This window comes from Gavia stellata, chromosome 22, assembly GCF_030936135.1.
Source record: "Gavia stellata isolate bGavSte3 chromosome 22, bGavSte3.hap2, whole genome shotgun sequence".
In the NCBI taxonomy this organism is placed as follows: Eukaryota; Metazoa; Chordata; class Aves; order Gaviiformes; family Gaviidae; genus Gavia; species Gavia stellata.
In genome coordinates this window covers 7100439-7206226 of record NC_082615.1, presented here as the reverse complement: position 1 = coordinate 7206226, position 105788 = coordinate 7100439, and the positions used below count along the sequence as shown (strand labels likewise).

The following is a 105788-nucleotide window of genomic DNA, read 5'->3' as shown; positions in this document are numbered from 1 at the left end:
CCTGGCAGCTGCCTTGCTGACAGCTTTCTTCCTCGACGCCCCTTGGAAAAAGCAGAAAGCGCAAACCCCCTGCCCTGCCGGAAGCTGAGGCTGCTCCTTCCCCCCATCCCATCCCCTCCCTGTCCCCCCACCATGGCAAGAGGAAGCTCTGGGTTTTCCTCCTGAACATCAGGTAACCCTATTCATTCCCAGTAAACTGAGTGCCTGGCTGGGAGCTGAGCCGCTGCAAATAGCAGCAAGATCTAAATTCAAGAAGTGGTTCGAGATTACAAAACTGCTTTCTGCTGATAAGCCCTCCTGGAAAGGCTGGGCAGCCAGGGCTCCAGCCACCTCCCTTGCCGCTCTCATCTTCCTTGCTTTGAGTGTCGGTTCTGTTGCCCCCTCCTAACACAGCCCCAGCAGTACCAGGGTGCCCTGGGGACCCCCAAACGGGAGAGCGGCAGCAGATCAGCTCTGTAGGTACACGAGATTGTCCCCTCTGCTCTCCACAGAGGAATTTCTTTATTGGATTTATGTGAACCCAAAGCAATCTGTTTGCTGCTGAGCTGGGAAAACATTCCGCTCCTCAGCCTGTGCAGGAATCAGGGATGTGGTTTCTTGCCAGCTGAGAGGTGCAGGTCAATCTGCCAAAGCAATGCAGGGGGCTTTTGGGGTCCCACGGGCTGGGGGACGGTGCCAGCATGGCCTTGGGCTCCAGCATCATGGGCAGAGGCTGTCACACCGCTGAGACTCCACGGTGATGGGACAGCAGCAGACTGCAACGTTCCTTCTCCTCCTCTGCTGTAGCAAGGGTGTCCCTGGGGGTGATCACAAGGACATTCCTGGGGGTGACCCCGCAGGGACCCTCTGCCAATGAGGGATGCTCCGCTAGGACAAGTAGGAAACCACTTCTCCCGGGAAGTGTTGGCCGTCCGTCCCTGTCACCTTCTCCTGACAGAGGGTGTTTGTGTAGATACCATCAGCCTCTGGCTTGGGGTCCTGCTCCGTGTCACTGCAGTCACCCTGGCAAGGGGACAGCCTGTTCCCACAGCCCTGGGGCACAGCTGGGCAATGCAGGGGCTGCCCAGGGTGAGCAACCGCACTGCATGGCCCCTGCCCACGCTGCCTGCTCTGCCCGTGCTGCCCACACCAGGGGCCCTCACCTCTGCCAGGTCCAGCTTGTTGTTGTAGATGGGGCCATGGTCTGGCTCTGCGGCAGCGCCCGGCTTGCGGGGGGCGGCAGGGGCTTTGGTGTGAGGGGGCAGCATGCCAGAAAGAAGAGACACTGGGGGACATTTTCTGTGTCGCTGGAAGGGGGGAGCTCCCTGCAGCCGCATGCCCAGGGTGCATTTGTCCCCAAGGTCCTGGGATGGGTACCAGGGTGTGCCTGGGACGGGGCACGCACGGGCCGCATTACCTTCCCTCCTCCTGCGCAGGGTGCAGAGGAGCCCGGTGGAGCCAGCAGCAGCCAGGAGGGCGAGCAGGACCGCACTGGACACCAGGGCACTCAGGGCTGGCCCCCCGGGGCTGGCGGCAAGGGGAGAGAAGCAGGGCTGGTTTTCTCCTTCACAAGGCTGGGGCTTCGCTTTTCCAGTGCCCTGCATGCCGGTGCCCTCCTGCAGCACCTCCACAGCCAGCTGCAGGGTGGGACACAGAGCAAGGACAACGGCCTGGGACCCCACTGCATCACCCCCAAATGCCCAGGCTGATGGGTGAAGACCCTGCGTGTCCCCACGAGCCACCTCGCACAGGGGCACCCACTGCTGCCCACAGCGGTGAGACCCACTGCCCTTCCCTGCGCCCACCCTGTGCCCCGGGGCCCCGGGCTCACCCCGCAGTGGTGGTGGTGTTGGTGGCGTTGTTGGTGCGGGGATGCTCCTTGGTGGTGGTGGAGATCCAGGGGGTGGGGGTGCCCAGGGGAGCTGCCGGGGTAGCTGATATGGCTGTATAAAAGAAGGTCCTGGTGGGAACCAGGGGCTGGAGAGGACCGTGGGTCCCCCATGTCTCCTCCGGCAGCAGGTGAATACTTGCCTGGGTCCCCTCCAGCACATGCCTCTGCCCTGCCTGCATCCTTGTGGGACGCACCCTGCCTGCGTTTGCCTGCCCAGCTGCCTCCCCCCACCTCTCTGGGCTGTGTCTCCCCATGGCGAGACATCTCTCCACCTGCTGTGAACCAGAGGTTTCCCTGAGGGCAGAGCAGGGTTGGCTCTACCCCTTTTCCTGGTCTAGAAACTCAACTTTATATCATTTGGCTGTCAGGGGCTGGGTTTGGCAGGTGCTCCCTGGCCTCAGTGCCGGGGCTCAGCGTTAACGCTTGCTGCCACGTGTAGCCGGCGGCTCTGCGGTCCTGCCTGTGCCATGATGGGTGCCAGGAGCCCCCAAGACAGCCTGGGGCTGGACCCTGCGTTGGGCTCCAGCACACTGCCTGCATCTGCGAGCATCCCCAGGAGAAAGCAACCTGTCACTCCTCCCAGCCTCTGCCACTGGTTTGTATTGGGTCCCAGGGGCTCTTCCTGGCATCGCTGCCTCCTCCCAGGCCACTGCTGGCCCATGACCCAGTGGCTTCTCCAAAAAGAGTCCTGGCCAGCAAAACCTCCAGCTAGCTGGACACCAGGGCTTACCTGGGACCACCGTCACTGTCACCGGCTCCATCAGGTCCCTGCCCATCCTCTCAACCCCGCACCAGTAACTCCCAGCATCTGCCTCGGAGAGATCCTCCACGGTGAGCAGGACCACACAGAAGATGTGGCTGTCCTGGATGGAGACCCGGCCGTGCTGGCGGGGTGCTTCCCTGCCCGCCGTCTCCACCACCTTGCGGCAGGAGTCCCGGCTGGCCCCCCAGCACCAGTACTTGTTGTAGCCCTCGTAGCCCCGGGGATACCAGCAGCGGAGGGAGAGTGTCTCCCCTGCCCGGCCGCTGACCTCCCTGGGGACAACCAGAGCCTGGCAAACTGCAAAAAAACCCACAGTGACACCAGAGAGAAACAGGGCTGCAAAGTCAGCCTTCCCCCGAGCCCCTCCTCGGCTGCCTTTGGAAAGAAGCACTTCGGGGGAGACCCCATCTGCCAGCTTTTAGCCCCAGACATGAGGTCGCAGCGATGGGAGGCTTTGGCTCCGTTGGTGCCCGACGTGGAGCCCGTGCCCTTGGGGGCTCGGCAGCCCCAGCCCCCATGGTGGCAGTGGGAGCCAGAGCATGGCTGGTGCAGTCAGAGCCTGTCCTCACCTGGGAGAAGGAGCCAGCCCCAGCACGGCGGTACCCCCATCATCCTGCTCTGCTCTGGAGATCTGCGAGCATCAGCCTCCTGCGTGCAGCAGCGAGCCCGGGGACGCTGAGCCGATGTGCGCTCTTCGCTTCTTTTGCTGCTTTTTTGCTCATGCAGGAGGCGGCGGCGAAATGTGCTGCTCTGCCGCCGGGTTATTTTTATCTGGCCGGGCTTCGCCTTGGGGCTGGGGGTTTTCTGCTGCAGGCAACAAGCTGCTGAGACGCTTTTTGCAGACTGGCACATCTGAAGCACACTGGGGAGGGTGGGCAGCCACAGAAATGGGACATGGGACCCTGTGCACCTCACTTTGCAGGAGGGTGTAGGAGGGGAGGGGTCTTCACCCCAAACGGGTGCTGCAGAGATGCTGGAGCACACGAGCTGAGCAGAGCTTCCAATGCCAAAATGGGGCAAAACCAGCACAGGAACTTTAATCTTTGCTTAATCTTTGCAGAGCCCACCTCGCGTTCCTGCGGGTGCTGGGGACTGAGTGTCCTGGTGTTCTCCCTCAGCTGGGCTAAGGAGTGATGCCGGGATGGGTGCAGCCTCCCGGGCATTCGGAGGGCGTCAGCTCAGCCCCTGGGCTGCGTTTTGGCTGAGAGGAACATGCTGGGCCCTGCCAGCTCTCAGGGGTGTAGGTGCCTGGCCCCAGCCCCAGGCTCTGCTGGGGTCTGCAGCACCAAGCTGGTTTTGGGGGAAGTGGGAGACATGAGACATACAGAGAGGGGGGAGCGGGAGTGAGCCAGACATTGCCCAGAGCTGCCGCATGGTGCTGAGGGCTGTGGCTGGGTAGTTGGGGGTTGGTTCTGGCAATGGTGCTCGCTGAGACAGAGTGGTTGGGATGATGTAGGGCTTCCTTCTCCTCCTCCTCTACCTCCTCCTCCTCCTCCTCTGGCTTTTTTATCCCAGGTAGGGCCATGCTGGGTCTCAGGGGAAAATTGGGACCAGGGCTGCATCACTGGAGCTGATCTGGGCAGCGGCTCCCCCCATGCTCCTGCTCCCCATTCGTCACCAAAGCTTCTTGCAGACGATGAGGCTTGGGTTGCTTTCAGGAGCAAGCAGCACCCAGAGGAACTCCCCTGGCCTGTGGCTGGGCAGGGATGGAGCCCAGTTTCCCCCTGGCTTGTGCTGCAGCTTGGCTGCCTGCTGCCCAGGCTGCCGCTGCAGGGCTGTCCGCAGGCCCTTTGTGCAGCATTTCCCCACTTCTTTTTCTTTCCATCCTTGTGGGTTTTCTTCCTCTTTCTAAAACTACTGCGTAGGTTTCCATTTCGCAGCAGGGTGATTATATTTGGGTAGATGACGAGACCTACCCAAACAGGGGCTTTTACTTCCGCAGCTCCCCGGCCTGGGATACACAGCTGAAATCCTGGTGTCTGCATGGGAAACTGGGCTGGGGGGAGCAGGATGGGACCCCCTGCAGCCAGGCTCCCCCGGGACCCTCCCTTCACCCCACCCTGCCCTTCAGCCCCTTCGCTCTGTGCAAAGACTTGGAGGGAAGTGAACGAGGCGCCAGGCAAAAATAAAGAAGCAGAAGTCTGAGGGCTGTGTGGGAACAGGGGTGACCACACTGCCCGTGGCACCACCTCCTTGGAGGCCACCTTGGAGTCCCTGAGGCCAGGGAGGGGACGGAGGTCACGTCTCTGACTGGATGCCAACCCTCCCTTCCTCCCCATGTGCTCCTTATTGCTGAGCACAAGAACCGAGGAGGATGAGGAGGGACTGCCAGGATGCAGCATCCCCTGGTCCCCCGCAGCCTGGACCTGGGATGCTGGGCTTTTAACTCCTGACTGGGGGATATTTTAAATACATCCCAAATCCTCCAATCTCGTCTCTTTTAATAACCTCACGGCAGGGTGGGGATAAACAGCACTGCTGGCTCGGTGGTGTGTGCATCACGCTGTGAGACCCCGTGGCACACTGGGGTCCCCAATGTCATGTGGTACAGAGGGGACAGGAGTTGTTTCTGCAGGATACAGGGAATCTCAACGGGAGAGGCAGAGAGAGTTTGAGCAGCAGTGGGGAAACATGCCCTGGATGTCAGGAGAGCTGCTGGGGGTGCCTGTTCCTGGACACGGGGCTTTCTGGCAGCGAGGGGCTGAGCTGCTCAGCGTGTGTTCATGTAGATCGGGTGCAGTTCTGGAGCTCTCGAAACCGAAACTTCATTTCGCTTTTCAAAGTCCTGAAATGGGGGAGAGATGTGAAGATTTGGGGCACTTTGCAGGTTTGCCTATGCTAGAGCACTAAAAGCTCATGTCTACATAATGCCTGTTTCTACGGGGTTTGTGAGCTGCTGCCTGGGACAGGCTGTTAACGGGAAGGGAAAGGCTGGTGTGAGGAAAGGAGTGTGACCCCAAAGCAGGGCAGCTCTTCCTTGCTGCACCCCAAAGCAAGGTGCAGCTCCTGCTCACTGCAGGGCTGGGAGCAAGGGGCACCCATGGGGTAACTTGCTGCATGCTCAGGGAGCTGCCCCAGCCTCCTTTACCTGCCACTTGGCCGGGCTGTTCTCATAGTCATCCTCGGGCGAGCTGAGCTCCCACTCCCTGTTCATGTAGATGTTATTGGAAGTGGCTGCTTGCTTCCATCTTGCAGTGACCTGGAGGGGATGAGGTGATGAGGACAAGGGGGGATCCAGGCAGGGGCTCCCTCGTGGTGGAGCCATCACAAGACCCCTGTCCTACCGCCCTCCCACCCGCAGTACCTGGAGGTCCTTGTCCCTCTTCCTCTCCACAGCCCTGGCTGCTAGGGGAAGAGCAAGAGAACTGGGTCAGACCAACACGGAGCTCTCTTTGCTGAAGGGGAGCATTTTGGGGGGTCTTGAACCTTTCCCCATGGGTGCCCACATCAGCTCCTGTGCAACCTCAGGTCCTGGGCCATGGTGCTTGGCAGGTTGGGGTCCTGGGGAGGACTCCAACCCCTTTCACCCCAAGCCCTGCTCACCCCTGGGACGGGAGCAGGAGGGCAGCCTGTGGTGTGCTGGGGTGGGGGGACGGGTGCTGGGGAGTAATGCGCAGACCCCCACAGGCACTGCCCAGAGGAGAGCCACAGCTTGGGCCCCCAGATCACTTGTACCTCTGCTCTTCTCCAACAATGCTCTTCTCATCCTGCAGCAGATGATGATGCCCAAAACCAGCACAGCGGAGGGTGTCAGGACCATGACAAGCAGGTTTGGGGTGCTAGGAGGGGAGAAAAGGGTGTTACTGCCCTTCTGTGCTGCCCCCTCTGCAGCCCTGTGCCCCAGGGAGGGCTTTTGTGCCTGTACTTAGCAGAGCCCCGGGGAGTATGAGACTCCATGGGCTGGCAAGGATGTTCCAAGGATTTCTCCCAGGTTTCCTGGCGGGGAATCCGTGCATGGGTACACGAAATGTCTGGCCAACTTGGCACGAGTGAGTTGCACAGATTCATCCCCCACCTCCATGGACAAGTGCCCAGACGCAGCACACACTTGCCTGGGGTGTCGGGGTCCCCAGCAGCCCTGTGGGAGCTGGGCAAAGGCTCTGGGAGCCCCAACCAGTGCAGTCCTACGGCATGCAGGGGTACAGCAGCACCCTTAGCATCGTATTTTGCTTTCTCCAGAGATGCCCCACTGGCCCCAAAGACCTGTGGGCAGGCTGGAGCTGGATGCTGCATCCTCGGGCTGCCTGGTCCTTGTGCTGGGGACGGTCCCTCTCCTTCCCAGTGGCCCTGGCACTCACCCAGCCTGAAGGCTTCTGACTTTTGGTGTGGACATAGTGTTTTCCAGCTCCAGGGGAGTCCATGGGAAGGTGGGAGCAGATGTGGCCTCTTCCCCCTGTGTTGTGTGGAGGTCATAGTGTGTTGTCTTGGGCACTGCGGTATAAACAGATGGGAAGCAAAACACTGTGGTGCGTGTTACCTGGTCCTGGGCTGTAGCTGAGGCTGGTGGCTGGAGGCTTCAGGCCAGAGAGGGTGCTGGCTGGCAGGGAGGTGATGGGAGGTGGCAGGGAAACACCAAGCATGGGCCCAGGGGGGCTGTGTGCACTGCGGGAGAGGGGGGGGAATGCTGGGGGCTCACCAAAGGCAGCTGGGAGGGGGATTTCTTCCATCCCCAGGTCTCCCTGTCCTCCCTCCCAAGCCTCCCCTCTCTCCGTTCCCTCTGCCCCTCCAGCCTCCATCCAAGCTGAACGGCCATGCCAGGCGCTTACCTGGGAGAACAGACACCATGACGGGGAACATGGGGTCATACCAGGCTGTCTGGATCCCACACCAGTACTGATCCCCGTCCGCCACTGTCAGGTTCTCCATGGTCACCACGAACACGTGCCGAGTGGGGTCATCTCGCAGGGAGACACTGTTCCCCCACACCTCGTCCCCGGGGGCTGTGGTCTGAACGAGGATGGAGCAGTAAAGCCAGCTGCTGCCCCTGCACCAGTACTTATTGGCATCCACCAGCTCCGGCTCGTACTCGCAGGGTACCTCCACAGAGCCCCCTGGGAAGCCGCTCACCTCCGTGGGACCCCGCAGACCCCAGCATCCTGCAGGGAGAGAGGCCATGCCAGCCTGTGGGCAAGCACAAGCCCGTGGGCAAGCACACGCCCATGTAAAAGCCTCCTGCCAGTCCCCAGCCCGCTGCCTGTCCCCCTGCCACCTGAGCTGCTTCGTGCTACCCCTGGAATCCCTCTCCGGCAGCCAGCGGGGCTGCAGCCCGGGGGTCCGGGTTCAAGGTGGGGGGAGGCTGCGCGGGGCCAGGGGCCGAGGAGGGAGGGAGGGCATGGGGGGAACTGCTCGGTCTCTCCTTGCCTCCCCCAGAAACCACAGTGCCATGGAAACCAACTTCTGCTTCTGCCAGCAGGCTCTTCCGAGAAGAGCTGCCCCTCCAGCCCTGGGCAGTGTGGTCCCCACCCCAGGCTCTCCCGGGGTCAGGTTTAAAAGAAAGGAAGAAAAGCCAATTATCCCCCCTGCTCTCCAGCCCCCTGGGGAGCTTCACCTTTGTGGTCCCCCAAAGTCAAACCCCCCTGGGACGCTGCTGCCCACCCCAAAGCATTCGGGTTTCTGTTAAAGCCATCTCTGGCAGCAAGCACCAGGTAGCAAGCCCACCCTGCCTGCCCCGCCTGCTGCTTTCATGGCATGGGGGGGGGCTGCAGGATTCACAGGCTCCCCACAGCCTCCCACAGCGTGTTTTTAGGGATCCATGAGTTGGAAAAGGTTGCCAGCCTCTGCATGGGGTTGAAATAATTCATCAGTTCTTGGCAAAGAGGAAAGTAGGAAAGATATCTATCCACGAGGCATTTCCATCACTGCTGGATGAGGATGTGGCTTTTGGAAGGTCGGCACAACCCCAGTGAGCCCTTACCCGCTCCCATCAACACGAGGAGATCCTGCTCTCACCTGGGAGGAAAATCCACGTCCAGACCAGGAGCCTTTCCCCCATCCTGCTCGCCTGGCAGCTGCAGGCTCAGCCCTCTCTCCCCGGAGCTAGACGTCCCCCGCAGCAGCCATGCCAGGCTCCAGCCGCTCTCGAAGGAACCCTTCACCGTCACGGTGCTGCTCCTCGGCTTCCTGCCCTGGCTGCCTCGCTTCTCTAGCTGGGGGCAACGCGTACGGCTGCTCTTCTGGGCCAAGAAGACCCTCACCAACCACTTCTTTCCAAACTCTCTCAGCCTGAGTTATAACTTTACCCTTGCCAGCAGCTCCGGCAGCCGGGGAGCCGAGAAGGAGGTCGGAAGCAGGGGGGCGGCTTAGGCAAAGACCTCGAGAGGCTAAACTCAGCCTTCACTTTCTGTTTAAGAGTTTCAGGGCTGATGAAAAATTAAGTTCAGCTTTTCAAAGGGGAAGATCTGGTGCTGAAGAGGAGAAACATGCTGAGGATGGTGAAACCACTATGGGCCGGGCAGCATGCATGAGGAGCAGCAGCTGGAGGAGCTGGGATTTAGTTTCCATCTGCCCTGGAGTCTGTGCTGCCCAGAGCCAGCCTTGGTGTGACCAGGAGCGTGGATGCCAGGGTGGGAGAGCCACTCACCAGCAAGGTGTACCACAGCAGCTCTCCCGGTGACGGTGTACCGCTGATGGTACACAAGAATCACAGAATCATGAAGGTTGGAAAAGACCTGTAAGATCATCAAGTCCAACCATTACAAAAAAAAAAAAAAACCAAAACCCAAACAAAAAAAACCCCCACCCACACACAAAAACCACCACACAAAAAACCACCCACACCACACAGCACCATGCCCATCAAGCCACGTCCCACAATGCCACATCCACACGCTCCTTGAATACCTCCAGTGATGGTGACTCCACCTCCCTGGGCAGTCTATTCCACTGTGTTACCACTCTCTCAGTAAAGAAATTTTTCCTAATATCCAGTCTGTACCTCCCCTGGCGCAACTTGAGGCCATTTCCTCTAGTCCTGTCACTAGTCACTTGGGAGAAGAGACCAACACCCACTTCTCTGCAACCCCCTTTCAGGTAGTTGTAGAGAGCGATAAGGTCTCCCCTCAGCCTCCTCTTCTCCAGACTGAACAACCCCAGCTCCCTCAGCCGCTCCTCATCAGACTTGTGCTCCAGACCTGCTAACATACAGCAGCACTGAGCTGCGGGATACGGCAGAGGCCCGAGCTCTTCAAAACACAAACAAGAAGGTGTCAAGCCCCCTACGAACATGTCAGGCAGAAGAGGCAGACATCAAGTTACCCTGGGAGGGTTTTTGCCTGCAGAGCGGAGAGACACAGGAGATGTGCAGGCATCCCTGCCACTGCCCAGCAAAGAGCAGTCAGCCCTTCCCACCGTTCCCTCGGGCCGGGAGGAGGATTGGGAGAAGCAGCTCCGAGGTGGAGGCTCCAGCTGGGACGTGTGCGGGGAAGGTGCCTACAAAGGCATTTGCTGGCTGGGGATTTCAAGGGCAGCTCGGTTACCCAAAAGCGGCCAGAAGCACTTCTTCAAAGAGCTACTTTGATAGAGAGGCTGGGGGAATTTTCCAAGCCACACCCATGCTATCACCATCAGAGAAGAGGTATTGTTTCCCTTTCCCTTTCTCTGTTTCACCTTTTTTGGTTTCTGGGCAGGATGAGCAGTTGCCCAGCCCAGAGCAGGGGCTGGGACCCCCAGCACAGACTGGGGCCAGTTGCTCCCCATCACCACAGTCTCCAGGACCGTGTTACCCTCCAGAGAGCTCCTGACTCCGTAGCAGTGGCTGAAGGCAGGTCTCCTTCCTGCCCCTGAGGACACTGCAGGGATTTACAGCTGCCCAGCACCAGTGCTGCAACTCCCATGTGGGGTTTTACCCTGATATTTCTCCTTTCAGCTTTTGGGCGAAGGGGCCCTGGCTACAGCAGGGATGCTGGCTGGAGGGTGTCAGTGAGAGTTTTGCAAAGAGGATGGCTCTGGCTCAGCGCCCTGGCCCCAGCTCAACGCCTTGGCCCCAAACCACCTCAGCAGCCTGTGAACATGCTCCTGGAGGGGAAGAGCAAGATGGGAGCCGGCAGGAGCAAGGAGCCCTGGAGTGCTGACGTGAGACATTCTGTCACATGAGGGGCTGTGATATTTATCCCAATTAAAGCGAGTGTCAGGTTGAAAGTGATGAAACCAGAAAGGCAATGGAGCAATTCAGACAGAAACCAATGCAGCAGAGCGTGGTGCGGAGACACGCTCTGGGCTCTGTACTGGTGTCCCTGCGGGGCAGCTGTGGCAGGGCAAGGCTGCCCTGATGGGGAGAGCTGGGTCGTGCCTGCCCAGAGCTGGGTCCTGCTCTGCTCTTGAGCTGAGACCCCCTCTTTTTCGGCAGCAAGTGGCTCTGGAAACACAAGGCAAAGCTATTCTGTAAGAGAAGAAGTGTTGCTGAAACACTTCTCAAGAATCCCACTGATGCATCCCGACAGGAACAAATCAGTTTGTCTTTTCGTCTCAGCCACACTTGGGGCTGGAGCAAGCACTTGCGTGCGGCTCAGTAGCCATGTCAGCGACCAAAGTGGCCCTGGCAGCGGCAGAGCGATTGCTGGCGATGAGAACATGGCAGCCAGAGATGAGCTGACACCTGCACTCCTGCAGCCCCTGCCCGGCACCTGCCTGTGGGCAGCCACTCCCAGCCCCTGCCCAGCAGCGACGGGACAGGGAGTCGCATGATCAGATGCTGCTTTTGCCCCGGCTCTGGCGAGATTCTGCATCAGGGTTTAGTCTCCGGTGGTGGCCTTAACAAAAAGGCTCAAAGCCCTCATGAGACAGACAGTAATTGAATCAGTCAGTGCACGCAACCCCTCGGTGCACAGCCCAGTGCCAACAGATCTTCCCCAGCTCCCATCCCACCTTACTACCCAACCACCACAGCCAAGCCTTTCCAGAGTCATCCTCCGCTCTGGGCTTCAATGGCATTTCCAACCCCTGATTCTGTTATTTAATCTAGACCTTTGAAAAATAATCTGGATGTTTCAGACTGTGCTGTCATGGGCAGCTTTGGCAAACTTTAATGAAATTGTCCTTAGGAGGTAAGGCTGAATATAAGAATTGCTAATGCAGCTCCTTTAGTGGTGGCTGATTGAACACACACTCTCTGATCTCTCCCTTCTGCATTCATCTCAGATAACCAAGATAAACCCAGATCATTCCCAGATCTCCTGACTTAGCAAAGCTAGTAAGAGAGAGAAATCCTTGCAGACTTCATGGTGGTGGAGGGTTTACTCTGGGTTGTGCCTTAGGCTGGACTCCTCAGCCAGAAAGGGTTAGTGCAGGGCTTAGTTGTTACAGTGAAATAAAGAAAGCAAAATTCAGCAGATTCAGACGATGACATTCTGGCTCCTCCCTAGTTCATGGGGAAGAAATGAGTGTTGGCGGGGCTCAGATTTCCCCCAAAAAGTGTTGTAAGGGCAGATCAGGGAGATATTACAGCAGGTTAATGGGGTTGGGCTGAGAATGAGCAGGACCGGGCAAGGGGGACAGTGAAGTAGAAACTCCTGAGAGGGCTGTAAATCCTCCACTGTTATAGCTGTACCTCCCGAGGCAAATAGACAAGTAATTAAGCTATCAGAGATACAGTCTACCAGCAAAGCAGACCGAACAATGGGGCTAAATGGCAGGTTTATTTGAAATCACTCCTGCCATTTGCAGATCATTTCATCTGATTTCATTGCTCTGCACTGATTTCAGCTGGTCAGCACTTGCTCGGGGCTATAAACTGCTTGCTAGCTCCCAGGAATCTGTGGGAGGTTGGGAGAGTAAGTGGCTTGCTTTGGCTGGTGGGGAAAGACATTCCTTGGTGGGAGAAGGGTGATGGAGCAAGCACTTGTGTCAGGCTGCTGGGCTCCCATGAAGCTGCTGCTACCACTTATCTGTAATGGGTCAGGTCCCCCAGAGCCATAAAGCAGTATAAAGCCCTTGGAGCAGTGCCAGGCTGTGCTGGTGCCTGTCTTTTGCCAGCAACCTGTGTTGTCTCATTAGGCTGCATTACATTTGGCAATATCATGATAGATAGGAAAACTGTGTTCTTCCTGAGCACTGTTAAACCTGCAGGGCCAAATGCATGTCTGGTGTAACACCAGTGCCTGCCGTGGGAAAGGAGAATTTGGCTTTATGAGGCTCTCTTTGCTCAGCAGCAGCTCCTTGCTGCTCTCCTCTGTGACTTGGAAAAGGGAGATAAATGTTGCTGGAGCTGAAATGGGTCAGAGCCCCTCCTGCAGCAGGGGTGTGCCAGGAATCCCTCTCCAAAGGTAAGCAGGGCTGGAGCCTCAGACCTGGGGGCTTCCTCTCCTCTTTGCTGGCGGTTAAGTTTGTCCCACTCCCTGGGAGAGGTTTGTCTGAGCACCAGCACAGCTTGCGTGCCCCGGGTGGAGCTGTATAGTGCCTGTGGCAGATCTGGGTCTCCCAGGTCTGTGTGATCCAGCAGGCAGCTCGGGTTGGCACGGTACCCTTGCTCTGTGCAGGGGCAGAAGAAGGCTCAGTGTGCACTCGAGACATGTTAGCATTAGGTGTCTATCCTCAAGGGGCATTATGGCACTGGGGCACCCATGGAAAGGCTTGTGCTGACACCCGTGGGCGTTTTGCCAAGTTCTCGGTGCATTTAAGAGGACTGAGAGTTGCCTTGGCTTCATTGAAGACACCCTGAGTTGGCTGCTCTTGTCTTCCTGGCCCTACCTGGTGTGGGGTGTGTGCATTATGTTGAACCATGATGCTGGCATCACGACTGATAAATTATCTGATCCAGACACTGTGGCTCATGATATTGCCTATTTTTGCACTGTTCATTGTCTTCCAGTGCTTGAGACCAATGGGAGGTCTGGCTGCAGGATGGTCTGTGTCGGGCCTGGGTTTAGCTTCTTGGCCTCGGGCAAGCCTGAAAACCCCCTGCCCCTCTGGGCTCTTTTTTGTCTTTTCTGGCTGTTGCCAAGACTGATCATCTGACCCAGCAGAACTGTCTCTGCTGTCAGAGGAAGTAACGGGCAGATATAATTAGCAACGTCAGGCCCAGGCAGTCAAACAGCAATCGGATGGGTGCAGATGGCTCTTGGAAACATGGTCTGTTCCTCTGGCTTGAGGCCGTCTGCTGATCCGGAAGGAGAGAACCGGAGATGGAATTGAGTCTCTCTTAAATAAACTTCTCGGTAAAGATTAATTTCTTTCCAGTCTAATTGACAACACCAGATTGCTCTAAAGGGAGTTGTAAATAAAAGGATCTCAATGAGATATCGACTGTCACCTCCAGGTTTAGGCACAGATTCCCCCTGTTTCTAAATACAATTTGTTTTTAACTCCAGACAGGCTCCTGACTGGACTCTGTGAATGCAGTGGGTTTCCAAAGGGGAGCTGCCATCGTAGCCAAGCTCAGGGTAGCCCCAGTTTCATAAAGAAGCTGAAATGGCCTGGCTAGCACAAGTTGCTGCCCCTCCCTGGGGTGACACACTGCTAACCCTGGTGACCACCCAGGTCTGTGCTTTGACACTGCCTGTGGATGCCCAACGGCTGCACGGGCTGACGGTTAGAGGGGTGTCAGCCGGAGCAGCCCTGGTGTGGGTGTGGGGCTCTCTAAGGTGAGTGCCAATGAGCTGCATGTGAAGCATGGCTTGAGCAGCGCAGTGGACCTGGCATCATGCTCTTAGTTCAGCGATTGATTGGAGCTGGCAGCAAGAAACCTCTCTGCCCAGGGCTGCCTTCCAGCCCCACCTGACTGTGCCCCATGGACACCTCCCGCAGCGGAGGGAGGAAGGGCAGCGTTTCCTGGTAGTGAGGGCAGGGAGCCCGGACTCTTTGCAGAGCTGGGGGGGGCCTCTATCACGGCGGACGGAGATGGGGGGGGGGGACTGGAGACGGACTAGCGGTTGTGTGGGAACTGCCGCCGACCCTTCCTTCGTGGAGGGGAGCTCCCACGGCCTCCCCGCCCCCGGGTGGAACCGGTCTCCTCCCTCCCGCCCCCCCTTCCTCCGGGCGGGGGAACCCTGCGAGCGGGGCGGGCACGGCGGCGGCGGTGAGGAGCCGGGCACCGCTCCGCTGTCCTGCGGAGGACCGGACCGCGCCGAACAGAACCCAAACGGCCCAAACCCAGCCGTGCTGTGCCGAACCGGGCGGGGCCGGCCCGGGCGCTGTCCGCGGTGCTGAAGGCGGCGCGGGCGCTGTCCGCGGTGCTGCAGGAGCGGCCCGGCCCCCCCCGGCGGCCGGAACCGGCCCATGCACCCCGGCCATGGAGGCCCGCGCCGCCGGCTCGGGGGGGGCTGGCTACAACGAGGCCCTGCTGCACAAGGTAGGGCTGGGGCAGCGGCCGTGCTCGGAGCCGGGGGGGGGGACGGACCGGGAGGGGCTGCAAAGTGCACTGGAGGGTGCCGGGGCGGCGTGAGAGTAACTGCCGGGGTCGAGCGCCTGCTTGAACTTCCCTGGCAAACTCTGTCCCTCTCACCACCTCGCTCCTCTTCCCCCGGTGGGGTCCATCCTCCATTCCCCATCCCAGCGAGATGGTGGAGGGATGCGGCTGCAGCTCTTCCCGCAGCGGCCGGGGCTGGGCAACCCGTGGGGCTCGGTCCCGGTCCCCGCCACCTCCCGGGTGACAGTGAGGAGGGGGGCAGCAGGATCGGGCGTGTTTGGAAAGCAAAGCGGGCAGGAGCGCTGGAAAGGGGCCAGCCCCGCGGCACAGCACGCAGCCAGCATTCAGCTGATCCCGCTGTCCTGTGCATGCTCCGGCGCCTCGGGGGGAGCTGCAGCCCTGGGGTGTGTTCGCCAGAGACAGCCTAAAGAGCCGGGCCTTCCCAAGAGATGTCCAGCCCTGCCCTCCTTGCTTTAAAATCCTTCTTTTCTGCGGGGTCTCTGGGACTGCGTTTTGTAACTCTACGTTGAACGGAGGGTCGCCAGGGCTGCTGCTGTCCCCGCAAGACCTGGGGGGCTCAGGCTCTGCTGCAGGCTCTGCTGGAGCAGGGCTTTTGCTCCCCACAGTCAGACGCTCGCTGCCCTGCAACTCCAGGAGACGTGGAGGAGATGCTGGTCTCTGCCAGATCCACCCACCACTCCTTCTTGCTGTCCTCATGCTGCTTTGCTGCAGTCCCCGGTGTGACTGTGCAGGAACCAACACCCCTGGGGAGCAGGGGCAAAGCAGGGGCAGGGCAGGGGAAAGGGCTGGGGCTGTGTCGATCCCTCTTCACAAATCCCATGCTATTTTACATCCTGCTCTATTCAGGACAATGTGCCCAGCCCTTGATTAGCAGGAAAATATCAATTACTAGCAACTCTCATTTCTGTTGTACACCCAGTACGTAGGACATGCCTCCAGGGATGACTCAAGAAACTTTGATTCTTTGCAAAGCCTTAACTCTCTCTTCTCCAGCAGTGAGCTGCTGCAGTTAGGGAACAACATTGGTGGAAATGAGTTTCTGGGTAGAAGAGCTGCCCAGGCAAATAACCATCCCAGTCCCATGTTCTCTGCTGTTTCCCTTGGTATTTTGCTGCCTCTCCTGGCTGGGTTGCTTATCATGCAGAAACAAGCCTGATCTCACTCCAGGGATGTGAGGCAGCAAATACCTCGCTAGATCTTGTTTCTGAGTGAGAAATCACATTTCAGATGTGCTGAGAGAGCTTTGCACTCTGGAGGCAAAGGTGAACTAATTTCTGGTTGGTGGCTAAACCCAGGCCTGGGGAGGAAACGGGCTAGGAGAAAATCAAAGCGGGAACAGCAGAGGTTTGTTCTGGGCTGTTCCAGAAAAGTTTCACTTAGCACAAAATGATGGATTCTGCTTTCAGGTGATTTGACTTATTGCCAAATCATTCTTCCTCCCGTTGGATGCTTGGATCCATTTAGCTGGAACAAGCCCCAGGGGGAGAGGGATGTGCTCCTGGGCTGTGGTTGATCCAAGGTGCTAGCGGGGGGTTTGCAAACAGGGATCTCCTGCATGATCTGAGCCAGCTTTTGTTTGATGTGCAGCCCTAGACACAGGCTCTGCCAGGGAAAGGGCCCAGCAGGGCTGGCAGAGGGCCCCTGGCTCTGGTTCGAGACAATGTAAGGGGCTCGGCCAGGGTGAGGACAGCCCTGAGGTGTCCCTGTGGCACAGGACAGCTCAAGGCAGCACCCAGCAGCACCCAAGTTGCCCTGGAGCACTGCCAGTAGCAGGGGAGAGGTTGTGCAATTTTGTATATAGAGCAGGTAAAAATAAGCCTTGGTAATGCATCCCTCAGAGACTGTGAGAGCAGGGTGGCGAGGAGCCGAAAGCAGCCATGGCTTTGCTCTCAGACGTCTCCCAGTGCCATGTCCTGGCTGAACTCTGCAGGCAGCTGTGCTGGGGGGCATGTACACAATTGCCACAATTCGTTGCACCAAATCCTGCTGACCTGGGAGAAAACCTTTGGGCTTGGTGCTTCAGCAGCTCTCTGAAAGAAGCAGCAGAGCACATGGAGGGCATCTCAGGCCTTCCTGCATGCCCCAGGACTGGGGTTTTACCCTGTCAGGCTCCTTCTAGCTACATTTTAGCTCAGGTCCTGCTACCACATGCTAAAGCTCAAAAATGAACTGGAAAGACAATCTCAACCCACATGAGCTATCCCAGATCTCCTTCCGCTTCGCTGGCAATGCAGCAATCGCTTCCCTATGCTGCCTTAACAGCTATGCAAAACCCCTCTTCCCTAGGCACGTTAGACCAAAATATGTCCTTTGCTTGCTGGCTGCCAGCACAGGTAGGGGAGATCTGAGGGAGTTTACCACCACTGCCCCATCGTTTTGCCTTGCTCCTGCAGCCCACACCGAGCCAGCAGTGATTTTGAAGGGAGGTGATTCGTCTAGGTCTGAATTAGCCAAACACCCTTAATCTAAGGTTTGGGGAGGGATATTTGCTCTTTCCCTGAGGCAAAGCCGGCAGACAGGTCTGCCTGGGGATGTGTTACAAGCTGTGCCCGCTTCTCTGCTGGGGCGGTGGAGCAGGCAAGCTGTGGAGTGGTGGGGAAGCAAAGTTACCTCTGCCCACCCAGTGGAAATAATTCCATTTAGCTGGAAACAAGAATTGCTTTGATTGTGCTGGGACTCAGGAGCGGTGCTTTGGGACTGCCACCAAACAGCTCTCCCGGTCTTGGCCAGGTTTTCCTCTGTGTCTTGGACAGCCCATCTGTGCATGCACCCTGGCAAAGCACTGCTCCATCCCCACACAACCATACAGAGAAGAATTGCAGCACCAAAAGGAATCTTGCAACTTTTTACAAAAGATTTCCAGGCAAAAAAAACCCTGGAAAACCCGGGGGGCTGAGGGGATGCTGGGGAGGGCGGGCTGTGGCCAAGGGTGCTGGCAAGAGGCAGGGTGGATGCGGAGCTTTGTCACTGGGAGGTTTCTTGCTGTTGTGACTCGGGCATGTCCAACCTGAGGTTTCGAGAGCTGACTAGACATGTCCACTCCATAGTGGGGTTTTTATTCTTCTCTCATATTTATTTCGTAGCCAGGAAGGCCACAGTGATTTCCACTGTGCTGTACCTCCACAGAGCCCATGAGGTTTTCCTAAAGTCATTAGGAAAGTCTCTTGGCTGATTCAGGCCAACTTTTACTATTGTTATTACTAAGTCACGAAGCAATTCATGAGTTGTCTCTATTATAAATCCCAGTTAAATTATTGATAGGGGAGTCTGCCTTTTATACATGTTCTCTCTAAATCCTGGGCTCTGGAGGTTTTCTGGTGCTCATTCCAGCCAGCTCTCCTCCCTCCATAATTAATACCGTTCTCTGCATTAGCTGCTTCCAAAGACAGCACTGTAGGGCACAACTGGTCTTGTTATACCTCCCAGCACCAGTATTTTACCTGGGAATAGCGTGTAGCACCAAAAAATGCAGCACTGGAGTGTGGGAGCCACAAGGCAATAAACTATTGGGGTGTTTTCCCATGTGGTTGTGCCGGGGCAGATCTTGCTCTCTGCATGGGGAATGTGCCTGGGCCCCAGGGCAAAGCTAAGGGGGCTTGAACAGGGAAATTCCCCCCAGGGAAAGGGGTGACCTGGGTCCTCTGGCCCACATGCAAGGGCTTCGCCCAGAGATTTCTGCCTCCCAACATCCCCCCCCAGCTCCCACGCAGGCTCCCAGCCCGCAAGGCTGCTTTGAATGTACAAGTGACCCACAAACAGCCCGACGTCTAGTTAGGGAGGAGGGAGAAATCTCCGGCTGTGGATCTGTTTGCAGGTTGCTGCCTCCTAGCACACAGATCTGTGCAGCAGCGTGCGTCTGACAGAGGTGCAGGGCTCCCTCCTGCCAACAGCTCCGCTCAGCAGGTCAGACTTTTCCCAGGACATGCTTGGGGTTTGGGATGTTTTTTCTGAGGGAAAACGCTGATTCACCGAAGCAAGAGCTTCACTGAAGCGTATCAGCGTTAACAGGCTCCAGGCAGGTTGTGGTGTGGTGATTTATGCAAGGCAGGATGCTCATCTCCTGCCAGTCCACGTTCCTGTTTCATTTGTGGTCCTCAAGCTCCTTGGCTTTTGGTTTCAGCCCACTCCTTTGGGGTCTGTGGGGTGGCAGGAGCCGCAGTGCCGGGCGCAGTGGCACGTGCCTGGTGGCTGGATCCCCCATGGCCTCCCAGGGCACAAAATCAAGTCTTGACCTGCAAGGGCTGTTCACGCAGTTGATTATATGCGTTCCTCCACGCTCATCTGCCCTGCACTTCACAGGGGGTACGTGTGGTGCCTGAAGTGGTGCCAGGCTGGGTTTCACTTTCATCATGGAGGGATGGGACCAGCCACACATGGAGGCTCCCCTGGCTGTTGGAGAGACGCTGAAGCAACAGCTTTGGCTCGGCAGGCAAAGAGTGACCTTCACAATGTCACCCAGGGTGGGTACGAAGGGCTGAGGTGCCCCGGGATGGAGCAGGGCTCCTGCAGCTGCATCGGACTAAACAGAAATCAAGGGGGGAAAAAAACAGATACAGTGAAGTGTGGCACTGTGGAGGCAGAGAGTGGGGAGGTTCAGCCCCAGCACCTCGCTGGCTCAGCCCTGCAGCCTCAGGGGTGGCAGGGGACTGGTGACAGGGAGGGCGCTGTCCCGGGGCCGGCTCAGTGCTTGCCAAGACTACAGCTACAGGAAAACCCGTGTCCTGAAAGACAGAGCCAAAACCACTTGTGACCAAGAAGCTGGTTAGCGGAGTGTTTATTTTAACTTGTGTCCCTGCAAAAGGGTTGAAAGTGCCTTGGCTTCCTGAAAGGATGGGAATGTTTGCACTGGTGGCTCTGCAAACAGAAGCCAGATACCGGCAGAGAGGGGAGGGAGGGGGTTGCGTTTGCACTATTGGTCTCCCTTAGACCAGGGATTTGGAAGAACACAGGCAGGAGCTGAAGGGAGGACGGGCTCCCCAGGGATGTGGTGTGGGTACCAGGGCCAGGGGCTGGCAGCTTGGGAGCTGCTCAGGAGGCGATGGCAATGCCCCAGCTCTGACACCTGCACAGCTCCTTCATCCCTTCTGCTCGGGAACAAGCAAGCTTTGCTCCCTGTGGGAGAGCCCTGGGCCTTCCCACAAAGGGCTGGAGAGGCAGAAGGGCTCCATGACTTCAAACCCAGCACCCTGCTGGGGGGAGCACTGTGGGTCCACGGTATTAATGCAGCATGAAGACAGCCTGGTGCCCCGGAGAGGCTGCGTGGCTGTGGCAGTGGCTGCGTGCAGCAGCTGTGGAAGATGCTGTCTTTATTAAACAGTTTTGGACCTAATCCAGCACTGCCAGAGTCCTCCCAAAGAGGTTTTCCACCAGAGCTGTGTGAGCCAAGGCTGCCTCTGCCCTGCAGCTTCCCGAGCCAGGGCAGGAGCATCTCTTCTGCTCACTCTCCGTGACAGGCTGCGTTTTGCTTTCTCTTCCACGTCTCTGCACTTGGAGGGGGCACAGTGAGGCTCATGCCCGAAGCTCAGCCTGGGGCACATTTCATTTATTACAGAGATGGTCAGAGGGGTGGAAATTCTTCCCCAGGCAGGTGGCAGGACCAAAGGGGACAGCGAAGGACAGGGCACAGCAGGACAAGCCATCTGGCCATGCAGCTGGCACCCAGCAGCCTGTGGGGACAATCTGCTGCTGAGGGGGGCTGCTATGGGACTGCCATGGGGCTTCCCATCGGGCTCATGGCTCTGCCACAGGCTGAGGTCGGGCTGGTCCCTCCTGATCCTGCTGCATTCACTGCCACATCCTCCCGGCACCTCCGCCCCAAACGCCCAGCCCCTGGCTGCATGCCATGCCTGCATGCTCGGGCATCGCCTGCTCCCGCACACTGACACCTCTTTACCTGGTCCTTGCAGACGATCCTGGTTGGAGACAGTGGTGTGGGGAAGACATCTCTGCTGGTCCAGTTTGACCAGGGCAAGTTCATTCCTGGGTCCTTCTCCGCCACCGTGGGCATTGGGTTTACGGTAAGAGCCCAATCCCTGGTCCCTGGGCTGTGCAACCTCGCTCACCCTTGGGGGAACAGTTTTATTTGGTAATCATAATCTATGATTCTAAGCAGTGCTAAGCACAAAGAATTGGGAGAATTTGCTTTGGTGCTGCTGGATGAGGGGCCCAGTTTGGCTGTGTGCTTGCTGGCAAGCTGGGGGCAGGTACGCTTTGGGCTGCTGGGTGGGATGGAGGGTGGACAAGGCTTCACATCCCAAAACCCTCGGTGGGGCCGTGCCTGAGCACAGCCTTTTGCATCGCGCCCAGAAAGCTGCCTCTGGAGTGGCCCTGCTCTCACGGGGAGAAGCCAGCCTGTGTCCTGCCTGTGCGGCCTGGGGTCCCTGTGAAAAGTCAGGCAGATGGCGGCAGTGCCTGGGAAAAGCACTCGGCCGCCGTCCAGCGCTATTTGCAGAGCTGCTGCAGGGCCGGTGAGTGGCTCTGATGCATGTGCCCCTCTCCCCGGGGGAGCCCAGGACAGAGACAGCGCTTGGGACATCACTGCACAGCGAGACCAGCATCTTTCCAGCATCTGTGGCAAGGCTGGGGCTCAGCAAGAGGCTATTACCCACAGGGTGGCTATTACCCACGGGGTGGCTATTACCCACGGGATGGCTATTACCCACGGGGTTTTTCTCTCTAGTCCAGGCCAAGGAAGCAGGGAAACATGTGGTACCGGTCTGGGGCCCAGCAACCCAGGGGCTGGCAGCCAAGGGTGCCCCTGCGGGCAGTGCCAAGCCCTGGGCAGGCAGAGGAGGCTCAGCCAAGCTGCCGACCTTTGCCGGCTCCCGGCTGCCTCATTTCTCCTGCAGCAAATGACAGCATGTGGAGGTGATGCTCAGCCGGGCGTTTTTCCTGCCTGGGCAGCTCCATGAGTGCCAGCGCGGTTTGCCGTATCCTTCCAGCCCCTGTCCCCAGCAAACTGCGGGGGAGCTCAGCTGCTTCCAGGACCTCCGAGTGCCTCCAGCCTTCAACTCTGGGCACTTTCCTGGCCAAAGAGCATATATAAACTATAAATCCCCTGGCTGGGTCTGAGTGCAGTTACGGGACTGGAAATACAGGTTCCCTTTCCCGAGGGGCAGAGGAAGGCTTGGCTGGAGCAGGAGTCAGCAGCCGGGGAAGGCGCGGAGGCGGGTGCTGTTGCAGAGGGCATCTCTGCCATCGGACCTCCTGCAGCTGTGCGTGGCCTTCACCCAGAGAGCGGCAAGGGGCACGGCTCTGCACTGGAGCCCCACGCACCTGAATCCCAGCGGTGTGCACGGGGCTGGGGGATTTGTGCTGAGATTAGCCCCGGCACAGGGGAGATGGGCTGGGCATCCCAGGGAAAATAAAATGGAGGAGGCTGAAGGCTCCTGTCCGTGGAGTAGTGCCTGTAAGCATGAAGACCCTGGGCAGCTGTAGTGTATGGACCTGGATGGGGTTTTGTGGAGTGAGTTTTTGTGTAACACAGCATCCCTGGCTCTCTCCTGGGACTTCTCCCGCATTCCCATGCTTGGGCTTTTCCCAAATGAAGTGCACCAGGAGCAGGACCCCAACGGCCGGCATAGGATGCTGGGGGAGCAGGAGCCCCAGCAGCTGTCCCGGACGAGACACAGGCACTTCTGAACAGGCTCACCGCAGTGTGTGGCTTCCGGCTAACGGCCGCTGCTTCTGGTTTCCTCCCGGCTTCTCTGCGCCTTGGTGCTAAGCGGGGGCCCAGCTCAGCAGCTGTGGGGGCTGCAGTGGACCAGGCAAACCCCCCCACCCTCGGGTGGGCTGGTGGGGTGGGACCAGGAGCTGCTGTCCCCACCATCCCCACTGTCCCCATCCACCTGGCGTGGTGGGGGTGATTTGGCAGCACCGGGGTCACCATCCCCACACCCCGTGGGGGACAGGGGGCTGTTCATTTGTGGGGTGAGTGGTTCCTCCTCTCCCCGTCCCTGTGCCCGGAGGGATGTGCCAGGGCTCTGCCCACCGTCCGGTGCTGCTGAGCCCCCAGCAAACCCAAGCACCCCGGGGTCCCCGGTGTGGGGGTGCAGGGGGGAAAGTTTCCAGCCTTAAGCCTCCTCTTCCTCATCCCGTGGCCGGGCTGGGCAGGAAGGCGGCCGGGGCACACACAGCCTGGGGGGTGGCATTGGCCGGGGAGGCGGAGGAAGAGGAGGAGGAAGGCGGGCCGGGTGGGGCCGTGGCTGCCGCCGGCCCCGCGGCGCCGGGACTCGGAGGCTCCGCTCGGACGCACCATGAGCGGCCCCGGCGGGGCGGCGGGGAGCGGGACCCCCCCGGCGGGGAGCGGGGACCCCCCGGCGCTGCCCCGGGACTTCGAGCTGGCCGGCAAGGTGGGGGGCGGCGCGGGGAGGGGGAGCAGGGATGGACCCCGCACCCTCGTCGGTGATGGAGACTGGGGCTCGCCCTCCGTCCCGGGGGAGATCGGGAGGGGTCCAGGGGGGCTCACGGGGGCCGCCCGCTTCCTCCGCTGCCGCGATCGCGCCCAGGAAGCGGCTGCGGGCCGGGGAAGGGGAAGGAGGCGGCGGCCGCAGCGGAGTGCCCCCAGCCCTGCCCGCCCCTGCCTCGGGGGGGTCCCAGACCTAGCAGATGTGGGGATGGGGGTCCTCCCCCCCCCGGAAAGTGGAGATAGGGGGTCCTTGCCTCGGGGGCGGGGGAGGTCTTTGCCCCGGGTGTGTCCCTGCCCCGGGGGAGGTGGCGATGGCGGTCCCGGCCCCGGTGGCCCAGCTGCAGGAATAGGGCTTTTGGGGCTCTCGGCTTGGTGGGCAGCGGGACTCCGGGGGGGGCACGGCCGAGCTCTGCCCTCTGAAAGCCCGTCCTGCCCTTCTCCTGCCCTGCCGGGGAGCAGTGCCGGGCAGCAGTGCCCCCCATGCTGCAGGGCAGGGGAAGCGGGACCCCATCCAGCCCATCGCAGCATCCCAAGGGCACCAGGGAGGGGGGCAGCGTGTGTGCCTCGGAGCCGAGCCAGCCCAGGGCCCGGCACCCACCCCACAGCCCCCCGCACTGCAAACACCCCGGTGCCCCTGCCAGGCATCAGGATGGGAACCCTCCTCCCTGAGTGCCCCCCTCTTCCCAGCCCAGCCAGACCGAGGGTTGCCCCGGGGAAGCACCCTCCTCTTCCCGGTGGCACAGGGGAGGCACAGGGCCGATGAACCTTTTACCCAAAAAATTTAATACGCAGCCCCGGGCTGAGCCCAGTGCCGATGGTGCCAGCATCGAGACCTCCCGCTGCCTCGCTGAGCTGGGTCCCAAAGCGCTCTCACGCTCTGCCACCTTCCCTAAACTGCTTTCATTCCTTTGCCTTCATCCTCTCTGCTCTGACTCCTTTCAGTGGAAGGCAATTTTTGTGTTTGAGGGAGGAAATCAGTTGCCAGCTTGATGTGGAGTGAGGTGGAGGCAGAACTGAGCGGTGTTCCCAGCAGCCCTCCAGCCTGGGCTGGGTTGGGGTGTCCCGGGGAAGGATTTGACCAGCAAAGTGAATTGGCAGGAGGCAGAGCGTTTCCAGTCCCCAGTTCTGGGTGTGCTGGCCCGCAGGGCATTTGCTGTGCCATCCCTGTGGAGTGTGGCCACAGCACGCTGCATTCACCTTGCCCGGGAGCAGCCAGGCCGCCTGGGTTTGCTTTGCAGGCTCCCGCGCCCCGGCAGAGTGGGCTTGCAGGGATGGACCTTCTTGCTGGACTGCTGCTCACTGCCATTTTTAGGCAGGGGATAGATGCAGTCAGCATCAGGTTAATTATTGCCAGGCAGGAAAGGGCTGCTGCCGGTGAGCAGGGAGGAGAGCACAGCATCGGGGTGTTGGGTAAGGCCGTGCTTATGGAGACCGGCGTCGGTCCTGGCTGCTGCCTGCCCGGTCCAGCGGTGCCGGAGCGGCTAGGGAGCCCAGGCTGAGCCTGTTTGCTTAGCAGGAGGGGAAAAGGCTCCGTGTTTGCTTTGGTGTCTGCGGTAGGCAGGGCCCTGGGCACTGACAGGGCGAGTGTCCCGGACACGGCGGGGTTTGCCCAAGCCATGCATCAGCCCTTGGGCTGGGCACACCCCGGCTGGGGGCAGAGGTGGTTCCATGTATCCGGGAGCTGCAGCCGGTTCTCCAAGAAGCTTTCCGGGTTGGGAGATGGCCAGGGGCTGGCCAGGAGACATCTCTTCTTGCTGCGGTATCTGCCTTCCCACCAACTCTCCTCTTCTGCCCTCCCCCTCTCTGGTGGCTGGGGGCTGCTCCGCCGCCCCGGGGCACTGCTTGGCTGCACCCTCGGGGTCCCATCCCACCCCCAGCTCTCAGGAGGCTCCCCAGACCCGGCAGAACCAGCCCTGGGGAAAGAAACGGAGGGACACAAGGGACCGGTGGGGGCTCAGCACCACCCAGAGATGCTGCCCCCTCCCCGTCCCGCTGACAGCTCTCCCTGCGCCCATCTTGCAGGTGATGTTACTTGGAGACTCGGGCGTGGGGAAAACCTGCTTCCTGCTCCAGTTCAAAGACGGGGCCTTTCTCTCCAGGACGTTCATAGCCACCGTGGGCATAGATTTCCGGGTGAGACCAGCACGGCTGCCAGCCCCTCGCCTCCTCCAACCCACACCTTGGTCAGGATGGGGCTCTGGGAAGGGGGGTTGGGGGGTTTCCAGCCTCTGCACCCCAAATAATCTCTCAACTGGCTGCAGGCATTTGCTGAAACCCTTCCACCTGTTCCTGGGAGAGCGGTAACAGATGGAAGAGCCCACTGGGAACGTCACCTCTTGCCTTTAAATCAGCAAACAGCCTCGGTTTAGCCCATCCCGGCCGGGTGCATGGGCTGGGGGCAGGCGGTAAGCAGCTGGCACGCTCCACCGGCCAGGCTGAGGCCAACGGCTGGTGGGGACAAACGCTGGTTGCTGTAATTTTGTGCCTTGAAAGGGCTGAAATTGGCTGCCAAGGAGCTGTTAGGGTCACCGGATCCCGTTTAAACCCTCCTGCTGCTCTCTGTTCACCAAATTTTGGCTGCAGGGTCTCTCTGGGGATGCACGGGCAGGCTGCAGCACAGGGTAGAGCAGTGTTTCAGCAGGCTGGAAGTCACGGGGGGATGTCCCCGATCTGGGCTCTGCCTGCGGCTGCTGACACGTGTTGAACGCGGTCGGCGCTTCCTCTGCCTCTGCAGCTGAAGCTGCTCCAGTTTTCTGCTGCCTTCGCTGCCCGGGCTGCTCTTGGCTTGCAGGGGGAATTGGGGGGTTGGTGAGCAGGGGCTGTGGGTTTGCTTTGGAGGGGTCTTGTGGCCTGTCCTTCCAATAAAGTCATGAAAGAAGGAAAATCTGCCATGTCCCACTGCTGGGCTCAGCACTGGCAGCCCCAGGGGTGTTGCCAGCTCGTAGGTACCTGCTCTGCCTCGTGCAAATGTCCCTTCCTGCAGCTCTTGGCTTGCTGCTGATAGGTAATTTCCAGTCTCCTAGGGCATGTTTTTTGTTTTATTCAGCCCATTTTTTCAACTTTTTTCATCTCCACATGGGCTGAATTTCCATTTCAAACAATTCCAGGCAACCAAATTATTTATAGGGGTCAGCTCTTTCCAGAATCATCCCTCCAGGTACAATTCTTTAAGAGACTTAAAATAGCCCTTTGGTAACTCCTGCTTTTCTTTTCTTGGGCCTCTGGAGAGAAGTCCCTGTGCTTCCGAGTTGGGTACAGCGATTGCTTAAGCCCCAATAACCGCCTTCCCCGCTCACTTGCAAATGCCTCTTCCCTTCCCTGGTCCCAGCTCAGCTGCCTGGCTGCAAACCACCCTAACCCAAGAGGTTTCCTCCTGCCATGCTGGATGAAGCTATGTGCTACCTGCAACCCCCAAGCTCAGTGTTTGCAACCACCTTTAAGGGCCAAGCAAGGCTCCTACCAGCAAGGAAACCTGAGCTGGACATCCAGCATCGCCCGCTGAGCATCCCCAGGCAGCTCATAGCATCTGAAGCCCTTAAATTGCTGCAAATAGCTCAAATTTTTAGTGCAGCAGTGGTTCCTTCAGCACACAGAGCAGAGGAATCCTGGCAGAAGGGTCAGGGCTTTATGGTGGGCAAACTTAAAAGCAGGTCAAGATGTTATTAATAGATGCACATTTGCATGTAGTTCGTGCAAGACCTCTCCACTTCCCCAGCTCTGCCGAACCTCCCCGGCCATGCGGGTGGGGGCTGCTGCAAGCCGGGGGCTGCCCGCAGGAGCCGGAGCGGGTCAGCATCCTCGGGCTTTGCAGGGCAGCCTCATCGTTAGCTGGCTCGTTAGGGGACTCAGGAGCCACAGGACAGGGGTGCTGGCTGTAGGAGATGAGCGAGGCACCAGGTCCAAAGTAGGCTGGGATCTTGCTGTCTTGTCTCCATCAGGGCCTGATTCTGCCCTTCTCCACCCCGGCATGAGGGGGTGCTGCTCTGGGATGGCCCTGTAGCTGCCACGTGGCATCACAGCCCCCCGGCAGGACCAGGGTTGGTAGCAATGAGGCTTCAATGTCCAGCCCCACCGGCAGCCTGGCTTCATCCCGCTGGCCAAGGGAGAGCAGCTGAGGGGCCGGGGCACGGCTGGCTCCAAACCGGGGCTGGCTGGCACCCGTGCCAAGGCACGCTTTGGGCTGATAAATGTGCTCTTTTTCTCTTCTGCAGAACAAAGTGGTGGCTGTGGACGGCGTGAAGGTGAAGTTGCAGGTGAGCTTTGGGAGGGGGTGAGCAATTCCCAGGCGTGCTGCTGGGAAAAAACCCCTGGACTGAGTGTGGGTGGGCTGGGAGCCACAGGGGCATCCCCAGCCGGGGGGTTTCCCCTCCCCGCTCTCACCGGGGCGGCTTCTCGGCAGATCTGGGACACAGCAGGACAGGAGCGTTTCCGCAGCGTCACCCACGCCTACTACAGGGATGCCCAAGGTGGGTTTGGGGTCCGGCGGGGATGGGGGAAGACTGGCCGGAGTGCATCCCTGCAGTGGGGCAATGCCTCTGCCTCTTCTCTTCCAGCCCTGCTCCTGCTCTATGATATCACCAGCAAGATGTCCTTCGATAACATCCGCGTGAGTCCCCTCCGCCGGTCGGGAGCATGTTTCTCCCTGGGGATCAGGGTCATGGGTGCCCTGCGTGGCTTGCTGGGTGTTTGGGGTAGTTTGAAACCTGTTTCATATGGAAGCACTGGCTGTTTCGGCCAGAGCCAGCCAGCTGGGAGCTCATCCCCAGGGCCTGGCTGGGTGCTGCACGGCTGGGTGAGTTTTGTTTAGGGACATGGTAAATGGCTGGAGGGAGAAAACGCAGTTCGGGATGGACATGAACTACTGTAGGCTTGGGCCGTAGCCAGGAGATGGGGCGTTTTCAGGACTGTTCAGCTGTGATGCCATGCCAAAAAAAAAGCTGTTTTCCCGGTCTTCATGGGGGCGCGCGGGCTGAGAGGGGAGGGACGGGGGTACCGCTCGCCCCGACGCAGCCCCGCTGCCCCGCAGGCCTGGCTGACGGAGATCCACGAGTACGCCCAGAAGGATGTGGTCATCATGCTGCTGGGCAATAAGGTGCGTGCAGGGTCCCCCTTCACCCCGCGGTTTGCCGTGCCGTGCCGTGCCGTGCCGGTCTGGCCCTGCCCTTGCCGTCCCTGTGGCTGTGGAGGAATGGGACTTGGTGGGTGCTCTGCCTGCCAGCTGGGTGCAGCCTGCCTGCACCCTCTGCCGCGCTCTGCTGCTTTCTGGACTCAGCCAGGCCCAGAGGTGACCCCAGAGGTTTGGGGGGGTCGGGGGTGGGGCCGGGGGGGCTGGTGCCCTCAGCAGCCAGTGGGGGGCAGCACGAGGCTGAGGGTCCCGGTACGGGATGCTGCTGGGTATGGGATGCTGCTGGGTATGGGATGCCCACCCAGGTCCTGGCTGCACCCCCAGATCCCAGGTAGCCCCAAGTCCCAGATGCTCAACCAGGTCCCAGATTCTCTCCAGGTGTCCCAGATGCTGCCAGGTGCCCAACGCCTGACTGGGTACCGGATTTTTCCCTGGGACTGGGTGCCCCCTGAATCCTGGGTGATGCTGAGTACTCGATGCCTAGTAAGGTACCATAAGCCCCCCCGGGTCTTGGATGCAGACAGGTCCTGGTTGCTGCCCCAGGTCGCCAGTGTCCCCAGGTCCTGGATGCTCCCCCACATCCTTGATGCCACCAGGTCCCAGATGCTCAACAGGTCCCTGATTCTCCTCTGGGCACTGGAAGTTCCCAGGTCCCTGACGCCCCCAGTTCCTGGCAGCCCCCTGTGCACCCCACACTTCCTGCTTGCCAGATGCCCCCGGGGTGCCAGCTGGCCCTGGTACATGGTGACACTTTCCGACACTTTTCTTCCCTTGGCAGGCTGACATGAGCAGCGAGAGGGCTGTAAGGACGGAGGACGGAGCATTGCTGGCCAGGGTGAGCCATACTGGGGTCTAACCTGGCTGCAGCCCCCCCAGACAACTGCATGGCCCCTGTGCAGCCATGCCATCCCCTCTGATGGGTGCCCAGACCCGCCTGGCTCTAGCACGGGCAGCGCGGCAGCCACTTGCACACAAAACCTGGGGCGAGGCAGGGTGGGGATGGCACCTTGTCCCCGTGCTGTGGCCAGGTGACAGGGATGATTCAGAGGAGCAGGAGGGCATTTCGGGGCTGGATGCCGATGGGGCTGTGCTGCCCTTGCAGGAGTACGGGGTGCCTTTCATGGAGACGAGTGCCAAGACAGGCATGAACGTGGAGCTGGCCTTCCTGGCCATTGCCAAGTGAGTACCTGGGGGCCAGGGGACCTGGGCAAGGGAAAAGGGGGTGTCCCCCATGGCCCCATTGCCTCCTGCACTGGCACTGGAGCGGGTGGGCAGGGGTAACACAGCCCCACCACCCCAGGGAGCTGAAGCAGCGCGCGGTGCAGCCGCTGGACGAGCCCCGCTTCCAGATCCATGACTACATCGAGTCACAGAAGAAGAAATCCAGTTGCTGTGCCTTTGCCTGAGAACGGCTGTGAGGAGTCGGCAGCCCCGGGGGCGCAGGCAGGTGGGAGGCAGAGCAGGGGACCAATCCTGCCCTTGAGTGCCTGAGGGAACCAGGCTCTGACAAGCCAAGCGTGGAAGCATGGATGGGACAATATGGCAGAGTGGAGCGTGCACGAGGAGAGCCATCATCCTGGCGCCAGGATCCAGGGGCCAGATCCTGCTGCCCTGTGGGGCAATGCCTGGAGCTCACTGTGTGCCACTGGGGGAATAACCGCAGTGTGATGCCTGCCAGCCTGGCCAGTGAGCCACGGTGATGCCTCCATCACCCGAGCAGGATGCAGGATACAGCCCCACACCCAGCTGAGGGCCCGTTGGAGCTGCTGGATGGGCTGTGTGGGTGCCATGGATGAGCCTCCGTGCAGCACCCGGCCCTTTCGTCCCCTGCAGCTGTCCCCGCTCTCAGCGCTGCTCTCATCGAGCTGGAAGGGCCTGATCCAGCCTCCCGTGTCCCTGGTGCTGCCGGGCTCTGGCTCCCTGCAGGGAGCCTCTGCTCTGCCCCCCGAGCTGTCCCACGCCTCGGTGCAGCCGGTGCCTGCTCTCAGCTATGGCTCCTTGCTGCTGCGGTTGCTGCTGTCGTCTTTTATCCTCTTGCCGCCATGAGGGCAGTGATGTCCCCGTTGTGTCCGGTTCTGCCGGAGGGAAGGGCTGGGCTTGGGAAGTGTCCTGCCAAGCCTGCTCCCTGCCGCGCAGCTGGTGTGAGAAATAAAGCTCCCCTTGGAGTGCCCGAGTGATGCTTGGGGCACTTCGAGTACACACAGCAATTTGGTAAAACCTTTATTTCCCCCCTCTTGTAGCCACAGGAATTAGAGACCTTTTTTTTAATGAGAAAAGCCTTTTTCTTTTCAATCCCTTCAGACAAAACCATCTGGCCTCACGCAGGCTGGAGCTGGTGGGGTGGAGATGCCCGTGGTAACCTGGGGCTGCTGTCCCTGCCGGCTCCCAGGGCAGGCTGGGTTTCTCTCCCATCACTGCACATGTAACGCAATGTTTCTTCCTGCTGCTGGCAAATAGCAGCTGAAACCCACTCTCTGGAAAGCAGATGCCTGAGATGCTTCAGCTAGCAAACACTGCTACGTTGGCCCAGCGGGTACCGGTGAGGTGCAGGGTGCAAGGCTCAGGTCCCATGTTGCTGCACGTCCCCGGTGCTCAGCCTGGCCCTGCCGACCCCTCCGGACAGACAGTGAATATTTGGTTATGTAGCTGAAGAGCTGATGCGAAGGGCAGCTGCGGAGGTCATGGCACTGCTGCACGGGGAAGTCGGGGACTGGCTAGCACATCCGTCCCCGCTAGCATCTTCCCTGGCCCTGTGCCCGAGCTGCTCGCCTCTCACTGGCCCCGGTGCCTCCTTCGCCTCTGCTCTGCTCTTGGGTCTCTCTTTGCAAGTTTACGGATTAAAGCTGGGTATTTTTGAGGCTTTGCATCTGCCTGTTTTTTTATTGCGTGAGAAATCCCTGCCCCGGGTCTGCAACGTGGGAGGCTACTGCGCCCAGGCACTGCAAAGCAGTGGGGCTGAGGGGGCCCTGGGAGCAGCTGTGGGGAGGGGAAAGCACCCGCAGCCCCTTCCTCCCTGCTGGGGCTTTCGTTGCACATTTCAGACAGTCCAAAGGTGAGAGGGGAAGAGTAAACATGGCCTGTTAAATTAAAACCAACCTCCTCCCCTGCTGTTCTCATGGTGCGGAGTCCAGCATTCCCCAAATAACTCTGTCTTCCCACCAATGGCATTGCTGCTGCTGCTTGGCTGATGTCTGCAAAAAAAATGCTGGATGGCTTCAACACAAACAGACGTTGGCTCTTTTCTGCTTTCCCCCCTCCAGCCTGAGCTCCCTTAACGTCACACCGAGCTGCAAAGGGCCCTGGCAGGAGGAGGTAGCTGCGGTGCGACGGTGCTGCCAGCAATGGTGCTGCCTGCAACAGTGCTGCCTGCACCCTGCTGTCCCGCGGGCGCTGCCGGGGGCTGCCGGACTCAAAAGCAGCTCCGTCTGTTTCCCTTGCTGCTGCCTTTCTTCCTTATCGCGGTCCCATGCTCAAACCAGCCCTCTTGGAGCTGGGTTTTGTTTCCTGACTTAGGGCAGCGTTCCCAAAAAGTGTCCCCCTCCCGTCTTCCCCCGAACACGCATGCTCACGGGGCTGTGCCGCTCACAACCCCCTTGCCAAAGGGGGAAGGCTGTGCCGTGTTGATGCCACAGGCAATGGACCCCCCCCAGTCCTGGGGCCCTAGCGCGACACGCTTGCCCTGGTTTTCCTCTCTGCAGGCATCTGCCGCCAACCGCCGTGGGATTCCTCTCCGCTGCTTTTCTCAGGGCCGAGCGGCTGCGGACGAATGCTCAGCCGAGTGGAGGAAACAAACGGGCTCCCAGCTCGGCCCCGAGGAGCCGGAGCACAGCCACCCCCCAGCACATGGGAGGCTTCTCGGCCGCTGGGGTCCCCGAGACAGGGGTTCCGCGCAGAGCCACCCGGGAGGGACGTGTCCTGCGGCATGCTGCTGCCGTCACCTCCTCGCTCACCTGGCTGCGGCTCGGTTAAACGTGATCCCGGTTGCCCTGGGGACCTTTGGCCAGCCTGAACTTCAGCCAGGCCCTGAAGCCTGGCAGTGAGAGACACCGGCGGTACCTCCATGCCACCCTCCCCGGGACGATCCCGGGAGCCAGGGGCCAGCTCTGCCCGGCACCAGCAGCTCTGTTGCGGTGCCAGAGCAGCCCAGGCTTGCTGCCGCCTTGGTGTGCCCTGGCTGACCCGAATCCCAGGATCTCACACTCTCATAACTCCCTGCAGCCACTTCTGCTTCCCAGGCGGCGAGTGGAGCCAGGGCCGGGGCAGAGCAAATCCCCCCGGGGTTTCCGCCGTCTCCCCACTCCCGGCTCCCTGGGCCCCAGGGTGCGGAGCAGGGTCCGGGGACTGCTCGGAGGAGCAGGGCCGCTCTCTCATTTCCGTTGCGCAGCGGGTTACCGGTGAGCGCGGCCTCCCGTGCCGCTTTCCCACGCAGTTTCAGTTTGGGGTTTTTACTTCGCTTTTGAAGCTCCGAGCACCCCTCCAGCGCCCGGGCCGAGGGGACGGGGAGGACAGGCCTCGAGAGGCCGAGGTGTGCCACCCGGGACGTGCCCCGGGCGGAGCAGGGAGCGTCCCACCGGTTTCCAGCCACCGTCGAGGCTGCCCACGGTGACCGCGGGGGGTGCAGAGCCGGCCCTCGGGGGGGGCTCAGCGGGGAGCGGGGACGGGCCCGGCGGTGAGAGGCGGAGGTGGCCCCGGGGAAGCGGTGCGATCACACGCGGGAGCGGTTCGGCCCCACGCGGGAGCGCACGGCCGCGCTGCCGGCGGCAGGACCCCGGCGGCCCCGTCGCACCGTGCCCGGGACGCCCCGGCGGGGCGGAGCAATATTTGCATAACCCCGCCCCTCGATGAACTTGCACATCAACACACCAATATTTGCATGACCACACCCCGTCGCTCTCCTTGTTTGGCCGTCTCGCCCCGCCCCGCCCTCCGATTGGCGGCCGCCCGCCTCGCGCCCCGCCCCTGCCTATAAGAGCGGCGGGCGGAGCGGGGCGGCCGCGCAGAGGCGCTCGGCGCGGGTGGCGGGAACGGGCGGCGGAGCCGTTCCCGCCATGAGCAGCAGCGCGGGCCCGGCGGCGCGGCTGTGCCGCCTGGAGCGGGGGCCGGACGGGTACGGCTTCCACCTGCACGGCGAGAAGGGCAAGCCGGGCCAGTTCATCCGGCTGGTGGAGGCGGGCTCACCGGCCGAGCGCTCGGGGCTGCGGGCCGGGGACCGGCTGCTGGAGGTGGACGGCGAGAACGTGGAGCGGGAGAGCCACCAGCAGGTGGTGGAGCGCATCCGCGCCGCCGCCGGTGCCGTCAGCCTGCTCGTCGTGGACCCGCTGGCCGACGAGCAGCTGCAGAAGCGGGGCGGGCCGGCTGCCGAGCCCCCCGTGGGCGGCGGGGAGGCGGCCCCGGAGCCGGCGGAGCCCGCGGTGCGGGAGCCCAGCGGCGGCGGCCGGCGGGTAAGTGGGCGGCTGGGGCTCGGGCGCTGAAAAGTTTTCGGGGGGAGGGGGTGGTGTCCGGGGGCGGGGCGGGTCGTCCCGGGACCGGCCCCGGTCGTCGCCTTCCAGCCGAGCGAGCGGGAGCAGCAGCAGCCGCCGCGTCTGCCCCGGCCTCCCCCGGGCGCCCGGTGTGGTTTCGCTCTCGGTTCTGGTCTTTTTTGCTTTGCTTTAAACGGGGCTCCCCAGGAGCAGCGGGCCCCGCCCGGCCCTGCTGCTTTTCCTTTTTTATTTTAAATTTCCTTTTCTTTTTGCTGTTTGGACCCGTAACCGAGCAGCCCGTCGTGTCCCGGAGCCCTTCGGCCCGTCCTGCTGCTGCAGGGCCGGTAAAACGGGGTGAGAAGAGCAACGGGGAGCGAGGGCGGTGGCGAGCTCCGAGGTGCAGGTGAGCCCCTGCCCAGGGCTGGGCTGAGGGCGGCTGGCGTTAACCCGCTCCAAAATACCCCAAAAAAGCTGGGGCCAAGAGTGGTTTTTGGGGGGCCGTGACTGCAGGTATTGGTGGCAGTCACTCATGCCCTGAGCATGTCCAATCTCTGCTGCGGAGCGGAGATGGCGGAGCCCTTCCCGGGCCAGGGGGGAGTGATCGCATGGGTCAGTCCCCATGTACAGACACTTACTAATTCAGGAATGTCGGCCTTAAGAGACGTGTGGGAGTTCACAGTTGCACAAGCAAAGTGATGTAGAAAAGGTGAGGAATTGAGAAATAGCTGACCTTTCCTGCCCGGAGCGGTTCCTAAGAGACGCTCTGGGCTGCCGGAGATAATACCGCTTTTTATTTACCCAGCAAAAACATATGTTTGTTGTTACAACAGAGATGTGGATGGTCTTCCTGGGAAGCAGGCTCCTGGTGTCCCCAGGGTGGGGGACCTTCTGGGGAGCTCTTATGACTGGCTCCCAATGACCAGCTGTGATGGATTGGTGCCGTGGGGTCTTCCCACTGCTGGTGCTGAGCTCCAGGCAAACTTTGGTGCCTTGCTGAGCTGTTGTCACGCAGGATTTTGCTGAGGATCAGATTTTTATTAGCTGTGTCTCCTGTTGGACTTTAGCCCGGTGCCAGCTGCCCGTTGCCCCTGGTGGGGCTGATTCACTGCAGGGTGCTGGTCTCAGCCCTTCCCGGCTACAGCACCGCTCCAGCACCTCCCTGATGGCCTTGTTCGGGTGGGAACAGCCAGGCTCGGCCCCTGTCACTGCCCCACTTGCTCGCTGTCCCCCGTAGCATCTCTGGTCCCTTGGGTTTGGCCCTGTGCCGGGCTGCGGTGCTGCCCCATGCCGGGGGAACATGCCTGCCCTCCTGTATGTCACGGTGCCAGCGCTCCCTTGGGGCTAGCGAGACCCTCTGTGCTGTGCTTTCCGCTCCCACATCCCTCCATGAGCTGGGAAAAAATAAAAAGAGACGTAGTTAATGCAGCTCAGGCGAGTCCCCTGCCAGGCTTGGGGGGCTGAAGACTTGCAGTCCCCAAGGGGGATGGAGCCCCGACATGCTGTGGGGTGGCTGTCTGCTCGCAGGGGCTGTGTTGACCGGAGTGATGCAAAAGGCCCGGGAAGCTGGAGTCGCCCCATGGGCTTTGGGGGGGCCGTCCTGGCTGGAGATGCCCCACAGTCTTGGGGGTCAGGCTCGGGGCGCAGCCGGTGCAGAGTTACCTCCGGCGGTTTCTCTCTGCGCCGGAGCAGGAAGTGGGTGACGCGGGTGACATGAGGTGACATTGCCACATGCCCCGGACGGTTTCTCAACAGGTAGCAGGAAATCTTGCGGCTGGGGGCAGGGCCCGGTGCTCAGGGTAGGAGCGCAAAGGCGAGGGGGTTTGGAGACATCACCCCAGCTGGGAGCCCACTGAGTGGGGTGGGAAGATGCCAGGCAGGATGCCGAGCCAAGCTGGAGCGGGCAGAAAGGGATTTCTCTCCGGCGAGCCGGGAACACACTGGCATGCCTGTTCTCCAGCCGCTGGCGGGCAGCCGGTGCCTGCCGCCCCATCCCCCCGCAGCCCCCCCGATAGCCCAGTCCCAGCCCCCCACGTTGGTGGGATTCCCCCGGGATCGCTGCGGTGGGGAGCGGGAGGTTTGTGTGTGTCAGAGTCCTGTTTGCTTTATTGGGCTGGACTTGCCTTTATTTGCTTAACGAGTTTGGAGACACTTGCTGCTTGGGAGAGCTGGCTGGCAGTGCCTGCACCCTGCCTGGGGCCGAGCGAGGGTTTAACATCTCCCACCTTCGGGCAGGATCCAACCTCTCTCCAAACCCTGTTGGGTCCTGCACGGTCAGGACTCCCCTGTGCCGGGGGGCTCAGACACCCCCACGGCTCCCAGTGCTGGGCATGGGCTGAGGAGGTTTTTGGGGGGTTACCATCGGCTCCCTTCTCATTCCTATAAAACCCTGGGCATGCAAATCCCCTGATGCTGGGGTGGAGGTTTTGAGCCTCCCTGGAGGCACCTGGGGAGCTGATCCGTGCACCCCTCTTCGCAGCGCTGAGCCAGCGAGGTGATGGTTTTACACCCCCGGGGCCAGCCCTGCTTCCGGGGGGCCCTGTGCCGCAGGGACCGTCCCCAGCGCTCGGCCGGGAGCCCTGACAACTCGTCCTCCCCCCGCTTGTGTTTCCGGAGGCTTCAGCTGCTCGGGAGTGTCTTGAGAAAGTTTCATGCAAACCGCACAGCGTTAGCGGAGCAGCACCGGCAGCTGCCAGCCCAGCACCCTGGCTGGGGCTGCTTTTACCAGGGCAAGGCTTTTGCTACCAGCCCCGGGCTTCCCTCTTGCAAATTTAGTGCTAAATTCGAGCCCTCCCTGCCAGCAATGCTCATCCCTCCTTGTAAAACCCGGGTGAGCCTCCCAGGGCTGGGTTTTGGGGTATAACAGGGAGCAGATCCCCCTATTTGGGAGCGTTGCAGTGGGGGTAGCTGGTGTCTAATTAGGAAATGAATTAAATTTCCTCTCGAGGCAGCTGAATGAAAAGCAGCTCCAGTCAAATGGGACGTGACAGGGATGCTGCGAGGAGGCTGCTTTGCATCCCCTTTGTATGAAGGCCAAATGCGTGCGCCAGATTTCGGGACCCGTGTGAATTTGCTGGCCCGGGTGTCCTTGGAGCTGTCGTGTTTCTCTTTGAGTAACCACGAACGTTGCTGCCGACGGGCTTGTTGCTGCTTGTACAGCTGCGGGGAGTTTGCTGGGACTTGGGGCTTCAAAACCTGCCCTGAAATTGCTGTTGGGGAGATGGGGAGCAGATCCTGGCACGCTGTGCAGTTGGAGTTACCACGTCCCTGGGGTGGCTGGTCCTGCCGGGCAGCTGAAGATGCTGGGGAGGAATGGTCCGGCATGTTCCCGGAGGCAGAAGGGTTTAGAGATGCCCCAAGTCCTATTGCAGGGCAGGAACAGGGATGTGATGCCACAGAGCTCCCCATCCCAAGCAGACATCTCTGCAGGCAGGAGATGTCCCTCTGCCATCCCTGGGCACGGAGGAGAGGGGTAGCACGGGATGCCCATGCTGGGGGCCAAGTCTGGCTTCCCCCGCTGCCCTCCCCACCGGAGGTTGTCATTGCTCGTAAGGAGGCTCTGCTGGCTAATCCACGCCGCAGCGCAGCAGGAGGGCTGCTGGCGTTGGAGGAGGGGATGCAAAAGCTTATAGAAATCAGGGGCATTTCCGTTTTCCTGCTATCCAGCTCCTGGCCCCGCAGCCGTGGGGCTTCTCTGCATCCCGGGTGTTGACCCCAAACCCACTCATCTTGGGGTCCTTCTGGCCAGGGGGACTTTGGGGCTGGAGGGGTGCCCTACCGCGGGGTGCTCACCCCATGGACGGGCAGGATACGGCCATTGGAGGATCGGGTGCATCTATATTTTTCTCTTGGGGAGACAGAATGGAGGCTGTCCGCAGGGTTTCTGCTGGCATGAGGGATTTGGGGAGGGCGAAGGCGGCCTGGCACGCTGGGCTGGAGGAGCTGCCAGCCGCTGGCGGGGGGATGCTGGGAGGGGGCCAGGTCACGGCTCAGCCGGGCAGCCCTCACACCGGGTGCTCCTGCCTTCGCCAGCTGCCTTTGAGGGCTTGGTGCCTCCCTCGCTGCCATGACCTGTCCCCCTGCCCCAAGGCATCTGTCCATCCTGCAGGACTATCCTCCCCCCCAAATTCATGGCCCCAGCATCTCGGGGAGCCTGGGCTGCCCGGGCTTTGTTGGTACTGGTGGGAGCAAAGTCCTCCCTCCTCCTCCTCGCCCGGGAGCACTGCCAGTGCCGCTTGCTGGGTGCTCCCTCCGGCTTTGTCCCGAGCTATCGGCGTGGAGCAACCCCGCGGTGCTGCCAAGGGCACCGGGAGCGTGGGTGCTCGCAGAGCCCGAACCCCCTTCCCAGGGCCGGGCCAGGGTGGGGACCTGGGGAGGTGCTGCCTTCCTCCATGCTCTGTTTTGCAATGACAGAGGGTTGTGCCGGGGCGTTGGGGTATGCTTCGGTATCGGGGCTGCTCCGTCTGGCTCCCTGCTTGAGCTCCTTGTGTCCCTTCCCTGCCGGCAACATCTGTGGGGTGCTTTGGGGTGTGGCAGGATCCTGCTGGTCCCACTGCTGGATTCGCTGTGGAGGGGGGCTGGAGCTTGTGAGGGGGTGATGGAGGGGATCTGCACCGGTGGCTGAGACCTCTCCAGTGGTAAGGGCTTCCCGGGAGGGTGGGGGTGCTTCCCAGCAGCCTGGGCTGTGTTTCCTACTCAATCTTCAAGTGGCAGTTGCAATCCTGATCCCAAAAGGAAGAGCGTGGTCTAGGGACAGACATAATAACATGTTGCCTTAATGTTTTGCTGCAGTTAGCATGCCCTGCACCTAATTAACTAACTAGAGCCTGGGTTGATAGGGTGTTTTGGCACCCTATATCGCAACTCGCGGTGGGTGTGGGTGGCCACTCGAGGTTGATGTCCCTGCCACCCAAGCAGACATCTGGTGGTCCCAGTGCTGTCCCTGTGTGTTGGGGGGTCTGGGAGCAGCTTTCCCACAGGCTGTCCCCATTGCAGGAGGAGCTGCGGCCTCGGCTGTGCCGCATGAAGAAGGGCCCCAATGGCTACGGCTTCAACCTGCACAGTGACAAGAGCCGCCCGGGGCAGTACGTGCGTGCCATCGACCCTGACTCGCCGGCCGAGGCGGCGGGGCTGGCCCCCCAGGACCGCATCATCGAGGTACGCTGGGGCAGGGAGGGTCTCCCCAAAAAGCTCAGTGCTCCCTCTCATCCCGGTGTGCGGGAGGGAGGTGCCCTTTGCCGGGAGGGTGCGCGGTGTCCCCGGCACCGGCGGTGACTCAGGGCGCAGCCAGCCTGCAGGTCCCCGCCCAGGGGTGCAGCCAGGTGGGTGGTGGGGAGCAGCACTGCAGAGAGCTGGAGCTGAGCACTAATTAGCTGGCTGTGGGTTAAGCAGTGGTAGCACTGTCCCCTGCCTGGAGCAGGAGTGTCCCTGGGGTGGGGCAGGCTGAGGACAAGGTGCACAATGGTCCCAAGCCCTGCTGCCGGCCGTGACAGGGTTGGGGACAGGGTTTATGACAGGCAGGACAGTGACCCACAAGGGCAAGGACCGACCGAGCCCCAACCCCGCTGTTCACCTGGGTGCGGGGCTGCTGCCTCTTTTGGGGCAAAGCTTTGGGGTCTCTGGGGACCATGCCATGGCACAAGGGCTTTGTGCCTTGCCTGTGCTGCTCATCTCCTGTGCCAGCCCTGAGTCCATGCCCTGCCAGGCGCTCCCTGCCAGCTTTGCCCGTATGATCCCGTGCTAATCACTCAGACGAAAATCTTCTTTTAATGAGGTTTTGCTGGCTTCACGTCTAATCCCTGCGAGGCTGCGGATACCTGCAGGGGCTGGGGGGTGGCCCTGCTGGGGTTGTGACTGCCACCAAGGCTGGTACCCGGCCCCTCCGCGGAGCTCCCAAGGGACAGATGTCCCCTGGCCCCGGCAGTGACATGGTGCCATGCCCGCAGGTGAACGGGGTGTGCATGGAGGGCAAGCAGCACGCCGATGTGGTCGCAGCCATCAAGGCGGGTGGTGACGAGACCAGGCTGCTGGTGGTGGATGTCCTAACGGATGAGTTCTTCAAGAAGTGCAAGGTGGTGCCCTCGGAGGAGCACCTGGCAGGTGGGCTGGGGGCTGTGCTGCAGGGAGGGGGGTTTGTGCCACCTCTGCTGGCTCTGTGTCACCTTGTCACCAAACCTGGGGGTGCTGGGGGTGTCCCTGAGTCCTGGGAGGCGAACGACTAATCACCCTGGGTCCAAGCAGGGTCACTCGGCTTTGGCATCTCCCTGTCCAGCCGAGGGTCCCATGCCGGCGTGGTAAGGCTGACGTGGGCTCCATGGGAAGGCGGGTTTATGGCCCCGGGTTGCACTTTGGCAGGGTTTATGACTTGGGGAGCAGACAGGCAGCAGCTGCCCTTTGCTCTCCTCTGCAGCCTGGGCTCAGCCGTGGCCCCCTCCCTGCTTTATGATGGTGGTCCCTGGGAGGATGGGGGGGGTGTCTCACTGGGGTCCATGTCATGGCTGTCATCACGGGGATGTGCCTGGTGCCCAGCAGCATCCCCCCTGCAGCGGGGCTGGCTGTGAGGGGTGGGTTAAAAAATTTGGGACCTGGGCAGTGTTGGGTGAGTGCTGGCCACGTGCAGCCTTTGCTGGGCACTGCTGTGCCCGCGGTGAGAGGGCGCGGGTAGGAGGGGACAGAGCAAATGCATCCTCACGCAGCACCCATGTCCTCACCCTGCAGGTCCCCTGCCAGAACCAGTTGCCAATGGCGATATAGGGAAGGTAAGAGAGCCTCATCTTGCTTTTAATCCTATCTATGCCAGTCTCTGGGCAGGGACCCTGCCTGTTTGTCTGTCCCCTCTGCACATGGGTGGGTGATGCCACCAGGGACTGCAGTGCTCCCAGGCTGCCTCACAAGAGCAGGTGCCACTGGGAAGGGGACCAGGAGCTGGTGCCCCCCAGGAAGGGGGTTGCCTGTGCGGCTGAGTGTCATGGAGGTGGCTGAAATGCCTCCCTTCCTCCTCCTCCTCCTCCATTCTCATAATGCTGAGGGCTGGGAGCCTTCATGCTGCAGGGAAGTAGCATCCAGCCCTGCAGCCGCCCTCCTCCTCCTCCTCCTGCTAAAGCCAGGGCAGTCAGGCTGAGGTTTAATCCTTCCCCGCCCCGCATGGGACACGCTGAAGGTATTTATGAGTCTGGAGCTTGCAGGGGATTATGTGGGGGGAGGATGGATTTTGCAGCCCCCTGGGTGGGACTCGCAGCTCTGGGGGCCATTCCCAAACCCCACGGCTGGAGCTGCCCTCTGATGCTCGCTTCCTGCTCCCTCCCAGGAAAACGGCGGAGAGCCGCAGTCCAACTCAGTGTCTGAGAGCCCGTCCAGCCCTGGGCCACTGGCCATGTCCCCTGACTCCAGCGAGACCCACAGCAAGGTAGGGCTGGGGATGCTGGCGGGGAGGCGGTGGCTGGAAAGTGGGGTCTGGGCTGAGCCCCCACCATGGGGCTGTCCTGGGGGGCACGGCTGGGCTGATGCAGCCTCTCGCCCCCCAGCCCAATGCACAGGAGGGTGACAAGCGCCATTCGGCATCCGGCTCCCTCCTGGACCTTGACATCCCACTAGCAGTGGCCAAGGAGCGGGCGCACCAGAAGCGCACCAGCAAGCGGGCACCCCAGATGGACTGGAGCAAGAAAAACGAACTGTTCAGCAACCTGTGAAGGCCCTGGAATGGGGGCAAGGGGGGGGTGAGGGTCCACTGGCCCCCTTGGCTTCGCACCCACTTCTCCTGCATCCCCCTCCCAGCAGGGATGCGGGACTGTTCCCCACTACCCTGACCTGAGGGATGGGGCTTGGTGGCCAGTGAGCATCCCTGCAACAGGGTCCTGGGCGGTGGTTTTAGGCTAGAGAGAGCCGGGGGTGTGCTGGGGGACTGTCCCCTTCCCATGAGCCCATCCCCGGGGTGCTCCTCCAGCCCTGCCTTGAAGCCCTGCACACCCCTGTAGGCACAAGCAGGGATTCGGGGGGGGATCAGGGATTTGGGATGGCCCAATACCCAACACTTCTGATCCCTGCTGTTTCCTGGTTCTTCCCCCAGCCCAAACCCCGTCTCCATTTGAGCCCCTCCCCGCTTCTCCCCCCCCCCCCCAAATTGCCTTTTAACTGCAAAACCTGAGGCTTTTAGTGACTTCTAGCAAACCCCACCTGCCTGGCCACTGACCACAGCAATTCCTCCTGGGGGTGTTTGACCCCTGCCTGGCAAGCTCCGTCCACAATGACCCTGTCCCTTCACCCCCCCCAGGTCCCAGTGGGTGCAAGGAGGGACACAGGTGCCCAGCATAGCGGGGAGCCCCCAGCACCCTGCCCCTGGGCTATTTTGGGAGAGGAGAGGGTGTCCGGAGCCAGCGCAGTAAGCAATAATTATCTCCTTTGCTCCCGCTCACTCCTGGAGACAGAGCTGATCAGGGTTTGAATCCGTCACTGTTTAATTTAAAGGCTTCTAAATAGACTCTGGTTTTTTTCCAAAATAAGAGTTTTCCAATCACACTGTTTATTTTTTTTAAAATGTATTTTGTGGAAATTCTTCCTGTGGATGTTTTGTTTCTGTGTTTTGCAATCGGGTGTTGTCATACTGTCCAGCTCAAGAGAAATTCTGTTTACTGGAATAAACCTTCCTGACTTCACATGTCTGGTTTAAGGCTAAATCCTTCCAAAGCCCGAGGATGCGCTGGGGCTTGTTGGGGGCTCACTGTGCTGCTGGGGCTGGGGGAAGAGGTAGGTAACGCTCCCAGTGGCGGGGGACACTGGGGCTGGTTTGGGTGCCCCCTCAGCACCCAGTGGGGCCAGGCTGGGGGGGTCAGGGAGGGACCGGCTGGTCCCAGTGTGGGTTAATGCCTTGGGGTGATTAAAGGGCTCTAATCCCCCAGGGAGTGCAGGGGGGTGGTGATGCGAGGCTCTAATCTGTGTCTGCTGGCCTGGTCGGAGGGCAGCAGCTCTGCTGGGGGCAGCCCAAATGTGCCCCCAGCCTCTCTGGGGGGGTTTGGGGTGAGCCCGAGCCCCAGGGTTGTATCCTGGGCTGGGGGAAGGCAGGGCAGATCAGTGGGGAGAGGGTTGCTTGTCCCTCTAAATTGATGGATCTCAGCCTTGTCCAGGGAGCGAAGCAGGAGAAAGGGCAGAGAGGTGTTTCAGCATGGGGGTGGCAATGGTGCTGTGGCTGGAACGGGCTGGGGGCACAGCACGGTGGGGCCAGGATGCCCCCCAGGACTCTGCCACCCTGCCTGCTTCCCAGGGCTATTTTTAAGCCTGTGCAGGGCAGCTTATACACAGCTAAGCTAAGCCCTGCTGCCGCAGCAGGCAATGCAGGGGCATGCTGTGCCTCGGTGGCTCGGCAAGGCTGGGCTGGTGGCACTATGGCTGCACCAGGGAGGGTGGGGTGGCAGCTTCCCAGGGACAAGGCAGGGCTGTGCTCTCAGCAGTGGCTGTGGATCCCCAGCCTCTGCCCAGCATCTTCGCTTCCTCCCCTTCTGCACACTTCGTTTCATGCTCCAAGCCTTCAGACAAGCCCCTCTACCTGAGCAAACGAATGGTGGCAGAGGTCTGCAGCTCCAGTGACAACCAAGTGACAAAGTGCCACCAGATCTGTGGGGGATGTGCAGGCTGTCACTCCCCCTGGAAGCTGGGGGAGCCTGTTTCAACCTGCCTGATCTTCCAAAGTCATACCCTCTGCAGCAGCGCTGCTGAGTGGAGCTGAGCCCCTGTCCCTAGTTTCTGGGATGGGGTGCGATGCCATAAGCTGGGGGTGCCCATGCGGGCAGGAGTGGGGGCACCCGATGGGTCCTGGGAGCATCTTTTGCCTCTTCCCCCCAGTCGGAGCAGCCTGGGGACCAGTTCCCTCTGGGAATCCCACTTGAGCTCTGCTGGGGACTCCCCCCTCCCCGCCCCCAGCCCAGGCTGTGGCTCCAGGACAGACCCAACTTTGTTTCGGGTTGCCAGGGCGAAGGCTTTTCCCAGCTGCCCATGGAGGCGGAGGAGTGCGTTGGCGTTGCCGGGGGACCAGGGATGCCAAGCGGGGTGCTCGCTGGCTCCAGAGCAACCGGCCAGGCATGGGGAGCCACTGTGGGGCTGGGGAGGGCAGCATAGTTTCACTGTGCCCCCCTTGGCCCTGGCAGCAGAGGTTAAAAGAAATTATTTTTCCCACCTTAGTTGCTTTTTAGGGGAGCAAATCCCACCCCAGCTACATCCCTCCTGCCAGTCTGACCTTGCTCCTCTGGCAGAGGGATGAAATGCTCTGCAGAAGGAGCACAGAGCCAGCAGTTCACCTGGCAGGTTCTGCAAATCTTGTTCTGAGGAACAGACTCTGTTCCTGCCTGCAGTAGGTGACAAAGAGCATGAGGATTAGTAGCCCTCATCATGGTAATCCCAGCTGGAAGTAGAGCTGCTCTTCACTTTATTACTGCACAAAGCTTTTGCTACAACTAAATCCATGCTAAATACTTGTTGTTTAAAATACCATGATACGCTGTTCCCACACTTGGTTTTAATATTAGTCACAGGAATGATGTACTTAAATGAACTAAAATTGGAAAACTAAAACCCCCAGGCCCTAAAAATACAGGCACAGCAACACTAAAAATTCCTGTCTACCAATCTCCAATAAAAACATCCCTGGGCAAATCTGAAAGCTATTACCTGATGCTTTGTAATTGCAACAAATAATTTCTGGTCTAGAATTAGCCCTTATGGCTGCTATTACAGTGGGAAAACACGCAGGAGTGTCAGTTATCCTCCTTACCTTCTGTCCTCTCCTCTCAGCAAGCTTCCCTGCTTGAAGGGAAGGAAAGGTCAGGCTAAATAACTGCATTAAGAAGTCTGTCCAGTGGGAGTCAGACAAGTGCCTCTCCTTCATCCACGGATCTCAGATACATCACAGCGGAGGCTGGCTGGCTAACTCCTGCCCTGAAGGTATCTGCCCCCAGTAAGAGATATTTTCCCCCCCATTCATCCTACTGGAGAGCAGCAAACAGAGCCTCCGGGCTCAGCAGAGCAAGTCCTTCAGCTCCTTGAAGAAGGGGATCGCTATTCTGTCTCCTTTCAGTTGTGTTCTCCTCCTTCTTGCTTTCATAAAAGCAGCCTGGTAAAATGAAGCGCAATATCCCTTCACTGATGGCCTGAGGTTTCCAGGTCCAAAGCATGGCCCTGAAACTCAAGGGGTTTTGTCTCAGCAGCCTCCTGCAGCTGCCAGTCCCCCCATTATGCAGCCATCGTGGTGAGGTGAGGCTCTGCTCTAGTCTAGGTCAGCTGATACCAGTAATTTTCATCATGTTAACTTGCCCTTTGGTTGTGCTTACTCACACCTGGGCCTCTCACTTCCAGGACCCAGCAGTGCCCCCCTGCAATCCACCACACCCCAGACAGTAGGGTTCAAAGAGTCTCTGTTGTCCTTTACAAGTTCTAACTACCCTTTCAGCAGCCAAAGCGAGCAGCTGAGCCCCGTTGCTCCCAGATAGCTCTGTGGAAGCCTCAGATTTTTGTCAGTTTTTTTTATTGAAGAGAAAACCGCACTGAGACTACCTCTGTCGAACTGATGGATCCGGCTCTAAGGGCAGTGGAAGAAGGAACAGTGGGTGCTGCTTGTCCAGAAACTGGTGGCACCAGGAATCAATTAACTGCTGGTGATTTTAGGCTCTGCTGGAACAGCATGTTACAGTTATAGTCATTCCTAGTCAAGCCTGTGAATTAGTGGCTGTTCTCCAGGTCCAAATTTCAGGCAATATACCTGGCTGGTGCAACAAGGTGCAAAGGTGACAACAAAGTAATCAAAGGAGACAGATCAAAACAGTCAAGTGCAGTGTTGACTCACTGGTGTCTTCCACAGCCAAACCTTGCAACAGCATCCAACTCCTCCCTGGAAACCAGGCCTGTGTCTGCATGTGTCTGTCAGGTCTCCAGCACCCCAGCTGGCAGCTTCAGTTCAGCGTAGCTCTTCTCCTCCACATGGTTTGTCTGTTCCAGGAGCCATCGTCTCTCCTGGTCGCTGACATCCAGCCTCAGCGTCACCTCTTGGAAAACGCTGTTCACAGCAACCTGTACCATACAGAGGAAAAGCAGCTCAAACCTGGTCACAGCACAAACACTGCTCACGTTCTCTGGGTAGAAGATGGGCTGTTACCGCACCTCCTTAAAATGAAGCTTTTTGAACATGCAGATACTGGCTTCATTCTCCTGACCAATCTTAGCCTCAAATTTGGTGATCCCCAGGTTTCTTACTCCTGCAAAAGAAACCAGAAAGAGAAGCATTTCTATTACCTGCTTGGCTGCCACATCTATGAAGGCACAGGACTCCAATTCCTGGGGCAGATGGATCCCTTACTACCCTGTCTGTATCATAGGAATATGCGCTTCTAGATCACACCCCAACTGTACTCCCATTCCCTTGCACTGAGCCACCCTTACCATAGGACATCATCATCAGAGTTGCCTCCTTGCCAAACCCTCTGCCACGGTAGCTGGGCTCTGAAAGAGAGAGCCACAGAAGTCAACACCCAGTTACGAGAAACAAATCAGCCACACTGGGTACTTTTCAGAAGAGACTGTGACCCAGACCAGCAGAGGATGCTGATCAGGGCTAAACAGCCATGGTAAGGCAATGAGAATAAAAAGCTGCTATACATAACATCTGTCTGCAGCTGGCTTTAGCCACGGTGACAGAGGCCAAAGCTAGGAAGCAGAACTTGACCTGCAATCATAATTTCAATCTCGCCCAACGTCGGATCCTCAGTGTCAGTGAGGAAGAGATTCACGTCCCCCACCATGCAGTCCTCATCCGCACGCGCCTGCCCGCACCACCGCTCCATGTCCAGCACAATGAAGGTGCATTCTGGGGAAAACAAAAACGTAGCAGCATTTTCAGGGCACGCTGAGAATTATTCACAAATTACTGAAGGATTAAATTAAAGGCATGCAATAAACAGAGGAAGAACAGTTTCCACATGTTTGTTAACAGTGAGGAAGAGCTAATAATTAGGCCTCCCATGCCAAGTGTGCCTGCTCCCTTGCCTAGAAATATTCTGAAAAAAACATTGTGAGGGTGACGTAGACACCAAGACTAGAAACAGCCTATTTAAGGAGCATGAAAACTTTCATCCCATGACTGAGGTCTCCCTGCTTTGTCTCACTCTGCAGCAAGTTTGGGCAAAGAATTGTTTGATGCACAAAAGACTGAGACCTAGTGATTCACCTAGTCCATGCTATTTTTGCTTTTAGTAAGGCTTTTAATGCCAGCTAAGACAAATGTTCCAGACTGAGATCTTTGCCAGCCTCAGTATTTTGCAGCTCACCGTATTTCTACCAGGCTTTTATGGGCAGTGATTCATTACCTGTAGGAGAGCTAGCGAACCAATTCAGTCAGCACACCTCAACCAGGTAATTATAAAGTCATTCGATTTCTCAAGGAAAAATAGAACCCCCTTCCACCTTTTTAGGACAATCAGACCCGGAGAGTGTTGACTGTGCAGGAGGAGCTCAGCACATAATGCTGTGGGAAGTAAATCACTGTAATCTTTGAAAAACTGTATAAAAAGGATACCAACAGCCCCGGACATTCTCTACTTCCCTGAGCATATACCAGCTATAAATAGAAAGCCAGTTTGAAGCTACTGTTGTAGAAGGTCTCACATCCCATCTGCTTCAGCTAGTAGAGCCCACTCACTGGGTGCTCTCAGCCCACTGTGGGTCCTTCACGGAAGGGACCTGCTCATCACTCCCATCCACCCTTAGAAAATGGTTAAGATCCTCACTGTCTGCGTCGTCCCGCCAGCTGCGCTGCATCTCATACTCCTGCTCCAGGCTGAGTGGTTCAGAGGCGGTCAGGCGCTGCAGTTCCTCTGACTGCATCCACTCATGGTACCTGACAACGGGACCCAGAACGAGATCACTGACTGAGCTGCAGCATCGCAGTCAGATTTCCACAAGCGCTCTAAGGAACAGGCTGCATGAACCCGTTCTGGAAACGCTAGCCTGGCATTCATGGCAACTTAAAAGTATCCACAAGCCCCTCTCCCTTATCTAACACAGGAATCGGTGTTTTCTGTGGAAATTTAGCAAGTTTGTCTGTCCTGTGGCTTTGTCTGAAGAGTGCCCTATGCAAACCTGAAGTTTTTAAAAGCACTGAGCACTGAGTTCTGGCACATTTCATCCCGACTGAGATTGATACAGCATCTCCTGCCACTGACAAATTGACTAATACTGGCATCTTTGTGCTGAGGCTGCAGCTGCCCAGGCCAGCACTTTACAAACTGCCTGCACGCCTGCTTCTAATTTATTAGACATCCATCTGGCTTTACACATTGAAGTTTTGCTCTTCCCCTGTCATTAGGGAAAGACATCAATGAACGAGAGAACTGTTGGCGGTTCACTCACAGCCAGGTATTCCCCCTTCTGTGGGTACACCGCGGCAGAGATGAAGTTCTCTTTGTCAGCAGACCTGGCAAAGAGCACAGAGCTGCCAGGGATGCCTGCTGCGGAGCACGGAGGGCAAAACTGATTGCCTTTCTATGCGTGCTCTTTCCGCTGTGCTGTTCCCAGGGGGAAGAGGGCCCTGCAGCTGCCAAGCCAGCACCCTTTCCGAACACCACACACACTTAAAAAAGAGAAGTGAATCAGACAGTGTAGAGTATCAGAGGAGGACAAGAGCCACGTACCGGGGCACGTGTGCAGAAGTGTATGGCACCAGGGTCACCCTCTTCCCTTGCAGCACAGTGTTCTGGTTAATCTTCATGGCCTCTGAAGGGGAGACACACACCACACGTCTCCGGGTCTCCAGCGAGGCCGGGGGATGGGACAGCACCCCCTGGAGCTCTGGGAGCCAGCGGCGGCCGCTCCCACCGGGCGGACAGGCCCCAGCTCATACCAGTCCCCCACACAGCAACCTTCCCGCGTCGCCCCTGCTCCCCCCTGCCCAGGGCCGGGCCGTATTGGTGCCGAGTGCCCCCGGAGGCCCAACAGCGGCCGGGGGGCTGCGCTGACAGCGGCCACTTAACGCTTCATGACCCAGGTGGTGGCGGGAGCCCCAGCTCCGACACACCGCGGGCCTCGGGGCCTCGAGGAGAGCCGGGGCTGGGGGGAGACCCGGGGCCTGAGGGGAGATCGGGCCCGAGAGGAACCCCGCGGCCTGAGGGAAGATCCGGGGCCTGAGGGGATCCCCGGCACCGGGAGGAAGCGTCTACCTGCCGCGTCGCCCTTCCGCGCATGCGCAGAGGCCCGCCCACCTCCCTGCCCCGACCGGTGTTTGCGTCATCGCCCCGCCCCTACTCCGCCCCACCCCTTCCCCGCCCCGCTGAAGCGCACGTGACTCCGGCGCCCAATCGCAGTCGGCGCATTCTCCCCGCCCTCGCCCCGCCCCGGGAGCCGGTCACGTGCGCGGAAGGTCCCGTGTGCGGCGCGTGCGCCCTAAGTGCCCAGCTATGAGGGAGGCGGGGCCGCTGGCGCGAGCTGCTGCCGGTGAGGTACCGGGGGTCCCGGTGTGGGGGTGCGGGGTCTGGTCGGGGGGGGGCCCATAGGTGGGGTCTGGGGTGAGGTCTGGGGAGGGTCTCCGTGGGCGAGAGTGCGGGGTGAGGACTGGGGAGGGGTCCCATGGGGGGGGTGCGGGGTGAGGCCTGGGGGTCCTGGTGTGAGGTGGTGGTGAGGTGGAGCGACAAGGCCCGGGGCGGGGGGGGAGGCCGCTGGGCCACGGGGGGGTCGTGGGGGCTCTCGGGATCGTAGGGGGCTTCTGCGGGGTGGGGTGGGGGTTTGCCGAGGAGGGCTGGTTGGGCGAGCAGCCGAGCCTGCCGGGGGGCTGGGGGGGACAGGCCCGGGGGGAGCCGGGAAGCGGTAGGGCCGGGGGTCTCTGGAGGCTTTAGTAGGCTCCGGACCCCGGGGTAGGGCCCCTCCTGTGCTGGGGTGCGTGCCCTGCACAAGCACGCTTTCCCCAGCCATGTCCCGGAGGTGTCTGTTAGTGTGCCCGTGGTCTTGCTGCTTTCTCTTGGTTTGTTGAGGTTGGCTCCTGTGACTTGAGTCGAGGTCTGTTATAAAAGATGATGTCTGGCCCCTTCTTCTGAGGGCTGGTCTAGTTACGGCCACAGTGAGCTGTGCTGCTTGATTGATTTCTGTTGTCTAGCGTGTGTGTGTAAGCCTAGGAACTGTTTGCGTTTTTAGCAATGCTCTTAACTTGTGAAGTTAGCGCTGATGATTTGTCCCAGTTGGTATGGAGCATATGTAGAAGTAGGAGGAATTTCATAAAGCTTTTAATTCAACTAGGCCTAATTACTTACTGACTCTGAAACCTTTCAGAAGGCTTGGGTTCTCTCTCTCCCCTCTAGTTTTTCTAAGACAATGAGAAGTTCCCCAAATAATTCTGCTCTGGAAACCTTAGTACATGTAACAAAGCTTCTTCGTTTTTTTTTCATAGGTCCAGTATTTTCATTTGCCCCCTTATTTCTTTACTTGAGATTATGAGGAGAGACTGTAGGCTGTTTTTTTTACTGCTTTCATTTGCAGGAGGCACGTGCTTTCTAAGAGTAGTAGCTGTGTGAGAAGCAGCGGTATGAGGTCATCCTCAAGGCAGGCGTTCTTCCTCTTGAGGTTTTAGTGTCCGAAACGGCCCCTCTGGCTGTTTGGGGAAGGTGAAGTTTGGTCGTCACGTGCTGTGAAAGGGCAGGGCCTTCTGGTTACTTTTATACTAGTTTAATGGGTATGAGAACTTTTCAGTAGAGTATTGCACCAAGTGTTGCTGGTGAGTGGGGTATATCTGTCCGGAGTGCAAGATTCTGCTGAAATCCTCTTTTCCTCAAATACTAGAAGACCGATGTCCAAAAGCTGACTCGTGAGTTCCTCCTCTTTCCGACAAAGCTAACACAACTTTGTGTTGTTTCCCTAGGTTGAAGTTAAAAACACCCTCCTGAAAACACCCTCCTCGCTTTGCTCTGAGCCTCCTCACAGTCTTCAACATGGCCGGTGGCATTACTGACACAGGAGAGCTTTACTCTCCCTACGTAAGTACCGCTGTTTATGGATTTGCTCACAAGTCTTTTCAAAATCCTTTTCTTTCAGCATGGTATTTTCATGTCCTACTTCCCCATGGACAAAACCTCCTTGTTTCAAGAGATGATGGAGCTCAAAGGGTACTTAAAAATGCTTAGTACTTGGAGTTGTGGGGTTTTTTACATCACAGATGACTTTATATAATGTAGAGGGATGATGTCTGCTTAAGGTATAGTTCTAAAAGTGTTAAAGAGAGCTTCATGCCTCATACCAGCCCTTGCATCCTTCTACCCACTTTTCTTACATCTTGTTAGTGTTTTTATCAACCCAAATTGTCACGTGAAGCTGGCATAAACAGGGGGGATTGCGACATGGAAACTAGCCCACTTTGCTTCTCTTTTTTTACTTTATATAACATTTTCCTCTTGAGTTTCTTAAAGTTTCCTTATTTGTAGCTGTTGTAGCAATTTGTTTTAAACCACTTCACTTATAACCAGTAATCAAGAGGTTTCTTCTGTGTAATGTGATGTCCTGTGAAACTGCAGAGCCAATTACTGCTTTACCATGTTACTGGGAATACCAGTTTTCATAGCCACAGGTGTTCATACAGTGTCCGCTCTTAAAAACAGCGCTTTGCAAACATTTTTTTTCTTTCTGAAGTGAACTCACTAAATATAGAACCAGTCCTGAAATCTGTGTGTTGGCTTTCAAATACTTGAAAGCTTTCAACCCTGTGTTAAAAATTGAATTTAGAAGAACCAGATATTAGGCTGCAGAAATAGGTCACAACTGAGAAACTAAAGAACAAGACAGTAACCGGGACGTCTGGACCCTAAAGGATTAGTGTCACCTGCTCTTATGTCGTTATGTCAGTGTTGCATGAATTCCTAGAGTCTAATATCAAAGGCTATGACTCTCTCCTCTTTCCCTGAAGATGTCTAGCCAGGCTGAACACACGGGCGCCATTCTCATCTCTGTCTACTTAACCACAGTCAAGGAAAATCACCTGAGGTCTTTTAAAATTTTAAGAGTCCTTCACTGAAGAGTAGGTCATGGCCCTGGGCACCTGAGTTGTGCTCGGGGAATGACAGCTCTGCCAGCTGAATGAACAGAACTTTCCTGCGAGCTGCAATGGCTGATTTTTTTTTTTTTTTTTTCATCATTCTGGGAGACCCATCAAAAGATGAATTTGCTGTGCTTATGTCAGTGAATGTAGGGCAGGAGTGCTCGCAGGGTCTCTGGGGAGAATAGTTCTCCTGATATTAGTTGCTCCACACCCAGAAAAGTGTACTCAGACACAGTTCTTTATTGGCTCTCCTCTGGAGAGGCTCTGACCTGTATAAAATGATAATAACCCCCCCCCAGCTTTGGGGCAATTTTTGATCTTGAGTTCAGATATATTTATAGTTGGGGGCAGGGCGGAGGAGGTCCTGTCCAGGTGCACAGTTACCTTTTGCCCCTGGGCAGAAAAAAGCTCATAGCCAGAGAGGATAAAATCCTTTCCCTTCCAGAATTAAAATCCCTTCTTCAGAATGTGCTCAGCTGCTTGCTGGTAAAATGGCAAGCAGGCTTTGAATTAGAATTATGTTTGGCTATTTCCAAAGAAATGAAGACTGAGAATAAAGAAGAACAAGAGATTCTGAAAGGTAACTTGTGTATGTAGTCGTAACTACTTAGGTTCAGGTCAGAAAACAAGGAGAGGGCTCAACCCACAGCGTAGACCCTTCTGGTAGAAGGCAGTGGATTTGAAAACAAGCAAACAAAAAGCTCCTATACTTTCTAACTTACTTCTTTAGGCGTTTCTAACTTACTTACTTACTTCTTTAGGCGTTTCTAACTTACTTACTTACTTCTTTAGGCGTTTCTAACTTACTTACTTACTTCTTTAGGCGTTTCTAACTTACTTACTTACTTCTTTAGGCGTTTCTAACTTACTTACTTACTTCTTTAGGCGTTTCTAACTTACTTACTTACTTCTTTAGGCGTTTCTAACTTACTTACTTACTTCTTTAGGCGTTTCTAACTTACTTACTTACTTCTTTAGGCGTTTCTAACTTACTTACTTACTTCTTTAGGCGTTTCTAACTTAGCTTTCAAACTTCAGGCGTGTTTGAAAGAAAAAAAATATTTAAAAAGAATTATAAAAAATGGAGAGGAGTATCAGTTTCTCCAGAAATGTGCTGACACTCACTTTGTTCTCTTTGGCTATCAGTCCCCTCCTGTATTTATTTCTAGCATGGGCTTGCTCCTACCCTGCTTGTTCACAAAGATTGCTCTCCATTTAATTCAGTATGCATGTGATGTGTCTTGGATGATCTCTGGTACAGCTGCAAACTCTCACATTGAATTATGTGGATGATTGTAGGTTGGTCTGGTTTACATGTTCAACCTCATCGTTGGGACAGGAGCCCTAACCATGCCAAAGGCCTTTGCAACAGCAGGGTGGCTCGTCAGCCTCGTTCTCCTAATGTTCCTGGGATTTATGAGGTAGGACATGAATATGTGTCTTTAGGAGGCTGGGGGGTTCGGTTGGGTGGGGCTGTAAGGACAGTGCTAAGGGTTTTGCTGCTCTTCTGAGTGATCCTATCCCTGTGCTGCTTGAACATTGGTCTCTGCAGTTGTGTTGCTTGTGGACCTTATTTGGAGGGATGCATTTTCTGACTATCGGCAGTATGGTGCTGCAACATCCTGTCTGACTGATGGGAAAGACTTTTTCTCCAGTCCAGAGTCTTCTGGGACCTTTCTCTCAGCTTCCTTTTTTGACACTGTCCTCCGTGTGGGTACGTCCCACGCTTACCTCTGTCATGGATCAGTTCCCCAAACACTAACCAGGTCCCAGGTGACACAGGTTCATTTCTCTGCTTTGTGACTTGCGGATGTGATGCAGACCTGTTGTGTTAGTTTTCTCTGGGCAGCTGCAAGAGTGTCAGGAAAATAAATTACTGTATAGCTGGGCCCATCTTATTCTCCCTTCCGCCACCCCCCCAGCCCCCCTTTGCTGGTTGAGAACTTGGAGCTGGTCTCACGATTTTCATGCTGGCTTGCCATGAGCTTCTGCCCGATGTCTGCCTGCTGGAGCAGCAGGTGGAGCTGAAGGCTATTGGTACAGCCCTGATGTCTAAGTAGTTATTAATAGAATTGCCATCTTCTGATGGGCTGTGAATCCCTGCTTGCTTCTCCCCTGGTTTTAAAATGAAATAAACCAAAATCCCCTACTGGTGTTTGTAAGAATGGAATTTAGAAGTTCCATTCTTGTCATAACCAGCTCTGTCAGCCTGAATGTGCCTTTGATTTGGAGGCAGTGCTTTTTGGATCTGTCAGGTGCTGCTGTATAGAGGGACTGTATGGTCAGTACTGACTGTAGTAATGCTTGTAAGTTCCCCACCTCAAAGCTGTATGCTGCAAAGGCTTGATAAAATGTAAACTGGGGGGGTAGCAGTAACTGGGAGCTTTGGAAGCAATTTCTTTTAGATACATTAGTTTAAAAGTGTAAATTCAGTGTATGAAACTCAGCACCAGCAGACAATCCTTCAAGATCAGCAGAAAACCACAAGCCTCCAAGCCTGCGTACCAAAACTGCACTGGATTAAACTGAGAAGACGCAGCTCGAAGTACTACGTGCCTTGGGAGCTGCCTTGCCCTGTTGCTTTTGTTCTGGTGCTTGTGACTTCCTCATGCCCGCTGGGGACCCTTCAGTGCCAGATGAGTCTAGGCAGAAATTGCTACATGGGCCTCAGGACAGGGCTGCCTTCTTTTGTCCTTGCAAAAGTAATCTCTCATTTGAGCTTGATAAGTGAGTCCAGTTCCTGAAGCAGTGAGAAACCACTTTAAAGCCTTAAATAAGATTGATTTGAGGTTTGGGTTTTTTATTATAGGACTGGTTTTAGCCAAGATAATGATATTCCTGCCATCAGTAGCTCTCGCTGTCTTCCTGGGCAGCTTTTCCCCTGGGCTCCAGCAAAGTCTATTTGCATGCACGTGTGATCTGCTCCTTGGTCTTGTATTGCTGCTTTGCTTCTGATGCCATTTGGAAGGTTCTTTAAGGGACCATAGTACCTTTGCCACAGGCCCTAATAGATAAGCTTCAGAATAGTACTGTGTTCATCCTAGGCCCTAAAAAGAGGAAGGAAGCTTGCTTTCTAACAAAGGGGGAAGTCCTCTTGCCTTCTTCAACCCACAGAAACACTAGGAAGGTGCCTTCCAGATACCTAAAGTGTCTTCTTGCATCTGAAGGCCTGTTACATTTTACTGCATTTTGTGGTCTGCTTGAACACCTTAATCTCAAGAACAGAAGGGAGCAGCAAACTGAGATGAAACACTGTACCAAAGACGCAGTGTGTGTGGGGGGAGCTGGTGAAAGGGTTGTTTTGGTTGGTTGGCTCCTACAAACAGATGGGAATAATTCTCCATCTCCCTTCAGTGACAGTTCTTGACTGTTTTTGTTATCAATTGAATTTCTCTCTCTAGCTATATGACTACAACCTTTGTGGTGGAAGCCATGGCTGCTGCAAATGCCCAGCTGCGATGGAAGAGAATGGAAAAACGCAAGGTTTGTGTGGGGTTTAATATTCCATTTTCTCTTGTTCTTTTATCCTGTAGGACTTGCCTGAGATTCCTCTGCGTCTTTGCTTTGCCTCATTAATAACTAAAGGAATAAATTTCTACTGTACTTAACTTTGCCATATAAAATATGGCTGTTAGTGCCCTGTGGGTTGCTCATTAAAGACAGGATTTTCTGCTCCTGCTTTGAAAAACTTCTTGTGCTGTTCACATTTCTTACTGATTATGCTCTCCTTGCCCAGAAGTGCTGCTCAGTGATTGTGGAGAGGTGGCAGCCAATGTATTAGTGCCATTTGGACTGTGCTGAGGTCTATAAATCCTCACAGATCTCAGGTCATTTAACTGGGACAGGCTGGAATCTCCCTGCTGCTACTCACACTGTATCTCAGGGAGTGGACAGTTCTGAAGTATGTCCTTGCTGTAAAACTTACTTGTGGATTTTTGGATCCTGGCTTTAGTGGCTTTTCTGGATCAGTGCGAGACATAATTGTTTGCACTGATTTAGATCCCTGCCTGTATGTTAGTGGGTTGGAGTTAGGAGCTAGACCTGTCTGCTCTGACTAGCTAAGACTATATAGTTTGGATTTTTTTTCTACCAGTTCTGCAACCCTGCAGATCTGCCAGAAGTTTCTAACTTCCTTTTGCCACATATTACTATTGGCATTGGACACTGTTGCTGTGTGCGTGACCTAGGCTAGGACAGCAGAGCCTGTCACTCACTTCAGCCTGCTCTGCTAGTGCTCTCTTCTGCTCTCCACAGCAACCCAAGCCCAGGCCAAGGGCTCCCTGGTATTGCCTTTGCTTGCATGTCCTGCTCATCCCTGTTTGGGACCTTCCTTTGAGTTCCTGGAAGCAAGACCATGACACTGGTGGTGCCACAGCCTGTACTGTGGGTAGCAGACATCTCAGCAGTGGTCTGGTCTTTTCTTCCAGGAGGATGACGAGGATGAGGATTCTTCCTCTGGAGTATCTGACAGTGACGTTCTCCTCCAAGATGGCTACGAGCGAGCAGAGACACGACCTATCCTGTCAGTTCGTAAGTACCCAGTTCATGCTTTCACTGCATCTGAGACCTATTCTCTGCAGACTGTGTCCCAGTGGGCTCCAGCAACTGGAGCAGGACTGTTCTGTCCATTTCACCCTTAATTCCATGTGCTCACATCCCAAAGTCCTTAGCACTTGCAAGATAAGACTCATTGAGAATTCAGTTCACCTTCTACAGTCTGATAAAGATCTTTCCTTCTAGGTCACTAAGATGAGAACATCTCACTTTGAAAACACTTCTAAACTAACTTCAGCAGAGTAATTGGACCAGTGACTCTGCAGCTGTGGAGTCATACATACTGTCCTTCAAACTGTTGCTTGAGCTTCTGGAGTGTCTTCTGATAGTCTGGCTGCTGGGTTTATTGGAGGGCCTGGTTGAAACACGTCTTGTTTTCAACTTGCAGAGAGACGTGGCTCACCCAATATCTTTGAAATCACTGAGAGGGTGGAAATGGGCCAGATGGCTTCCATGTTCTTCAATAAAGGTAAGTGATTCACATTTTCAAAAGTCCCTTCAGGTCCTCCTGCACGTTGTGTGTATGGCTTTTCCTTAAGTTTGCATGCTTCTCAGTGTGGGTTTGCATCCTGAGTTTGTGATGATTCTATCCAGCAATGTCGTTCCTTCTCTCTGTGGACTGTATTCGTCCCCTTGTGTGGTGTTTCTACAAAGTAGAGTATTTACGGGCCGGGTGGGCCAGAACCTGCGTGAAGGAGAGGGTGCTGTGGTGGTAGCGGAACTAGCCAAAATACTGCGGGTTATGGGCCCAGTTTCTTGAGACAGGTAAGTGTAAGTCAGTGCCTTTTCTAACTGCCCTTAACCTAACTCTGAACTGCATCTATCCTCTGTGATCTCCACTGTCTAAAGCAGCAGAGGCCAGCTGTAGTGTTTGCTAGTTCCGTCTTGGTTGTAGCATTTGAGAATAAGATGTTCAGGCTTCCCTGAACCCTGTAAGTAGCAGTCTGAAGGAGGGAGACTTCTGGGGAGAGCTTCTGAGAATCGCTTGTGTCTGGGGAGTTGCCAAGAGAGCTGCTGGGACATGAACTCCTGAAAGGGTCCCTGGTGTGCATATGATAGGCAGCTGTCTTGTCTTCTGCTTTTAAATGTCTCTTGTATGCCAGGGAACAAACTTGTAACCCTACTGCAATAAAGCCACATCCATTGCTGTATGTGACAGAAATGCAAACTACAATGTTAGGTATTCTGAAACTTGTAGAACAGTACATTTGAAATGCTGTGCAGAGCCAGAAAATCATCAGACACCATGGTTGTGCAGTTTTGAGCCTGTCAGGCCCCATTTCTTGCGGAAAGTGACATTTTCTCTTGTTCACTGGCCACCTTGCAAAGATGCGATGGGCTGGTTTTTTCCACTACATTACATCAGCTTTATGCCAGTGTAAGACTGTTGCCTCTGAAGGACGACTGGTCTTAAGGAGTGAAGATTATTTGAACTATATTATTTCTGATTTTAAAGTCCAATTGAAAGAACTTTTTAATTTCCCTGCATGCCTCTTCTGGGTCTTTGTAGATTTAAATCACTTAGGACTATCAAAATAATCCACCTTGGATTAGGCTGCCACTTTTCTAGTCAGAGAAGAGGAGAGGTGACTTGAGTGTGGGTTGGAGACTCAGAAATGTCTTGTTCCTTGTCTTGCCTGTAGCACTGGGTTGCTCTGACTTGAAGCAAGTTTTCTTGTTTGTATGCTTTGTCATCCATAGAACACTGAACACTTCCCTGTCTCTCGATCACCCTCTGGGGAGTAATATTTGGGAAGTACTTTGAGAGCAAGCACCATATAACAGGGCTTAGCTGTATTGCTGAGGATTCAGCTGTAAAGGCCTGTTCAGCTGCAGGAGGTCTGGGGGAACACAGGAGGCAGTGTGCTCCCATAAAGAAGTTCCAGAAGGCCCCTGCTTTGCATGTGCTTCACAGGGGGAGGTGGTAACAGCCCCCCAGAGCCAGCCAGGCATTGGGCATTTGCCTTCTAGACCTCTCTGCCTTGATGCTGCTGCTGCTCAGACAGTAGAGGGTGCTGGAAATACATGTCCTCTCTCCCATCAGGCACTGATGTACACTTCCTAGCAAAGTGATATAAACTGCTTAGTACTCTAAATCTTAATCCCTCTTCTTAATGTTGCTTTAGCCAGAGTTATCTGATTTCTGTGTTAGGGATCCTTCCCAGGACCTACTCAGCCCAATGCAAAGGGATGAATCTCTCTGCAGGAAGCCAGCTGGAGCAGCTGCAGACCATAGCTTGAAACAGCTTGTGACTTCAGATGAGATGAGGTCTGGGGCAGCTGTAACTCACTTGCTGCTTTCGCTTCCTCTGTGCTCAGCAATGAGGCTCCATCCCTATACTGAGTCCTAGTTCAGAGACACCTTCTGGTCTGCTAAGTGGTTGCAGAGAGGAGACAAGTTAAGTACCTCCCTCTGCAGATCCTTACTGAGGTGCTTCCTTCTGATGGTTGTACAGAAAGGCCTTGAATAAGGGCAGTTGCTCAGTGACCAGTTGCTCCTGCCTAGGGCTGAGAAACTGAGCCGCACTTGGGAATTCCCAGCTCGAAGTGCCAACCTCTGCAGTTTCACAGGTAGCGAATGTCTGGGTGGGTTTTTGCTCACAATATACAAAGCATGGATCCAAACCCAAGGTGTCTGAGGGTTTTACAGTCTTCAGAGGGAAGGCTAGAGAAAGCTTTGCCATAGACCTCTAAGCCTCTGATTTCTAGTAAGTTCTCTGCTCCTTTCTCTTGACTGATTTTTATTTTCAACAATCTGACAGGAGTTGAATCTGCAGTCCTGGGAGGTAAGCTGGGGATAAATCTCAATTTCAGGCTGTCTGCTTTCTTAAAGGGAACTGACTTAGGTTTAGGCTGTGAAGGGCCTGTGTGCTCTTTCAAAAGAGCTGGCTCTGAAGAACTGCTTTTTTTTTCCCCAATGTTGGGTGCTTTCTTCTGGGACTGAGCAGTCATTTATTGCAATAACGGATTCTGGGCACATCTATCATGCTGTTTCCCCACAGGAAGTCATTGATTTATTTTTTTTCCCGTTCCGTGTCCAGTAATGAAAGTATTGATCAGGGAGGGTCAGTAGCAGTTTATAAAAGAACTGATGGTAAAGTCTTCCTGCCTTTGAGACAATGAGTTTGGGAGAGAACTGCCACCTGTACTTCCCACAGACAGAGAAGTTGGTGCTGGAATGGGGATATAGTGTGTGCTGGTGGGTACCTGGTGGTGCTGCTGTGGCTTAGCTGGTCATGTTAGCCTTGTTTGGGGGGGGGGGGGGGTGCAGCTGGGGCCCGAGATCAGTAGCAGATCCTCAAAATAAATTTATATCTGAATCTGTCTAGTCCTATGCTTAGTGTGTTGCAGCTTCTGTCTTACATTAGATATTTGTTATAATCTTCAACCCTTTTTAATAGTAAATTGGAGAAAACTGGTAGGTAGATTGTTGCCATCTTCAGAACAATGCAGAGACTCATTAACTGTGAAGCCATCTAAAATCTTTCACAGAGGAAGAAAACAAGGGGGGAACTATATGAAATGATCTGACAATTTCTGTAACATCTCCATTTGTCTGTTTAGACAAACCAGGAATGACTCCAGAGTACTGGGCTTAGTGTGCTGCTTTACAGAGGCAGGAAAGTTTTCTTGCTGTTTTCCCAATACAGCCCTTTTTTTGGGAATGTTTTATGCTAAGTAGTCTCAGCATATTGAATAATTTATTTAAACAAAGGCGAATGCCTGTTAATGCTTCCTGACATCCAGAGATCCAGGGGCAGTATGATGGCAAAACATGGTAAAACTTCGGGGCATCCAAGCAGTATAGAAATGTTAGTCTGCATTCGTGCAGTAATGCTGTCCTTGTTTGATAGCTGTCACATGCAAGGCTTAGAGAGGTGAATTGATTTGCCCAAGCTGCATTAGGATTAAGCATCAGGTGGCATTGCAACCTGAAAGTTTGGGCAGGTTCCTTGAGCTGTTTTCCTTCAATGTCAAATTCCTAAATGAAACAAATCTGAGGCTTTTTTTTTTGTAGCTCACGTGTCTCTGAACTAAAATATGTTCCAGTTTGTTTTTCCTTGGTGAGATTTATACTGACTTGCTTGGAAGAAAAGAATCCCGGGGTCTCATCAAGCATTTCTTTATCCCTGCAGTGTCTTGTGCCCCATAAGGCTGTTCTGTGCACCCAATTAACTTGTGTAAGATTTTTTTTAATCTCATAGATGAAGGCAGGGCAAAAAAAAAAAAAAAGAAAACACCTAAGAAAACAGTGTGGGGCAGGAACAGCATACACTGTGGCAGTAGGGTATGAGGGTTGCAGAAACAGAGTTTTAAAGCTTTGCAGGTTTGAATGTTGACTCAAGTTGCTCATGGTAAGGAATCTCCTAGAGCAGCTCTGTTTCAACCCTGGAAACCTGAGCTCTGCAGGGCCAAATCCCTAATGTGAAGGTCCTGCAGGTTTGCAAGCCAGAGGGTTTGGAATCGGCAGAGACTAAAAGCATCTTCTCTCTTCATTTCACTGTTTATCAAGCTGCGCTCACACCAAGTCTGCAAGCATCAGCTAGATGTTTGCCAGTGGCTGTTCCAAGTTGACAGCTTCATCTGGTAGATGACTTACGTGAAACCTGTTGGTCTCAACCGGTGACTGGAGGATGGGTTTGAACTAGAGTGCCGAGTGTCAGGGCCAGGTATTGAAGGGGGCAGAGTTCAGCTCTGAGGCACCCCATGTCCCATCAGTTCCTGTGCTGTGGCTAAGTCCCCTAAGCCGCTGATGTGACCCTTGGGTGGAGTTTGCTGCAGAAAGAAATAAACTGTGGAGGCAAATGGTGATTTATTTTTAAGACCTTGAAAAAGCTTTGTGTATTTGAAGTGCAGAGTTCAAGAGTCCCTGTGTATTCTGCTGTCTCTGTACAATATTTCCTTTTCCTGCAGTGGGTGTCAACCTCTTCTATTTCTGCATAATCATCTACCTCTATGGAGACCTGGCAATCTATGCAGCAGCTGTACCGGTCTCTCTCATGCAAGTGACCTGGTAAGTGTGCTTACTGCTGGGGGTTGTGTGCTAAGAGAGAAGAGAGCAGGCTTTTGGATTTGATGGGGTGATAAATCTGACTGGGATCAGCTCTACGTTCTGAAGAACAGAGTGGAGAAATGACTCAAGGACGGCTCATCACTTGTGGGTGGGAAGGTGAAGTTGTTTTATGTTCTCCACCCAAGTGCCTGCTGCCTGCTTGAAAAGTAGCTGACCTGATTTCAGATGAGTCCTCAGGTGTGAAGTACTTCCAGCTTCAGCACTTGCAGACATGGGACTTGTTGCTCAATAGTTTGATTGCAATACTTTGTGCAATATTTCAGCTTCTCTGTCGCTTTGGGGCTGAGAGGTGTGATACTTACCAAGCCTGTGACCAGCGAGTGGTGATGTTACATGGACTTAGCTCTGGACTAGGACCAGTTCCTTTCTCAAAGAAACAGATAATGAAGGAGATTGGTTTGATCAAATCTGGGCTGGATTTGGACTCATGACTTGGAGATGGAAAACCTCAGTGATCCATATATGACCTAAACTTGCTAGCTTGATGACCAAATGACCGAACTTGTAACTAACTGCAGGCAATTCAAGAATTTGCCTTAAATGTACGGTACTTGATGACTTGCTCTGTTACACAGTCCAGAAAACATAAGGAGGGGGGGAGAGGAGGAATGAACACTTCAGGTCTCTGATCGTTCTTTCTTGAATGCAGGAGAGGGGAAGACATCTGAGTTAATTACTGTCTTTTGTTTCTCCCTCCTTTCCCAGCAGTGCCACTGGCAACCATTCTTGCAGTGTTGGAGATGGCACAAAGTATAACGATACAGACAAGTGCTGGGGGCCAATTCGACGGATTGATGCTTACAGATTGTATCTGGTGAGTTTCTGAAACTGGGATAACCATTATTTCCATTTAAACTTCGCTTCTAGTGGATAGGGATTTTTCCTGTAGAGATAATGTGGTTCAAGTGCACAACAGAGGTGTGAAGCTTTCGGTTCAGTCTGACCTTATTGGCCAAATACCCCCTCTCTATTCTTGGTGACATGGCTGTGTTTTAATTTGGTGGCCATCAGAATAATCCTTATGATTTTGTGTTTAAGTGGAGTTCTGTACTTCTTGTTGTGTAGTTTTATACTGCTTAAGCAGGTGATATGCCCATGCCAAAGGGTGGGGGTTTTTCAGTGCCTGGCTAAGTAGTTGTTGCTTTGAGGTAACTGTTACCAGTATATTTGAATATATTGAGTTCTCTTGAGTGTATTCTTTATGTGAATAAAATTGTGTATGCTGCAGGAGAATCTGTTTTTTGAGAGATGATGGAAACAGCCCACTTAAACAACATCCAGTGCTATATACTGCTTTAGTAATAGCTTTCTGTCTAGATTAGGATTGTCTGTTGCATCTATTACTGTGCTGTGGTTCTGCTGTGAAACTGAGGTTTTTCCCAAAGGATGATAAACACTGCTTCTCTTGAGCTTGGGGAGAGTTGAGCACTCGTACCTGGAGACAGATGTCAGTAGGGCAAAATGACAAGAGGGGAGTATGCAAGTGCTGCATAGCGTGGCTTCTGTTAAGGGTCTTGGTAAGAATTTTAAGAAAAAAGAGTGAAGGTGGCCGTGTGTGCAGAGAAGTCCAGGGGTAAAGACTATTTGAAACAATTTTGCAGTTAACTACATCTTGGACCTGCAGTGGATCACATTCCTGAGTGCTCTTGTTCCAGCATTATTGCAAAAATAAGAGCTTGGTCTCAGAAATATTAGTGAATGTCAAAGCCTAGTTAATTATTTAAAAGAAATATTATTGCTTTATTAAATTGTGTCTCAATCTGTTTCTTTAAAACTTCCAGAAGACTGAAGATTTCCTTCCTGAATTTCAATAACTCTCTCTGACCCAGCAGAAGGAGCTAGTCAGAAAAGGCAGACATGCATTAATTACTGCCTGCATCTCTCAGATATTATGTCTATAATTCATGAGGATAATTGTTGTTAGGACTTGAAAAATTTAAAAAATTAAGACTGTGTAAGCGTTAGACTTGCCGTCTGTGTACAGAGCTCTGAGGAGCTTTTCCCTCTGCTTGTCTCTTCTTGTGGATTTGGAGAATAAATATCTGCAAAGTCTTTGGTAGTGGCTAATCCTTCCCTGCTCAGTAATTGAGATGAGGGTTTCGGTGCTTTTCTCTGCTCCCGCTTAGACGTAGGGAGGGATTGTTCATGGGAGAACGTAGCGGTCTGTGGTGGGTTACTGGAGGGGGGGTCCCCACAATCACTGTGTTCAGGAGACTGCTGGGTGTCAGCATTATCTCAGAGCTGTGGATTTCTGTTAAGGTCTCTAATGCTTCTTACTGGATGAGTATGGGAGTAAACTGGGACTTGTTCTACCTACAGCTCTGCTGGTCCCACTCCCTGCTCACGCTGTGTGGTTTTATTCTCCGGAAAACAAAGATGATGATGACTTCCCTAGAGAGGGATAAGAGATGTAATAATTTATAAAACATTCAGACCACAGTATGGACACCATCTTCAAGTTTGGGCTGCCTCTGAAGTGACTGTGCTGGTTAATATTTTTCCCCTGCTGTCCTGTTTGCAATGTGGATAGCTAGTGACTGGTAGTTAGAGCTCTTAAACTTTCTGAGAGAAACCTGGGGATGGGATGGGAGGGTAGGGGTAGGAAGTCACTTGACTTCAAGCAAAAAAATTAATAGCAAAACACTGTAACTATCTCTACAAATCTTGTCCAAGCTTCTTGTGTACAGAAGTGGGGTCTTGAACATGCAAGAAAAGCTGAAACCTGCCTGTCTGAGGGGGAGAAGGGAACACAAAAGTGAGGAGGGGCAAGATGCATCAAGAGCATAGCATTCCCTTGGTCCCAGGGGATCGTACCTGCAGAGAACTTTCTCTGTTTTCTTGACTTTTTCTTTTTTGAATTCTTGCTTGTTGGAATAATTCAGGTTCCACGTTTCAGTGGACAAATGAGGTCTCCTTTTACAGGCTAAGTTCCCCTGTGGCAAGGGGACAGATGGACACTGCGATCCCAAAGGAAAGCAGCTGAGCTTTTGGATCAGCCCTTTTGTCCTAGATGCCTGCCTCTAGTTTTTTCACCTCATCTTAGTACTGTATTTAGGTTTAAGTGACTTCTAGGAGCAAAATGGGGGGATGTAACTGGAACCTCTTGCCCATTCTAGTGAAGCAGGTCTCTGGATGTAGAGTTATATTTCTTACTCTGTGCATGACCGCACAGAAAGCCTTTTTTTGACTACCACGAGAAATAATCTATTTGAGGTTTTCTGGGAAAATGGTGCCAATGGGAGCTCTCTTGTGCCAAGTACCACCAGTCTGCCAAAGATCTGTGCTGCCTTCCTCCTGTCACCTCTATCTCTCCCAACTCTATGTCGTCTTTTCAACAAAAGCCATTTTGAACGTTGACTCTTCGAGCTGGGGGTGGAGAGGGGAATAATGACTGATGTAAAAATCCTATTTCACGGTTTATTGTCCAAAAAGGCCTCTGGAAGCTGTCTCTGCTCTGATCACTGTGAATGGAAGCTGAAAACTATGTACATAATGAGAATATTTAGACAGATTAAATTCTTCCCTTGAGACTTGCTTGTCTGTGCAGCATCTTTATTGCTACTCCAAAATTTCACACCTAAGTGTGACTGCAGAGTCTTCAGAGACCACTAGGCCCCTATTAACCTTTGTCTGAACAAATGGTTATCTTGCTTCTTGTTTTTAAATTGCCTTGGAAAATAAAGGCTTGCAAAACAAATAAGTGAAGGCAAGTGCAGGAAATACTCGAACAGACTTTTGCTCCTGTCCCATCACTTGCTGCTAATATTTGCCTCCTCTTTGGGACCGTAGGAGTCCTGGGAGGTTTAAAAGGTGAGCCTTGCTGTGCTGTTCCACGCCTGTGAGGGCAAGACCACACAGGCCAAACGAGCTGGAAGAAAGGCATGTGTTAGATGGCCCAGCGACCTTGTTGAAGGCAAGCACTGATTACAGTTAAAGCAGATCGATGGCTTTCTATCTTCGCTTCAGATCCGTCACCACGCTGTCATGTCCTCGACAGCTGAAGTGACTCCTGAGTCCCTTGGCTGTCTCGATGGCAATGCTAAGGACAGGGTCGAGTTATCTCCGTGCTGAATTCACACTTCAGTGCAGTTGCTCTATCATGCTTTCTGTAAGGTCAGCTGGACATCTTCTGTGTAGGCTGCAGGGAAGGGGCAGTGGATTTAAGTTTCAGATCTCTCATTATAACATTTTCTTTCCTTTCTGTTCCAGTGATGTAGGAATGTGGCATGATAGTCCCTGTTTCTAGAAAGCGGATACTGAGATAAATAAGAGATTAAATCCTGGGGATCAGCAGCCATTCAGAGCATCTGATCCAAAATGCATTCATGACCTGGCAAACGGCGCTTCTCTTCTGCACCAGGGCAGCCGTTGTAGCTAAAACCTCTACTCTCTTCTCATTCCTCCTGTCCTGGCAATTTGGGGCATGGTGTCTTCCCATGATGGAAAGGAAATGGCTTAAATTCTCACAGGGAGCCGTCCACCTTTCAGAAGAGGCACTGGCACAGGTACTTCTGGTAGCCTGGCTCGATAGCGCGTCAAAACTACCAGGTGCATCTGTTCTGTCTGAGTCTCTGTTGGTTTTTTAGCTGATTGGGAAAAGGACGCGGCATCCGCTTTTGCCGGTTCACAGATGCTGCAGTATCGCAGGCAGCCCAGCGGGTGCAGGCCGAGCAAAGATGGGAGCGCAGATGGTTTAATGGAGATTATCCCAGTTGGAAACGTGCTTGTGCAGTGAATAAAATGAGCGGGCTTGCAGGCGCTTACCGTCCCTCTTCAGGAGGGGACAATGTCACCCCAGCCTGACGCTCTGATCAGAATACTCAGCGACCAGAGCAGGGCCGGGCTGCAGCCGCGGGAGGCTGTGCAGGGGGGTGAGGAGGTAGTCTGAGGACACATACAATTGCTCGGTGCCAGCAGAACTTAATCGGCAAATGTGAAGGCTGAACTGATAAGTGTTGATGTAGATCCCGTCTGCCTCAGCACGGTGCTGCCTTCCCGGCCCTCTTCGACTACAGGCTGGAGCGCCGTGCTTTGTGCCGCTAGTGTACGTGCTCTGCTTCCCTCCTTGGCATTTCTCCTTCCTGACTGTGCTGCATGTGTGTGTGCACACCCTGCTCTCTGTAAAGGTACCTGTGATTTTTGTTGTCAAAAAGGGTATTTCCAGATACATTTGCCTACACTAGGGCAGTTTTATCAGCTTGTTCAGTGCATGAGACTCTTGTGGCCTCTCTGTCCGTGTCTCCAGCTCAGGGTTGCCTTCTGGCCTCTGTGGGCTTTGTGGGTTTTTTGTCTTACTTTTTACTCCTAGCAGTGATATGAGGGGAGCCCTCATGGCAGTACTTGAACATCCATGCTTGATCGAAGTTGTCTTTTGCCAACTGGGAGCTGGAGAAGCAGAGCTGGAAGAGTGCTGCAAGCAGAGTGCTTCTTCCAAGGACACCTGGGTTTGCTCCGCTTCTTCCCTTTGCAGCAAGTGCTTTTCCTCTGCCCTGCCTTCTTCAGCTGTGCCCTGCAGCAGCATCCGGTAATAAATGGGTCACAGCTGCTGTCTCCTGGATATTTATTCTTACAGGTCTCAGTGTCTAGAGACCTTGAGAGCCAGCGGTGGGGAAGGCAGCTGCTTCAGTGGCAGGTGTCTGGAGCAGGGAGGGCTGATTTCACAGCACATCAATCAAAAAGGTTTGGGGTGCTTGCTCTGGGATGCGAGGGTGAGACAGGGAAAGGAAGGAAAGCTGATGGACGTTTTTAAGTTGCTTAAACTGCAGCATTGTTATGTTCCAGGTTACCCCAGCTTACAGTAGGGATGCAGCAGGACTGGGGCACTATTAGCATGTCACCTTGCATACCCTATAAGAAGTTATTAATGGTAAGACCTTCTTGACAAAGATACTGCATTATATTCCCTACCACAAATGCTCTGATGCATTGTATTGTGATACTGATATGGAAGTAGAAAGAAATGTACAATAAAGGCTACTGCTACTTCTGTGCATAGATCCAGTTTGAAAGCCTTCAAAACAGGGAAAAGCTTCTCGAGGGTCCAAAATATTATGCCATTTCTGTATGTACAGGCAGCTGAGTTTTGAGCTTTTGCTGTGGCAGGAGAGGAATTAGTACTGCATTAAGCATAAATATCAATAGCCCTAACTGTTTGTTACAGGTGCCTCTGAAATACAGCCTTGCTTGGCTAAAAGCCCAGTCTCAGGGACTGATTGGAGTCTTCTCATGCCTCTCATGTAGTCAGCTTCCAAAAAGTAAGGTCAGTTAAGTTGCTGCTTTGCTCTGAAGTGGTTGAAGAAGGACAGGAGCCAAGTTTGTTTAAAATCAATGGTGTCTGAATATGGGATGGGAAAGCAATTCTCAGCTTCTTTATTGTGAAACTAATAAGGCTGAAATTGGTGCACAGCCTTGTTAATGTGGCATAAATCCTGCCTCCTTAATCCTGATCCATTCTTTTTCTGTGGGCTTGTCAATAAATTCTTTTGATTGCTTACTTGTCATATGCCTGTGACAGATAAACTAGCTCTTTCAGAGTTCCCCACACCCCTTGTGTTTCCTAATGCAAAGGGAACTTCAGATAATAACTGGCCTTGTGAATAAGGGTTTTTTCCTGAACTGGCAGGAGGAGAGGCAGAAGGAGTGCAGTGTTGTGAAAGTAGAATATAAACTTGTTGTACTGGTGACTTAAGAGCTGGAGTTCAGCTTCTGGTGTGTGATTATTTTTTTTTACTATTTTTTTCTCTTGCTTTCCTTGTAACTGATTGCATTTTGAGTAAAAGAAACATCAGCCAGAAGGCAAGCCTTCCTGCTGCTAGGGCTGGGTAGAAGGGTGAGCCTTTGGTACAATAGTGAAGCAACTGCAAGACCATGGATTGAAGCAACTAAGTTTAAAGGATTAGCTTGTCTCTACTGACACGAAAAATCAATAGTGCAGGGGACTGGAATGTGTTTTCGGCACAAAACTGTCTGTTCACTTCACAATGAGAAATTTTTTTTTCCTTAAGTGGAGCTTGGGTTGTGCTGTCACTTGGACACTGAGTTTTTTCCAGAGAGCCAATCCTTCCCCCCACCACCTCAGCTGGCTGCCAAGGGCTGTGTGGAAGGGAAGGGTGCTGTGCTGCTGGTTGTATGCCTGGCAGGTGCTAGCAGCCCTTAAGAGAAGCAAGGTGGCTGGTGTGACGGGCAGAGGGCATTGGTGAGCTCAGATGCACTTGGCCTCCGCATAGAAGAATGTCCTGCACACTTTAGTGCTTGGTTTGACCTATGTGGTGATGGATGGTGGGCATGAACCTTGGAAGCAAGCCAGCTAAACAAATTGGGCAAAGTAGTGGCTCAAGATATATCTCTCTTTGCCTTTGTGCACTTCCTGCAGTTACGAACGTACCAATGCTGTTTATTGGGCTCCAGCTACAGCCCCTGCTACCGAGTGGGGCCACTCCAGCAAGGCTGAGAGGCCACGCTGCTGCTTTTACTCCAAAGGACAGCTTTATCTAGGAAGCTGACTTGGGCAGCAAAGCAGCAAAGCTGACACCATTCTCTCTCGATATTGGAGTCCAATCTTTGCTGAACAGGGCAGATGCAGAACTGATACCTGTTTGTGATCCCCCACGCACTATACAAGTTGTAAAGGTTTAAAAAGGGCCTTTTAAAATTCCTTTCTTGGACTAGACTGTTCCAGCAGACTCACAGATCTTTCATTTTTGGAACACTTTTGTAGAATACAAGTAATAAATGCATTTCCCCTGCACAGTGTTATTTTGTGCAGTGGTAGTGACAGCACACTAGAAACCAGACTTGGAGAAGACCTGTTAAGTCAGCTAAGCGCTCCCCTGGGAGATGCAATACAAGCTTCTTCCTCCACAGCATGTTTTCTAGTATTTTGTTCGGTGCTTTAACACCAGTTTTGTTTTTAAACAGAGGTCTGACCTCGCTGCCTGCCTGATTCACATCAGCATTTTCATCGAGTAAGACAGCACTCTTGATCTCTCCTTCCCTGAAGTTACCATTAGTTCCTTAGTATACAGGTAGAAGGCACCAGGGCTGCAGATCTGTGCAGTTATGCCATTCTGAACATTACCAGAGGTTGTGGAGGAAAGAGCTCTGGTATCTCTTTATATTCCTAAATAAGTCTGCAACTTCTTAACATCCTCCTAAATTGCACTTTATATCTGGGTGAGATCACTGATGCTCTTGTCCAAAAATGTGGATTTTTGGACTACGTCAGCAAATCCCACATGTGGCTCATGCTTCTGTAAGCAGGACTATAAATACAAATAATGCAGCTGGGATTTATCTTGTAAGTTGAAGTCGGTATAATGCTCTCAGGCTGAGCTGATCTCTGAAGCCTGTTGCACCAGTTTGGTGTGCACTGTACAGTGAAGGCAAAGGAGGAGGCTGGGATCAAGCAGATTCCCCGCTAGCCCCAGGCAACAGGGCTTTATCTCTTGCTTTTGTGCTGCTGCAAAGTAGTTACAAAGTGTGGGATATTTCCTTTCCCTCTGGGCAATTCCTGCCTGACACAGTAAATGGCATGATGCTGTCCCTGAAATTGCATCTTCCAGGTAGCTGAAGAATCGTGTGAAACTCCACTGAGAAGTTTGTAGGGGAAAAAGAGGGAAAATAATGGCTTAATGGTGTAGGCACTGTTTGTGGTGTGGCACACAAGGGGTTAGTGGCCTTCAGGAACACTCATACTTGCTTAACCCAAGTGCCTCCTAACTCTGGCAGTTTGTGGCTTGACATGTTTGCAGCACCCTCTGTATCCATGTCACACTAGTTGATGTCTCCCTCACTTCATGCTGTCTCACCCAGGGGCTTTCGTAGTCAATATTAATATTGTTTTAGTTGCCGGTACCCTGCCAGGAGAGGCTATGAATATGCAGGAATTTTGGGCAGTGTCTGTGTATAATGATTATGCCTTCACACTTTGTTGGGAGGAACTCATTAATCTCTTGTACCATGCTAATAAATTGGGGAGGCGGGGGATGACTCCTCAAGGTTACCCAGTGTCAAGAAGGAGGAAGGCTCCTGTTTCGTAGCCTGTGGGAGGTCAAAGCAAGCTGGTGGGGGGGGGTACAGCCAGACCTGGCTCCGCAACTCCTCTGCTGTCCTTCCAAGTATCACAAACTAACCATTCAGCTCTCCTGCATCTATCCACTTTGCTGCTTCCCGCTTGTTCAGATGCAATTAGGAGATGCAGAATAAGGGGGAGCCAGGGGTCAAGGAGGCAGTAAAGTGATTACAAGATGCTGCAAATGGCTCTGCCATAAATACTTCAATGATGAAAAATGAGATGCCAGTCACCTCGGGGTTATTGCTGGCCTCCATCTTTCTCTTGTTGTGAAAAATTATAATGGAAGTGTATTTACCCCGGGAGAGTGCAAGCTTGCTGCTGGCTGTGGTCCTGCACACCCCAGGTGTGCCAGGGACTGCAATCCTTGCACCGAATAACTTTCTGAAAACACTTTGTGCCTGGATTTCTTCACTTTAAGAGGAGGAAGAACTGGTTTTGAAGGGAGTTCTCTCCAAAGTGGAAAGTTCCTGGTGTTCAGAGATGGGCCAGCTCCAGAAACAGACTGCGACCTTGAGTCAGGGTGGGGAGAGGAGAGCAGCACTCTCTGGTAATGCCTTGCCGCCCATGTGCTGCTTTTGCCTTGACTTCCCAGAGCTGCACATAGAGGCTGCTCAGTTGCCGGCTGGATGGCCAGCAAGATCATAGCTTGTAAGGACATCAGCTGGGACAAGTACACTTGTTTGCTGGATGGGCAGTCAAAAAGCAAGCTGCCATTAGCTGGTGCTGGACTAGAACCTTTGAAAATCCCTAGATTATACAAGGTTCACTAAACTAAGTAGCTTTGGGGATACAGGTGCTTCTTTCCACCTCTTGCAGAAGGTCTTCCATTTGGAAGAAGCACTGGCAGTGCTGTGGCACAGGTACAGTGAGTGGCAGCATCCAGCTTAATGAGTACTGTGGGTGTGGATGGGTGAAATGCCACTTGTTTAGCTGGCAAAAACCGGCCTGGCAGCAACTGAGGTCTTAGTTCTCAGGGGATACCTCCTCCCTGCCTTAAGATACTAGGGAGAAAGGTGGGTGAGGGCTCCTTAGTGCCAGCAATATGCTTCATGTGAGTTATGACTATAAACCTCTGCCAGGTGTCCCAAGAGCGTCACGTTAATTACCGGAGCTGCTGTGGCAGCAGATGCCTGCTGTACTCAAAGCATAACTGTCCTTGTTTCTTTATCTATAAATATTCCTTGTGGGTTGTCTGGCGGCTGCATCCTCCCTCCATTGTGACTTCCTGACTCTGCAGGGGATCTGGAGGTTAAAATCCCTCTTGCCTCTCAACTTCTTTGAGCAATCCTTGTTCTATTGCTGGGTTATCTCTTTTCAACCAACTTTAAGAGCTTCATAATCACTTGTCTACTGATAACTTGCTGCCTATCAGCACAGCCCCTGCTGCAGCTCTGCCTCCAGCCTTGAGAGGCTGTGGATCTTCAGCTTTATTTTTTTTTCCAGCTCTCTAAAAAGCTCCTTCCTGAACAATCAGACTCCTTTCATGTATTTATATTTGTACTGTCCACTGCAAGGGGTAAAGCTTTACCAACGAAAGCTTGGATCGCCGCCCTCGCTGATGTGCCATCTGGCTCTCTAGCTTGAGATATGAGCTCATGCAGGAGAGAAATATGGCCTTGTCACCCCAGTGAAGGGGAGGAGAGGTGGCAGAGGGGGCACCGTGTTGCACTTGAGACCCTTTTCCCTTGATGTGTTATAGCTGAAGAGCACTGAAGCCCTGGCATGAGCAACTGGAGCCCACTACTGGGTAGCATAGCAGTTGCCACAACTTGAAGTGGGTGCAGAGAAGCTACCAGAGGCTGTGGGTAGGTGTTGGTGTAGCTGCAAATAGTTCTGAAATGTTATAAAGCTCTGTTTTCTTTATCTAGGAGTCCCAAACGGGAGTGGGGAAAGCACCTTGCATTTAATATTTCTCTCCAAAGTCAGCCCTAAAAATTCCCTGAGGATGTGACTAGGAACACCAATTCGTTAGAAACTACTTTACTGAAGATGATAGGTCTGGTTCAAGCTTCCAACCAGGGATAAAACCTCTGACCTGTGTCAGTGCTGGTAAATCAAGTTTTGCTTTTTGTTTTTTTTTTTTTTTTTTTCCTAGATGTCTCTTTAGTCACACTCTAGAAGAGAGTACCTGAGATGGGAACAGAGCAGCCAGTCCCTGGCTCTCCTAACATCTTGTTTGATCTCCGTACTTGCGCAGTTTGGTTTTGTTGTATTGTTTTATCTGTCCCTTCTAGTGCTTATCTGGGTTGTGAAATAGCTCTGAGCTCAGGGATGTCTTGCAGAAGCAGAACGGGTGTCAGAATTGCCACTCCTGACAGCATGTATGAAATGTCTGCTTTTTCCTACTGTGCTCAAGGAGACTTTCCTCATGTCTGAGCACTGAATCAAACAAAGCTTCCTCTGGGAAGTGCTTGTTCAAGAGAGCTTGCATCTTTCTGTCATTATCTTGCTTTGCAGTGGGAATGCTGTGTACCCATAGTCCTGTATAAAGCACTCAACTCTCAGCTTTCCAGCCAAGGGGCAAAGTCTACCAAGGAGAGTGATCCATTTTGTTTTGTCAGCTTGCTCCCCATTAGAGTAGGGTTATTCACTGTACTCTCTCTTTGGGGAAAGAGGTACTGTTGCTCAACAGTTGTGAAACCTAAATATCAATATCTGCAGAGGTAGAGTTGGTACTATCCTGAAACGAAGTTTGTGTGAGATGTTGGTAGTTCTTCTATCAAGGGGGAAGCAAGAACCTCCAAGGAAGGATTCAGTTTGGGGTGCGTTCTGGTTCTGAATGAGGGTGAGGAAGGCTGGGAGGAGGAGGAGGAGGAGAAAAGGAAAGGGTGGTTGGGGCCTCAGCCCAAAGGGAGATATTTAAGGAGAGAGCACTGCAACATCTCTGTACCATCTTCATATCAAAACTGAGGGATCCTTGGCTTGATATCTGAGACTTACTAACTTTGCATTGGTACGATAGCCCTGTGCCACACAAATGCATTTATCCAAAAACTCTCAAACTTCTTTTTGTTCTGCTTCTGGAGTATTTGCTGCATTTAACAAGGTTAATCTTCATGGTCTCACTTTGCTCAGGTAAATACCCTGCTTCTACTCAACTTGTCTGAAAGCTTCCAGGCTCTGAATCAACAAGAAACAGTAGCTACTGTTTTTAATTCACTACTCAGCAAGCACCAAAGACAGATGCAATTCTTACAGATGAGTTTGTGGAGCATGAAAAGAAGCAAGTTCTGTTGACAGTTATGAATGAAGCTGGTTTTCAGATGGTCCTCTTGCAAATGTATGCAGGCAGTAGCCATAATGCTGTAACTGCTGCATCTAATACATGAATCAGCTACGTTTGGGATGCTAATTGTGCTTCCTGAGCAGTACTGGCTTTTTCTGTAAAAGCCGCATGCTGGGAAGCAGATGAAAGCTATTGGTTCAGGGTGATATATGGACCCTTCAGGTCATTAAAGAACCTGTTTAGTCAATACAGCCCTCTGACTGGCTTAAAGAATGTTTGTATGGTCTGAAAGACTCTTGGCATTAGCTGGCCATCACTTAGTGGTTGAGAGCTCTCTTGGTGGTCCTCGTGGCTGAAACTAAGCTGATAAAACCAGCCAGATGTCCTATTAACGCTTGATCTTTCGCTTTTTTAAGACAAACCAATAAACAAGGTTATGTAACCAAGTTTTAACATAAGAGCTTTAATAAAGTATACTTTTAGAAATACATAAATATATATAAAAATATATTCCAGGAAATGGTAAGCCCCAGCTAGTTTCCCCTGTGGCAAGAAGACTTGAGTTGACCTGCCTGCTTTTCAGTTTGAAATGCTAAGACCTGACAGAGGCAGAGGTTGGGGAAGTGGTGTTAAGTGGGTAGCCGGTTAAGAGAAGCTCCCAAACCTTGGTGCTGGTACTGTTGTGGCTTGGCTTGGTGGGAGGAATGGATTTGAAGACCCTCCCAGGGGTTGAGCAGGCTGGTGCTGCTGCTTGTGGCTCCTACTAGTCTGCAGGGCAGAGTATGATTCAGGGTGACAAGCTGCTGTTATTTCCTCTATGCTTGCTGCCTTCTAATTTTCTGACTGGAAATGTCAGTAAAAGCAAGAACAACAGTGTTTTTTCGGTCACTAATGTGCTGGATCTTCATGCTGTTTTTCAGCATGAGAAAGGAAGGAAAAATAAAGAATTTTGCATCTGTTGCGTTTATTTGCCGTGTGTGGGTTCCATGTACCCTCCGCAGCAAGCCTGGCCACTTGTCTGCCCTTTTCTGTTTAATGGGGGAGCTGGAGAGAAATTAGGGAACCACTCTTAATAGCTAGTCCTGTGCAAAAACACAGTAAAGGTTTCTCTCTGCCATCCTGTGAGTATAAACAGCATTTGATAGATTTGATGCTCCTTCTTAGCCAAAGAGTATTTCCTTACCTTGCATAAGTTTAACAATGAATCAGCCACATACACCTGCATGTTTCTAATAGGAAACCACTTCACTAGTAGAAAAATCTTTTATTAAAGTAGACTATGCTCATTCTACCTTGGGTTAATTTGCTGAAGCTTAGGAAGAGAATCATAAACTCCTAGAAAGCATGTCAGCTAGCTCAAGAGGTGAACTGGAAAACTTGGGAGAGCTTTTTGATGCGCATATTTGACTTCTGGCAGGGCTGACTGCAGTTTTCTGTGTAGGTTTGGGATTGTTTGAATAGCATGTGTAATGAAGTGCTTTGTAAATTATATCCCTCTGGGGAAGACTTGAGCTTGGAAAACATCAGGTAGAAAGTTTGGGTATATGTCTGAGGTGCTTATTTGATCTTACTTTTTGCTTAGGGAGAAGTTATGAAACTAAGTAACTTAATGGGTCGGAAGAGCATTTAGGTGTCTGGCACGGTGAGGTAGAGAAAGTAGGCATCCTCCTTCTAAGCATCATAGTCTCTTCTCATCCTTTTGGGGATGTGTTTTTAAATAGGCTTCCTGGCCTTAGTAATCTTCTGAGGGTTGATGATGAGATTAGCTCTAATCCAGGGACTGAGTCCTTACCCATCGTGTCCTGGTTATTGATGAGGAACTGACCCCTCTTCCCTGACCTGTGCTGAATCCTGTGGAGCTGTACACAATTTCACTTTGAAGTGATGTTAATCTGGCTGTTTAATGTCCTCTTCTGCCCTGCCTTTCTCCTTTCAAGCAGTCCAGTGTGTGCTGTGGCTTCCCTTCCTAAAAGTGGTTTGCACAATTCTCTACAAAGCAGGGCAATCTCATCTCATTCCAGACCTTAGCATCATTTGTACTGATCCATGGATATCCATCTTGGTTCGCTAATGGGCGTCAAGTGGAAAAGGTAATACATTTCTATTGCATTTGAATTCATCTCTCACTTGGTTCCTTTGGACCAGCTCCAGGATCTTGTTAAGAACAGAAGACACTGATCATCTTAAAGGATGGGAGAAGAATCCGACCATTCAGGCACAATGACTTGTATCTCTTCCCCATGAGTTGGGTAGTAAAGCCCACAGAGGAGGGGGAGGGTTGAAAGAGTCACTCAATGGATTTAGTTGTTTAAGATGCCTCGAGCACAGGAGAATAACTGCAGAAAGTGGAGTGTAACTTCTAGAAGAATTCCTTCTGCTTCATTAGCATATGTTGGGGAGCATGTAGGAGACTCAGGTTCTTCCAGCACCTAATGATGCTTTTGATGGTTTCTCAGCAACTGAGCCCCGAATCCACCTTAACACAGGTCTTTCATGAGTGCTTAAGACAAACCTAGGTTTCAGACCCAGCTGCTTTGGTGCTCAGCGATCTTGTGTCAATCCTTGCCATGGTTTGAGGTGCTGTTTTGCCAATTGGTTCTGGTGCATTCTAATTTGCAGAAGACACCTGTTCCTTAATTATCACCATCCTTCGTCTGTCTCTTTTTGTTTCAACTCTTTCTGATGCATGAGCTATTAACATGATTTGAAGGCAGGCTGTGTTGAGCAGTGTGTGTGCTGGGAGGGGAGGATGAAAGGTATTAGTCACAAACTTGAGAATAATTTCCTGTAAGAGAGTTGCTGTCTACTTGGTTGGCTCTGGGTCCTTGACCTACATCTCTCTCTAGTCTAAGGTTTATTTAGTCCTTTGGGATTTGTGCACTATCCTAGGACGGAGTGGCAGTCTGTAGAGGGCAGGAGAGAGTGGCAGAAGAGTGGAGTGAAGCTCCTGGTTAGAAGAAAGGAACAAGAGGGAGAAGGGTGAAAAAAGAGACTTGTAACTGGCTGGCTTGCTTCTGTGTTAGAACTGAAAGTGTCTTAACTATCAAGGCTGTTTTAGCTCTTAGTGTTGCCAGTTATGCCTCTGTTGTTGTATTCTGTATGATTTCAGTGTTTCCTCCAGGGATCCTCAATTGCTTCACAAATCTGAATTCTGTGCATGCTTTCTGCCCCTTTTTCTTTTTTTGCAAGCAGAAAAAACAAGACTTGGTGTAAATGATGGCCTCAGGTCAAAATATGTCTTGACTGAGCGACGTGTGAAACCAAGGGTTTTCTCCTCTGGTCCCCTTCTGGGTTTACTCTAGTCGTCTGAGAATACTTGTGATGCGAGGCGTTTCCAATTTGCCTTGCAGATATTCTGAAACTGTCTCGAAAAAGGTTTCTTGGGGTTGTACTAGTCTTAAAATAGCTTGGATTCTGTTCTGTCACCGACTCTGGGGTCGACAGAGACCTTGAGGCTCTGCAGCCTGCCCTTTCGAGTCCCAGTTCTTCCTTTGTGGTGACACCTTTTTTCGGAACTCCTTTAGGAAGTCATGGAAAAGAGCAATGTGTAAATATTAATGTTGAGTATTTGTCTTTAAAAAACCCTTTGGGATGCTCAACAAATCTGTACCATGTATGCTGTGGCTTTCTAGATACTGCTTGCTTACAGCTTTTGGACCTGTTAGTGTATCACTAGCCCATGCCATCTCATGGATCATGGGCAGGGCTGTCTTCTGTAACACCCATTTTTGTCCCCCTGTAACAAGTAGCTTCTCTCAGTTCACGTTCAGACCTTGGTCACGGTCTGTTGTCTTCCTGCAGTAAAGCCTTTCCTTTTCTCTGTCTGACTAGGTGGGGCTCTGAGTGTCGCTCAGCGTCTCTCAATATACAACTAAGAGGGCAGTGAAGAAAGATCTTTCCTTGTTGACAGTGTCTTTAATTTCCACACTGAATCAAGTTCATTCTTACGAGTATCTCTTTGATTAGTTTTTTTCCCTCACTTTGCATAGCTTTTCAGCTTCCAAGTCAACAGCTTAACTGTTATGCTGTAAGCTTCCTGCTGTAAAACAAGCAACTTAAAGCATGGAAAAAAAATGTTCTGGGCAGACCTGGCTCCATTGCTGTTCAACCTGGGACACCCTGAAGCTACCCCATCAATGTTAATGAGAGCAGACTGGTCATGGCTATTGCTATCCAGACCTAAACTGAGCATGTACCCGGACAAAGAGGCCACAGTTTAATATTTAATGTTCCATGAGGCTGCATTGAGAGCTTTTACTGAAATGTGTCAGTAAAGGCATGCTGTAGCAGTGATAGCAAGCGGCTGAGAGCCAAGAGGATCCTGTGCTCTGCTTCTGCCCGAGGCATGTTCTCTGATACAAAGCAGCTTGCTTGACCCCCTGTGTCTCAGCCAACCTAGCTGTAAAATTAAGCAACAAAGCTCCACGACAAACAGACATGTCTGGAGGTGAACTTCCAAGGCGAGCTTTGCTTTACTGACAAATCTGTCATACTAGCAGAATTTCTGGTTTTTAACCTAACGTGTGGTTTATTTTTTTTTTTGTTGTCCTTCCAGGCAGCATTCACTCTCCTCCTGGGTCCTTTCACCTTCTTCAATGTGCAGAAGACCAAGTATCTTCAAATCATGACATCCCTCATGAGATGGATAGGTGAGTCTTGGCAGAGTCTTGGCCACCTCTTTACTGTAGGTGGAACCTGAGTCATGCTACCAGTGCTTTTTAAATTTTTTTTATTTTTGCAAGATATTCTTGTTTGGAAGCAAGTGCTTGTCAAAACAAGCTCTTTGAGGAGGATTGTTCAGGCCTGATAAATCTTTGAGCAAAAGGATTTTTGTTCTAGGATAAAATTTCTGATTAAAACAAAACAAATTGTTCTCAATCAGACATGAGCTGGTAGATGAAGTTTTTAATCTGGTTTATGTGAGAGGCAGAAGGGATTTGGAAGTGTCTCCTGTGTGGGGGCTAACTGTGATACCCACCAGCTGCTGTTCAGTAGTAAGTTTCTCATTCTTTCAGCATGTGTACAACAGACTCTGTACAATCTTTGTTTTGATCTGAGAACAAAAGGCACTTCTGTCAGACTTTCCGCCCTTAATTTTATCATCTGTTTGCTTTTTTTTTTCCCCTGGGTCTTGCTTTAGTGTAGGATGTGTTGCATTGGAAACCCCCAAACCAATGTGTGTTGTCCTTGGGAAGCCCTGCTCTCGTGAGTTCTTTCCAAAAATCTTACTGCCAAGAACTGGGAAGACAGATAATTCCCTTAAGGGAAATAAGGCATTGTTACTTTTTTTGGCAGTGCTTTTGTCACCCAAAGATGCAGCTGCCTCACATCTGGCTTGTATGTGTACATGCCCTTAAAAGCTGAGAGAGAGGAGAGTGTGTGTGTGTTAATCGAGGCTTATGTTGAGGTTTGTCTTGTTTAGTGTAGCCTAGACAGAATAACTGATATTCAGGGCTGACAGAGAGGGTGTTACAGCACCAGCAGAATTTCTGCAGGTTAACAGTTGCCTGGTTCATGGGTCCAGACCATTCAAGCACAGAACTAGCTCTGTTTATACCTGTCATTGACCTGGAATAGGAAGAAAAGCTGATTCTCAGACTGTTTCCCACCGCACACACACACTTGGCTTGACTTCAGTTGGGTGTCTTCCCTTTTCTGGGAGTTCAAAGGCCTGTGATCCTGTCTGGAAGTGGCTGGCAGTCACTGTGGAGGGATAGAGATCGTCTGTTCTAGAGAACGTCTGAGATCGGGTTAAGCAGTTTTCACCCAGGAAAATGAGGTTTGATTTTAAGTCCTTAAGTCTCAGATGCTGAACAGCTTGAGTTAACGAATCCTGACCTTGGATGGTGTGAAAATCCTGAATGTTTGTTTTTCCCTTTTGTTGTCTGCGCACATGAAAGGTTTGAAAGCTCCCATGTTCTTCAGAGAAAGAGGTTGTCTCATTAAGGGGTATTAAAGGAAGTTTGGTTTTTTGGGGTTTTTTTCTTTAAAAAGGGTAATCTCTGCTCAGCTCACTGGCCTGTTTCCAATCACCCTGCCTCCTCTTTCCTGGTAAAGACATCAGTCAGACCTCATCCTGTCTCTGTGACAACCTGACACCTGCCTGATCTGCCATTGGTTTCCCTTTTGCCGGCTCCTTCCAGTATGAGGATCGCTAAACCTTGGCGTAAAGGCAGAAGTGCTTCTCTTTTTCATCGCTTGATGGAGAGGGACAAAGGCAGTGTTCGGAGAAGTGGAGGGGAAACTCATGCTTTAGCCTGATTGATTCCTGTGTCAGCACACTGGGGAACAGCTGCCCCAGATAATGATATTTAATGACCCTGACAGCACCTCAGTGGCTACTTAGAGCAACGGATTCCGTATGTGTACAATGAGGGATAGATTTATTAGGAAAGACGATTTATCAAACAGCCGTGTGATGCAGGGAACAGAGGAAAGCTCTTGCTGCAGATTCTGGGATAAGGATGGATCCCATACTGTTTAGATTTATCAAGCTGGCTTCTATCATGTCCTCACATCACCGCTGTCCCCTCCTCCAAAAGCAGGGCTGAGTTAAACATGGGTTGGTCTTTTGTTGGTGCTTAGAGGGCTTAGATCCTAAAGAATGGTCTTGGCTGGTGTTTTGTGGTCTCCTGAACTTGTCCTGCCTGAATGCCAATGGCCAGATATGAAGTCCTGTCCTGCTATAATCTGTGCCTTTTCTTCATCTTCCTTTAGTGGGTTTTAGCCACGTGGTGCTGAAGGTGGTTCCCCTTCTGCCAAGCGCTCTGAGCTGCAGAGCTGGACTCTGGAGCTGCCAGCTTACCTGTTTGTTTTGCTGGGTAAAAACTTCCCACACGGACAGTGGTTATTCAGCTTACCTGTGCCTGCTGGCCTGGTGTGGATGGGAAGCTGACCCATGCTTTGCATCATGATTTGAAAAAATGAAGCCTATTTGAGCTGGGAGGCCAGTACAGGCTTTGCAGTGGGCGTACTGCAGGACCTGTGGTACACCCTTCTCCCCAGCCTAGTGAAAAGCCCCTGGATTTTGGAGCAGCAGTGGCTGATGTAAGGCTGCACTGCCCCAGGTGTACTGGCAATTCAGATGACAGTGGCTGAGAGGATGTTTCTTGGCAGCAGGGAGAGCTAGCTGTGTGTGAAGGTCATTTCTGCTGGTGTTTGTAACAGTGTCAGCCTTGCCTTTGAAAGTTGCTTTCCCTCTTTCTCCTGATTTAAGTGATAATCAAATGTCACGAGGCTCTTTCCAGAGCCTCGTGCTCATCGCAAGCAGCACATTAGCTAACAAAGCCTACAGCGGTCTCTTTCCACACCTCACGGACAAGAAAAATTTCGCTCTGTCTCTGAAAAATGCAGTCTTAAACACTGGGACCTGAACTGGAAATTAAAAATGGGCCAGTTCAAAGAACACGGAGATGTGGCAGGAATCAGCTCTTCATCTGGCTGTATTTTTCCTCCCAGGGTAAGGGACTAGCCAGGACAGGCACCTCTGAAGTCTCCAGAAGGAGAAAGTTGAAGGAGGACCTTGCAAGCCCAAGTGCCATACTGCTAGAGAGCCCAGACAGATGGGCTCTCGTTGTCTGGGCCTGCTGAACATGGAGAGCTCATCTGGAAACAAGGCTGGCATGGTGAGGCATTTCCCTGTCAGGACTGATAGGAGCACAGAGGCTGGATCTGCGTCTCGAGGTTCGGGGGGCTGGTGGCAGAGAGAGGGCTTCCAGAGCCATCAAGCTGTTGGCAGTGTTATGAAGAGTAGCAGCTTACATACTTGGCTGCAAAACTGATTGCCGCCTTGCGTGGGTGAGTGCCAGTAGTTAAATTCAGTGCAACAGTCAGTGCTTGAACTGCTGGCCTTATCTGTGCTTAGAGATCTCTGTTCTCACTGAGCTGGCGGTGGGTAAGGGTTTGCCTACACAAGCTCTCATCCCTTTCCCAACTGGAAAAGCTCCTTAGGCTTCTTTTGTCAGCCCCCTCCTACTCATGCCCAAACTGACTTGGGAGACTGAGCACAGGCACCCTAAGGGGTGCGACAGGGAGCCTGTCATCTGCTTCCCTGGAGAAAGGGCTAGTTGGGAGAAATCACTTGTTCTAAATCCTGGTAATGGTGCTTAAGGTGAAATCTTGATTTGAGTTAGGGATAAAACCTTGCTGACTCGCCCAGCTCTTGAGCAAGGGTGTTAAGAGCAGAGACAGGGCCCAGACTGGTTAACCAGGTAAGTACGAATCGTCCCCTTGGGGTGAGGAGGGTTCCTTCCCCAAACTGTAACTCCTTCCTTCCTTTCAGCTCCCTTCCACCTCAGTCTTGCAAGTGCGGAGCTGTTATTAGCCCAAGCGCTTTACCAGTTTTGGAGCCTGCTTCCAGGTCTCTTACAAGGTTCTTGGAACAGGGCGTATCCTGCAGAAGACTAAACCAATTAAACCATCAATAAATTAGAGCTGTTGGTATTTTCAGTTCTGCTGTTTGGACTTCAGGCTCTTTTTTCCTGGAGGCTTTAAATCTGTGGTGGTGATGGATTGCTCCCTAAAGAGACTTGAATATCTAGCTGTTTTTTTTCCCCCCTCCTTTCTTCAGTCCTGATCAAGCGGTTGGTGTTAGGGGTGAGCTGCTGTAGGGCACGGCACAGCCAAAGGGACTGAGCCGGGCAAGTCTGATGCGTCTCTGAAAGCAGAGAGGGCACAGCGCTACCTCTTTATTATTGGATAATATTGGATAATAACTATCTAGCAGTGTCATGGGAAAGGATATGGATTAGGAAGGATAACAAAAGGACAGGGCTTGTTGGAGCTCAGCAGCAAACATTCGGTTATTGTGTATTAAGCAGCTAACCCGATTAATTGCAGCCTGTTACAGCCTGAGATGCCCAGCTCTATAGGTAAGGGCTGTTGGCTTTAAAGACATTGGTAGCGTGATTATCACTGCTGTTACTGAAGAGTCTCTGGCAACTGTTCCCAGACAGCTCCCATGTGGGACATTTGCTCTATGTGCTGCTCTTGATGCTGTATTGGAGTTATTAGAAAGTATTGTATTTTAATAAAGAGACATTTTATAGAGGAATAAACTTCTAGGTTTGGTTGCTGCAGGCTCAGTTCTCTCTCTGTAGCACAGTCAGACCATACCACATCCATTCAAGTAACTGCAGCCCTTGAGACAGATCACTCCCAACCCTGCCCAAACTGTGATCTCACAATTATATGCCCAGAAATAAAATCTCTTCCCTAGCTCTAACCTCTAGCCAGTAAGATGGAGGGAAAAAGGACAATAGCCAGGAAATATGCGTTAAGCTCTTTATTTTTTTTTTATTCCCTTTTTCCTCTCCCCCATTCCCTCCTGTCCTGTCCCCCCATCCCATGCTTGGTAGAAGCATGGTAGAAGGGTACTTGGTAGAAGGCTTCTAGGCAAGAAGCTAGGAGAGGGTTCTCCAAAAGCATGCTGGTGAGGTTGACTTTCCTTATCTGTTCATATCTCTGATATTTCTGCTTCTTCCACCAGGATCCTGCTCTTTACAGGACTCCTCAACACTTCTCTGCAGAGAACTGGTTCCAGACCATCTCACTTTGTGAGCAGGTTTCAGCTGCTGTAATAACTGTTGCTGCTATCCTTAGTAGGTTTAACCAGCCATGCTGGAGTTGATTCAGTGCAGAGACCCAGAGTCACTCTGCTACGTCCTTTCAGCTGCAGCTGCAGAGACTGAGAATTATAGCAGAGGCTGATACAGGAGGGGGTGACAAGTATCTGAAGTCCTGTGTTTCCAGTCTCCTGCAGAGAGGTTAGTCTTCCAGCATCCACAGTCCTCAAGGTGGCTTCTTTTCTGCATCAAAAATGGAGCTTTCTGCAAACAGCTTAAGGAGGGACCAGTTCAATCTCTGCCCCTTTCCTTTCACAGAGCAGGTCATATGGGAATGGCAAGGAAGAGGGAATTGGACTGTAAATCAGGACACTGTTGCATGTTCATTCTGACAAGCTTCTTCAACGAAGTTACTTCATGTTCTTGCATCCCTTTTGGAGCAGAGAAAGCTGCTGCCAGAGCCCAGGGTAAATAATTCACTAGGAGAAGTGAATATATTTATGAAGAGTTAGTTAAAAGGCTGTGCTTCTGTCATGCCTACTTTCGAAGTTGTCAGCTGAGGACCTCATTTCAGTGCTGTTTGTGGGGGGCAGTGGGGTGAAGCAGTGCCTGTGTGAGTGAAAGAGCCTTAATAGCTTCAGATGCAGATGGAGAGTGATGTGCGGTGCTGGACGGGACCACTGAGATCCTGCCTGAGGAGGTGACGTTCCTGAAAAGAGCACTTTATCCAGGCAGCAGGAGACAAACTGATGGGTCTCAGGGCTGGAGAAGGGGAGCTGAAAATGTAAGGACACATTCAGCCCTGCAAAAGGGTCCAAGTGATGGTGCCCACACAGGTTTTCAGAGTGAGTGTGTGGCATGTGAAGCTGCTCTCCATTCAGAGTGGGTGTTGTTGGAACAAGATGATAAAAACTTTGCTAGGTAGGGCCCAAAGCAGGATGGGGGAAGGTGCAGCTAAGGCTGCGGAGCACCTGGATTTCATGGGACACAGGTGCTCTGCACCCAGTGCTTTCCAAAGCATGCAGAGCCCTAGCTCAGGCTCATGGTGACACCAAAGTGTGTGTTATTCCACTCTCACAGAAGAGTAAATTCTCACATGGAGACAGAAGTGACTGCCAAAGCTAATAGACCAAGTCAACAGCAGAGCTCAGAGCCGAGGCCCAGTTGCAGAGGCTTTATGGTTCTTCTGCCAAAGGTGACCGAAGGAGAGAGGACAATAAACTACATGGGTAATTTTCCACCAGAAGCAAACAAGCCTCGCTGGCTGCTCTTTCCTTCCCATATGTTGAGATAAAGCATGCGTGATAAACACCAGAGTGCAGAGCTGTTTTTCTCCCTGTGATCTGTTACTGGTGTGCAGATGTGTGTGGAGACCAGCTGATGTGGGCTGAGAGGGCGCAGGTCCACCGGTTTCACAGCGGGCGTTGTTACCACAGTAAGGGAGGCTGCTTGTAAATCTTGGTTATCACGTAGCAAATCCTGCCCCAGATGATGAAGAAAAGCAGGGAAATAATGCTTTTACAGCAGAGAAGCCCTGCTTGAAGCGCTTCTGACAACCAAAAAGTCCCGGTGGTAGTTTTATTAAAGTTTCCCTTTGAATGAAACAGGCTCTAACTGGCTGAGGCCAGGGCAGCAGTAGTGTCTGACATGGTTGCAGCAGGAGCTAGCCAAACCTGGCAGAGTGGGTGAGATGGCAGGGGGAGTAGAGGTGCCTGAGAGGCTTTTTCTTGCCTTCCTGGTAAGCTGCCTCACACTTCTGTGATCTTAACTTGCCCAACATGTGGCTATGCTTCCCCTGAGGTATGAGCAACAGTCCCCCTGCCATGTAGACCCTGCCTTAGGCTTTGGGGCATGGAGGGTAACGCTGTCCCTGCAAGTCCCTGTTCTGCATTGGAGGAAGGAGCCACACTGATGTCCCACAACTTTTGCTCATGCCTTTCTTCTGGGAAGTAATTTCCCTCCTCTTCTGACATCTCTCTCCAGAGAACTGCTGTCTTCCATGAACACATCCATCTTGCTTCCCCAGAGTCTCTGCACTCATAAATCCTTCATCTTCCTAGAGATGGTGTTTTAGGCTCTGTCATTGCCAAATCTGATCCTTAATTACTGTAGCTGCCACATCTGATGGAGCAAACCTGGTTTTCATGTTACCTCTTTACTGTCATTTCATATAGAAACCTCCTCTGAAGGTTGGAGAAATTTTTTAGTTGCTTCTCTGGAGTTTATAGAGAGCTGGAGATCATGAACAAGTGGCAGGATATAGCTTCTGCAGGAGAAACTGGGTAAATGAGTGTTAAATTTAAGAATCGGTGTCTTAACTTCAGATACTTTGTTCTGCCAGCATGGTGAACTCCAGCTGTACTTGCTACAGCATCCATAGTGCCTGGCAGTTCCAGAGTTGCAGTGGGCTCTTAAACTTGCCCAAAACCCTTAGGGAAGGCAGCTGGCTCTGAGGCGGGAGTGGGTACCAGCATCCTAGAAAGACGTCATTAGTGAAGTAGGCAACACAAGTGTTGGCTAGGGATGCAGAAGGGTTGTCTTGACATGATGCTGTGCTGTATGTACAGAGCAGGTGCTCTTGCTTTTATGCCCTCTTTCCTGAAAGAGCTGCCTAATGTTGAACTGAATGAGATCTGTTCCTCTGTTTGAGTGGTCTGCTGTGTTTCAGCTTGATGGAGGATCAGGATCAAGGTTAAGGTGGGGAGAGGTCTTCCTCCTTCCAAAGAGAATGGGCTCAGGAAGCTCATGAAAACATCCTCCTCTTGGAATCCATTATGCCACCTAATGTATGAAAAGGGAAGCAAGTGGCATGCGTGTGAAAGGGTGATTCATTATCATTATTTCCTGCCATATTGATTCTCCGCTTCGACAAGAAAGCTCTGTCACACCGTCAGCTGGCGGTGACGGATGGCCCTGCCGCAAATGTGTCAGCAGCACAAAGTGGTGCCTGCTTAAACAAATGGCTGTGGGTGGGGGTAGGGGATCAGCCAGGCGTGGGCTGCTCCGCTGACAGCAGGGTGGTGTGGCTGCACGCCACTGCCTCTCTCCATCCCTGGAAGGGATGGCAGGCAGGTAGGGTGATGTTCTCGCCAGGCTTTGCTTGTGGAAGGAGGAATGAGAGTAGGGACGGAGCTGGAGAAGGTGTGGCTCGAGCTGTGGTGAATGGGTGTGCAAGATCATTCTTCCTCCGTCTTTACCTTTCTGACTTAACATAAAGGTGGTTGTCATGTAACCTTTGCTCTGTTTTATGTTTTTTTTCCCCAGTGAATCTTTTACGTATCCCTGGTTTGTGACTGTCTGCCCCCATGCTTTCTAGAACCGGTGAAACCATCCTTGTTTTAACTGGGACCAATGCTTTGAAGGTCAGAGTTTACTGTTGGACCTGGTGGGCAACATTTGTCTCTGGCCCTCTTTCCTGGGATCACAGAGAGATTATCCAACATTACAGGTCTGCGGAACCTCACTTCTGAGCTTGCTTCCCCCTTGCCAAGCCACGTCTTTCTGAATTACATGACAGAGTGTCTCTCTCCTCCCTGTTTCCCAGTATGGCTCAGTTCAGGATCTTCTCCATTATTTTCCACACGCCAGTAGAGAGACAGAAGTGGGGCACCAGGTGAAACATCTCAAAAGCATAGTGTCTTGCCAGGGATGCAAGGGAGTGTTAAGCCAGAAACTCATTCTGAGCATCAGTTCTTCCAGGAACCTACCATGATGGGGGTAAAAAAACCCCCATGGTTTAGCCTTGGATGACTTCTTTTTTTTTCTGCAGTAGCCTTTCTGCAGAAAGATGAAGCTCATGTACAAAACAGCATTTACAAAGGTGTTTGCTCTGACTCTGCAAAACAATCCTTAAACTTAGAATGGCTGAATTATCTTCACTGCTTCTCTGCAGCTGTTATACTTCTAACAAAGTTCACAAAAATGTATTTTTAATATCCCCAGACTCCTATATTTCCCACAGTGCTCTTATTTGGATGTGTGCTCATCCATATTCATCCTTCTTCCACCTGCAAGAACCATAGCAGAGCTGCCCTATCTCTGAATCAACATCTCGAGCAGGACAGGCAGCAGTAGTTGTCTGCAAGGTCTGCCTTGTCTGAGAAGAGCCGGTGTTTGCTCCTCAAAGAGTGAGAGGAGGGGTCTGCAGAGGAGACAGTTGGACAGAGGTGATGAGATTCATCACAACTTTTCCTTTATGGCATACCCCCTCTTTATTTTTTTTTTCCACAGCCTCACTTACATTCTTTAGTAGGAATGATGCTCAAACATCTAGAGGAGAGAAGATGAGACACGAAGCGTTCTCTGTGCCTTGTTGACTGCTAAGCCTGTCTGTGGTGTGTGGGTTTGGAGTGGGTCTGACACTGTTGAAAAATCAGGACAAGCAAAACCCTCGACTGCTTTTTAAGCACTTGTTTAAAACAAAGTTTTCATGTAACCTACTAACAATCCATGGTGTCATTGCTGCCCACCTCACTTTGTGGCTCAAGGTGCTGTCGGTCATGGTATCTGAAGGTGTTTCATCCCTGGAGCATATTGCTTATATGCTCTGTCCTGTGTGTAGAGGAACAGATCAAGGCTTTTTTATGAACCCATGTCTGACTTCGCCAGGGTCCTTGTGGTGAAGGAACGCTGTTGGACAGTTGATGTGGCAACTGTAGGTGACTTGAAATAGTGTGGTGTGACTCTGCCTGCAGCCTGCTGTCCCACATAGAGGAGGATGCGAGCAGGAACATTGTGTGTACCTGCAGGATCCTGAGCTGCCTCTTGTCTGCTCAAAGCTGCCTGTCAGTCAGAGTCTGTCATCTTCTTTTCGTCTTGATGTATCATCCAGCATAACTAGGTTTCAGAGTTTCATTTTTGGGCTTGCCTCCTCCCAGGGACAGGCAGATAAATCTGGCATGCAAACGCTTTGGCTCTTTGGTTCCAGGAGTGAGAGCCTCTTCTGCCGCAGGGAGTGGGAGAAAACACAACTGTTGGGGCAGGGCTGCTGTTGTCTTCTCTGGGGCTGGAATTGTGCAGGGGACTTTTCCAGTTTACCCAGCACAACCTCCTTCAAGGATCATGCATCTGCAGAGAACCAGTGCTAGGGCAGGCGGAGCACAGCTTGCCTTCTTGGAAACAGTACCAGTTTAGATTTTAGTATTGGATTATCACTCCTTGTAACTTTAACTTTTAATAGGTTTAATTTCTGAAAGAAATACTTAAGGAAAAACAAAAGTGTTATGAATTCTAGCTTCTTAAGCCATAGACTTCTGTCCGTCATTCAGGGAATCCACTGGAAACCTGATCCTTCAGTGCTCCCTACCAGAAAAAACATGCGCTGGGGCAGAGGAGAGCCTGTGGGTCTCTAACTGAAGAGGCGCTCTGAAGGTGGGGTGCAAGCCTGGGGGTTGCCCTGAACTGGTCCTATTAGCACTGGTGTGCAAAGCAGGGTTTTGAGCCAATGGCAAGAGTGAGTTCGGGGATGGAAGTAGTTCACCCTTCACTCTCCTGAGCACAGCAGGTAGAGATTTACTGTTTAATGTGCAGGGGAAAAGGTGTGAGACTTTTGCAGTTACACCTGGTCCAGATACAGGAACTGCTCAGGATTGGGCTTCAGAGGCCAACCACCTCTCCCAAGTGAGAGGGAAAGGAACGGTCTTAGCGTATTTCCAGAGCTGTTTTGTCTTGTTGCCCTGGGCACCTTCTCTTCCTTGTAGCCTGTGCAAGCCTGGGGAGTGCAGCTGATGTCACATCACCTGAACACAGCTCTCTCAGGCTATCTTGCTCTAGCAGATATGGCTGGCAAGCGTCTCCCCTCCAGGGAGCAATGGGGAAGGCACAACAACTGTACCTGTGTTCACAGTGCAACTCACTTGCTGACTTGAGTGAAGGAGAGGGGAATTGTGCCCCTGCGGAGCAATGAGCTGTTGCTTTCCATAGCCCTCTGACTGCTCTTGGGGAGGTAAATAGAGCCCAGCACAACCAAAGCAGCCTGGCCCTCGTGCTGTGAAGGAATGGATCTGCTGTCACCAGTCCACTGTTTGTGGGGAGCTGTTGGATTTGCCCTGTTACTGGGAAACAGTTGGAAGCGAGAGGTTTCTTGAGGTAGCACGAGATGAAATGCAGTGTGTGGCTTGGTAAGGGCTCAGCACAAAGCTGGTGCTTGTCACAGGAAGAAAAGGAGGATTGCTGTGAGAGGAGAAACTGGGTTTCGGAGAGTGCTGGGGGTGCGCGGGAGGCAACGTTCGGTTAAGGTCTCACTGGGGACAAAAGAGGCAGTGTTCTCTAACCGCTCTGTAACTATCCCTTCTAGTCCCTTCCCTGCCAGGGTTTCCCATCTCCAGCCGCCTGTGTCAGGCAGAGCAGTACTGGGTGCAGAGCAAGCCAGTGTCCTTGTCACCCCACTGCGAGCCTGCCCAGCTCACAGTGCCGGTGGCCAGCCTCCTATGGGCTTGGCCACAGGACTGTGCGCTGCTCTGTTTAATTCGTCTGTATTTATATTTATGACATTCAAAGTTGTCCATAGCAGTAGCGTCAGCACTTTGTTATTTTTCTCATTACCTGGTAATTCACGGCTCTGCTCCAATGCTTCAAACCAGTGCAGGAGGCAGCTCTGTGCAAGCCATAGTGGCCCATCCATTGCCAGCACCAGACTGTAAATCTTGCTGCTTGCTGCCCTGCCAGGCAGGTTTTTTTCCCCTGTTCCTTGTTAACTCCAGCAGCTGATGATCATCTGTCCCAGGTTGATGTGATTTCTGTGACACCAGAATTAGTTTTCTGCTGGTTTTATGTGCCATGCTAGGAATAGCAGTAACTGCTTCTGGCTCAAATTTCCACCAGCGGAGTAAATAAGGGCATTAGCCCAATCTCCTCAATTAATTTTTGTCCATAGCACGTTGCTTTTTGTGATAAGCTCTGTAAAATGTTGTTAGGCTTTTCCCTGACATAAGTGAAGGGTAGACAAGCAGACTTTGTGCCTAGAAGTGATGAATTTTAATAGCAGTCTTTCAGTGCTGCTTTAGTCCCTTCCAGACTGGCTTCTCCACCCAGGGATTAACTACAGACAGCCTGTTCCTCCTGCCTGGGAAATGGCTGGCTAGTTCTTGCTCTACCGTGCTTGACAGATCACAGGGACAGACAGGAAAGCTCAGTAGTAGCTGCTGCTCCCATGCATCTGCCTGTGCACGTAGGTGAGGTCTTGGAAACATTAGTCCAGTTGCAAATGTGTAGGAATATTACTGGTGTTGACTGCAGCCAGGTTTAATCTTTTCTTCCTCTAGAGGTCAAAGCTCTAACATCTCTAAGCCATTTTTAAATGGTGATATTTAGCCGAGGTGTGTGGCAGAAGCATCCATGGACTGAGACCCTTGAGGATGATGGGCTCAGGCAGCTGTGTTAGCGTTATGCTTCTGAAGGGCCCAGAGCAACCGGTTGCCATTGGGCGTGGGAGGGTGAGTCCCTGCGGGAAGGAGACTGGAGGGAGATGCCTGCCAAAGGCAGTCCTGAGCCCATTCCCTTATCTGCTGACTAGCACTGAAAGCAAGTCGTGATTAATTCCTGTGCACCTTGCCTTTGATGTACCACCTTCTCCAGAGATAAGGAGATGTTCTTGTGGAGCAGGAGAGAGGGCTGGTGCCAAGCCTGCCGATGCCGATGGGAGGAGGGTTGTGGGGAGTGTAGACCTGGGCTTGACCCGAAACCTTCTCTCTCTCCAGCTTTCATCCTCATGATTATTCTGGCCCTCATCCGCATCAGCAGAGGCCAAGCTGAAGGTCACCCGTCCATGGCCCAGCTATCAGGCATCCGCAATCTCTTTGGGGTGTGCGTCTACTCCTTCATGTGCCAGCACTCCCTGCCATCCCTCATCACACCCATCTCCAAGAAGAAGCATGTCAACAAGCTCGTGCTGCTCGATTACATCCTGATCCTGGCTTTCTACAGCCTCCTGTCCTTCACTGCCATTTACTGCTTCCGCAACGACACCCTTATGGACATGTACACGCTCAACTTCACCAACTGTGAGATCATCAATGTTGCCTTCATTCGCTACTTCCTGGGCCTCTTCCCTGTCTTCACCATCAGTACCAACTTCCCCATCATTGCAGTGACCCTGCGCAACAACTGGAAGACCCTTTTCCACAGAGAAGGAGGGACCTACCCGTGGGTGGTGGATAGGATTGTCTTTCCTGCCATCACACTGATTCCTCCAGTGCTGGTGGCTTTCTGCACCCACGATCTGGAGTCCTTGGTGGGGATCACGGGAGCCTATGCCGGGAACGGGATCCAGTATCTCATTCCGGCTTTCCTCGTGTACTGCAGTCGCAAGGACACTCAGCTGGTCTTTGGCAGTGGGACGGTCAACAAGCACCTCTCCCCTTTCCGGCACACCTTCTGGATTGTGTTTGTGCTCATATGGGGCTTCTCTTGTTTTGTGTTTGTGACTGCAAACATCGTCCTGAGCGAGTCAAAACTCTGATGTGGGGGTAGCGGCATGCTCCCTCCTGAGCTCCAGAGCCTTCAGCATTTCAGCTCCCCCTCTGGGACTGTGGAGTGGGGGAGAGGCAACATGAAGGGGAAGTTTCCAGGCCATCAGCTTGGTGGCACAGGTTAGACCTGGAGACAGACTTTCTTCACTCCATTTTGGGTGTGGATGGAGTGGACTCAGCCTTGTTACAATCCTGGTTCTCAGACCCGCTATACAAAGCCATGGGGCTGAGCCCTTGGCAGCCTGCACGATTAACCAGTGTCCAGCCATTTCTGCCTTCAGCTCTGTTGGAGTATCACTTTCTCCATCCCTACAGTGGCTCCCTGTGTGCTGCGGGTCTCAGCACATAGGAGATGAGACAGCCTTGGCTGCTCACTACACTAATCAGCTCAATGTCCCTTCTCCCAAAAGCAGGGACATACTGTGCAGAATCCAGCAGGAGTTTGGGGGAATTGAGTCTCTTCTGTCTGCTGAGACCCCTCCCAACCAATCTCCTGTACCAGTTGAGGGAAGAAATTAGGGTGGACATAGCCCTAATTCAGACAAAAATAATTTTGTGTTCTGTTACACTTTTTTTTTTTCTAGAGGCATTAACCTGTTTGTGCACCATGGATTGCCTGGGATCTAGGATCTTTTGCTTAGAGCTGGATTTCTCCAGCCCAGGAGTTTACATTCACACTTCTCATCCTGTTCTCCTGTGCTGTGGCAGCCCCAGCCGGACAGAGCGATGCCCCTACGCATGCAGAGATACACCTGTTCGCCCCTGGAAAGGAAACTGCAGCCTTGCTTCCCTCGGCTCCTGCATGCAGCTCAGTGGCTTCAGCTGGCAGAGCCCTTCTCCCTTCCTCACCTTTGCACAGGGCTGGTACAACCAGCCAGACCCTAACTCCAGTGGTCAGGATTCGTGTGTGCTGGGGAGGTGCTAATTACCCAGTCCTGACACGCGTGAGGCCTGCGAGAGCTCTGGCTGTGCACACTGATGTGTTTCCAGCCTTCTGCGATGGGTAATTAGCCTTGAAACAAGGTGGGTGTTAACTCAAGGGAATGGGCTGGTGCCAGGAGGACGCGGCAGTGCCCTGGCTTAGCCTGCCTGCTGGAGCAGAGCTCCCAAGTGCTGTGGGAGAGCAAAAACGGAAACCCTTCCAGAATTGGGCTTGAATCCCACCCCTCTTCTCTTTCTGCACAGGGTTAAGGTGGTCTTTGGGCTGGTCCTGCTCAGCTTATCTGAGAATTGGGCTGCCTGTTACCTTGGGCAGGCAGTGCTGCAGATGAGTCTCTGCTGCTGAGGCTTCTGGTAGTCGCTATAATACCACAGAGACAAATAGCACTGGGTCCTGTGCTCTGAGGCCCTTGGGCAAAGGTCTTATGGGTTTTCCTAACAAAAGGAAGAACTTCAAAATATTTCAGGTGAAAACTTTTAACCCCCTCTTATTAAAGCAGGTTCAAAGCCAGGTGCATGTCACTTATGTTAGATCCTCTTGCCCTCTGCACTTGCTGCAGTATTAAGTGTCACCGCTCACTAAAGCAAGCTTTGAACTGCAGCTCTTTTTAATCAAGCTCTGTTTTCAAGTAGGACTGTCTGGTTTCCATATGACCTGAAGTGCTCCTCCTGGGGGAATATGCAAGTACCTGGAGCTGTATAAAAACACTTCATGGCTTTTAAAGTAAAACGCTGCACCTCTCAAGCCTGAGCACTGCCACAGTGTCCTTGCCAAGCTGCTTGGGGAGGATCTGGGGGGACTGTTCAGGATCAAGTTGGAGATGAGACAAACAGGCATTGGCAGCCCTCACTAGTGAGTTTAAACATCTGCAAGTGCTCTGGGGAAGCTGATGTGGCATCTTCAGTGCCAAATTAGCAAGTTATTTTACAGGTGGCTGGTGCTGGTGTCTTATTGAGGAAGAGGGACAGTAGCTCTGTAGGTTGGAGGGCAAATTCATGGGGCAGCTGAGCTGGGAGCCACCTGCAAGGCAGCTGGGAACTGGGCAGAGCAGGAGCCAGGAATTTAATCCTGATGAAATGAGCCTTTGGAAAGCTGGAGAGGCTGTGGGGGCTGTTCCTCTGCACAAGTGCGCAGGTGCGGGTTTATGGAGGGGGCTGAGGCCTTTCCTACTGCACGGTTTGCTCTAGGCTGCCTGTGCTTTGCAAGGCATTTGGCTCAGCCTCCATCCCTTCGAGTGCCCATTTCAATCTCTTGCCTTCACATTTCACTGCCAGCCATTTCATCTCCTCTCATCCTCCCTTCCCCTCTTAGGGCTGCCCTTGGTCTCCCTCCCCCCCTGTCCTTATTTCATACAGGGTGGCCTCCCACCTGCCTTGCTGGGGTGGGAGTGGGGTGGGAGGAGGGAGGGAGCCCAGCCTGGCACACCCTCTCCTGCCACCTCTGACATTTAAAGATGTGCCTTCTCTTCCCTGGCCTGGGTGACCATGTCTCTTCCTCAGCACGGTGCATGGCAGTGACTTTGAAGGGGTCTCACCTCTAAGAGCTGCTCGGATCCAGGCTTTGGATGCGGTAGTGCAGTGAAGGCTTGCATCCTGACCCTAGCCTTTGCCGTGGTACCTTACCAAGAAGGACTCTGCTCCCCAGGGAGCGTGAGTGCTTTCTTAAATAAATAACCATGAATTCCCAGACACCCCCAAAACAAATCTATCCAAGCAATGGGGGTGACTAACGGAAAGAAGCTCTATGGCAGAGAGAACATTTTTCATATAAAACATGATATAGCAATGCCTTAAAAATTACTGCAGAAAGTGGGAAGGGGACAGCTCAGTGGAGCCGGTGCGGGCTGCGGGTAGGCTGGGTGACCCCGGCTCGGTGCGGGGCAGGAGCTCCCTCCTCTTGCCCATCACGAATGAGTCTATTTTTATTCGGCAGTTAACAACAATAACAATTCATTATTACATGTTCTCACGTGATGCTTGTCTTGACTGTAATTAGTTTTCAAAAAATGGGATTAAAAACAGTAAAATGCACATTATACATCTGGTTTAGTCTGGCTTCTTTTTTCCACTCCCTTCCTCCTCTCATGCATGCACCGAGCAGCTATTCCTGGAGGGGATGGCCATGACTGATGGGGCTGCAGGCCAAGGAGAAATGGCAAGCGGAGAGGCTAATGGAGACCCTCACCTCTTCTTCTCTATTAGCCTCCTGCAATGCTGGGTGGTAGCTGCAAACTCAATTAAAACATCTGTACTTTCCCCTTCTCAATTACGGCTCCTCACACTTAAAACCAAACAAATTGACTTGCTCCACTGCCTCGGGCTGCAAAGGCAGTTTCTGCCAACAAATTTATTATCACCATAAAGCGCAGCTTGATTTATGTTAAAATATTAAAACAGATCTTTATGATGGAAATAAACATTTTCTGCTGTGATTCTCTCAGAGGACCTCACAAGCAGCGGAGGATTTCAGGGCTTGGGCCGTAAATCTGCGATCAAACTGGCATCGGGGATGGATTCGGTCTTTTGCAGCACTTTGAAGAGCAGTGGCCGAGGAAGGAAGAATAAAAACCTCGAGCCTGAGAGGCAGGTTTAGACAAGGCTCGAACATTGCCAAGGAGCAGTGCGTCACTTGGGGGGAGTTTAGCTGTTTGAAGGTTTGTGGGAAAATGCTCACCAGCCTTTCCCCCGCATGGGTTTGGGTGGCCGTCCCTGACCCCAGGAGCTGTCGGCAGCTTGGGGAAGGGCACCCACCCGCAGGCCTTGGCCATGGGGGCTGCCAGCAGCCCAGAGCGATACCCGGGCAGCTTCACGCTGGGGCGAATGGCTGCTTCCGCTGCCTCGGCAGCTGGCACCCAGTTGGCACCTGCCAACCTGCCCGAGGTGCTGTGGCCCCCGGGGCTCGCCCCGGCCCTGGGGAGGTGACGTGTGGCCACGCAGCAGGGCAGGGAGGTGGTGTGCCCCGGCTGGCGCAGCGGGGCGGACGGGACCCTGGGGAAGGTTTTGTGCCATGGCTTTGCCCTGGCAGGAGGCAGGAACCAGGAGGCGGCTGTGCGTGCTGCTCCCTCGAGCATCCTTGGGCATCGGCATGGCAACACCTGGCTGTCCCTGTACTGGCACCAACACTTTCCTGGCCCCGTATCTTTTCTGATTTGTGATTTAACCAGCTCCCCCTGCCCTGACCCGAGCCACCGTCTCCCCATAGCAGCACTGGCACGTCCTTGCCATTGGAAACCTCTTCCATGTGGCTGACCCATGCTGGTCTGCTTTGTCCTCCCTTTCCTCAGGAGGATGGATCTCATGATGCCGAGCGATGGGGACAGTGAAAATAATACGTGCCATGGCAATGCTGGAGCCGGCAGAGGCAGGGGGTGGGTGTTGCTGTTGTCTGGGGGGGGCCCTGCCTGTCCCCGCAGCAGGGCTGAGCCCAGGAGGAGGGTGGCCAGCAGTGAGCCGGCCGTATTTCTCTTTGCACATAAACGGCAGCCCGCAGCATCCCAGGGCAGCACAGGTGCCAGAGCCGGCTGAATTAAAAAGTGATTGATTAGACAATTTCACCAAAAAGAAATAATATCCCTCAGTGGCTGTTAAGCACTAAACTACCCAACCCCTGCTTTAGACAGCCTGGTCAGAGGGTGCTTCCAGGCTGCTGCTTCCCTACAGATTTGTCCCTGGTGAGGGGATGCTGCAGGAGCAGCTCAGCCCTTCCTTGGTTCGGGGGGGGGTCACGCAGCTCCCACCCACTCTGGGGTGCTCATTCCCCCCTGCCCCATTCGGCTCCTCTCCACCAGCGCCCAGATCAGTGCCCGGCACCAGGAATGGAAGAAAAGTGCTACTCTTCCAGCCCGATTAGATTATAAAGATTATATGCAAATGCCACCATGGTGACAGGGGACTTAGGTGCTGGGCACCCACATGGGGCACCCAGGATGGCCCCAGCCTTACACCAGCGTGCTGACACCCATCCCCGGGGCCACCTCCCCTGGGAGCACCCACAGCACCCCCGTCCCCCTGTCCCTCTCTGCCCTCAGCCTCCCACACCAAAGCCCTTCAATAAAACATGAAGCAAATCCATTTGGCTTCTGCTGAGTCACCAGGGATATCACTAATTAATTTAAAACATGGGTTGGGGATTTTTGGTTTTTTTCTTCCCCTTTTCTGTGCCTTTTTGCTCTCACAGCCCCAACCCCAGCTCAGGCTTGGCCCCGACCCCGAAGGTGCAGCTGTGCGTGCTGGTTTCCTTGAGCCAGAAAGCCACAATGTGGGGTAAAGTTCCTCAGGGCACATTGGAGTCTCATGGGGACCAGCCTGTCACTCCTGGGGGGGGCATCTAAGGCACCCATCTGACAAGAGCTGCCCCAGGCAAATGGGTGCCATCACCTGGGGGGGGGGCCCAGCAAGGCTCCTGGTGCTGTCAACCAGCTTTGCTGGGCTTATTTATTTATGGTCTTTATTTATATACCGGCACCTCCTTCCCTCGCCACCAGGCTGCCGAGGGGCTGCCAAAGCAATTAAGAGACAATTGCAGTGATAAATAAGTAATGGGAATTAAAGCGCCAGCACAGGGGTGTGATGGCAGCCAGGCTGGGGATATTGGGGGGGGGGGGCTGGCTGGATTTAACCCCAGACAGATGGGTGGATGGACTGATGGACGGATGGATGGACAGGCAGATATTGCCAGTGCTTTCAACCCTGGGCCACACGTGGCTGGGCCCTTTCTGACCTCCCGGGGGCTTTGCAGCCGTTCCCAGGGCAGGGCTGGGTGTCCCGGAGCAGCCCCTGCTCTTCTCCCCTCGCTGTTACTGTCCCCGGCTGCTCGGTGGCTGCCAACAACAGCTGCTTTTAAATAGAAAAAAAAAAATAGTGGAGCTTTAGAGCAGCTTCTTGGGGGACGTGCATCCAGGCAGGCAGTGCCGAACCAGCCGGAAACAGAGGCTGAGGCTTGGCAGCTCCCTGGGACAGCCTGCCAGTCTGCCTTGGGCAGCTTTGCATAGCCCCGGCACCCAGGATGGGGCTGGTACCACCCGGCAAAGCCATGGCTGCTGCCACGGACCCCTGCAGCCTCGTCTCCCGCTTCCCAAAAACCCCTCTCCCCTGCCCGGTGCTGCCTGTGAATCACGGCCGCCCCTGCCTGCACCCCTGCCAGCCCAGCAGGGAAAGGGCTGTGTTAGACATGTACATCAAGAGAAGAATTAAACCCGGCTCATCTATTGCACGTGATTTATGGCCCCATCAGCCCTGGGAAGGTGGGAGGAATTTTTTCCCTTTCTCATTCCCCCACCACACACCTTCCCGGGGCTGCCGAGCCATGCCGCAGCTCCCTGCCGGGCTGCTGGTTTGCAGCCATGGGAGCATCCCTCGCTGACCTGAGCTCACAGTCATCTGTGCCCAGCACCCCAAAACCCCAGTGGGGTGCAGTAACTCCAGCTTCGGTGCTCAGCTCCAGCCTCAGCACAGGCTGATGGCTCCTAAGTAGTTATCCCTCAGCACAGTTTAATGAGTTGCCATTTTGCTTTGCCTGGCTGCTGCTGGTGAGACAAGCCTGTGCCGGCGCTCAGCAGTAACGGGATGTGAGTGGGGAGAGAGTATGCAGGACCCCGAGCATCCCCGTAGCACAGGGGTAAAGCCAAGGGCAGCCTGGGCTCACCACCAGTGGATGGAAGAAGGGTCCCCAGCCAGTTGAAAAATGTCTCTTTAATGACCTGGACATGGTGTTTCGAGTTCCTTGAATGAAACCAAAACCTGACGGCAACATGGCAATGAGTTTGGCGTCCTCAAGCCAGCCCTGCCTGCGGGGAGAGCCCAAACCAGCACGCCCCGGCCCCCACCAGGCTCCTCTGCCCTCCCCCCCCAAAGCGCACGGGACCCGCCGAGCTGCTTGGAGCATCCTGCTGCCGGCGGTGCAGGACCCCAGGAGGCTGGAGCCCGGCCAGGAGCTGCTGGCTGGCCTGTGGGGACACCTGAGCAAAGGGCAGGCGGAGAGGTGCAGAGACCCCCCCGATCCCTCCCCCATCACACCTCCGACTCCAGGCTGGAGACCCGCCGCCAGGACCCGCCGGCACAGGGACTCATCACCCCGCGGGCCGCCAGCGCGTTCCTCCTCTCCGTCCCCACCACCCGCAGCAAGGCCGGCTCCCCGCGCCTCCCGCAGTCTCTGCAGCCACTGTCCCAGTGCCCGGCCCCACGGCTGCAGCCCGCCAGCACCCCGGGGTGCTCACGGGGCGGCGGGGACCCCCGCGAGAGGTGCCCCAGGTAGAGGGGTAGGTTGGCGTAGGAGTTCATGCAGGCGTATGGCGTGCACGCTGGCACGGTGGCGGTGGCACGGGGGTTTTGCCGGCAAGCCTCCCGGTAGGACGGCAGCCTGGTCACGGGCGAGCGCGGTGCCAGCCGGACGGCGGCCTGGGGGCAGTGGGGGCCGCAGCCGTAGCCGGCCTCGGCTTCGGGGAAGAGGTCGGGCATGTCGGTGCGGGTGGGCAGGCGGGCACCACCGCAGCACCGCAGACCCCCGGGACGCCGCTTCTCGCCCCGCTCCCCGAGCGCCCTGGCCGAGCTCGCCCGCCGGCTTGGCTTCTCCGGCTCCATCACCGCAGCTTCCGACCGGATCAGCTCGCCCCCGGCTCTGCAAGTCCTGGTGACTTTTGGGAAGGCTCCGCGAGGGCAGGATGGAGGCAGGAGGGGGCTGCCCACCTCCCGCCTCTTCTCTGCCGCCGAGAGCAGCCGGGGCAGCGTCCCCGAGCCCATGTGTCCCCCGTCCCCCTGGAGCAGGGTGGTGTTTTGCAGCCGGTCCCCCCGCCCCACTGGATGCTTGTGCTCCCTATAGATGTCCGGCGGCGGGAGGTCCCTGGGGGACGTTTGGGGTGGGAGGGGAGCCCCGATGTGGTTCCCCACCAGTGCCTGCTCCTCAAAATCCCCCGGGGAGGTCTTCACCAGGAGGTGGGGGAAACCAGAGGGGACTTCGTTCCCCGCACAGCCACCCCGAAACTTCAGGGGGTGGAGGAGGCGAGGGACATGCTCGTTTGCCCGTCTCCGCTTCTCCTCCCTGGGCAGCCGGGAGTCCACGGGGATGGGCTGGGGCAGCGGCAGCCCCAGGGGAGCACCCTTGGGAGCGTAGGCTCTCCCCAGCCTCTCAGGAGGGGCTGGGTCAGAGGAAGGGGCCCGGTGGGTGCCAGTGCTGTTCTGCACCACAAGCTGGGGTGTCCTCAGGGAGAAGGTGGTCTGGAGTCGCTCGCTGCGGCTGCTCCAGTCCTCAATGGTGCGGGTGGCCTGCTCCAGCGAGCCACCCACGCTGGCCGTTGACACCATCTCCTTGGCCGCCTGCAGCATCTTCAGCACATTGGCCTGGGCCGAGCTGGCGGTGACATCGGGTGTGGGCGCCCGCCCGGGGCTCGCCAGGGTCTGCACCCCGCTGAAGCAGCTGTAGATGCCCTGCAGAGAGAAGTGAGGGGGGCCCAGCATCAGCAGGGCCCTCAGGGTCCTGCATCCACAAACCCACCCCACCAAGCTGAGATGCAGCTGCAGAGGCTGAGATGTCTTGACGGCACCCATGTCCCCTCCCCCGCATCTTCAGTGCTGACACCATCACAGAATCACAGAATCACTATGGTTGAAAAAGACCTGTAAGATCATCAAGTCCAACCACCAACCCAACCCCACCATGCCCATTAAACCATGTCCCACAATGCCACGTCCACACGTTCCTTGAACACCTCCAGTGATGGTGACTCCACCACCTCCCTGGGCAGCTTATTCCAGTGTCTCACCACTCTCCCAGTAAAGAAATCTTTCCTCATATCCAGCCTGAACCTCCCCTGGAGCAACTTGAGGCCATTTACTCTTGTCCTCCATCACCCCTTTCCCCAGGGATGTCAACACGGGCACTGGGTCATTCCCAGGGCTGAGCCCTTTTCCAAAAATAAATGGCTTTTCTCCCCAACCAAGAGCTCACATCAGCACAAACATCTCCAGTCCCTCCCATGTGGGTTGACACAGTGGGAGGACATTTGGGCCCCTGGAGAGTCCCCGGCAGCGTCACTCACCCTGCTGATGGCCAGGAGGAAGTCGAGCTTGTGGGACTTGGGGACGGAGTGACGCAGCTTCCAGTAGACGAGATGCTCCCAGGCGAAGACCAGCAGGCTCAGCCCCATGGCCACCAGCAGCATGTAGAAAACCCCGGCCATGTTGTCAATGTCCAGCTTGCTGCTCATCACCTCGTTCTTCTCATTTTGGCAGATCCCTGACAGCCAAACCGTCTCCAGCTTCTGGGTCTCACCTGGGGCCGGACACGCACAGTGGTGGGGGGCAGTGAAAATGCCCACCCCCCGGGCATCATGTCCCCAAGCACAGCCCCTGTCCATCCCCACCCCACCATGGGTGAGGGATGGAGGAGGAGAAAGCCACCCCCAAGCCCCTGGAGCTGTTATCGCCTCGTCCTTGCTGCTGCCCTTAGCCTGAGCATCCCACCAGTCACTTGTCCTTCTCCAGGGCCCTCTCCTGTCTGTCCCCCACCCACGTGCCAGCCAGCCGTGCTCGCTGTCCCCTTCCCAGGCTTCTCCTCCTGACCCTCAGATTTTGTGTGCGGCCATCTCACGATTTTACAGCCTGCAGGAAGAGGAGGAACCCCAGAGGGAATGACCCCCCCAGCACCCAGCTGGAGAGATGCTGCTGGATTTAATGTCCCCGGAAAGGAGCTGGTGGAGAAGCCCCTCGGTGCCATCCTGCAAGGAGCTGTGGAGGCTGCAGAGGGTCTGGAAACCAAAGCCCTGGTCCTTGGGTTAATTTGCAGGGCAAGGGCGAGGTGAGGATGGGAACAGCACTAACGAGAAGCTCTCCCAGGCACTCACCATCTCCCAGGAACTGGAGCAGGGCCAGGTCGATGGCCCGCTTCCAGCGCGAGTCCTTCTGCAGGGCAATGCCGTAGCCCGTGGTGGCAAACACCTTCCCGCTGCCGATGGTCACCAGTTTGCAGCCCTCATCCTTGCCCGCCATGTAGTTGAGCACTGCCGCGTCATAGATGAAGGCGTCCAGCTTCCTGTCCCACCAACAGGAGGGAGGGTGAGGGGGGGGGGGCAGCAGCCCTTTTTTGGGGGTCTGTACCCCTTTGGGGGGGGCTGTACCCCTTTTGTGGGGAGCTGTACCCCTTTCAGATAGCTGTAGCCCATCTGGAGGGGGTTGTGTTCTCTTTGGGGGTCTCTGCCCCATCTTGGAGAGCCATAACCCCATTTGGGGGGAAAGTACCCAATCTGGGGGGGGGGCTGTATCCCATTTGGGGGAGCCATATGCCATCTGGGAGGGCTGCATCCCTTTTTGGGGGAGCTGTATGAAGCTCTACCCCATCTGCAGGGGCTTCTACCCTGTTTGGAAGGGCCTGTACCCCATGCGGGGAAGTCACACAGAGCCATATCCCATCTGGGAGAGGCATACCCACCCTGGGGAGCCCACATCTCATTTGAGGGGGGGCTGTACCCCAGTTGAGGAAGCCCTACCCCATCTAGGAGGCACTGTACCCCATCCCAGGGAGCCATAGTTCATTTGGGAGTCCTGTATCCCATTTGGAGGAGCTGTACCCCAGCTCTGGGAGCCGCACCCCATTTGGGGGAGCCGTACCCCATTTTGAGGCTGGTGAGGGCGTCCTCCACGGAGCGCTGGTTGTACTTCACCATGTGGGTGTGCATGTCGGGGTAGTTGCTGCGGATGTTCCTCTCAGTGCTGCCGTTGGGGACGGTGCCGAAGCGGAAGGGGGGGTACTGCTCCTGCGGCTTCTGAAACTGCAATGGGCAGCCCCGGGGAGCGGTGTCACGCAGGGTCCATGTCCCTGCCATGTCCCCAGCCATGTCCCCCCCCTCCCCACAGCCAGCCCTTCATCCACCCACCCATGCCCAGCCGGCTGGCAGTGACACCTGGGGAGTTCCCCCCACCCAAAAAACATTATTATTTTTCAGGGATCCCAGCCCAATCTTCAGCCCCACCTTCCTGTCGCTCAGCCCCGACACGGTGTCGATGTACTGCTCCTGGATCATGAAGGCGGCCAGGTTGGCGGTGTAGCTGGCGAGGAAGATGACGGCAAAGAAGGCCCAGATGAGCACCATGATCTTGCTGGTGGTGCCCTTGGGGTTCTCGATGGGCACCGAGTTGTTGAAGACCAGAGCCCACAGCAGCCACACTGACTTGCCGATGGTGAAGGAGGGACCTCCCGGCCCTGCGGGGACAGGGGACGGAGGGGACAGCCGTCAGCCTGGCTGGGGACATGTGTCCCCCCCCAGCTCCTGCCTCCTCCACTCACTCTTGCCGCTGGTGAGGTTCTGGTTGTAGCCGACGGGGCTGAAATACTCGAACACGAAGACGGTGACGGCCACCACGGTGAGGCACATCACGAACATCATGACCCACACGGCTGGGCTGTAGGGCTCTGCAAGGCGAGCGGGACCCCATCAGCCCCCTGGGACCCCCCACGGCCCCCCGGGGACCCCCAGGAGCCCTTCCTGATGGATGGAGCTCATCCTCCTGAATGTTGTCCCTCCTCAGAGAGAAGACAGAGGCTGGCAGGAGGATTTCCCATGGGATCACGGGTTGTCCCCTGCAATGGCTCCGGCCATGGGATTGTGCCTGCCCCAGGCATGGGACCAGCCCCCTGGCCCCACTCATCTCCTGGAAGAGCGCCCCGGGAACTGGGGATGGGTGGTGAGCCCCCGTCTGCCTGGAATGAGCCGGGACGGAGCAACGGGAACGGTGGGGATGCATTTGAGCCCTCGACATGCATCTGCCGAGGTCCATTTGTCAGCGCGTCCTTCGCTGTCAGGGAAGAGAGGCCTCCCCTGATGAGGATACGGCTCATTAGCGCGGGAGGTGGCGGCGCCGGGAACGCAGACCCCAGCCCTGCCAAACTGGGGCGGGATGCTCTGTCTGTCCCCGGGGCCAGTCAAGGTGACCCCTGCTTTGGGGGGAGTTGGGCCCCACGGCGTGGAGGGGACAGGAGGGGGAAGACATGCCCAGGCTGGTGATGTCCTGCACCCCACGGCATCCCTGGCACCCGCACCCACCCACACCCTCCCCATGCGGGAGCCTGGCTCCAGCCCAGCCGGGACGCCGCTGCTGTGCCCTTGCCGAGAGCCGAGAGCCCTACTCGAGCGCTCAGGCTGAATTTTGTGATGACCTTGGCCAGTCTCCTCTGCTTCCTATGCTCCAGCTTTGCTTTTTTAAAACTCATTAAAACTCTTAGCACCGGCAGTTTCCTACACCCGGCTTAACCACGGGCTTTGGTGATGGCGGCAGAGAGAAGGGGTCCCCGGAGCAGAGCTCAGAGCTGGCAAATCCCCAGTTTGTCTCCCCCCACGTCCCCATCCTCCCTCCTCCACACAAGTAATGAAGAGGAGGAAACCACTAATCCAAACCTCCGTCTCCGTAATAAAAGGATTATTCAGGCGAGAGGAGGAAGCCCCAAAGCTGGCAGCAAAATCTCCTTCCCTTATGACTTACTTAGGCTTTTTTTTCTTAAAAGTTATTGAAACCAAACAATATTTCTAATTGGCATTTGTCAGAAGCATGGGATGAACCTGCAAACAGACAGACAGACAGAGGGACACAAGACTCACCCAGGAAGGCGGAGGGGGAGACGGTGCCGTTGCTCCTGGCCACCATGACACTGATGCCCGTCTCCACGAAGGGCACGGAGAAGTCCACGATCTCGGAGCGCTCCTCGTTGATGGTGAGGGAGCCGATGGCCATGTCTGCGCGCTTGTAGTACACCTGGGGAAGGGGCAGATGGCCTTGGGATGGGCAGATGGACAGGCAGAGGGACCCAGACCACCTTCCCCAGACATTTCCTCATCTCCAGCATTTCCAACCTTAACTTTTGTCTTTTTTTAAAAAATATTAGCTTCTTAAATGACCCGTGACACAAACACAACCAGCTGTGGGGTCATAAATGTTCGGTTGACTCCCTTCCCTTTCTTCTCCACCAAACCTTGCCCATATGCTCATGCCAAGCTGTCCCCTGCCCAGAGTCCCACCACAGGCACCTTGACCCCATCTCCAGCGGGAAAGCCCCAGGACAGGGCATGCCGCGAGTGAGTGGTGCCTCCCAGGGAGGGCCTAAGGTGGGGTCCGAGCCATGCCCACCCCTACCTCACCAATCATGCCGTTCCAGACCCCGCGGACAATCTTGCCGTGTTTGCCATTGGTCACTAGGTAGAGGTCGTAGGAGAACTTCACCGCCTTGGCCAGCTTCTTCAGGATGTCGATGCAGAAGCCCTTGCAGCACAGCTTGGTATAAGGATCCACGAGGCCATCGCCACTGAAAACACACCGGGAAAAATGGGTTGGACCAACCAAAGATGCTCTGAGCATCCTCGTGCCCCCTGGACACCAAGTGCCCGGGGAGCGGTGGCCAAAATTGTTGATCTCCATCCTTGCTGCTCACCTCTGGGAGGAGTTGGTCTGCTTGCGGCAGGGCACGGTGTTGCGCACGCAGACCCCGGTGCTGGGGTCCGTGTTCTCCACAATGACGAAGGGTCTCTCCTCCAGTGTGGCCACTGTCAGGTGGCGGTTATCAGCCACAGGCTGTAGGAAGGAGCCGTAGCGGGGCCATACCGGGTACTTCATGTGGATGATGCCTTTCTCCCACTTGCCCACCTGCCCCCGAGGGAGAGCACACCATCACCCTGGTGAGGGGCTCTGGGGTTCACACAGGGTCCCGTGTCCATCCTCCCCACACCTTCGGGACTCATTTCTCCCGGAGCATCATTAGGCTGGAGCTCAGCCGTGGTGAGACTCATCTCAGCATCCTTTTCCCACGCACCCACTGACCACGGGGTGAGGTGTTTCCTCCTGAACCCCAAGCGCCGGGCATGGGTGAGCACAAACCTTGC

General features: G+C 54.2%; 5 protein-coding genes across 7 annotated transcripts in view; 3 read left to right on the top strand and 2 right to left on the bottom strand.

Annotated features, from left to right (window-relative positions):
- The first annotated feature begins 25423 nt into the window (after positions 1–25423).
- Positions 25424–29932, top strand: RAB37 (RAB37, member RAS oncogene family). Its single transcript, XM_059828225.1, has 8 exons — positions 25424–25534; positions 27613–27654; positions 27801–27867; positions 27937–28007; positions 28428–28493; positions 29305–29361; positions 29629–29705; positions 29827–29932. The coding sequence occupies exons 1-8, from the start codon at positions 25427–25429 to the stop codon at positions 29930–29932; spliced, it is 594 nt and encodes a 197-aa protein (XP_059684208.1). The 5' UTR covers positions 25424–25426.
- A 3642-nt stretch (positions 29933–33574) lies between these two features.
- Positions 33575–41719, top strand: NHERF1 (NHERF family PDZ scaffold protein 1). The gene is made up of 6 exons (XM_059828264.1): positions 33575–33967; positions 38978–39139; positions 39928–40081; positions 40700–40740; positions 41289–41387; positions 41518–41719. The coding sequence occupies exons 1-6, from the start codon at positions 33575–33577 to the stop codon at positions 41668–41670; spliced, it is 1002 nt and encodes a 333-aa protein (XP_059684247.1). The 3' UTR covers positions 41671–41719.
- Positions 41720–45392: 3673 nt separating this feature from the next.
- Positions 45393–48758, bottom strand: NAT9 (N-acetyltransferase 9 (putative)). 3 transcript variants are annotated; one of them, XM_009817411.2, is made up of 6 exons: positions 48649–48758; positions 47746–47855; positions 46686–46826; positions 46403–46462; positions 46124–46218; positions 45393–46033 (listed from the first exon to the last, which is right to left on the bottom strand). In XM_009817411.2, exons 1-6 carry the CDS (start codon positions 48723–48725, stop codon positions 45887–45889), a joined length of 630 nt encoding a protein of 209 aa, XP_009815713.1. In that variant the 5' UTR covers positions 48726–48758; the 3' UTR covers positions 45393–45886. The 3 variants fall into 3 exon arrangements, with proteins under 3 accessions (XP_009815713.1, XP_059684181.1, XP_059684182.1); XM_059828198.1 differs by having other exon boundaries at positions 46124–46215; XM_059828199.1 differs by having other exon boundaries at positions 46124–46211; positions 46411–46462.
- Positions 48759–50931: 2173 nt separating this feature from the next.
- On the top strand, positions 50932–92074 carry TMEM104 (transmembrane protein 104). Its single transcript, XM_009821813.2, has 9 exons — positions 50932–50976; positions 53331–53452; positions 55433–55514; positions 56462–56561; positions 56974–57054; positions 61500–61599; positions 62365–62473; positions 78514–78607; positions 91219–92074. Exons 1-9 carry the CDS (start codon positions 50932–50934, stop codon positions 91977–91979), a joined length of 1494 nt encoding a protein of 497 aa, XP_009820115.1. The 3' UTR covers positions 91980–92074.
- A 6863-nt stretch (positions 92075–98937) lies between these two features.
- GRIN2C (glutamate ionotropic receptor NMDA type subunit 2C) overlaps positions 98938–105788 on the bottom strand; it is a 10553-nt gene continuing 3702 nt past the window's right edge. Inside the window, exons 4-12 of the mRNA XM_059828152.1 lie at positions 105341–105552; positions 105046–105268; positions 104514–104667; positions 103205–103330; positions 102891–103120; positions 102529–102689; positions 101766–101953; positions 100962–101194; positions 98938–100350 (exon numbers count right to left, since the gene is read on the bottom strand). Coding sequence (XP_059684135.1) covers positions 98938–100350; positions 100962–101194; positions 101766–101953; positions 102529–102689; positions 102891–103120; positions 103205–103330; positions 104514–104667; positions 105046–105268; positions 105341–105552 — 2940 coding nt within the window. The remainder of the gene's footprint in view (positions 100351–100961; positions 101195–101765; positions 101954–102528; positions 102690–102890; positions 103121–103204; positions 103331–104513; positions 104668–105045; positions 105269–105340; positions 105553–105788) is intronic.

Coding starts and splice junctions, on each gene's coding strand:
- NAT9 (XM_009817411.2), bottom strand. CDS start 48,725: ATGAAGATTAACCAGAACACTGTGCTGCAAGGGAAGAGGGTGACCCTG. Junction 46,827..47,745: donor CTGGCGGGACGACGCAGACA/GTGAGGATCTTA, acceptor TGTTTTCCCCAG/AATGCACCTTCATTGTGCTG. Junction 46,034..46,123: donor AAAAGCTTCATTTTAAGGAG/GTGCGGTAACAG, acceptor TGTATGGTACAG/GTTGCTGTGAACAGCGTTTT.
- TMEM104 (XM_009821813.2), top strand. CDS start 50,932: ATGGCCGGTGGCATTACTGACACAGGAGAGCTTTACTCTCCCTAC. Junction 50,977..53,330: donor GAGAGCTTTACTCTCCCTAC/GTAAGTACCGCT, acceptor GGATGATTGTAG/GTTGGTCTGGTTTACATGTT. Junction 53,453..55,432: donor ATGTTCCTGGGATTTATGAG/GTAGGACATGAA, acceptor TTCTCTCTCTAG/CTATATGACTACAACCTTTG.
- RAB37 (XM_059828225.1), top strand. CDS start 25,427: ATGTTACTTGGAGACTCGGGCGTGGGGAAAACCTGCTTCCTGCTCCAG. Junction 25,535..27,612: donor CCGTGGGCATAGATTTCCGG/GTGAGACCAGCA, acceptor TCTCTTCTGCAG/AACAAAGTGGTGGCTGTGGA. Junction 28,008..28,427: donor TGTCCTTCGATAACATCCGC/GTGAGTCCCCTC, acceptor GCTGCCCCGCAG/GCCTGGCTGACGGAGATCCA.
- NHERF1 (XM_059828264.1), top strand. CDS start 33,575: ATGAGCAGCAGCGCGGGCCCGGCGGCGCGGCTGTGCCGCCTGGAGCGG. Junction 33,968..38,977: donor CCAGCGGCGGCGGCCGGCGG/GTAAGTGGGCGG, acceptor TCCCCATTGCAG/GAGGAGCTGCGGCCTCGGCT. Junction 39,140..39,927: donor CCCAGGACCGCATCATCGAG/GTACGCTGGGGC, acceptor CCATGCCCGCAG/GTGAACGGGGTGTGCATGGA.